Raw genomic sequence first — 134,636 nt, 5'->3', positions numbered from 1 at the left:
TGTATTTTTATTAATTAAATGTATTCAATATATATATCAAATTAAAGATCATGACAAAAAATTTAATTTGATAATATATATATATATATATATATATAATAAGTTTAAAATATGAATTTTATTCAAATTAAAAGTTTCGAAGCTATTTTCTTTTCTCTCTCCTTTCTCTTAGTATTTTATACTACAAGTTTTTTTGAAAAGGAAGTTAGCTCTTTCAAAAAAAACTTGTCTTTATTATTTGTGTTAAAATATTTTGTGAAATCATGGAAACATAATTTTGTGTAAATGATACAAATTTTATTATGAAATACGGGAAGTATATAAATTATCTCTTTATTTATTTGTTAAAATTCTATGAGGCATTTATAATTTTTTTTTTGTGTTGTAATTTATTTTTTTTGTAGATAGATACAAATTATGGAATATTAACTTTATAAGTTCAATACAGTATTTTTAGATTCTCACTGAAAATGTAGTTTCCAACCATATATAGATATGCGTTTACACAATTTTCATAAAATATTTGAATCCACCAACTATATGTCTTACAAGATTTTTCATAAAAAAATTAAAATAATAAATAAGTGCACTTTTATTTCAAATTTGCCAACTTTCATAGTATAATTTTTAGTTTAGATATTTCTCAATCTGCATTTTTTCAATTCAAAGTTCTTTTCTCATCCTTAGATAAAAATGAACATAAACAAATTATATTAATATGTTGAGTTTTTGTTGAAATGGCGAAAATTTAAGAATTGTTTTGTTTTGGCATATTTTTCATCCTTTACAATAATTTAATTAGGGAGCTTAAAATTTGCCTTATAACTTCATTAGTTAATACCAAAAAATTTCAATATTAAATATTGACATATGTTAATATGATTAGGCAATATAAGGTCCGACTCGAATTTCCTTTTCCTTTTACCAATTTTATTGAAATTTGATAATAAAAAAAAGGGACACCTGAAAATTTTCATGACCAAAAAATCAAAAGAGAGACAACATAATTAAATAAAAAATCGACAATGAGTAAGATATCTTTATTTAATTTTTTATATAATTCAAAAGTCATGCAACAAATTTGAAATTGCATTGTAACACTATTGATATTCAATATATTTTGTGGTGAATTATTATCTATGACACGGATTTAAGAAATGGTTGGTAGATAATGTGTTGACTGTAAATGAATGGTTGTGGTTAAAAAGAGAAAAAATGAGGTCATGTCTCAAAATGAAAGTGATACACTCTTATGAGATAGACGAAAATAGAATATGTGATACATTCTTAGGGGACAGAGAGAACATATATATTTTTGTATCACCATTACAAATTCTATATGTAAATTTTGTATTTTATTTGTATGTAAATTTTATATTTCAAAATACGTAATTTTTCATAAAAGACCATATATTAGTACTTTTACATAATTTATTTTTTTAAGTTATAAATTTATTATGTCCGTGCATCGCACGGGAGTGCGTACTAGTAAATTATATATGTGAGTAAGTCTGTTAAAAACAATTCCTTGAGCCCATGTGAAAGTTATAATTATGTAATTTGGTTCTAATTTTATGTTGGGCTAGATCTACTTCAGGCTTTAGCGGAGTTATGACAAGGATGATACTTTGTTAACTACTATAAGCGATGACTCGTTTAAATGTTTCAAATATCGTTTATGGATAAGTGGACATGGATTAATTCTTCTAAGAAAGTGACTTTACCGTTAATGAGGTCTAGCTTAAATGGCAAAATTGAAGCACTCAAATACTCTCTTTTGTGAGAGGTCTTTGGTTCAATTTCATCTGCGTGTGAATAGTTTTTATATTTTTATGTAACAACCCGGCCCTAGAATTGACGGCTGTCCCCACAGATCAACACGAGTCTTTTCTAGCGTGTTTTGTCCTTTCTCACACGCTCCCTGAGAAACTTCTCATATGGACACCAAAAAAGAAGATGCATCTTGTTGATATGAGTAGCACAATCAAATCCTTTAAGCTCTCCTTGAATATGTTGTCCCATTCCAACATATTCTCGGAATCCCTCTCGTTCGGGTGTGTTCTAGTTCATCCCTGCGTCCCTCCGCTTGGAAGTCTTAATCGAAGCCGCTCCTTGTCCGTGCCTCTTTGCACAGGCGATCACTCCGCACTTCGTTCCCGGGCGTCACATTTTATGTGGGTATATTTATAAGTTAAGTACCAAATTCCCCCTATCGATGACGTCCTTATCGAGTACATGACCCTATAGTCAGGGTCAAAACTGTTTACTACCTCAACGTGACAAAATCACACCAAATATCCCCCTGCGTTTTAACTACTGTACCGTTAAAACGCCGTTAGAATTTTATTTTTATTTTTTTAATTATGCTCTTTCCTTGAACCTCCACCACTTTGACCTCCCCTCACCCGCTCCCCCCACCGCCACCGCGTAGTACCGCCCCCCTGAACCTCAACACGTCGTTTCCGACCACGTACACCAGCACCCAGCCGCCTATCTCTCTCTCTAAATCCACCTCTCCCTCTCTCAAGCTCTGCCGCCGCAGCTCCTCCTCCGGCGAAGGGCCGTCAGCCGGCCTCCATCTCCCTCACTCTGACTCAACAAAATCACACCCAATCTGGCGGCGACCACTGCTTCCGCCTCATCTCTCTCAATTCTCACTGGACTCCAGCGACACACTAGCAACCAGTCGTCGTTCGTGGGTCAAGTGGGGGCGCCGTCGGTCACCCTACCTCCGTCTCCCTTGACTCTACCCCTGAAAGGACATGCGCAGATGCCATCCGCTGCAGCCTAACCTCCCTCGGCCCCTGTCCTCTCAGATCTGGACATCGACGTCGCTCCACTCCTGCGAAAGCTCCCTCGCACCGTCAAAAAGTCGGCAGCCGCAACGACAAGCCAACGCCACCGCTCTGCCTCGCCTCCAGATACCCATGGGAAATGAGGGGGGACAATAGGCGCCTGGGTTAAAGGAGAGAGCATAATTAAAAAGAAAAAAAAAATCTAACGGCGTTTTAACGATGTTAAAACGTCGGGGGTATTAGGTGTGATTTTGCCACGTTGAGGTAGTAAACAACTTTGACCCTGACTATATGGTCCTGTACGCGATAAAGACGCCATCGATAGAGGGAAATTTGGTACTTAACTCAGCATTTGCACCACGTGCAATGAACATGAAACGTTTTTATAGTTATATTTATATAAATTGATAACATCTCAATTATCATATTTATAAACATTATAAAAAAATTGATTTTAATTGAATATTTTTTAACTGAATATTAAAAAAATAAAAAAAAAATATAGAAGAATTCACAATAATAAAAATTGCTATTATGTAAAGGCAAAAAAAGATAAAAATAAATAAATAAATGAAAAAGGATTAAAAAATAGATTTATTGAAAAAAAGATGAGAGAGGAGAGATAATTTTAAATTTTAATTTTCACTATGGCATCCAGCGAGCTACGTCATGATTCTGAGGATCAAAAAATAAACGCGGAACATTTTTGATACAAACCTAATTAATAGTTTGAGATTTTTAATATGATATTTACCCCAATATAAATATTACGAATACGGTACTTATAATGCACAAATGATCATATTCAGTTCATGTGATGAAATTTTTGCCCCCCTCCAAAATTCAAACTCAAATTGAATGATTATTCATGTTATTACATAATTATATAAACTGAACATTTTAATCACAAAATCCATAAATTATGATTTTAAAATTCACGTGCCCATAGAATTTTGTCTTAATTAGTTTACTTAGATTAATTGTGTTTTTTTAAATACAAAATTGTTTATTTGTTGTTTTATTATTTTTTTATTTTTTTCATTCTTTTTATTGTATTTTTTTTTTACGAATACGATGCTGACCGTGATTCGTGAATTAGGCATGATGATGGGAAGTTGGTTGGCCGTTGGCGTGAGATGAACGGTGGTTGGAGCTTCATGGTGTGCCACCTTACGTTCCACTTTAGGGCAAAATTATGATTTCACCCTCGATGTTTTGAAATAAGTCTCTATATTCCCATCCTTTTAATATAAATGTTTTATTCGAAGCAACATCAACAATTTTTACAAGTACACTGACATAGCTGTTTCTGAGCTTGCATGCACGGGTGAGACCCGAGTTAACCGATAATAATAACAAGAATTAAGATAAATATATCACCCACTTATGCACAATGCTGGTATGTATTTTGCTCCTCATCATGGTGAAAATAATATACTCCAAGACTAAATTAATGAAGCCAAAATAAAGAAGTATAAAACAAATAGAAATATCTATAATTATAGAAAATAAAAAAAGTACTCCCTTTGTTCATCAATAGTGTATGTGTTAAGTAAAAATGAGTGGTTGCGGTTGAATTGAATGTGTGACAAACATGGATTTCATACCTCAATATTGCATGAATTGTTGTCTTTTTCCCCCTTGAATTGAATGTTAATATGTGTTTGTTTCCCCATTTTGAGTTTTGTTGAGATTTGATTCCTTGGTGTAGTTTTGGAGTGATTTCAGGAAAAATCAAGGACTAATTGGAGGATTTTGAAGACATGAGATCGAAGTACGTCTCGATAGGAATTCGTGAGCGCAAACGGCGACCAAATCCGAGTCCGGACGAGGGAGAACGGAACCGAACAAGCGGACTGCGCATAAAGCCCAGGCGACCGCGGTCCGGGCCGCGGCCACGGGCCCGACCGCGGGACTCTGCTCCAAATTTGCCCAGTAACCCGCGGTCCGGGCCGCGGCCGCGGGCCCGACCGCGGGCCTCTGCTCCAGAGCCGTCCAGAACGTTTTTTAGAGGCACCCGCGGTCCGAGCCGCGGCCGCGGGCCATGACCGCGGCCTCCCCTGCTTCCAGCCGCGTTTTCAGCCGCGGTTCATGCCGTGACCGCGGGGAAGAGGCGGGGATCCGCCCTTTGGTGGGCCCAGACGTGATTTTTAGCCCAAAACTCCATTTTCCCCCTCTTTTCTCATATCTAACACCACACACACCCACTTCATCTTCCCCAACACTCCAATTCCAAACCCTAGCCTCCATTTCTACCATTTTCTCTCTTCCACACACAAAAACAACACCAAAATCAAATAAAGAAGGGGAAGACTTGGAAAGGAGCTCATCAAGACTACATGATTGAAGATCAAGATTATAGGATTTGTCTATGAATCTCTATCTCTCTATATCTTTATTTATGTTTTCTTATGACTTGGGATTTGTTTTTATTATGAATATGATTGGCTAAAATCACTTATCTTAGGGATTAGATTAGATGAATTTGTAATGGATTGATTTCTTTGTTTAATATTTATATCTTGATTGTGCTTATTGTTGTCTTTTCAAGTCCTAGATTTATCTCTTGTATGATTGGTTGGCCACCTTTTGTGCATTTCTAATTTGTTATTTGAATCGGGAGAGGATAATTACAATAGATTAGGAGTTTGATACATATCATCTCAATAAACCGGGAGGTTGAGAGTTGGGTGAGGGCTTGTTGATCTTTTGTGCTCTTGGGAGTTATAGGTTAGAAATTGACCGGGGACGGCAATTATGACCCGTAATCTACTGTTTTAGTCGTCCGGGAGGGGGCTAAAACTAGTGGGGAGATCGCCCTAGATAAGTAGGCCATATCAAGATTTAAATTGATTTAGATTGAAGTTCATTACGATCCATCGAAATCTAGTCCCTATGATAACTTTCCTTTAAGTCATTCCCCAATTTATTAACTAGTTTTTATTATTGTTATTTAGTTTGCTTGCTTTAATTTAACTTTGATTTAACCTTCAATCTCTTCATCTTTGGTTGTCTAAATAGATTGAAAGCAACTTATTAATAGTATTTAGAAGTTTGAATTCACCAATCCTTGTGGGATACGACCTTGCTTCCACTTATTGCAACTACACCGTATACTTGCGGCGTGGTGAAAATAATAGCGAACAAGTTTTTGGCGCCGTTGCCGGGGATTGGTTGGATTTTTACTTTTGTTATTATGAAAAGTTGTTTTTGTCTAATTTAGATTTTTTTTATATTAGTTTATTTATATGTTTATTTATTTTTGTTAGAGAAAATTGCTCCACAACCATAAAAGCGGCACCAAAAATGGATGATGGAAGGAATGAGTTGGTTGAGCAACTCCAACTACAATTGGCGTTGATGCAACTTAAGTTGCGTGTTTTGGAAGCCAAAAGAAATTGTAGGCAACCAATGATCCAAAAAGCCTTCCAACCAACACCTTCCTATGGTGAGTATTATGACATGGGGTGCAATGCCATGGAGTGGCAATCACCATTGGAGTATGAGGACCATTTCAATAGTTGGAATTATGAAAATTCTTATTCCACTCAAGAAGGCTTCCAAGGGGGAAATCGATACTATCAAGAGGAGAAATCGAATTCGAAAGACGATCTCCTACAATGCTTCTTAACTACACAAGCTTGGATAGAAAAAAGTCTAGCAAAATCGGAGGTTATGCTAGATGAGCAAAGGAGGTCTTTGGCTACCACTATGGAAAATCAAAAGCGAATTGATGATTTATGCATGGCCATTAGCCTACGGAATGGAACCTTGTATGAGGAACCAATGCCGATGCTAAGTGAAGAGCCTCAAGAAGTTGAAGAAGAGTATAAAGAAGATGAGGATCAATTCTCCAAACCTCTTGAAGTCGAGAGCCCAACTTTTCCAACGCAACCTCTACAATTCCAAAAAGATGAAGATTTCACAAGCTTTAAAGAATGCAAAGTCAAAAAATTTGTCGATCCTTACCTCGACACGGGCGATTCTATGAAGGCTTGCTTCTTTCACTTTTATTTATCTTCATCTTTTGATTTTCACTTTGATTTATCTAATAAGGAATTGTTTGAGTGTTGTGGTACTCTAGATGGTGAACGAGATTACCATGACTCCCGGGATGTCTCAAAAATTGCTAAGCCACCATATTTTTGGGTGGCAACGGATGGAGCATGCAAATTTGATGAGAAATGGCCACCGCCTAAGCCTCCACCTCGCTTGTGAGTACGAGACAAGTAACCATTTTCTCCTTCATCCAAACTTATTTCTCCTTTGTGTGAAATAAGTTTGGGGGGAGGGTGAAGATGGGTTACTTATCTCGTTTATCCGTTGTTTATTTATTTAGTTAGTTTAGTTTTCGAATAATGAGATTTTGTCTCTGTTTTTGAGCTTTTCCTTATCTTTTGTTTGTTAGCTTGATTGTTGAAAAACATGAGTTGGATGAAATGTGTGTTGGGCTTATGATATGAATGTTGCTTTTGAAAATAAATTGTTGTGTTTCACTTGTTGATTTTGCATGTAGAGTTTGAACTTGTGACAAATGAGCTAAATATTTTACCTCCAAGAACTTGCAAATAAAATGAGCTTGTGAGAATTGAGCCCTTGATTGTCATCCAATTACAATCTCATTTTGTTCTTGAGTGTAAATCAATTGAGCATGTATGTTGGTCTCTAGAACTTGCCATGAGTCCTCTCTTGAAAATAAAAGTAGATGTGTTGTTAATATTGAAGTGATCTAAGGCCATCCTTGTTAGCCACTTAACCTAAATAATGTCCAAATTCTTATGCAATCCTAGTTTACCCACTTTGTGCCTTTTTAGCTTTTCTTTGAATTAACCAATGAAAAATGGGTAGAACGTTGATTGTTGGTGGTTGCTTTGATGAAAATGGTTGGGAAATGATTGAAATTGCTTGTCATACTTTGATTGAGTGAAAATCACTAGTCTCCTATAAACTCAAAAAGAAAAAGAAAGAAAAATAAAGAGAAATGTTGAATAGAATAGTACAAAGGGGAGTGATTTGCCTTTTGAATCATGGTCTTGATAAGTATCACTAAGAGTGAAAAGAAGAAATGTGGGGATTTTGGTTTTTGGTTGATTAGAAAAGAGAAATGGTGAATTTGACTTGTTCATTGTGATTGTTAGATTGTGGGATATGAGTCATTTGCCTAAAAACACCTCACCTCACCAAAGAGCCCTCATTACAACCTTATGAAAGCCCTTGTTGATCTTTATTTATAACACATTGAAGTATAGAGAGTTAGGATAAATGGCAAGCCTATGGAAGATTGCATACATGATTCAATTTGAGTGCAAACACTTCCAATCTAAACACTTGAGAGCATGAGTGCATCATTGAAACATCCACATTTGTGAGGATTCAAGCTTGGAGGCTATAATGTTGAACTCATTATCACTTGTGACTTCTTGGAATGCATTTCTACTTGTGATACACTTTTGAAATATTTTTGAAAATTTTGAAGCCCTTGAAATGACACCAATTCATTCTCACATGTTTGTTATCTTTTATTTCTCTTCTTTTTGTCGTTTGGGGACAAACAACGCTTTAAGTTTGGGGGGTTGACAAACATGGATTTCATACCTCAATATTGCATGAATTGTTGTCTTTTTCCCCCTTGAATTGAATGTTAATATGTGTTTGTTTCCCCATTTTGAGTTTTGTTGAGATTTGATTCCTTGGTGTAGTTTTGGAGTGATTTCAGGAAAAATCAAGGACTAATTGGAGGAGTTTGAAGACATGAGATCGAAGTACGTCTCGATAGGAATTCGTGAGCGCAAACGGCGACCAAATCCGAGTCCGGACGAGGGAGAACGGAACCGAACAAGCGGACTGCGCATAAAGCCCAGGCGACCGCGGTCCGGGCCGCGGCCACGGGCCCGACCGCGGGACTCTGCTCCAAATTTGCCCAGTAACCCGCGGGCCCGACCGCGGGCCTCTGCTCCAGAGCAGTCCAGAACGTTTTTTAGAGGCACCCGCGGTCCGAGCCGCGGCCGCGGGCCATGACCGCGGCCTCCCCTGCTTCCAGCCGCATTTTCAGCCGCGGTTCATGCCGTGACCGCGGGGAAGAGGCGGGGATCCGCCCTTTGGTGGGCCCAGACGTGATTTTTAGCCCAAAACTCCATTTTCCCCCTCTTTTCTCATATCTAACACCACACACACCCACTTCATCTTCCCCAACACTCCAATTCCAAACCCTAGCCTCCATTTCTACCATTTTCTCTCTTCCACACACAAAAACAACATCAAAATCAAATAAAGAAGGGGACGACTTGGAAAGGAGCTCATCAAGACTACATGATTGAAGATCAAGATTATAGGATTTGTCTATGAATCTCTATCTCTCTATATCTTTATTTATGTTTTCTTATGACTTGGGATTTGTTTTTATTATGAATATGATTGGCTAAAATCACTTATCTTAGGGATTAGATTAGATGAATTTGTAATGGATTGATTTCTTTGTTTAATATTTATATCTTGATTGTGCTTATTGTTGTCTTTTCAAGTCCTAGATTTATCTCTTGTATGATTGGTTGGCCACCTTTTGTGCATTTCTAATTTGTTATTTGAATCGGGAGAGGATAATTACAATAGATTAGGAGTTTGATACATATCATCTCAATAAACCGGGAGGTTGAGAGTTGGGTGAGGGCTTGTTGATCTTTTGTGCTCTTGGGAGTTATAGGTTAGAAATTGACCGGGGACGGCAATTATGACCCGTAATCTACTGTTTTAGTCGTCCGGGAGGGGGCTAAAACTAGTGGGGAGATCGCCCTAGATAAGTAGGCCATATCAAGATTTAAATTGATTTAGATTGAAGTTCATTACGATCCATCGAAATCTAGTCCCTATGATAACTTTCCTTTAAGTCATTCCCCAATTTATTAACTAGTTTTTATTATTGTTATTTAGTTTGCTTGCTTTAATTTAACTTTGATTTAACCTTCAATCTCTTCATCTTTGGTTGTCTAAATAGATTGAAAGCAACTTATTAATAGTATTTAGAAGTTTGAATTCACCAATCCTTGTGGGATACGACCTTGCTTCCACTTATTGCAACTACACCGTATACTTGCCGCGTGGTGAAAATAATAGCGAACAATGTGAGGTCATAAAGAAATATGTGGATGTAATTGAAATGAGAAAATATGGTCATGTCTCAAAAAGGAAAGTGTTACACTTTTTGTGGACTCTCAATCTGATAATTGTGTTAAACTCTTAGTGGACGAAGGGAGAACACCTTACCCAATAGTAATTTTGACAAAAAAAAAATCGTATAACTTTAGCAATGTTTTATTTTTTTCCCCAGTATATTCGCAGTATATAAAGGTATATTAAAATCAAAATATATTTTCTAATTAACTCCAATTTAGAATACATTTTTCGATGAAACAAAATGAATGTGGTTATTAATATAAGGAATCTCAACGATCATCTCATTCATTAATTGGAAACCCATGACCTCATTATTTATATGGAAACTATGCGTTCATCTTGTCCGTTTTGTTTATGATCATCTTGATCTTTGTCCAATGATGAATAACAAAAGCTCTAAAAACACCCTAGCCAGCCAAAGAGCTCCTCACATTGCCCCAAAAGTTCTCAGGCCAAGAAACAAAAAGTTGACACCAATCGTGTCATATTTGTTACGACACCTTAGATAGAACTCATCCTTAAAAGTCAGGCTATCAAGGAGAGGGTGTCTAAAGTGTTATAAATTACACGAATCAGCCCATACTTAACCGATATGAGACGGATCATGACAAACCTAAGAATCGGAGCAAACGCAAGGTTCCTCCATCACCAAAGAATTTGGCGATCATGATCATCATTTACGGGAAGAAAACATTCAATTGAAGATCCAAATACAAGAGTTCTATTATCGTTTAATGTTGGCATGTGGGAATCAATACATTAGAGATTTGATATTTGGGCAGAACCCGCCGCTTAAGTTGATGATTTGTTTGTGGATATGATGCTGGCGTTGGGAACCAAACATAGATATGGCGAAGGCAACTCCAATGATCCTTATGATTGTTCTAGATTCCACCCTCAAGCGAGGTTTAAAATGTTTTTCGTCTAATCATTTATCTTTAATTGATTTTCGAATTCATCTTCCTAAATATTTTATAATATCAGACTTGCACATGCTTTTTCGAATTCATCTCCCAACTAGAGTATATATACTCCAATTCGTAATTCTTCCAACACTACGTAAAACTTGTTTCCCTTGCTTCTCAATTTTAATTTTATGATGATTGTATGATAAAACTATTGAAAGATGAGGAAAAAGAAAGATAGGTGTATTATTATTAGATGAAGAAAGGTACTTATTTCCCTTTCTGACATACTCATATAAAATGTATGTAAACCCTAGCTAATACTTTAATTTAATATATTTATTGAAAGAATTAATAAAATTGGTGATAATTTTTTATGTAATGAAGAAAATGTCCCACCATTTTATGAGATCATTGTCATCGGTGACCTTTTGGTGAAAGTCATCATAAGAAGACAAAAGACAAAATTTACAAAATAAATGAAAATTGAGCCAATTCCCATGACATTGGGCGGATGACTGCCCTTGAGGCAGCAGAGTGTCAAATGTCATGTGGCACCCTTTCATTGGGTGCCACTTAATTTTATATATAATTTTAAATATTAATTTTTAATAGTTATTTGTAATATAAAAAAAATTAAAAATTAGGAAAAAAATTCTATATATAGACTTCAATTTTTTTTTCATCACCACCATTTCAATATCCTTATTTTCCCAGCAATCATTTCAATAGCCTTATGATCTATCTCCATTTCTTCTTCGTTTTGAAACCATGGATCCAAATGACCCCAATTATTAAACTTTTGAATCTTTTTTTCACCCTAAAAAATTTTCAAATCCAGAAGATGTTCAAAATTCTCAGTACTACGAGAATTCTCAATTTTCTCCACACCTCTCAACCAACTTTCTACCTCTCACGAACATCTCATTTCACAAAATATCTCTCGGAATTTATTTAAAGATGTCGAACACCCAAAGAAAAATCAGAAAGCTGCAAAAAATATAGCTTGGTGCGTGAAAGAAGATGTAGCGCTTATGTCTTCTTGGATCTGCGTTAGCGAAGATAAGGAAAAAGAAAAAAATCAAAGAGGGGCGACTATGTGGGAACGTGTGCAGAATATGTATCATGAAGCTAAAAAAGAAAGTCCAGATGAGATCAGCTCAAGGAATATCGAATCAATGAAAGGTCATTTTAAACGACTTAATGAAAATGCAAACAAGTGGATTGCTGCTTGCAAAGAAGCAAATGCTAGGAGAAGGAGTGGAATGAGCCAGAAAGATATAGAGATGAAAGATCACTCAATTTATGAAGCAGGTGGCAGTAAATTCCAAGACTTGGTTGTTTTCAATGATGTTATGAGTAAACATCCGAAGTGGAACTTAGCAATCAATGAAGTGGGTGATGATCAGGAAAGTGGTGGCAGCAATTATGTAATTTTAATTTATGTTTCAATTTTGTAATTTTAATTTATGTTATTTCAATTCTGTATTGCTCTATGTAATTTGTTTGAATTTTCAATCTAACTGTTGAACATGCAAGTGTCTTTGACACTCTTCACGTGGTAGTCCATCATAATTGTCCTGCCATTTCACATCTCGATGTCCATCACACTTTTCCTCCTTTTAACATGCAAATGTCTATCACACATTTTCTGACATTTCACATGCACACTTATTTTACTTTGCCATTTCACATGCAACTTTATGACCCATAAGATTCTCAAAGATTTCACATGCATCCAAATGTCTCAACAACGATAAATGAATGGTTCACATGCACATGTCAGATAACTTAAAATTAAATTTTATCACTGCATTTGTTTTTCTATATAACATACCTCATATCCAGTACCTAACCCATTCTAAAGCCAAAATGTCCTCTTCATCTTCAGATGAATGGGAAGAACGACGTTATCAATAAAATCGTCAAATTGATCGCATTATTGACGATATGCTCATAAACAATCTCAATCTTATTTTAGAAACTTCTTCTTCCACCACTAAAAAAAGGTATTGTGATAGGGAACGTGAAGTTGGCGAGCAACGTTTGATGATGATTAATAATTTATCCCTAATCCAACGTATACTTCGGAGCTCTTCCGGCGTAGATTTCGCATGCAGAAATCATTGTTCCTTCGTATAGTAGATGTTGTTACTGCTAATGACGAATATTTTCAACAAAGACCCGATTGCACGGGTAGGCAAGGCCTTTCACCACTGCAAAAATGCATTGGAGCTATGAGGGTGTTGGCTTATGGAACCGCAACTGATGTCGTTGATTAATACTTACGAATGAGTTCAACAGACACGAGGGATGCTGTCATTCATTTCGTAGAAGGTATCATTTCTTGCTTTGGTGACACATACCTTAGAAGGCCTAATCAACAAAATTTGCAAAGACTACTCTATGTTGGGGAACAACGTGGTTTCCCTGGCATGATTGGAAGTATTGATTGCATGCATTGGAAATGGAAGAACTGTCCTACTGCCTGGGCTGGTCATTATGCAGGAAGAAATGGAAAACCAACAATCATTTTGGAAGCCGTTGCATCATATGATTTATGGATATGACATGCGTTCTTTGGAACTCCAGGTTCGTGCAATGATATTAATGTACTTTATCGATCTCCAGTTTTTAGTGATATTTTAGAAGGTAGAGCACCGAAGATAAGTTATGTGGTCAATGGTCGTCAAAATGATAGAACTTATTATCTCACTGATGGCATATATCTCTCTTGGGCTGCATTTGTCAAGACAATTTCAAGTTCAGTGCTCTGAAAACACAAGTTGTTCGCTCAACACCAAGAGGCTATAAGAAAAGATGTCGAGAGAGCCTTCAGAGTTCTACAAGCTCGATTTGCATTTATTCGATGTTTTTGTCTCATTTGGGATAGGATTTTGATGGGAAAAATTATGATAGCTTGTATCATCATGCACAATATGATAGTGGAAGATGAACGAGACACATACCAAAACTATTATGATCCCACAGAGTTTTCGATGGATTTACCTTCAGATGAAGATGCATCTATTCACTACTCAACTAACAGAATTGCAAGTTTGTCTAATTACATGATCAACAGGAATCGACTTCACAATCGCGAAGCTCACAAAGCTCTTCAGAAGGACTTAATTGAGCATATATGGGCAAAATTCGGCACGACTAATTGAATATGTATTTTGCGTCTATTGTACTTGTAATTTAAATTTCCTATATGTATTTGTAATTTATTTTATGTATTTTTAATTTTGTTTAACTCTTGTAATTTTTGTTGCATGATTTTATTTTATTTATATTTTTTTCTATTATTTTAATTTTTAAAAATATATTTAAAAAATATTGTGACTAATATAAGAATAAAAATAAAACAAAATAATAAAGATATTTTGGTCATGTGAGTGTCACTAATGTGAGTAGATTTAAGATAAAGGTTGAGTTGTATATGTGGAAGAGAGAGAAATGAATATTTTAATTAAAGGTTGGGTTGAGAGAAAGTCACTGATGGGGATAGTCTAAGATGTGTGGTTGAGATTGAATTTGATGTAGTTTTTTTGTTAATAAGAAGTATTTATAAGGATAAAAGTTAAGGAAAAAATGTGGAGTCATGTTTTAAAAAGAAAAGTTTTAAGGAGTATATTTTTGATAGACACCAAAAATGACAAAAGTGTCATACTTTTGGTGAACAGACTTATTTTAATTTTCAAGGCTTCTCTATGTAATTTCGGATAAAAAGCAGAAAAGATATATATGTAATTTAAGATTAGCGCATTAAAGTAGTTGAATTAATTTATTCACTTTATCTCTAAAACATTGCTAACATGTCCTTATATGTCTGGCTATACTATGGCCGGATAGCTTTTCCCAAAGAAAAAAAAATTCATTCAAGTAATTACTTATATGGTTGTACCCGCAATTGAAAGGTAGTTAGATCGCCACGAGCTTCATATAGTACTTAGCTGACTATTTCTTCCACGCATTAGACATTCTTGGTGGTTGTTACAATCCATAAATACCAGTCTTCTTGAAAGAAATCTAGTGAAAGAAAAGCATGGGATTTAAATTGCACATTGGTGTTCTTGCATTTCCTTTCGGAACACACGCTCCCCCCTTACTGGCCCTGGTGCAGAGGCTGGCCGCCTCCGCACCAGACGCATTGTTCTCTTTCTTCAACAGTGCGACCTCTAACGCCGCGCTTTTCAACACGTCGTATGATAACATACGGCCATGCGACGTGTGGGACGGCACTCCCCACGGCGAGGCCTTCACCGGTTCGCATTTCGAGGCGGTGGGCTTGTTCCTGAAAGCCTCGCCGGGTAACTTCGACAAGGTTATTCAAGAGGCGGAACATCAAAGTGGCCTCAAAATCTGCTGCTTAATAACTGATGCGTTTCTGTGGTTTGCCTGTGACATGGCTGAGAAAAGAGGGGTGCCATGGCTGCCCTTCTGGACTGCTGCTTCCTGCTCGCTCTCCTCACACCTCTACACTGATCAGATCGTCAAAGCAATTCAATCAACAGGTAATTAATGATTCTCACTCAAGAAAATCATATAATTTCTTGCATTTCAATTGTTCGACCAAATGCGTGGTGTTGCAGAAACGGCGAAACAAGATAAAGCTCTGTCCTTCATCCCTGGATTGGAAATGGTGACCACGAGCGATCTCCCGCCGGAGGTTTTCCTGGACAACAGTCCGTCGCCGCTGGCAATTACGATCAACAAAATGGTCCAACAGCTCCCAAAATCCACCGCCGTCGTCTTGAATTCGTTCGAAGAAATCGACCCGATCATCACCAAAGACCTAAAATCGAAATTCCGCCATTTCCTCAACGTCGGCCCTTCGATTCTCGCGTCGCCCGCACGCGCCGCCCCCGACGACAAAACAGGATGCTTATCATGGCTGGGAAGCCAAAACCGCCCTAATTCAGTAGTCTACATCAGCTTCGGCACCGTGATCACGCCGCCGGAAAACGAGCTGGCGGCGCTGGCCGAAGCCCTAGAAACATGCGGATTCCCATTTCTGTGGTCGCTGAAGGAGCACGCGAAGAAATCCCTCCCAACTGGATTCCTCGAGCGCACGAATTCCTTGGGGAAGATCGTGGCGTGGGCGCCGCAGCAGCAAGTTCTCGCGCACGAAAATGTGGGCGTGTTCGTCACCCACTGCGGCTGGAACTCCATCCTGGAGAGTATCTCGAGCTGCGTGCCGCTGATTTGCAGGCCGTTTTTCGGAGATCAGATGCTGAACAGCAGGATGGTGCAGGATTCGTGGAAAATCGGGGTGAGGGTTAAAGGAGGCGTCTTCACCAAGAGCGAGACGGTTGAGTCTTTGCGCGAGTTGATGACAACGGAGAAAGGGGAGAAGATGAGGGAGAATGTTGGTGTGCTCAAAGACAAGGCTATGGCTGCCGTTGAACCACAAGGGACTTCGTCTAAGAATTTCATCAAATTGTTGGAGATAATCCGAGCGCCCGAGAGCCGTTGATTGCTCCCTCATTTCTACTGTTATATGTTACAAATAATCAATAATAGAGGCAAGATTTTAGTGGGTGTGTTGGTCTCGCTTAATATTTTAGGATTCAGGTTTTAAATTCGAGCCTATCTTGCCAAGTCTTTAATTTTATGTAATTTATTTATTTTTTAAATGACTTAGAGGCAAGATTATTAAATGCAGCAGATGCACAAATAGTAGCAGCAATTATCAGTTTTAATTGCTTCATATATGAAATGCTCCACCTCTTTTTTGGGTCTCTCCTTATCTCAGTTACCAAATTGTTTATTTATTAATAAATCTTACAAAAAAAATACTCCTTCCATTTCCAAAAATTAGTTATCTATTAATTTCTCGGATGATCCATACTATAAAATATTTTCTTAATTTGAATTGGCTTAAAAAAAATTTAATTGCATGTAAATATATAGAGTATACTATTTTTTTTAACCCATAATATATATTTTTTACTTTATTAATATATGAACTTTCAACATTTTGAAATTTGGCCCCAATTAAAATTCTGAAAACAATTAATTCTATGTAGATGTCAAAGTTTTCTTACGTGACATTTTTAGTTGATAATTAAAACGTTTTGTTTCATATAATATGAAAAAGATGTCGTTTCCTTTCTTCTAATATCGGGTTCTCTGAACCCTACTCTAGGTAATATAACATAAAACATGAAAAATACGGCGTCGTTTTATGTTATATAAAAAAACACATCGTTTTAAAAATTAATTCCTCCGTTTTAATTACATAGGTCACATTTCCTTATTTGGACGTCTCAATCCTAAAACAGAAAGTTAATACATAACAAATATATTCATATAACTCATTATTTATATCAATTGTCATTGTACCTCGCACATATAATTATTTCTTCTTTATTTCGCTCTCCTATTTCTTGGACAAATATATCCTAACAAAGGTTACTTTTACTTTTCAATTTTATTATAAATTATTTATTTTTTAACATTCGTATTCAAGCCTTATAACCTATCAAATTAAGATATGGGGAGTAAATAAAATATTACGTAATAAAATTCCAGCGTCGACTTAGAATTGATTGTTGCTGAAATTTTAAGTGCACCGAGAAAGTATTTAACGTCAATGAATTCAAGCCTTTAAGAAAATGAATGGATTCAAGAGGATCCACACCAACTAATGACTCGCTCACTTTTAAAACCTTCTTTTGGATTAATTCAAAAAAAAAAAAAAAAAGAATCTTTTGGACCACTGAAATCAGAAGCCCCTAAAGAGAAATTCCCAACTCCTAATCAGAACCTTTTTTTTTTTTGATCGGAAAAATGGGAAATTTCATTAAGAACACTGGTACCAGCAGTACCGATGGAAAATTACAACTCAAATCGTAAACAAGTCACCTGTTATCCATTGAGCGAGAGTACATTCCCGGTCCCAAAGTTTGAAGATCTTGATCCAGCTCCATAATCTAGCTTTGATATCTCGAATCAGGTTTTCAATTTTCCACGGTTTACCTTCAAATCTGCTTTCATTGCGACTCTTCCAAAGAATCCAAGTGGTACACATCCAGAGAGCCCTTAAGAGAATTCTGTTCTGTTTCCTTCCCAAGTTAGTAAAGGCGTCGAAGTGCGCTGCAATATCCCGCGGTTGTGGACCGCTAATTCTTAAGAGAATTCTGTTATGTTTCCTAATCAGAACCTAGTAGTACTATCTTATTGGGCCAAGGCCCACATCGATCTAGTTACTAATTAAAGAAAAATCCATTAAAATCTAAATGATGCATATAGTCGTCGAATACATAAAAGCCGATTAAAATTATTCAGTCAAAAGTTAAATCTATATAACCTACGCAAATCTCAATCATCATTTTATTTTTCACTCATACAAATGATATTTTTACAAACATTTACTAACATTGTTGCTGGAAATTGGTTTAAACTATGGGGGGAGAAAATATTTCATTGCCTAGCTAGAAAACATGAATAACGTGAAGTAATTAATGTGTCATTGTGCGTCCTGGCATAAAACAGTGATTGGTTGCAACTGCAAAGATTTTTTCAAGTTCAAAAAAGATAAAAAATTAGAAGAAAAAGAAACTCGCAAAAAGGGGTTTATGGTTGCGGTAGTAATTAATACTACTAAACCTAAGTCCAATATGATACGTTATGTCACATCAAATATTATAAACGGCAACTCACAAAACACCCGGGCGTACGGTACACTAGGGTCGTATTTGACCCGAATTTTGACTCGAATCTTATCTAATTGGACTATCATATCCGAATATCAAGTGTTAGTGTCATTTCGATAGTGTTAGTGTCATTTACATGTAATGTTAGTGTCATTTCAATAGAGTGCTAGTGTCATTTTCGAAATAGTCATTTGTAAAATAAAATAGTGTTAGTGTTATTTTCGAAATAGTGTCATTTGTAAAATAAAATAGTGTTAGTGTCATTCCAAGATCGTGTTAATGTTAGTATCATTTCGTGTTAGTGTTACTGTCATTTTAAGAAAAAATTGATCAGGATAGTCTAATTGGATCAGGATCCGAATCGGATACAAATCGGGTGTACGGTACACCGGGTGTACAAGAGACCACCTTAAAAGAGATTTCAGTTGTCTATTTTCAATAATAATCGATTCTTACAAAATATCGAATCAAAGATTTTAATATCATGAATTAGATTCTTTCGACCTCAAGGTGGTAATTGGTAAGAAATAGAGTTTCAAACATAAGATTCAAATCAATATCGGAAACATTAAGAGTGCAGGTGGAGGAGTGGTTCGTGATCATACTGGAGCCCTCATTATTGCCTTCTGCACCCCTTGTGATGCTACTTCTAGTTTTGATGCTGAGTTATAAGCTGCCCTGCTCGAGGGTATTAGGTTGGCTATCACCTTTTCTTCTCATATCTGGGTTGAGATGGATGCGGCGGCGATTGTGTTGTTCATGTCTGCTGGGCGTTACGGTCATGCTAGTATTCGTCATACTGTTGCTTGAATTCGTCTGCTTACTCAGCTTCGACGAGTTCGTTTCTCTCACATCCCCAGAGAGGGAAACCGACCTGCTGATTTTATGGCAATGAGAGGGCATCGGGTTCAAACGTTGACTACTTTTGATTATTCTTCTGCTCCTCGGCAGTTTCTTTCTCTGGTTAGGATGGATCAGCTTAGTTATCCTAACTTTAGATTCAGTTTTCATGTGGATAGCTAGTTTGCTTTGGCATGTTCCCCTTCTGATTTCGTTTTCTTTTTTGTCTTCCGGATGGAGTCATCTTTGAGCTTCATCCCTTCATGGTTTTGTTCAGTCTGTTTTATATTTTTTCGTGTTGCTTTTGTTGGGCGTTGTCACTTTTGGGCAACGTCATGTATGAGACGCTAGTTGATGATTTTTTTTTTATGTTTAAAAAAAAACATTAAGATTCAAATAAAAAAGCAAAAAGCAAAAGACTCAAGATAACATAAACCTCACGATGCATCTTAAATAGGGCAGCCACTCACTCTTACCCCGTTGAATTTCTATGTCAAAAAAATGCTCTATCTTTTATTCAAATAAATATCAATAACTCTATGCCACCACATTGTGTCCATCCACAAAATAGTTTAATAGATAAATTTTTTATTTATAAAATTTATTTTTTTAAATGAAAATAAGATTTGGTTATTTTATTGTATTCTCTATATTGTACTTTTTTTGTATTTTTTTATTTTTTAATAAAAATAAAAAAAATTACAAAAAAATAACTACAATGTAAAGAATACATTAAAATAACTAAATCTTATTTTTATTTTTTTTAAAATAAGTTAAATTAATAAAATTTTTTCTATTTAAATAATTTTTGGATGACCACAATATGGCCGTTAATTTAGCATCACTCAATAAATATACACTTTTATATTTACAAATAATATAATTAAAAAAATAAAGCTCACCACGGGAATATAGTTTTTGTCGTGGTCCAATTAAGTTTGGATGTTTCTAGTTGTATAAAGACCAAATATATTTAGGTGTACCCAATTTTCAACGTTTTTTATACAAAATATCCTAACTTTCATTGTTTTTTTTTTTCCTTAAAAAATCCTCAATATTAAGCTTTTTGGATAAGATATTTCAACCTTTCATTTTTTATTCAAAAACCTCATACTTAATTGATTTTATTTCCAGATTTTGATTGTAATTACTTAAGTTATAATAGATAATTTGAGTAGAAAGAACTTGTGTTGCATGTATAACCAATATTATTATAATTTACAATTGGAAGAGTTCGCCTGAAATCGTCGCAGGAGCTTCAACATCCGAGATCCTGTTCGGATTTTTATTATTCCTCGGCTTTTGTTTTTGATCTTCGTAACATTTATTTTCTTTTCCTTGAAAATTTGTAAATTCAATTATACAAATACTTTAACTAATTATATTTTATAATTTTTAAAAATACTTTATAAGCTATTGAAAAGAATAATCTATTTTAAATAAATTAATCAAATACCCTCTTTTTTTCTTTTGATATAAGTAAAGAAAAAAAATTTAAAGATTACTGACAGATGATTCAAACCTAAGACCTCGTCTCTTGAACGTTACCCTCAACACACGCACGCAAATCAAACACCCTATTGATAAAGTAACAAGTTGAGCATATTCCGGATTCCGTCCATAACCATGAATCTAGACCGCACCTACTGACGTTGTTGGAAGCACGTGGAATTGCAAATAATGAATTACAAACACAATCTTTTTCTGCAATTTCGTGGTTGATGAATGAAATTAACACTCAAAGCTAGCTTGTGAAAAAGTATGCCAGCAGAGCTATTTAATTTCAAAAATCAGACGACCACATACAAATATAATTATGGATCGATGTTGAGACGATTAAGGGGGTAATTATGGATCGATGTGAAAAAGTATGCCAGCAGAACTATTGTTTTGTATGTATAGTAGCTGGTTAATTAATATTTTAATTAATGATTGGGCGTCAATCTGTTATATTGCAGATGGCTGCTCTGTAAACATGGCCAAGTCGACATGCACTAATTTTTGGGAAAGCATGTGCTAATTAATTTAATTAGTGCTCACTTATTTTTCTTGAGACCATCGGCCAACTTGTTGTTCTTTGTGCTGTCATTTGGTGAAATCTGATGCCTATTTTAACAATTTTTTAGGGAAAATAAAATATGATTTATATGTATATACGAACTTTAAGTATTTTTGTTTTTTACCAATTCTTTATTTTATTTTATTTTATTTTAATACACCAATTAACTTTTGATTTGTCTAATTTTTACTATAAAAAGTTTAGGGTAGAAATCGAAACTAACATAACGAATTTAAACTGATGTGACAATCAATGCGACATCGTTTTTAGAGTGTATTTTTTTTTAAAAAAAAGTCAAAATCAAAGGCACAGGCGACATATGGAATTTTAATTTAATTTTAATTTTTGGAAAATATTAATTAAATCAAAGCGATGACATATGGAGTGTATGATTATTACATCATCAACTTCAGTTTGATATTTCTCCCAAAATTTTCTAATAATAAAAATCAGACAAATAAAAAATTGGTGTATTCGATTTTACAAAAAATATATAGTTCAAGAGAAAATTCGAAAATATTGGATTTTTCATGTATTTACACACAAATAACCCAATATAATATCTACCGTTTGTTTTTATACTGATTTATTGTTTGATTTATTGTTTGGAGTTCGATGGCTTCTAATCCCTTTAATTTCAAGATTTCTATAGTTTCTATGGATTATGGCAAAAAAAATACACAATTTTTTTACGAAAATTAAAAATTTTCACATAAATTTTCAATTAAAATAAAAAATACATGAATTTATATTTTAGTTGCAATTTTCACATGAGTCGGATTAGTCGAAATTAAATCAAATATTTTAGTTTTTGACTTCTTAGACCTCTGAACTTCTAAATACTTCTCATCATCGGAAGCTAGACCAACATCATGTGAACTTTCGACTGTCAACTAAGCTCTAATTTTGCTAGAAATCAAACTCATCAGGTGAAAATTGTAACTAAAATATAAATTTGTGTATTTTTGGCTTAATTTAAAGTTTAAGTAAAAATTACAATTTTCATTAAACTTCGTGTATTTTTTGGCCATAATCCATATTTTCTATTACGAAATATCGAGAGTTATTACACTGTTATTATAATTGTGATTTCTCAGCTTCCTTGCGATCGAGCAACTGAAATCATCATTACGTATCTTTAAGTAGCTTTCGTTACTGGTTATCGTATTCATAGTGATCATAAACAAAATGTTAAATAATTAACACTTGAAATTGTAAGCCAAAAAGTTATCTCAATTTTAAGAGCATGTTTGACCGGGATCATATAAACCTGAATAATAACTAAATAATTTGGGTATCTATGCGTTTTATACCCCTTATTATTAATTAAAAGGGCCCGCGCGAGATAAAGCGCTCTATTTTATTTCATTATTTTTTTTTTGAAATAAACTAATCTTAATGATACAATAACTATTCATTATACTCCATCCGTTCCGTGAAACTTGAGCAGTATTTTTTTTTTTGATTGTCTACGAAACTTGAGCACTTTCTTTATATAGTAATTAAAAGTTTTTCCCTTTATTCACACTTTTCATTTTTTCACCTATAACACTTAACACACAAAATACTAGTAGCTTTTTAAAATTCGTGCCAAAAAGAAATTGCTCAAATTTTATGGAATAGAGAAAGTATTATTTATCTTAATTATATTAATCAATTCATTTCCAAATATGGACACCAAGCACTGTTTAGCGGGTTGTATAACTATATGAACAATGTTCTCTTTGAAGCGTCCATTTGGTTTACACAAAATGCAACAGCTTTTGGTGGTGGTAGTATATAATTTCTGATTAGGACAATTAAACAAAATTTTAAATATTTTTGTATTCACTATATATGAAAGTACTTGTGCGGCTGTTTTCTTTCCTGGAAATTAATAATAACGCTCAAAGAATCAATAGTTAATTATATAAAATTTGAATATGCACCAACATATGAAAAAGACACCAACAAGTGCAAATTCATATAAGAGTTATTATATTGCTCATCATGTACACATATGGCTTAATCATGTTATTGCGGTCTATTATTTATTGTATTTTATATATCTATATACATACGTTTATTGATGATGTATTAACCTCTTAAAATATTAATTACAAAAACATGAGGAAAAAGAAAATCTGATTGAATTAATTCAGATTCCGAAATGGAGTTCAACATTTTCACAAGCCTAGCTATTAGTGGTGCATGTGATGATTAAAAATGGAAAAATCAGATTAATAAGAAAGTTTTCTATAAGAGACAAAAAAAAAATGTTTCACATACGCTTGCATATGATGCTTCCTAGTTAAACCTGGACCAGGCAAAAATAATTACCGTTCTATTTAATTGGGTTTTGGTGAAGATATGATACAACTAACGGTAAAAAGATAAATAAGGCCATCGGAATGTCGATATCATTTCAGTAAGAAATTAATTAATTACAATCATCTTCAGCCATATGATGTTCACCGAGCTAGCTATATAGTCATCATGTTTGAATAAGAAAATGAGATGTATGACAATGCAACAACGTCGGTAGAGTACTGTAGTTGGCTGCAGGCAACCAATGAAATCAAATCACACAAAATTAAATTAAAATAATCAATTAAGATTTGATTTATATATATTTAAATCTCACCGCAAACTGGAACCTAGTGAGCAACTTTAGTATAAAGAGTGATATGTTGATTTTATTGCTTGCCCACTACACTAAAGAGTGTCAAACCGAGGTAGTGGAGAGGAAGAAACTGAGAGAGAGAGAGAAAAAAAAATAAAAACAATGGCGTCTCTAGTCGAAAAATCCGATCTTGTAACGCCGTTGGTTGTAAAGGAATACAATGCGGAATCGAAAGCAAAATTCACAAATGATGAAATCGTAGCAGAAGCCAAGTTACAATTGTTCCTGGCAGGTCCGATGATGTTCGTGAACGTATTGTTGTCACTGATACAAACGATTTCAGTGATGTTCGTTGGGCACGTGAGCGAGCTGGCCCTCTCCGGCGCATCCATGGCCACCTCCTTCGCGTCCGTGACGGGCTTCAGTCTGCTGGTAAGCCCCATATATATACCCTAAACATGAAATAGCAAGGGATGATTGATGTTTACTTTCAAGGTTGGAATGGCGTGCGCCTTGGACACCTACTGCGGCCAATCATACGGCGCGAAGCAGTACCACATGCTGGGAATCCACATGCAGCGCGCCATGTTCGTGCTGCTGCTGGTGAGCGTGCCGCTGGCATGCATCTGGGCGACGGCCGGCGACATTCTCCGGCTGCTGGGGCAGGATCCGGCGATCGCGGCGGAAGCCGGCGTCTACGCCCGTTACATGATCCCTTCCATCTTCCCCTTCGCGCTGCTGCAGTGCCAGTTCAGATTCCTTCAGACGCAGAACAATGTGGTGCCGATGATGCTGACCTCCGGCATCACCACGCTCTGCCACGTCCCCATATGCTGGCTCTTGATCAACAAAATGGGCCTCGGTAGCAAAGGCGCCGCCCTCGCTAACGGCGTCTCCTATTGGACCAATGACGTCTTCTTGATCCTCTACATCACCATGGCCCCAGCTTGCAGGGACACCTGGAAGGGTTTTTCCAAAGAGGCGCTGCACAATCTCTCCAAGTTCATCTGGCTCGCCATTCCTTCAGCTATTATGGTGTGGTCAGTATTCGCTACCTCAAACATGCAATTCATGCACCACTTCATTAATTATATGTATTTCTGTACATAGCTTGGAGATATGGTCCTATGAGATCATGGTTATTGTTTCTGGTCTTCTGCCGAATCCCACCTTGGAAACATCGGTTCTCTCCATCAGCCTCAACACAAACGGCATGATTTACATGATACCCCTTGGACTTGGCAGTGCAATAAGGTAGTATATTAATTCATTAATCACCTTTTCTCAAATCATGCTTACTAATTAATAGTATTTGCCAGCGTCCGTGTGGCCAACGAGTTAGGCGCAGGGCGGCCTAAAGCAGCTCGCCTAGCGGTGCGCATGGCCACGTTGATGGTGGCGGTGGAGAGCGTGGTGGCGGTGGTGGTCATAATCTTGGGGCGCAATGTTTGGGGCTACTGCTTCAGTAGTGAGCCAGATGTGATCTCTTATGTTTCCGATATGATGATACTCATCGCCATCGCCAACTTGGCAGAGGGAGTTCTCTCTGTTCTCAGTGGTACGCTATGCTTTGAAGAATATATATATATGGACGGACGAAATTACGTTTATATTTTCTTAAACAAATTTGGACGGACAAGATTGGCAAGATTAGATTTAGTTTATATATAAACTGTGGGGAGATACAATTAAAAAATCTAAATATAAAAAATGAGCGTATTATTCAAGATTCCAGCAACTTAATAAATTTGTAATTAACGTGGCGCAGGAATTGCAAGAGGATGTGGTTGGCAGAAGATCGGGGCCGTGGTGAACCTGGCGTCCTTCTATTTGATCGGCATCCCCCTCGGAGTCGTGCTGGCATTTGTGCTGCACCTCGGTGGAAAGGTACGTACATTGCATACGCCTAGTTTTACCTTTAAATTATTTGTAATTAATTTTTGAATTTGATACTCAGGGACTATGGACTGGAATCATAGCTGCAGTTTTCGCACAGACGTTTTTCCTGTCCATCATAGCTCTCCGGACCAATTGGGAGGCAGAGGTAATTAAGGATACAATACATACACTAATTAATTAATGTTTTCGATAATTGGAGTTGGATTCATTAATATATACTACTCCATATGGTTTGTTGTTGCAGGCAAGGAAGGCTTGTGCTAGAGTTTTCGACTCGTCCATTCCAGTTGTGGCGTAGGGAGAAAACACGATGAGATGTCATGAATCTGTGTGTGAAAAGTTAAGGGATGCATGAGTGAATCCAGCTTATAGCTATGTGCTCGTGCTGGACCGAATTAGACATATCTCTATCAAGAGATGATCATCTCTTAGTTCTTGCATTACCATATGCCATTGTGTTTGTGTATACATGGTTTTCAATGATTTTCTTCATTTTATACCACTCCAAAGTTGCACTCAATTATGTTATACTAATCGACTTGGCAATTTATGGCAAACATTCCAAGTTTAAAGACTATATATGCGAGTGGGATTCATGTTATAAAAGGGAAGATTGAAAGAAAAAAATTCTCAAATTATTTATTACTATGACAAACTGTTTGGTGTTATTGGTAGAATAAATAATACGGATTTGGTACATGATCTTCAAAATAGAATATTGCTTTTCAAAAGTAGAATATTAAATCAATTAATATATAAATAGTAACAATATTTGGAGTATAATAAAAATTAAGTGCCTAATGGGAACTTAAGCCTTAAAGCAACACGACCCAGGTTGGTGGCGTGAACAACTTTACTAAGGTAATAGAGCATTGTTTTCCACTATATGTTTCATTGCATACTTTATTTTAATAGTCCAATAAAAAAAACTATGTGCATAATGACAGTTATATATGTTACTGATATGTTGGATGGAAACGTACACTTATAAAATAGAATACGATGATTACAAGGATATATATATATAGGGAGAGGTTCAAGAAAGAATCATAAATAAAAAGGGAACGGAGAACCATTTTCAGTCATTCAATTATCATGATCTACGGTGGATGTATCATCTTGTTGGATGAATGCAGATCCTGGGTTCGAATCCTGAAGGGAGCAAATTTTTTTATTTTTTTTAGTGCATTAATTTTAACAGCGAATGCATTAATTTTTACAGTGAATGCATTAGATTTGATGGTTCTCACGTTCTCACAAATAAAATAGTTCTCTCTAGAACCACACCATATATATATATATATTTGTGAGAACGTGAGAACCATCAAATCTAATGCATTCACTGTAAAAATTAATGCATTCGCTGTTAATATTAATGCACTCAAAAAAATAAAAAAATTTGCTCCCTTCAGGATTCGAACTCAGGATCTGCATTCATCCAACAAGATGATGCATCCACCGTAGATCTTGATGATCGAATGACTGAAAATGGTTCTCCGGTCTTCTTTTATTTATGGTTCTTTCTTGAACCTCTCCCTATATATATATATAGGAATGGGATCATGTAGTATCCAATGCTTATAATAGATCCGTAAATCCAAATCTAGACCACGCATTTATGACATGTGGCGCATCAAGATGCATAAAGGCATTTCAAGGCAAAATCTGGAGAGGGGTAAAACTGAAATGTAATTTTCGAAATTAAAAAAAAAAATTAGATTTTCTCAAAATAGGTATATTTTAGATGCATAAAGTTTCATACGAGAATGCATTAACTTTCATATAAAAATGCATAAAGTTTCATATAAAAATGCATAAGATTTCACCCCACCCCAACCCCACCACCCCACACCCCCAAAAAAAAAATTATTTTTTTAAAAACTGATTTTCTGACCACTGACCCACCCCTACCTCACCCCCCACCCACCCACCCACCCACCCCCCACCAATTTTTTTTTTATTTTTTTATTTTCTCAAAAACTGATTTTCTGACCACTGACCCCCCCCCAACCCCCAATTTTTTTTTTGTTTTTGAAAAACTGATTTTTACATGCATAAAAAAATTACATGTTTTACATGCATATACTTTGACTGTTTTGCAAATGTATGACAAATTTTTTCGGGCTTGCAATTATAGGACAAATTTTCAAAAATTGAGCATAAGTAGGACAAATTGAGCCCGAAAAATTAATTTGTCCTGTAATTGCAAGCCCAAATTTTTTTGTCCTACATTTGCCAAATGACCAAAGTTACCGTCCTAAAAGAGAGAGAGAGAAGAAAGATTTTTTTTTTTTAAATTTAATCTTTAAATAAATATAACTTTTACATTTCAAATCAAATATTTACATAAAATATATCAAATTAAAGCTCTTATTGTGATCTTTAATTTGATATGCATATTAAATATTTTGAGCGACAATTTTGGAGTGGCAAGATATTAATTGTTTTGCCACACAAGAAAAGAAAATATAGGGGAAGAAAAAAGGAAATAAAATAACCCTTAAAAAGACAAGATTTCAATTTGAGTGGGAAATTTGGAGTTATAATAAAATTCAAGGTTTATTTATAAACTATATTTTTTTTATTTTTTTATCTTTTAATTATTTTATTTTATTTCTTTCTAAAATTGTAAAATTCGACTAATTATAAAATATGTAATATGCATATCAAATTAAAGATCACAATAAGAGCTTTAATTTGACATATTGTATGTAAATATTTGATTTGAATTGTAAAAGTTATATTTATTTAGAGATTAAATTTTTTTTAAAAAATTCTATCTTCTCTCTTGTTTTTTTAGGACCGTAACTTTGGTCATTTTGCAAATGCAGGATAAATTTTTGGGCTTGCAATTGCAGGACAAATTGATTTTTTGAGCTCAATTTATCCTACTTATGCTCAATTTTTAAAAAGTTATCCTACAATTGTAAGTCCGAAAAAATTTATCCTACATTTACAAAACAGTCAAAATTATGGCCTAAAAAAACTTTGGAATCTATATATATGCGTAACATTATGAACTACGACAGAGAGTAGCAAACCGGCCGTTAACATTATTGATATGATTTCTATTTAAAGAGTTGTATAAAAGTTGATACAAACAGATATATACTCTGCTTGTCATGCAAAAGTACTGAAATTGGCTAGTGAATGACAGGAACATGCCATCCCATTTTCAAATCTCTATTATCTCTTCAGTTGTAGTGCCGACAATATTTTTTATATATAGCAATATATTTTTTCACGGCATGTAAGAAACTACCAGTAATATCTCCGTCCGTCAAGATTATGACAATTTACTTGGGCACGGGATTTAATAAAATTAATGATGATTTTGATGTAGTGGAGAAATGATCCCACCACTTTATGAGATGAGTGGTTGAGATTGAATTTTGAGTGGTTTTTTTGTAAATAAAGAGTGTTAGTAATGATAAAATATTAAAGAAGGTGGTGAGACCATTGCCATAAAAGAAAAGCGACATAATCTTGGCGGACGCCCAATATAGTAATTGTGACATAATCTTGGCGGACGGAGAGAGTACTTATTAGTATATATGTATATCAAAGACTCTTTATAATTAGTTTTTTATAACTAATTTTTCCCATTTACAATTTCTTTTTGTTATATAGAAGGGGAGAAAAGGAAGAAGCCCAAACTGAAAGGTGGGAAATACGGCTCTATTATGTGCAAAGCAAGACGTATATAATCCTACGTATATTATAGTAAAATAAATCTTATCCTGTGTGGCATCGTATAATCACTTCATTCTAATTTTCCTTAATTCTCATTCATTCTTATTTATTTATATATTTCTAATCAATTTTTTTTTTACATTATAGCAAAATAAATCTTATCATACGTGGCATCGTATAATCACTTCATTCTATTTTTCCTCAATTCTCATTCATTCTTATTTATTTATACATTTCTAATCAATTTTTACATTTAAAAACTATTAAATAATCATATAAATTTATAGATAAATTCTATACTATTAAATAATCATATAAAACTATTAGATAAAGTTTGTACTATTAAATAATTATATAAAACTATTAGATAAATCCAACATATCCATTTAATTATAAATCCTACATATCCATTTGATTATCGGAACCCAGCCAAATTAAAACACATTAGCACTTCGAGGGTCCATTCGTTTATTTTCAAACGCCTGAAATCCCTCTCAACCTCATACCAACTTTTCTTATATATATAAACTCAATGACCAACAAGAACTCATCATGCCTCACAATCCACCTTTTTTCACTTGAAAATTTTAACTTAATAAAATGATGGCATCCAGAATAGGAATCCTTATACCCATTTAATTGAGATTGTTCCAAGTGCGACTAAAATTTAAATAAAGTACACCAATAAATTAATCCACGAAAAGCAATCAATTCAAATGTCAATTCATTTTTCAGAAAAGATATTCATTAACTAAATGTTATAAATAAATAAAATACATGTCTATGCCCAATCTATCTATATATATATAATAGCAAAATAAATCCTATCCTACGCGGCGCCGTATAATCACTTTATTTTATTTTTCTTCAATTTTCATTCATTCTTATTTTTTTCTAAATTTTTAACCAATTTCCATATCTAAAAAAGATTTATATTTGTATTTTATTTTATTATATAATATTAGTTTAAGTTCATCACATCATACTCACAAATTAATATGTATAATACGTTTATATATAGATGTATTTACTTAAATAATTAACTATATATATATATATATATATATATGATTGAATATGATTTCAAATTTGACGATGTTGTTTAAAGTTTGAGGCGAGATTATTCTCATAACTTAATTATAGTTTCACAAATTCTAGACAAAATGATACTCACAAGTAAGTTATAATCTTCAAGCTCCATACAAGATGATGCTCAAAATTCAGATGTGGTATTTCAAACTCCAAAGAATATGATTTTCAAAATTTTGACGTACAAATGTCATATGTGGTCTTTAGAGCTTCATATGATTATTTGGTCTTATTAGGTCCATATGAGATGATACTGAGATGACATATGTTTAGTTAAATTATTTCTTATCCGTCAAATTTAAAAAATTTGTTCAAATTTGAACAAACTTAATACTCTCTCCGTCCCCCAAACATCTTCCTAAGAGAGGATGACACGAGTTAATTTTAATAAAAGTTAGTTATTTATTTGATAAGTGAAGAATAGGTCCCACAAAAAGTGAAATTATAAAAGTGATAGTGAAAGTGGAGAACGAGTACCACAAAAAGTGAAATTGTAAGAATAATAATTAGTGAAATTGTTTTCAAAAATAGGTTAGGAAGATGTTTTGGGGACGAACCAAGATAGAAAAAAAATGTTTGAGGGATGGAGAGAGTAAATATTATCGATATACGATTAACAGCAGATGCGACACATCAATCGTACATCATATCATACTTTAAATTTACATATTTTTTTCTTCTAAAAATATATCTTCAATCCCACATCAACTTTTTATAAAGTTCATCAAATGAATATTTATATAAAAATGTATTTCTATTATCACAACAACCTACATTTAATTGGCGAAAGTGATTAAGATTAATATTATTTCAAATATTGTATTACTAATTTAATTTGATCATATCAAATTAATTAAAGAAATAATTTATATATAAACTATTTCATATGCTATAGTAATAAAAATAACATAAAATAATTATAAATGATGATATAAAATAATTCTCGTCGAATTTCGACGGGTTAGATGTTAGTTAAAGTTTATGTCAAAATTACTTGATACGTGTATTGCATTAGCTAATTTTACGATTTTCTATTATATTTGATTATAAGTTTATTATGAAAAAAGTAATTAAAAAAAATTCTCTCTATAAGTATTTTCTTTATTTTTCCTCATTTTCTACAAAGAAGAAATAATACTACCTCCGTCCTACGAAGCATGACCCAGTTTCCTTTTTGATTTGTCCCACGAAACTTGACATATTTTTAAAAATGGCAAAAAAAATTATCATTTATTCACCTTTTCACCTACCACACTTAACACGCAAAATACCAATTTATTAATTTCCGTACCGAAAGGAATTGGGTCATGCTTTATGGGACGGATGGAGTATTATCTCTCAATTTTTTGTGTAATGATTTTTTTTTGTATAATAATATTATTCCAAAGGGTGAACCGTGAAAAATGAAGGAAAAAAAAAGGAGATTAAAAGAGAAATTTTTGAATCTCTCATTTTTTTTATATAAATTTAAAATCAAATAAAACACACCCTAATCATTTTACGCATACAACACCTGAACCAAAAGCTAATGGCAAAATACTGCTTACATCAATCATGTATATGATGATCCCAAAAAAATAAAAAATCTTTTTTTATGATGACATTTTTGGACATATCGATATTATTACTCCCTCCGTCCCACCATTTTAGTCCCCTCCCATTTTTCACACATATTAAGAAAATGCATTTAATTTTTATATTTTTATCTTTTATACCCTTATTTATTATTTTCACACATCCTTTTCACATTTAAGTGAAGCATTAAATAAGGTTAATTAAGTAAAAATAATACTCCCTCCGTCCGCCAAAAGTATTCCACAATTACTATATTTGGCGTCCGCAAAAGGTATTCCACTTTCTTTTTTAAGCCATGGTCTCACCATCCACCTTTATATTTTATCCTTACAAACACTCTTTATTTACAAAAAACTCACCCCAAATTCAATCTCAACCACACATCTCATAAAGTGGTGGGACCATTTCTCCACTACATCAACATCATCACACATTTTATTAAACTCCGTGCCCGGCCAAAGTGGAATACTTTTGGCGGACGGAGGGAGTATTTTTATATAGTACTCCCTCCGTCCCAACTTTTAGTATCCAACTTTCCTTTTTTGGTCGTCCCACATTTTAGTATCCATTTCTATTTTTGGTAAAAGTAGGTGGTGCCCTTACTCCACTTTAATTATTTTAACTCTCACATAAAATGTGGGACCCTTATTCCACTCACAGCACATCAATCACTTCTATTAAAACCCGTGCCGTTCTCAACTGGATACCAAAAGTCGGGATGGAGGGAGTATTAATTAAAAAAGTGAAATATCTTTTTGGGACATCTCAAAATGAAATAAGAGACTAAAATGATGGGACGGATGGAGTATTATTATTTGGTGTATCTAATTATCGAACATGGTAGTTGACAGCTGACAAGATGGTATATTCGACGGTTCATATTGGTTTAGGTATTTATTTAATCGCCTAATCATTACAATGAGTTAAAAATATCTAAAGCACATGATAGATAGAAAATGGTATTTTTGATATCGATGAAGCTGATTTCAAGATTAACAAATGCTGAATATTCCAAGATGTCGCTATCTGATTTCACTAGCGGTGTACGATAAATCTTGTGACTAGAAAACTATTAAAATTTGAACGGTCTAAATGAGTCGTTGCACTATAAAATGCTTTAATAAATGCATTTCAATTGACCGAGCCCTTTCTTCTTCTTCTTTTTAATTTTTTTTTTCATTTTCTTGTTTAAGAGAACAGTTAATTCGAAAATTTATCAGTTTTCTGTGTTCATAAACTATAGACTAATTTTAACATTTTAAAATTATAATTATATGGAACTATATAAATGACGAGAGAAAATACAATATTTACATAGTTTTTGTCTCAACTTTCACAAAACTCATAATAATTCCCATTTTTAAATGAAGAGTTGCTTGCACTCCCGTAAAGAGGTCCGTATTGTGCGGATATTTTTTTAATTAATACTAATTCATTAGATATATGGAAATCAATTATTAAGTTTTTTTTTTGAATCTATCAATTAATCAATTATTAAGTTTTAATTCCTCTAAAAATCACTGAGTTTTAATTATGGATATAGGTATAGGTCAATATATAATTATGAGTAATTAAACCCTTATTAAAATCTATTAAACTCTAATTAAGAAATAATTATATTTTAATTATGACTTGTTAAACTTTGATTATGAAATTATAAATTTGTGACGGTAAGTGGCATGTCACAAAAATAGTTACGTTTTTAGGTGTAATAGAATTGGGGTATTGATTTGTAAATATTCGAATTTTTTTCATTTTTTATTTTGCATTCGAACTTTAAAATATGCATTATAAATACATTAATGTTGTATTCTTTCTGATTTTGCATCCGACAAATCAAAATCCGACATAAATCCTCTTACTAAAGTACTCTTTATTATATATTATATTATTTTAATATTTACTAATAATTTAAATCTAAATTTTATTTTAAATTAATGAATTGAATTCTTAAAAAATAAAATAGAAAAACAAGTGTGTGTTCCCTTTCCTTCACCTTCGCCATATGTTCGCTAATTTATTTTACACCGCAAATGTACGGGTGCAATTGTATATCGGCAAACAAGATCGTATTCTACAGATATTGATAACTAAGTAATTACTATAAACTATATTCTCCTATCTGAATTAATGGTAAATTTGGGTGGTTTTAATAATTGAAATAAACAGGAACAATAAAAATCACACAAGATAACAGATGGGAGAAATTATGGAGATAAAGATATCCTAGATTTTCGATTTCAACAAATTCAGGAAGTCAGATAATTCAAATCGATTAATCATGCGAAGGCCGATTCTTGCTAAGATAAGCGTGAATTAAATCTATACCTACTCCCATAATATACAAACCGTAGATTACATGCAACTATGCAAGACTATCATCCTCGGATCGTACTTTGTAGAGACGGAGCTAGGGGGATGGAAGGTGGTGGCGGCCGCCCCCCTTAAATTTCCAACCTTTTTTTATATATATGTATACATATTATAAATATTTATAAATTTTTGCAGTTAATATATATATATATATATATATATATATATATATATATATAAAAGTCTAATTATTAGACCATAACATCATCTTAACCAATTTCTAATTTCATTATTCAAATTGAATCTCAAATTATTAAAATTTAATTTAAATAGCTTGGACTTTACTTAAGTAAATAATTCACTATATCCTTGGATATATAAAATCAATAATGAAATTTTATTTGGAGGAGAAAAAGTGATTATGTATGGAACTTTGTGTGATTGAATACGATGAATGTCATCGATAGTGTTGAATTGATTAAGTACTAAAATTCACTATAGATATGCATGTTAATTATTACTAAAATTATATAGTCAAAATTGAAATTAGTTGCATAAGTCTAAATTAGAATATTAAATTTATGTATTTATTTCGTTGTTTCTATATAATTGATCAAATTTAAAATTAATTGTTCTTAGTAATTATTACCATATAATTTATCTTTATAATTTTCAAAAAATATTAATGTACAAAATATTTGTAAATTATGCGAAAAATATTACTCCCTCCGTCCACGATAAGTGTGGCCTTTTAGTCATTTTTGTCTGTCTACAATAAGTATGGTATTTCTATTTTAGGAAATACTATACCTTTATATTTTTACTCTTATTATACAATATTTGACAATAAAATCATCTCATAAATAATTTATCAATCATCTAATAAATTAATTTGATGAGTCCATTTGTTCACTTTATACACATCTCTCATCCACACCATGCACATTTATCGTGGACGACGGAGGGAGTATTCCAGATAATATTAAATATATATTAAGTTTTTATACTTTGGATTTTGAAAAACTTCGCCCCCCTTATATAAAATTCCTGGCTCTGTCCCTGGTACTTTGAATATATAACTCCCAATAGTTCATGGCATTGAAGCCATCACACAAGTCTTAAGTCCTCTCGACTAATATTTAAAAGCATGTTCCATATTCTTAGTTCAAGCATTAATAATCATCTTTCGATATCAAATTAATGCAATTAGTCATGCAAAATTGGTGATCATTCAATTAAGCAAACAATATGCACAAGAACATGAAAATGAAAGAGTATGTCTAGATTAATCAAACTAAATAAAATAAAAAATTCATAATTTGTTTACTTCCTAACTCTAAACAAAAGATTACTAGCAAGACATTGACATGTAAACTAGAAAACCATAAATAATGGAGAATAAAACCATAAAGAATAAAATTCGGAGGAAAAATTGTAGAATCTCGCTATCTGTTGCTTTCACTCCACAGATCTTCTCTTCTCTTCTTGTCTCTCAAGCTCCACAATATAGAAAATCATAAAATAAAAGCTCGGTTTTCTTTCTTCAAGCTTTCAAGGGGTATTTATTTATAGGTCAAGATGTCGAGTATTGAAGAAATCAAGTGTAAATCATTTTTAAGCAAAAAAAATTGTCAAAACGCGGTCAAACCCAACAAACATGTGGCCCGAGGCGCGCCCAAAACAGCAAGATTCGGTGAACCATGCGGCCCCAGCATGCGGTCATGATAACACTCACTTTTCTATGAAACTTAATGTTATTGTGATGTCAATTTTGTAGTGATGAGGAGTAATTTATGTAGAGCAGAGGAATGACTTTACTAGGGGAATCACGGGATGCAGCGAGATGGTTTTCGCCAGAGGGATCACATTCGCCAGAGGGATCACACTCGCCAGAGGAGCCGCCTTTACCAGAAGAACCACCCTCGCCAAAGAAGCCGCTCTCGCCAGAGGAATGGTCTTCACCAGAGGAATCACCAAAAACGCGGGGAAATCTCCCGCGTGAAGTCAGTTTTACTATTTTGCCCCCGACCATGCAAGGCGCATGCTCCAATGTTGATTTTACTATTTTACCCCTTTACTTGTAATCTATAAATAACAGCATACGTGCTCTTTGTAACCTTACGTGATCTTTTACTATCAAGCAGCCATTTTACTCTCGTGCTCTAGAAATTCCGATTACTCTTTCTTGTCTTCTCCGATCAAAACTAGGTATAATTCACGATTTACTCACAATTCACCGATTAGATAGATACTCACCCTTTTATGTTTCACCATGTAGGAAATTGAGTATTTGATAGTTGTTTCGTGTTTAATTTGATTTATCTTGTAAAATGTGATACTTGCTCGTAATTTGATGAAATCTACAAATATATTGAAACTGAAATTGGTAAAATGGTCTAAATTAAAGTTGTTGATCATTTCGATACGAGTTTGTGAGCGCAAACGAATTGCAAATCGAAGCTCAGACGAGGGTGATAGAGCCGAAACAAGAAAGTCGAGCACAATTGTCGATTTCGACGGCCGCTTTTGTAATCGTTGTTCCGGTAGCCGAAATCATTGTTTTCTCCACGTTTTTGCATATTTTGGGGCTTTTATCTGTATTTTCGAGTGTTGCACTATAATTATCCCATGTGTCTATAGGTCCTTCAAAATTCTTTTTGGGTTTTATTTATTTCAGTCTTTTCAATTGCTTTATTTTTAATTATGTTTTTGATTTATATAATTATGTATGACTAGTTTTATTTTTTTATGCTAGGGTTTGTATGTAGTTAACTGAATTTGTGTGTTTGATTTATTGATATCAATTTGCCCTCCAATTCCCGATTTATGATTTTCAGTGCTTGATTTATTGTAAATTACTTGATTAATAATTTGTATCTCTAGCTGTTCAATTTGAAACTGGAATGTGATAATTGTTCAGCCGATTTAGAAATGCATGATATAGTTTTACCTAGAGACTTGAATGTGATAGGTGGGCTAGAGGAAGCTATTCTTCATGAGCTATTTGAAGTTAATTTATTCTCTTGATCCTTGAATGTGATAGGAAATTTATTAATCTACTTTCAAAGTTGTTCGTTAGAGAAGATTATGAATAAGGTTGTGATCTTCCATCAGAGCTGGATTAAATTGGTAATTGAATCAATAGATTAAGTACATAGGTTTAATTAACGTTATACATTCCCTAGGATCAGTCTTTTATTTTCTTGGTTCTTTTAATCTGATTTTATTCATTTGCATTGCTTGAGTTTAGTCTTAATGTTTCATCATATTTTTGTTTGATTGCGTGGATATTGACTTAGTCTTTATTATAATTATTCATTGTGTTTTCGTTTATCAGTCCCTATCGGATATGATACTCGACTTACTACTTGCTATCCATTGCATCATTTAGTTGGAGTATTTTATTGCTAGTATTTCAGTGATCAGATTGTACGTCTCGGCCGCATGGGATTTCAGCTTTGCACAATGATTTTGTTTCGATTTTTGATCTATTTGCGCTCAGGAACTCATATTAGGATGAACTTCAATTTCCATTTAGACCATTTTTTCAAATTAAGCTTCAATATTCCTGAAAATTCTCACAAATATAAAGGAAGTAATAAGTCTCGACAATAAATCAATATACATTCAAATTAACCATCAAACACACAATTTCCTATAAAATTGATAGCATATTGACATTAGAAACATTGAAATATGTGTGTACATCACTGTCTAACTCAGCCACACGATAGCACAGGTCTTGCCCCCCTTTCGACTTCATCTTGCTCTCTCGGTGTGAACAACCACAATCGCGACCACATTTTTCCGCATCATCGTCGTTTCGTCCCATCCTTTCTGTTGTGAAAAAAAAAAAAAAAAACCTAATTCATGCTAGTGTTCCTCAAAATACAAAAATTATAAAATGTTGGAACATAAAACAACGACGTTTTAGAAAATGTGCAACTACGTCTTTTCATTGCACTGCCGATCATGCCACGCCAATTAATCTGGTTGCCATGTCAGCTACGATTTAAAGGTATTTTGATATATTATGAAAATAATTCCACCGTTAAATGAAAATAATTTTTAATGGGACAGATAGAGTATTATATTACATTAAATATTAACGAAAATAATTTTTTCAAAAACTAACTATAAATATATATCATAAAAATAACTTAACTGTTAAATTATTTTATTGTAGTATTAGACCGTAAATGAGTACAAAAACATGGAACAAATTCAAGGAATAAAACCTCGATCACGGACGTCGGCACCCAAATTAATTTTAATACTTATACTTGAATAATCTAAGTACTTTCAAAAATTACATTGTTTTCACCATTATGACAAAAAAGTCCAATCGAAACGGACGGTAATGCCATTGCGGCATTTCCCTATCAGAAAAAGGCACACTTTATAGATATTTATGAATCTTAATGAAGTGAAGGACAGAAATCAAATTTTGAAATTTGGCATGCAATAAGTAGATCACCAACCAACGCTTCTTCCAATTACCACTTTTTTAAAGGCAAAAAGTGTATATCATTTGTAATTTTGTGAGAGTTGTCATTTTTCGTCTTAATAGCCGAGGACGGCTTAAGTTATTAGTAATAAATTATTTAAGGACTTTGGCAGACATGCTCGCAATTATTTGCAAATATGATGTACGTGGATAAATGTGATAAGCAAAATGAAATAAATTAAAGATCCAACTTGTGTGATTAAATATAATGTTGATGTAAGTGATAAGCCATTGTTTGCATTTGATAATGATGCTTCAGAGAGCGTGAAAGTTCTCAATTTTGCCCTCAATCTGGCAGTACTGTCACACCGCTATTATGAATTTGGGAATATTATTCATTATTAAACGAAAAGGAAAACAACAACCATAATAATAATAATAATAATAATCATTGAGGTCTAGCTCAAGTGGCAAAGTTGAGGCACCTAAAGACTCTCATTTACGAGAGGTCTTCAATTCAATCTCGTCTGAATGTGGTGTAGTTTTCTCATCTTTATGTGTGGATAGTTTTCTCACCTTTATGTGGGTAGTTCAATCTAGTGATTATTCTAATTCATTATGCTATAGCTATTTAGACTAAACAATGAGGTGAATGGTTTGGTTATCTAAACAATTATCAAGCAAATTCAAAGACAAATAAGATCAAATAGGCAAAGTGTATTAAGATGTGATGAATGTGGTTTAGGGATTATGCATCGATGGATTAGGAATGGACTTCAATTTAGCTCAATATTAGTCTTGATATTCCTATTTATCTAGAGTGATCTCCCAACTAGTTCTAGCCCCCTCCCGGACGACTAAAACGGTAGATTACGGGTCATAGTTGCCGTCCCCGGTCAACTTCTAACCTATAACTCCCAAAAGCACAATAAGATCGATAAACTCTCACCCAACTCTCAACCTCCCGGTTTATTAAGTCAATATGTTTCAAGCACCTAATCTATTATGATTATCCTCTCTCGATTCAAATCACAAATGAGAAATGCATAGAAAGTGGCCAACAATCCATACAAGAAAGAAAACTAGGGCTTGAAAAGATAATGACAAGGAAGTAATCAAGACATATATTAAGCATAATAATCAATCCATTACATAATCTACTAGCCTAACCCCCAAACCAATGGGGGTTTTAGCCTACCATGTTCACAAACAACATACTTAAATCAAAGAAGAACATATATGAAAGGAAGAGTAATGAGTAACAAATTCTATTAATGGGCTTTCTTGAATCTTCTCTCATCTTCAATGCTTCTTCAAAAGGTAGGTGTGAGCATTAATGGAGGTTAGGGTATTTGTTTGGAGGATTGGGAAAGATGGAATGGGTGTGTGTAATGAATCATGTGAGAAAAGAGGGGGAAAAGGGGGTTTTGGGGCAAAAATCGCGTCTATCCCGCCTTTTTCCCGCGACCACGGCATGAACCGCGGCCAAGAACGTAGCCGGAAGGAGAGGAGACCGCGGTCGAAGCCCGCGGCCGTGGTTCGGACCGCGGGTGATTGCCAAAAATGTTCTGGACTGCTTTGGAGCAGAGGCCCGCGGTCGGCCCGCAGCCGCGGCCCGGACCGCGGCTTACTGGGCAATTTTGGAGCAGAGGCCTGCGGTCAGGCCCGTGGCCGCGGCCCGGACCGCGGGGTCCTGAGCTTTATGCGCAGTCCGTTTGTTCGGTACGAAAACCATGTTTGTCAGTAGTGGTTCTCACCTCTTGGGTTCAATCCCATGTAGTTTTCTCACTCTTGTCTGTGGATAGTTTTTCCATCTTTGTGTGAGTAGTGATTCCGCCTATGTGTGGGTAGTTTTCTCATCTCTTGGGTTCAATTTCGCATGCGTGCGGTTCCCATGTAAATTTATCACCCTTGTGTGGATAGTTTTCCCACCTTTGTGTGGGTAGTGGTTCCGCCTACGTGGGGTTCAATCCGCCTGTGTGCAATATAATTCAAAAAAAAAAAAGTTGTGCAAATGTATATCATCAGACCTTTAATTAGGATCAAACTAAACAGCAAAAGAAATAACGAAATCAATATAAATACGTAATGATATTTTCCTCGAGTCGTATTAGGAAGTTGCATATTAAGGGATGAAACAATTATAGCATACAACTATAGCATGGATCTGTAAATAAACCAAATTACATTGAATGACTTCTTATTTAAACTTTAATTTGAACATAGATATTCAGGCATACTCAATGTACTGATTAATTTGATAGGCATATTTTTTTTTTCAAGTATCACATAGGTGTGAACTGTAGTTTCATTTTATTTAGATTTAGTTTTGTTTGAATATTAATCTAATTAATTTGCATCTGAAAAATGGATTATTTCTAGGTTTTAGCATTCTTAAAGAAAAAAAAAAATACTCATACAAACTAAAATATATACTCCCTCCGTCCCATTACTTTTGGACACAGAGATTAAAAAATGTGTAGAAAGTATATAAAGTGGATTGGTAAAAATTATTTGAATATTAGGTATAGAGAGAGAGAATGTGTTGCCAAATAAAGGAGATATTTGTAATAGGACATCCCATTATGGAAAGTAGGACATTAGTAATTGCACGGATGGAGTAAATAATAATCACTTGTTGTTAAATTTGACATTTATACTCTTAGGGCGTGTTTGGTATCTTGGGCTAGATATAACAGTATTGATTAAATTCGGTTAGATAAGCTAGTTAAACAAAGATTAATTACTATTGATTGTGTGTTTGACTCATAAGATTAATTATTGGGTTTAAGCAGTTTTCCGATTGGTATCCAATGTTAAAAATTAGATAACAATGTCCTTACCCATTTTGTCCCCAAAATAATTTTGTAATGGCAGAAATCATCGTCATTTTCATTTGTGTCTTTGTGTGTGTGTGTGTGAGAGAGAGAGAGAGGAGAGAGAGGAAATGCCATTTGTTCGTAGGGTCATCTTATTTTGCTGAAAACCAGAAAAAGATAAAAGCAAAGGAGAGTTATTTTGGGGTGAATGGCTGCTGGACAGCCGGAAAAGCGGAGAGGGAGACGGCTGGACGACGACGCCGAGCGCTGCCTGCGACACGGTGACCGACGGAGAAAGAGTAGGGGCGGCCGGCGCCAGATCTGGAAAAGGGGAGGCGGCGGCTGCGTTATGCTGCTGTCGACGAGGGGGCGGCGATGGAGGCCGTTGCTGTTGACCGGAAGAGGAATATATGTTGAAGGAGAGAGAGAACTCAAAGAAACGATGGTGCGGCGTCGACTGTGCTGGCGTGACAGAGAACGCGACTGAGGGATGAGAGAGGGCGAGAGATGAGGGAGGATCAGGAGAAAGAAATGTTGAGAGAGAGAAGGAAATGCGGCGTCTCCGGCGACGGCGACACCGTCGAGGCGGCGGCAGAAGCCGAGAAAGAGGGGATGATGATTAATTATACCGATTGAAAAATGGGTAAACAGAATTTGGTTTGAATTCTGTTCTAAAAAATTGAGGGCAATTAAGGCAAAGCAAAATTTAATATGGGTCACTGTTCAAAATGGGTAAAGGTAACGGAGGGGGGGTGCCGGATTCACAAACCAGATGCTACAGTATTTTTACCCCGGGCCGTGCCTCATTTCCGGGCCATCTGTGTAGTGTTTAGGGGATACCAAACAGACGGAATAACCCGTATAAAAGCACTAATACTCCCTAATCCATGCAACCAAACACGTCCTTAAGGAGCATTATCTTTAAAGGATTAGCATTGATAGATAAAAATAGTAAGATTAATTATTTGTTTACGTTGATGGATTGAAACTTTGAGATATTCCAAGGTCTTTTATTATTTCTATCATTTAAGTTAATTTTGTTTGATTCTTATTCCATTGAAAGGATGGGATGAGAGAAATCCTACACTTAAGGATAAAAATACTCAATCATACATCTTATCAATCATGCAAAGTGAATGCCCCTTAATTTTCACAATATAAAATAATTAAAAACTTAAAAAGAAAGAAAGAAAAAAGAACAAGCCTCCATCAATCCCCATCAGATGTTTCTCTATCCCCCTCCCCTTTCTCTTTCTCTCTCTCTCTCCATATCCGCCACCTCTCCCCTCCGTCTTGAGTCCTGACGCACTGCACCGTCCTTTGGCTTGTTACGCTTTCACATATTCACCCCACCTCTCTCTATCTCTCTCTCTCTCTCTTCAGATTCGCTGCCTTCCACCTCTGCTTCATTGTGCCTCCATCCTCACCTCATCTTGTTGCGCCTCCGCGTTGCCTCAAATTTGAGTTAAGTTCAGTGCTCAACACTCGAATGTCAAGCAATATTTCAAATTGAACTATTGATCGATGCTCGACACGCAATGTTCGACACTCATTGCTAGAGTGTCGAGGAATAGTTCAATGATGTTGATGTTCAGTGTCGAGTAACCGAGCGTCGAGCACTGAACATAACTCAAATATGAGGTGACGTGGAGGCGCAACGCAATTGTGGTCATCGGCTGACAGTGGTATGGTGGGGAAACTTGTATTTTTTTTTAACAAAAAAAATTATAATTAAATTTAATGTTAAGGGGATATAAGGGTAAAATTATCCTAATGGATAGAATTTGTATATTTATGCTTTGTGTTTGAAAAAGTATATATATGATTTTGGGCCCGTAAAAGAACTTATAGAGGCGATGATGATTGTATATATGAATGGGCTGCAACAGTCAAAATTGGGCTTAGCTTTTGTCCATGGTCGACTTGGTTGGTCCAATTAGGGTGGATGAATTTATGAATACAGGTAACAAGTTAATGGGTAGAATAGGAATAGCAATAAGAAGAATAAATGAATGAATTAAAGATGCAGAAAAGCAAGAGGTGATCTCGTCATACACATTTCAAACTGGTAACGAGGAAAGGAAAAGGAAGTATATTGGAATATTCAAAAGTAATGAGTTGGCCGGGACTAATAATCCGGCCATCGTTGAGGAGACAGTTGGCCATATCCAGGCGTCGAAAAACTCTGGGATTAATGAGAGTCGTTGATGCGAAGGCGGGACAAGATATTTGGACATCATATACTCCCTTAACGCTCCATGCCTCGTTCACAATCTGCACTGTGTATTTCGGAACATGAAGGCTTGCGAATCCTGACGCCCATTGATATATCTCCATACACCCAGGGTTACATCGCTCCGGATAGATTACCCAACCTGCAATACTACTATTTAATTTATAAATCGCACGATAATTGAATCTTAATTGTACAAGAGGGTGATACATACATGATATAGTGAATGGAGAGATGAGGAACATCATCATGATGATGCTGATGTAGGATTTTGCCATGAATTGGAGGGAGAGAAGAAAATGGGGGAGTCGCGTTTGTGTGTTGTGCTGAGCATTGAGCATAGCTCGCTTAAGGTTTTTTAACTGACACCTTAGCAATCAATGGATTGTGTTGGTGTTTGAGAGGGATTTTTGGTGTTGTAGAATTGGGATTCCAGCTGTTTGATGTCTCTTATATGGAGTATTCTTTTGGTTTTGTTCAATATATATAAGGTCTGATACACAAATATATATGCACCCATTATATCTACTAAGTACCAACTGTATACGAATGAGCCGAATCCAATTCAACTTTCCATAAAAGAAATACGCAAATGAAGCAAGCTTTTAATTAATCCAGCGCTCGCTACAAAATGGTACTCCCTCCATCCCACGAATCTCGACACGTTTGGTTTGGGCACGAGAATTAAGAAATTGTAGATCAGTGTTTAAGTGTATAGATAATAAAGTATAAAAGTGATAAAGTAAAAGAGAGAAGACAATAAAAGTGATAAAGTAGGAGAGGGAAGGTAATAATTATTATCTTATTTGAAAATATGTCAAGATTCGTGGGACGGCCCAAAAAGAAATACGTGTCAAGATTCGTGGGATGGAATGAATATTATTGTTATTGTTATTATTATTATTATTATTGGATTTTCTTTAGAATGTATTGAAATACTTTTATGAACTCTTCTACCATTGTAGCTCCCAACACACTTAAAAAGTAAAAACCTCAACTTTAAACAGAAATCCGGAACATTTTCTTACGTAACATTCTTATTTATAGATGGAGAGATAATGATTGGGCCTCTAGGAAGGACAGAGAAATAAGTTTGGGCTATATATAGTTGAGTTAAGTGGGCTTAAAAGTCTTTCAGAGTTAGGCGCTGGGAGTTATTCAATTGTTGATGCATTTGCATTATTTACTTCTTATTATTATTATTATTTGGAATCAAAGTTGAACGTAAGTAAGTTGTTGGTAGGCGGCGTCAATGGACTAAACTAATTTGTACATCAATGTTCAAGTGAAGACTAATAGAATAGACATGTTGTGTTGTCGTTATTGTACGTGTACACAATCTCCTATGGGCTGCTAAACACAATCCTATGGCTGATTTATTATTTACGAACATAACAGTCTGCATCACCTCTCAAAGAAAAAGGTCCGACGACGACTTTCATTGTTCCTTACTTTTTATACCTTGTAATTGGATAAGCGAATGGAGATGAGTAGGGGCACATCATGAATTTAACATTAGGGAAGCTCAATGCATGGCATCTCAAACTATCATGGGGTTTAGGGGTGGGAGCCCCAAAATCATTTTTTTTTTCTTTAGCATTTTCGTAGTTTGTACAATTCATTTTTATGTTAATTAAAGTAGAATTTTAATGGGTTTAATATTAGAATTCAGCCAATTACTATAATAAATATTTCTTCACATTCCATTAATTCAACAACAAGTATATTGAAAACATATACAGACCTACCTTTATGTGTTTTTTTTAATTATTTTATCTTCTAAAAAATTAAACTAATTTTCATTATTAATACTTCAAATTTGACTTCAACTTGAGGATTGACTCAATTCAACATTGAAAATTAACTAAGAAAGGAAAATGAGACAAAAATAATACAAACTTAACAAATCGATACCTATTATAAAATAGCCTTGTTTTACAAAATTTGATTTCCCTGTTATATCCCTTATATATACTTAATTAATTTAAGGTCAATTGTGTAATTTAATATATATTGTACATATAATGAATTTGGCAATATATTATTGTTTATGTTAATTTATATTTTAATAATTATTTAGGTAGTAGCATTTTTAATTCATTAGTATTCACTAGAACTCTTCGAAGTTAGTATTTTTAATTCTATAAATTGAATAATTTAGAATTACAATACAAAGGATATTCGATTTAATAGTTTTATTAGAAGTTTACTTTTGCTAGAATCCTCATAATTAAAATAATTATATAAAGATGAAACCTAGAAATAAACATGAATTTCATATCAATCTTATCTTCTTTTTGGTCGTGTTTTTTATATTAAATTTAGATGAGTTTTTTTTTTTCAATTTTATGAGTTTTAGAATATTATAATCTAAAAAAATTATATTGATTCAGAAAAAATGATAAATATACTAGAATAAAATAAAATATAAACTTACACTCATAAAAAATTATTTATTAAAATATAATTTCTTTTTACGTGCGGATGCACGTCATCTCTGCTAGTTAATATAAAAAATCATTATAAAATGTTGAGCAATTAAAGTGGATACTACGATTATTAAAATAATTTATTGTATTTCTTATATATATAGAGAGGAGGGCTAGGCTAAAAACAGTTCTTAGAGTATAAAATATAAATAGATCTACATCATTGATCTACCCATAATCTAGTTGTTGAGATTTTATTCTTAGAGAAATCGTATGTAAATGTATGAATTCTATATAGGACGTATATGAATTTTCTATATATGTACATGTCTGAATTGCGAAAATTAAAATTTTGCTACCCTATCACTACAAAACCATGTATGGGATTAAAACTCAAAACCATGAATTCATCAAACAAAGTTATTTGATGTTTTTGTTTGTCGTCTTTTGTTTATCGATCTCTTTTAGAGTTTCGTGCCCTTAGTTTGGTTTTTTGTGCTTTCAAGGGTTGCTATTTTTTCCTTTTTCTTTTATATTAAACCTCAATTTCATCACCAAACAAAGTGATGAATCAACCGTAAATCCTGATGTTCTAATTAAGGGTTGAAAATGATTCATATTTTATATTTTAAAATGTGTTTTTATTTTAGCCCCTCCTATATATATATATATATATATATATATATTAGTATGAAAAAAATAATAAAATGAATGACTTTATTCTAAATATTTACTAATCTCGCCATCTCCAAAAAATATGTGCAATTTGTTGTTTTGGAACGTCTTTAAAAGCATTCATTTTTCATTTTTGACACCACTTCACTCACAACAAATTAAAAATCAAGTGAGATCATTTTTCTACTCACACACATTAATCTAATATTTTCTAAATTTTTTGCCATGCACTAAAAGTACCGCATGTTTTTGGCAACGGAGGGAGTATTATTTTCGTTATAGCAAACTCTGTTTATAATTATTAGTAGTCAAAAGGTAAGGTGGCGTTCCATGTTAATTAGTTTATGAAACATACAAAGGTAAGTCGATCGATTTCTGTCGATTGTGCATGGAATCCAAATTGATCCACCAATGTGACATGATATTCAACAGTACAGCTAGCGATATCCGAATCCTAAAAGTAGGAGTAATATCATAATTCGATCATCAGTAGCCTGCTTCCAAATCAAAACAGTTAAAATGAAATAATTAGGAAATGTCCATTCGACTACATAAATTTCCGATGACAAAATGAACACAATATTATTAACCCAATTTACAACATCAGCGATCAACTCCTTCCCACTTGTCTCTGGATCATATCGTTTATGAAGTAATGACAATATAACAATAACAAATGATACATACCCTAATTAATGCATATTATACCCTATCACATAATCTTGAAAATTGGCATCATGAACCAAACTCGTGGAACCCCAAGAGTTGAAGAGCGCGGAACCGGCAGCGAACTCATTAGGCCACCACGCTTGATTATTCCCCTTGGACGCATCCATCTCTTCCGCAAGAAAACTCGAAGATCTGTCGTTGAGCAGATCGTCCAGTTCAGCATGAGTAAACCCTGATGTATTCATCTCAATTCCGCCATTTTGCTCAACAAGACTGCTTCCTTCACCACCGTTCAAGGCGAACGAGCTCTCTGATGACGAGAAACCATTGACACAGCCAATCTCAACTTGGTCGTCTTTCAAATTGCTATAATTTTGATCAGCAGGAGGAGGAGGTTGAGAGTCGATTAGGGCGTTTTGATTTTGAATCTGACTATGATCATGGGATTGGATCATCTTAGGCCAGAGCGCAGGATTGTTGTAGAAGGAGAAAGGGTTTTGAAGCTGCATGTGAAGTTGAAGCCTTTCCATGGCTGAACTGCTCAGATTCTGCAAGCTGGCCTCTTCGTTACCATCTTTAGTTTCCTGCCCTGCGATTCTCATCCTGTTTGTGCTCGATTGCTTGCGCCGCCCTAGCAGTTTTTTCTTCAGCCTCGTGTTCCAGTAGTTCTTGATATCGTTGTCTGTTCTTCCGGGCAGCTGAGCAGCAATTATAGACCATCTAATTTCAAGAAAAAATTAATTAAGTGATTAATCGTCATCAAAACCCTAATTAATTATGTTTGTATATATTGATGCGTATTAGATCGGAACAAATTAAAAGCAGTAAATTAATGTGCATCAAATGAAACCCTTCCAAATTTTGTGATACAGAATAAATGATGTAAAGAAGAATACAAAGACAAGTCGAATAAATTTGTGAAACGTAAAAATAAATAGCAAATTAAAAGCATCATATACAGTCGAAAAACGACAAGCATTTTAGGCTGAACTCAACTCATCCCAAAATTTTGGTGCGGAGAATCTGAGTTGAAGCATGTGCTTAAAAACAGACAAAGTACCTGCTTCCGATACTGATATAGAGGCTGCAGATGATGTTGTCTTCTTCCTCGGTGAATCCACCATGCTTGATGTTAGGCCTCAAGTAATTCAGCCATCTCAGTCTGCAGCTCTTCCCACATCTCTTCAGCCCTGCACCAACCAAAATACACCTTTAATAAATCCAATCATCGATATGATCATCTAGAACACAAATAAATCATTTTAAGGTGATTTTATGTACCGATTTTCTGGGGAAGAGCGATCCAGTTCCCACCGGTTCCATATGTCTCGATGTAGGCTTTGAGCTTGGCGTCTTCCTCCGGTGACCACGGCCCCTTCTTCACGTTGGCTTTGTCGCAGCATGGAGCTCTTCCCATGGCTTTTCCTTCTCTCTCTCTTTTCCTTTTTCTGGGATGCTTCAAAGAAACATAGAGAGATTGAAAACTTTTTGTGTTGTTGATTGTTGTCGGAAGGGAAGACTTGGTTTTATAGGTAGGAAGATGATGATGTGATACTTGAAGAACCTAAAAAGTCTTGCAATCCTTTCTAGGGTTTCTGCATTTTTTTTCTATACCCTCAATTCCCTCATACATTTGGATTAGTTCAGTCGTATTATTTTATTTTGTTGTGATTATTTTATGTATAACGTGACAAGGAACTGCATGAATTTCTCTGGAATAATTGTATTAAATTCATTTGCTTTATGGGGTTTGCAATAATTAATTGTACAGGGGAAAATATTGACACACCAAAAATCAAGATAGAAGCATCTCTGGATTTGTGTATTTTGTAGACTATCTTTATTTATTTGTTGGAGCCTCTATTCATGATTATAAATTTATGAATTCAAATTATTAGTCATTCTGTGGGATATATTCATCCCGTAATTCGAAATTATGTGCTTGTAGTAGCAGTAAGTATTGCTAGTATAGTTTATATTGTTGCTTCTACAAAAAGCAGAACATGACAACGTTAATATATTAAATTAATGTTTGAAATGCATGTTGATAGAGATAAGGACTTTACTATAGAGTAGTTTTGATCATTTAAAATACTCTTTTTTCACATATATTTATTGCATATGTGCCAATCTTAAATGTTTAAGATTTCTCAAATAATATTTTTCTTATAAAAACTCTCATTAAATTAATCATAAACTCTTAGCATTGCTACATATATCAATCATAGACGGATACAATAGAAGATGACACACTGTGTGTGTGTTGGCCAAGCGGTAAGGGGTTAATGCCTAAGGCCAAAGGTCTTGGGTTCGAGTCCCCTGTGGCGCGACTATTTAATTTCTTTATCTAATATTGTAAATTTATCAAAAAAAAAAAGATGACACACTAGTAGATAATAAACTTTTTGAATTAAATTTTGATGTATGCATGTCTGCGCGCAATTCCGAAAATAGAGTTAATTTTGTATTTCGATTAATGTGCAAGATGAATTATAAAGAGTTAAAGACTTCAATTATTCAATACATATATCATGCAATTAACCATGTTTTTCGTTGAATTGTTCTACTGTCCGATATGTATTTAAAGTCCAAAGAGGTTTAAATTGTTTAAGTATATATATAGATTATTTATTCTTTGAATTTATTTCCCAACAAACGAAATAAAAAATAAAATCATCGTATTCATTCATGCGACACGTTTATACTTTCGGCAGCTAATCTGAAATAAATACTCATGAAACTGATAATTTCATATAAATGTGTTGGCTGTAAGAAAATGAAGCTTCTCTAGAGGAATTTATCTTCAACAACACGTTTTGTGATGTCAGGTTAATTTGATTGAGAAGCTTCATTTGCATTTCGCATGGCATAAAACAAGGGAAATTTACAGTAAATTACTCAAACTGATCTGTTTGTCTTCCAGTAATTAATTTAGAGTTCGGACAGCCAAAAAGTTATTTTTGATCTTTCAATTCCCACCAGCTTGCTGCTCTAAGATTTGTCGTCACTAATTGAATCTTTCAACACCACAAAATCTGTGTGTGATAAGAATGAGTAATTCGTTAACTAAAATAATAAAGTACCATAAGATGAAATCTGGATTAAAATCTTTTTAAATTATATAATAAAAAAAAGATAGTACTAGTTTTTTAGCCTTTGAGATATATTAATATGTAGAATATCATGCGCCTTTGAAATAATTAGTTGACACGAAGTTACCTTGTGATACGAAGTAGGAGACCAAATTAAACCTCCAAACTATATACATATAATCTAACATCATGTCATTAATTATATTCTCCCTAACATCATGTCGATCCTATCTTGTGATGGTTTTATAAAGTAAAGAACCTGGTAAAAAGTAATGATGAGTTGAATAATAATTTTAAAATATATGTTCAAGCTAATAACTTTACATAAAGAAAAGAAGAGAAATTTTGAGACTCAGGAAAGCTCATTCTAGTTGTCTAATTCAAGGAGTAATTTATTTTGGATTTTATGGAATGAGATTCAGTGTACCACACTTTATGTCTCATTTGTGTCCCACTTTCAATTTTATTTATTTTCTTATATATTTTTTCTTCAATTTCAACTTTATATGCTTTAGTTTAATTTTGTAATTATTAACTAGAGTTTATTCCATCAATCTAGGGTATATAATTATTTTTTATCATTTAATTTTACTTTTATTAGTTAATAATAGGTTGATAAATTCAAAGTCATGGTATATACTTTTTAAAAATTTTAATTTTTTAAAATAAAAATTAAATATAATTCATAGTATCATAATAAATTTTATTTTTATAAAAAATATTTTAAAAATAATATATATAAGAATGGGACACAATGGCACACATAAAATTGTGGGACACTGGATCTCATCCCGGATTTTATGTCTACCTAGGGTGCATTTTATCTAATTTAGTTTTATTCTTTTGTTTTATTTGATGTAACATTAATTAATTGGTCTACAAATTAATAAAAACCATATATTCCATTCATTCCGAATAATAAATGCAGTCACATTAATGATTTGGTGACCCTGATAATCATGTCTAACTCAATATCCAATCCGAGTAATAATATACTCTCTCCATCTTATAAAAATATATTATTTTTTTCATTTTCGTACGTCCTATAAAAATGTATCACGCCTGTTTTAGGACATGATCCCACACATTATCATTTTTTCTAAAAAAATAGTGAGTCCATTTCTCCACTTAATACATTATCTATCAAATATTTCTAAAAACTCGTAACATTCTCCAAATGATATATTTTTATGGGACGAAAGGGAATATATAACATTAGCTATATCCTGTATATATATTATGTTCATTTAAATTGAAATTGAAATTTAAGCATTGATATATGAATCGGTGATTACGGCATAACCACCAGTCTTGCTGGCATAATCCCCGTTCTTGCTTGCAGACACCCTAAAAGCTACAAGTGGGCTAAGGATATTTAAGAGGAGAAACAATTAAATAGGAAAAAGGTAATGAAAAAACAATGCATAATGCCGTTAAAAATTCAAAAACTTTAAGAGGGAGCAACTCAATTGATTGACCTTGGGTTCCCTACTTTAATATTTAACTACCATTTTTTCCAAATAATTAATATAATAAGATGGACAAGGTGGTCCGGAACCGCACTTGATAGAAATTACAAGGGAAAACTGTCAAATTTTCAAAAAGATATATAGTTATATATGTGTATAAATAATGAATAAAAATCGACTCAGATCTTTAGGAAGAAGACATATTCTTCTGTTTGTCTTTCTCTTTAGGTTATATTCTCTCTCTCTGTGTGGTCAATGAAATTACTTTCTTCCTAACAAGATAAGCATACAGATATATGTGTCTACTTTTCTCTGCGTGTTAATGTAAATAAAATTAGTGATAATTGATATATGATGAGTATATTAAGTATATCACTCGGCCCACCTACAAACTTTTCAAGTTCGCTGATATATATATACGTACAATTTTTCAACAAGCTTTTGACAATTCAAATTTAATTAGAGGAGTTTCCTAGCCAATTCAAGAATTTTATTGCAGTTCAGCAACTTTATTTTCATCGAGTTCTTATGAATCATATTCATTAACATATATTTTCTCGGTTTACAAAATATCCCTTTTGGTGAAATGGACATGAGTTTAAGAAAAAATATATAATTGTATATTTAATGAGTGGAGATGAGTTCCACGAATTAGAAAAAGTGATAATATATAGTTTGTGAGTTTACGTGGATTCATTAATAACAATATATGTAAATAATGTGATGGTCAATGAGATTATGATCAAAGAAAGAATAGAAATATATTTTGTGAATAAATGAAAATAAAAAATTAAAAAAATATTTAAGGGAAGGAGGAAGTAGTGTAATAGAATGAGCTAGTATATATAGAGCACGGAAGACCCCAAGCTCTCACACCTCCACATCTAATTGTTTCATTCCAAAATTACCAACAATTAGGACATACTAATGTTTTGACCTTCAGCTTTTAGTAGTAGTATGATATAATAATAATTTTTAATTTTTTTATCTTTATAATAAATATTATGCATTTATTTTCTTTTTGGTATGTCATCCAAATATATGTACTTTTTATTTTTGGACACATCCCCACACATAATTAATTGTGTAGTTTATAATTAATTAATATACTCAACAATACCCTCATATATATGGTACCTTTCACTACAAAAAAAATGTGGATTTAACAACCGGCTTTTTTTATCATTAATTTTCGCCGTTAGTGACCGAATAACAACATATGATTGATCGATCGATTTTTTTTAACGACTGAATTTTTTGTTGTCAATATTATTTTTTTATTTTTATTTATATTTTTTTAACGACCGAAATATCAATCGTTAATATTTTTATTTTTTATTTAAAAATAAAATAAAATTAAATTAACAATTAAAATTTCGAACGTTAATATTATTATTCTTTTGTTAACCACAAAAAATTTGGTCATCAATATTATTTATTTTTTATTGTTCTATAGTCTCCAAAATACCGTTACATTACATTTCACTGCGTACTTGATTAAAAAGTTAAAATCGGTCATTAATCTAGTCATTAAATTATTATTATTATATGTATATTTTTACTTATTTTAAAAACAGTGAGAATTTCTTAAACTTTTTAATTTTTTTTAATTATTTTAAAATCGATCGTTATGTCTGTCGTCACTCTTAGGCCAACACTACAAGTATATACTATATCCTTTCAGGCATATTCTAAGAGTATGTGTGGTTGAGACTGCATATTAAAGAAGATTTAAATAAATCGATAAGTGCTAACTATATCTATAATACGCATCTTCTGTATTGGTGATTACTTGAAATAAATTTATAGGTTAATCTTGTTTGATTTACAGTAGTTCTATGAGTGGTGATCCACTGAAAAGTTTATCAAAACGTACTCTACTGAGTATAAAATACATTAGAACTCGTGGGGCAAAGCTGGGTTGGTACAATCGAAAATGAGTTTTTTTTTTCTTTTCTTTAAATTTTGATTGTTAAAAAATTTAAATAATAAAAATTTACAACCAAAATCAATATCTATAAGAATTGAAATTTCAATCGTTAAAAAAGAACGACCATCCAAATAATGATCACTCAAAGTGATCGTTAATTCTATCGTTAATCATTTTAACGGTTGAATTTTTATCTTTAATGATCGAACTACCGATCGTGAGAGCCGCAATTTTTAGTAGTGCTTTATCTACTATCAATACAATCAATAATTTTTTGCTAAAATTGGTGTCGAAAGATTTATTTCATATTTTAGAGGACAAAGTGAGTATAAATTAATAAAAGTAATACACGGCGGAACCAAAAAAATTATGGAACGGCATATTATTCACTCTTTCAGCGGTACGATAAATAATCGCGGTTAATGCACAATCAACTGAGTTCGAGCACTGAATATTTCTCATTTCTTAGATTAGGACAATTTATGTGCGGACATATACCCTTTTATTTCTTATTTTGCTATACACATTATCTACCGATGAGCAGTTGAATATTTATCTACTACAGATTCCAAAAACATTAGTTCTAATCTCTGTTTCATTTTTTCTATGATTCCTTTTCTGTTTTTGGAAGTGGAGCTAGTACTGATTATCTATTCTTAATTATATATATATTCTTAAATGTTTCATGGTCAGAGCACTTATATATATAATTAGAATATCGCAGCCCTATTAATTAATTAGCTCAAAATTAAACGTTACACTTTTAGTAATTAAACAAATATACAAGAAATATTAATTTTTATCATGGAAGAACTATACCCACAAAACAATCTCAAGAAACACAGACAAGAGTCTTCCTCCTAACAGGATGATGAGTTGACAAAGATACACACTTATAGCTCAATCATGTACCTACTGTAGCAAAACATCTTGAATTATTTGTTTATTATCCCTCTGAAGCAGATGGTTATGACTTTTTTGCATTTATTTAATCAGAAAATCATATAATATGATCGAGGTGTTATTATCTTAACTCACTTTTTGTATAATAATCGATAAAGAAGACATAGCTGCTGAGCTCAAATTGAGGCCTAATCCCTCAATCTATCAATTGTCAACCCCTTCTGTTAACGAAACCGGCATCCAATAAATTGACTTGGCCCTTATCTCCTGATGTAGCACCTCGGTAATTTTTATTTTCACTTTAATTATTACTACAATATTCCTGATGTGTTGCGAGTCAAGCAGTATTCTTTTGAGTGTATTTCAGAATATTAATCCTAGCTATTTTTAAGATACATGTGATGTGGAAAATAGAATATGGGACAATATTCCAATCATGTATCATCTATTAGAAACAAAGAATGGTGAATATGGAGGTGGTGCGTGTGAATAAATTTCAGTGGCCCATACGTGCGAGGTTGACTTCCAAACTAAAGTGTATTAGGTGCAAGAACTAATTAAAGAGGCTATTAGATGAAATAGGGTTTGACGATGGTGTCACTCAATTTGACCTCAAATAGTCGTTAGTCAAGTTGGTGAGGAGTTGCATCACTTTAATTATTGACATCGTCAAAGCTTGCAAAAATAAAATCGACAAATTGAGGAAACGATCAATTTGATTTGAATTCCAAATGTGAAGACATCTTAACTTAATTGCGACGGGGTAATGACTAATGACTATAATTAATTAGTGAACTCGATACACAATCCAGATCTCGTGTGTGTGTGTGTATTATGGTGTTCTTACTCAATGAAAGCACCAATTGATATGATCACTATCAATGGTGGAGCTTTTCGAGCAGCTCAAACTCCAGAAATCAAGAGAGATATTTGATAAACATCAACCAAAATATTCATTACATGCAGAATAAGCTTAGAGATTACATTATTTATATATGATAATGAAAACCTAATGGGCTGGAGTATAATAGGACCAAGCTAGAGAATTGGGCTGAGCGTATCAGTAATCATATAATCAATCACATAATTCAGCAGTGGCATTCACTCCTATCTAGAAAAAATATAGATTTCAAAACAAATCGAATGCGGATGCATGTGGTCTTCGTGAAACTGCACAACTATGTTGTCTCTTTATTAATTGTGTTCAATATTGAAATAAACATGGCAGGTTCCAAAGGCAGTGGGTGTAATATTCTCATACGAATTTAACAAAAACCAACCTACAAAACTAAGAATCAAATTCAACGTATGATTGATTTGTGTAAACACCTTATATTCAAGTATCTAAACTTATTCTATGATATCTTCACCTTCTCAAAAGTCTAGACATCTGAAAGAGCTTCCTTTATCATAGCACGCTGTGATAGTTGCTGCTCATAAAGATCACGGAAGATACGATACTTAGTATCATGGTACTTCCTTACTTTCGGGTCATGAGAGGGATATACCACCTGCCAAGGATCCAAAAAGCAGCAGCATCACAAGATCATAAATCTCATGAAATATCTTATACTTAGGGTGCATTTATTTTGCATGATTGATAAAATGCATAAAGTATTTTTATCCACAAGAGTAGTATACCTCTAATCCCATCCTTTCAATGGGATATGAATCAAACAGAATTAGCTCAAATAATTGAAATAATCAAGGGCCTTGGGATATCCCAAAGTTTCATTCCATCTAAGTAAACAAGGAATTAGTCTTACTATTTTTTATCTATCAAGGCTAATCCTCCAAAGTAAGTGCCCCCTTAGATGATTAAATCTTATTAGTCTGATATTTGCTATTATTAGGTGTATCATTTGTGCGATTCTGGAACCTGCTCAATCATGTTAATGGCCTTAGTTGTACAGTAATCAGTAGCTTCTTACCCGCCCAGGTGCATTTAGTGCTTGCATGGCCTGTCTAACGGTGGAATACTTCTTCGAAGCAACAGCACCAACAATAGCAGCACCTAACAGCACGGCTTCATTTTCCCGAGGAAGAGTTATGGGATAACCTGTTCAAAATAACATATTACTAATGGCTAACAAGACTGATTAGGTTGACATATGGAATGATACAGAGATGTCAAATAAACATATAATATGCATGTGTGGGGAGAGAAAGAGATAGAACCTGTGATGTCTGCATGCTCTTGAATGAACAAAGGATTTTTGGTAAGCCCACCACATGCAAGTAAGGTGTCAATCTGATGGCAAACCATCTATTAGAATTATCCAGGCCAAAGATGATAACATAGTGAAGGTGCTACACAAGATTAAAACTAGCATGCTGGTAGGCTTAATAATAATAATAATAATAATAATCTTTCATATGACTGAAAACTTATATAAATAACCAGTAGATGGACATTAAATAGACTAAAATAGCCATTTTTGTAGAAAATTGAGTTGACGCATTCAATTAAATATGAAACGCTTAAAAACATATACTATATAATTTAAGGAGCCAAATAAAGTAAGGCTGATACTGTAACATGAGAAACTTGTTTCAGTTGCTAGTATCAAAATTTCTCTACCCTACCAAAGTCATAAATCTCCTTAATCATGCTTTAAGGAACCGAAGCTCCAAAGAATGTCATTTTAAATTCATTGGGCTCATTTGTTAACAAGTAGACATTATTAAAGGATAACATATTAGAAATAAGCTACAATTATTAGCAACGAGATATTCAAAATTTTAAAACCTGTGCACATTTTATGCCATTTTGTCTATTTTTCCAGCAGTTGCTAATCAGCTCTAAAGATATGGCAAAGGTGATCCAAGCACACTATAACAATTTCCTTACCTTGTGCCCCTTCTCATTGCAATGCTCTACTATATGTCGTGTCCCATAAGCTAGACCTTGTATTGTGGCAAGGTATAAAAGAGCCAGCTGTTTCTCACTTGTATCAATAGTTAGGCCATATATCACCCCTTTGGATAATGGGTCTGCAATAGGAGATCTAAACTAAAAGCTTAGGAAACCACATGAACAATTTTACAAATAATAATGATAATAATAATTCCTTATTAAGTATTAAGCTCTCACCTGTTTCCATGGAAATCAGGAAGCACGTGAATGTCTTTTGTCAAAGCAGCAAGAAACGGAGAACCTATTTCTTGCTTCATTGATTCCAGTATCTCATTCATTAGCATTTTTTCCAGTATCTCATTCAGAAGCTCAAATATTGAAACACCTCATAAAGAAAAAGATTGCGGTATACTTTAGGTAAAAGACAACGTAGATGTGAGTATATAGATCGAAAAACAATTTAACAAATTCAAGCCATCTCACTTCGAGCAGCAGCTCTGTTAGCCAGGCCTTGAGAGGCAACATGGCCCTCCAAGATGTAATCGAATAATGCCCCACTAGCGCTCTGGCCTCCTTCCGTAAGCCAATACTCAGGCACCATAGCTTAACAAATTCGTGAAAGTGAAAAGAAAATGTCACTCCTTGCATCAGAGAAAAGAAAGAAACCAATATGAAAACATGCTCTCTGTAGATAGGAGGATATAACTTTTTCATTATGATTTATTCAAAGGCCAAGGCATTCGATCATTACAGAAGCAGGGAACCTACTTTGAGACTACAAAACTAGAAGAGTCTCCATCGTGCCACTTTCTCACTTACTGAAAAGGCCGAAGGCACACTCTCTACATTGCACTCAGAGTGTCAAAGTAGCTATCTGGATGTTCTCAAACAGACAGGAAGTAGAAGGAAAGTGGGAGATGCTATGTTTGGACATGCACAAGGATTCATAATATGCCCACTTATCAAATTAGGAGGTATTAGAATCTTGTAAATAAAAAAAATTCAAGTTGAACCTGCGGATTAATTCCAACAAAAAGACCCAAATTGTTCTGTTAGAACAGAATTCAGGGAAGTAAGTGTTAAAGATAAAACATGCAGTTCAGAAATTCTTCCTGCATTATTGTAAATATCCATGTATAAGTTGACATGAAGACTCTGTAGATTACTGCCACAAGATATATTCCCAGTTCATGCCTAGATGTAAAGTTCGAAGGTTATAGGTATCATAGAGGAGGAGCATATTTAATCCACTAAAGTAACTTCTCTAGCAGTTCCAGAGCTAAGAAAAATTCCAGTAGCTTAAGTAGCAAGTGTGGCTTTGGATTCATTTTTGGTCATTAGCTCCATATTTAATGGAAATGGGAATCTGTGACCACCTGGGTGTTAAGGAATATAAATGTTAATAATACCTCATGACTAAGCCTTAAGAAGATGAACTGAAAAGAAGAAAGTGATTGTTTATCCAGTTTTACTAATGGCATCATTAATCTCAAGTGGCACAATAAATCTGTCATTAATCACAAGTGGTACAATAAATCTGTCATTAATCACAAGTGGCACAAATAAATCTGTCATTAATCACAAGTGGCACAAATAAATCTGTGAGTGATCTATGCTTTATATTAGAACATACCTGACCAGAATGGTCCCCAAACCCCTGGAATGAACAACTTGGTTTTAGATATAGCCATGTGGCAATTGGAAGTTCCACATACTAACACCATGCGATGACATATTGCCTCCTCCTCATCCTCTGCACATTCAATATCAATCAATTGTAACATATGTACAACAAATTGATTTGCTATATATATAATGCCATACTGTTATGGAGGGATGGAAGAAAACTAACCTGATGATTCATGTTCTGTTATTTCTGCAGGCACACTTTCCATCACCCCCACACCACCAGCATGAGCATCTATCAACGATGTACCAACTGGTGTCCCGGGCAGTAGACCCAATTCCTGGACAAAGAAAATGGTTTCTTAGCATAAAGGATAAATTAAAAACACTAGCGAGCTTGTGTCTAGGTCCAACTGAACTGGATATTGTATATCATTCAAGGATAATTTGATAGAAAGCTTAGAGTATGTGCTTCAATCTCCGACTGAACTGGATATGTTATATCAATTATAGACTCAATCAAGCACCGTTATCAAGTGAACTTTTCATGAGTTTTCTTGCCTTTGCGGCATCAGGTGTCAGACCAGAGCCCAAAGCATGACCGGGAAAGGCTACACTGCGTCCTGTAAACAGTTATTTCCTATAAGCTTCAAGAAAGAAATATACAAGAAAACAGAAAGAAGAAAAAATTATTAGAGGTTATGTTAATGGAAGAAATTCAAGTGTATATCTAGCATATCAATTCACAGTGCTTCCTGCTCCACAAGCAAACACAAAATATTATCGTAATTTCCCAAGGCAAAAAAATTTACAGCTATTTTCATAATTTAGACTGCTAGAATATTTCACGCATAATTTATAGAAAAACTTCTTATTCAGACACCATTTTCAAAGAAGCCAATTATTATAGCTCATTATTCAAGGGAAACTAGAATACCTTAAAGATTTCTCACTTGATCTGTACAACTTCGTTGTTTGCTAGAAAGCGGCGCAACATGACTATGCTACTACATACAATACCAACTTTCAATTTTTAAGGACGGAGAGATCCAAAAGGTACACCTAATGCATCCTACTGTTAGAAAAGCATTTTAAGTAGCACTTAAGGTATAAATGACCATACAAATGTATGTAATTGAAAAGACATCACTGGTTCAAAAGGATTACCAAAAACATACCGATCTTGGAATGATGGCTGTCAACCAGATCACCTAAACCAATTTCCTCCCAAAACTCATCATCCCATCCAAGGGCTTCCATGTCACGGGAATCTATCTCATTGATCTGTTGCATATGCGCATGGCCCAAATAAGTCCATTTGCAGACTGTTGTGCATAAACTCCGAGTATCATCTCCTGTTGCTCTATTAAAATAACCAATATTAAGTAATATGGTTTTATTTTCAGTCACACTACTATACCAGACAATCTTGGAGAAGAACTAGACAGCCTACCTATATGATAACCAATCACTCAGATCCATCCACCTAAATGTCATTGACCAGGACTCCCTCAAATTTTCTTTCACCCACAGAAGCTGCAATCGTAGTTTGCAACATTAAATAATCCATGAAGCAAACCAGCCAATTCTTTGAGCTAAGCTATTTAAGATAACGGGGCATAATTCCAAGTAAAGCACCTTATCAGTGGCGAACAAATTATAATAAGGGTGCTAGGATTTCTAAAAAATGTAAGTTTCGCATAGTAAACATGTTTAACATTGCAATATAATGAAAATAGACAAAAATATAAATTATTAGGTTGGAAACATCAATCCCAGTGAGATAGTAAATAAATAAATAAACGATCTTTTTCTTTTTCATGGCTTTCTCTGAAGAAGCCATGCAAACTGCATCTTCAGAGCTTCTACTATGACACTTTCCTGAATTTCAGTCTACTGTTAAGTGCCCAGCACCAAAGAATATCAAGGAAAGTTGTTCCTTTATGCATAACTCCTCGTAACTTTCTCTTTCTATATGCACTATCACTATATGACAGCCAAACAGTAAGGCCAATGAAGGCATTTACTACAACACCCTGATGCCAATTCAGAAACTGCTGACAATTTGTACAACATAGCATCCATCATTAGAAATGCTTCAATGTGCCTCAAATTTCTAAGATTACATTTACATAAAACTAACTATGCAGTTAAAATGAGTATATAGCTTATAAGACATAGAAAGGTTATGCATCATATGACCACTAAGCTCATTCTAGAGAGTTAGAGAAATTAAGTCTACAGAAATTATCTTATGCCGAGAGAAACATGAAATGAGATGATCCAGTATGAGGAAAAGAAATACTGTCGCATATTAGTACTAATACCTTTGGTGTCTGCATCTCAGGTGATACAGTCCCACCGCAATACTCCAGAACTGGTGACTTGGATAAATTAATTCTCTCACTCTGCTTTACAGCTCTGTGGTCCATCCACACTATGACATTCCTCCTTGAGTCGTGAGACAAAGAAACTGTCACAGGTTCTCCATCACAATCAATAGCAACTGCACACAAGACCAATTTCCCCTGGTAAATAGTAGGCCATAAGCTACATATTTCAAATAAACAGGAAGATGGATCTAGCAATGTACTAGTTAGAGTTCACATACCAAGTGAACAAGTAGCAGCAAAACCCAAACTGGTCACTTGTTCCCCTTTAATTTGTGCAAGAGAGCATGCCGATCTGACAGCTGTGCAAATCGCATGCCAGATATCGGTTGAAGATTGCTGTGTAGAAAGAAAATATGGCTTCAAATTTTCAATTTCTCTAAGAAATTACCTCCACTAAAAGTTGGAATATAAACAGTGTTCCAAATTTCACATTATTAGACAGTCACCTCAACGCAGTCACCATCTTTCCAGATCTGAATGGGGCTAGTAGCAGAACCCAAAAGCCGCCCACTGTTATTAAAAAGGGCTGCGATTAAGCAAAAGAACCTTCAGGTTAAAAGCTTATCAAATCAGCATAATTTCCAATACATAATTACCTGCAGCCTCTCTGTTCCAAACATATAATCAAACCGCAGATATACTATCACTTACATAAATGTAACTCAGCATCCCATATCACAATCTATAAAGTCCCTGAACTCTAAATAAGCTCATTTCTTCGATAATAACATAATGGAACTCGAAAATTCTCCTATCAGCCCGACGTATCATCAGAAAAAAGATGATAACAACACAGCATGTGTCATAGCCATTAACATGGCGTACTTTTAAATTAGCATCGATGCAAGAACAAAATCGAACAAGTCAAAAGACACAGAGAACCACCAATCAATCACTGAGCAGTCCAATCCCAATAACAGAACATAATAAATCAGCGGATACATCTTTTGGAAAATTACTGAAATGCAGTCGACTGAAATAATAAGATGAGTGTTATATTTATAATTCAGTAAGGCGAGAGAAGCGACCTGCACGTGCGCTAGCGGTGCCGACGTCGACACCGAGGAAAATAGGGCCGCTGCGGCTGCGCGGCGTGATAGGGTTGTTGGGAGTGGTCATCTCGACGGCGGAGGAGCGGTGAAGCTGGCTGGGTGAGTCGATAAACGCCGTTCTGTCTGTCAGTCGATATGCGCCAGACATTAATTTTAGTATTATTGGACGCTATTTCTCAGGTTTTCCGTTAGGATTTTGACATTTTCTTCCTTTTCGTTTTTATTTTGATCGTTACAGATTCTTTTGTTAATGAGTGATAATGATTTATGACCGCTAAGATTAGCAATCTCAAGCTGCTTACTCGGATTCTTCACTGAATTAACTTGCTCACATTTCTATTTTTTGGCTTCAAAAAATAAGTTAATTATCTGTCATGGTTGTGGATCTGTTTCTTTTGTCCTTTCATTTCATGATACACTCATACAGAAATAATTATTTAAGTTTTGGTAAGTTTGCCTCGATAAAATTATTTGCTTAGTTTCCTTCTCTAAAAAAAGACGCAGTATTTGCTTAGATCTCTAGCATGGACAAAGTCAAGTGATACACTGATTAAAAACCTAAGCCTTATAACCATTCAAAAAAAAAAAACTAAGCCTTGTGATAAGGATTAATTGCCGGTAAAATACTCTTTCCATCCCATATTCTATTGATAATTACTTAATCCACGTTTGATTGAGTGTTTTTAGAGATTAGAAAGAGATTATTTGAATTCATTACTTATTGTTTGGTTTGATCACTCCTTTATTTGATTCTATTCCCCTTTCATCATCTATTTGAACCAAACGAGGACTTATTACTATTCAACATAATTAGTAAGAATAAAAGTGATTAAAGAATAAAAGTCATAGAAAATGATGGAGCCCATAATTTTTTGTGAGAGAATGTGATTTCTTTTTTTGGAACATGTCATTATCAACGGGACAGATAAAAAAGAAATGTGAACCATTATTAATGAGATGAATGGAATACTAAATTTCATCAAATTTTAGTTTTGCATACAAACTTTAAAAGGTAAAGTAATAATTACTGAACTTTTATTAAATTTTGATTTTGCATACAAACTTTAAAAGTTAGCGTACAAACTTTAAAAGCTAGCATTGTAATTAGAACTATTGATTTGATTTGATTTTGCTACCAATCGAAATTCCGACCAAATTTATCTGTGACATTCCTAGTCGAATAATCTGAATTTGCATAATTTTGAATAGTGATTGTGAGGTGACATCGCAGACGTCGTTTTATTTCCCCATCGATTATGTCACGTCAATTATTCAGCTAGCCATGTTAACATTAAATTTGCCTTAAATCTCAATTGATAACAAAATCAGATTAAATTAATACTAATTCAATAATTATCATGTTACATCTCAAAGTTCGTATAAAAAAATAAATTTGATTAAAGTTTAATGACTACCATGCTACCTTTAAAATTTTGTGTGTAAAATTAGAATTTGATGAAAATTCAGTGACTGTCATGCTACCTTTTAAAATTTGGGTAACAAAGACAAATCGGGACTACGGGGGAATTTAGAGCATCCCCAATGCAAGATCGGGGCCCTCTATAGTGATTGAAATTTACTTTATTTTAAATCGAAATTTCATCTCAAACGAAGTAACTAACAGTCCATCTTTTGAAAAGATACACAATATTTCATTTTTTTTTCTGGGGGATGTAGTAGAAGGACAGAAGCCATAATCAATTTGGTTTCCAAACTATAGTGACAAGTATCATTTTAAATCAAATTTTATTTAATATACATTGATGAATAAATCAGGCATGTAAATGATACACAATGATAAGAAAACTATCATGAAGGGCTTGAAGCGTAAAAGGAAGCTTGGTGCGCACATGTTGGGTGCAGTATGGCCGAGCCCCGTGTGCACCGGCGTGCTACAGATTCGCTAACAATCTAAAAATAATTTGTAAACGTAACACCGCAACGCAACCCAAATAATATCGCTATAACGTAAATTTTAGATTCATGATACTCGTAACGCCGCCATTCAAAATTCAAAATTGAATGACAGGCAAGTCAACACGCTATATATCTCAATGTTTTGATGATTTTTTCACCATTATACTTTCATCAAATCAACCGATTATGCTAAAACTAAATAATAATTCTGGTAATCGCCCAGAAAAAGGCAATAATAATGCACACCAATACATAATCGCTATTAGATAAATAGAAATAGAAATGCTTCTTCAACACAACTACCAAAAGATACTGAAAATTGTAGAACAGATCCTCCACATAATCATATACTACTACAATTTCTGCAACATTTCTGATTCGAGGAAACTCGCAAAAATATGAAATTCCAGATGAAAACAAAAATACGAAATCCCACATAATCGTCTACCCAATTCCAAACCCTAAGTAGTTTCAATCATCGTCTTCCCAATTCCAAACCTTAAGTTCATTGGCCATCAAGCAAGCAAGAAAAACATCATGGCACGCATAATTTACCTGATCCATGGTGAGCTCCTCATCATCCCAGTCGCTCCGCCCCACCCCATAGTCCTTTTCCATCCCATGCATCCCCAAAATCTCCTCCGCCAGCTCCCCCATCGACGCCCCCGCGCGGCAACACCTCAAATCGTGCGCCACCCTCCGCACATCCACCAGCCGCCCCACCTCCAGGCCGTGCGGCGATCTCATCAGCATTGCGGCGTCGCTGTGGTTCGAAAACCCGACGAAGATGACGTCGGGGTCGACTAGGAAGCGGCGGAGAATTTCGGGGCAGTTGTCCGCGTGGTGGAGCTGGAAAATGAGACAGTCGTTCCCCACGCAGAGCTGGAGGGTGGCGGCGGCGGATTCGCCGGGGACCCACTGGACTCCCAGTCCCACCACAAGACGGCCGCCGCGGAGGCGGAAGCGGTGGCGGTAGCGAATGGTATAGATCCATTTGCGCACGACGGATAGCGTGGCGGTGATGGTGGTGCGGATGAGGTAGTCGCCGCAGTGAACGGTGTAGTTCTCCTCCATTTTACCAAATCCTCCACTCCAGAAACTCACTGGGTTTTGGAACTGCTGGTGGTGTGATTGCGTGCTTGTAGCTATCCTTTTTGACAGTGGTAACCGGTGATTTAATTGCGTGTTGCAGAAGAGGCCATCTCAGCCGTTGGTGGATTTGGCCTTTACACGTGGCAGCATCATGATGGGTGAGTTATTTCATTTTGATCCCTAAATCTTTTTTTTTGTTATTGAGGATCCCTAAATCCTTTTGTTTTGGGGTTTGAGTTGATCGCTGTATCGTATGCCAGAAGCCGAGAATTTACGATATTTTGATTGAAATGTTTATTAGCTAGGTGCGTTTATTTTTTATGGATATATCTATATCTATACTATATTAAAAATTTTAATGAAGTTCTCAATTTGAAATTCAAATTGATTTGGATGATAATTTTATAAATTATGAAGAAATTATAGTCATAATTTATGAAAAATATATTTATTGATCGTTCATTGTTTTTTTTTTTTGAGGAATTAACCATTCATTGTAAGGGGTGCTACTACGTACTAATATTCCATTTGACATATTTCCAAGTAAATATATTATAATAAGACAAAAATTATAAAATTAAGAATTGGTAAATTTTTAATAAATTTAATAGCTTGATTGGTATGTGTATATATATATATATATATATTCCATCAAAATTCAAATTTTTTATAATTTTAGGTTTCTTGCAGTATTACACATTTACACTATTCATATAATTTTAAGTTCGTTACATACACCCTTCATATAATTTTATATAAGTATAACTTTTAAAATTTTAAAAATATATTTTTTTTTTCGTGCATCGCACGAATGACAAAATGTAGTTTATCATTAAAAAAGAATGAATAATAAAAATTTATGTCTTTAAATTTTTTTTTTTCAATATTTGACATAAAAGAGAAATTCATCATTTTTCCTTCTTTATTTTCACTTTAAGTAATAGTAGAAGGATATCCATCTTTGAAGCGAAAATAAGGTTTGAAAAATGGTGAACTTTTGTTTTGTATTAAATGTTGGAAAAGAAAGAGACATTTAAAGGTATAAATTTTTGTTATCCATCCTTTTCCAATAATAAATTTATCAATCAAACTAAACGCACCCTTATTAGACTTTTGTTTCAATTAATTTGATCAATATTTTTTTTTTGAATCGTCTCAATTAAATTGATTAATTTTTTTATATAAAATAAATATAAGTAAAGAAACATTCAATCACTTATTTAATTTATTTTTAAACACATTTAAATATACTATTAATTTTTTAAATCTGTGTCGAAAAAAAAGTTAATCAATTAATTGTGACAGAGTGAATAGTTATTAATATGACGTATTAGGATATTATATTTTGGACTTACGAGTTACGAGTAGCGCGCGAAATCCGCCCAATCTTACAATATTGCCTTATATAGTTTTATTTATTTGCTCTCTAAAAGCCGATATTAATTATATCCTTCAGAACTAGAAGATCATATATCTTACATATTTAACAAAAATAAATAATCCAAATTGTTTACTAATTAAACTTAATCGAGTTTTTTTTAACGTTAAGCGTTAGTACACAGTAAAACAAATAGTAATATAAAAGTTACTAATAAAATTTATCTATTTTTAAATAACATATAACATTATTAAATTTACCATTTATATGGGAAGACAGTACCCAGAGTACTACTCAATTAGTAGCATGAAAAATAGATACATGTAAAAATTAATCAAGAAACAGAAAACATGACCCATTCACAGTAACTGGCAAGAGTAAAGTGCAATATAATTAAATATAGAGAAATTATGTGTGTACTGTATTATTGGTTTAGTGATATAGTACGTGATTAATATTTAAATAAATTTTGAGATCGTGACTTCAAAAATTTATGTTTATCATCACAACTTAAAAAAAAAATTATTTATCCGATAAAAAAACATATAATAGTAATGATCAAATTAAACTCACGTAACAGAGAGAAAGTGCGACATCCATTTCAACATAATATCATCCATTTCATCAAATCAAATCCGTTAAAACACTGCAAATTGAAAAATATTTCACTCCTCCACATTTAAAATTTCTTCAATATTTCTGGTTGGAAGAATTTCACCAAAATGTGGAAATCCCATTACCCACAAAATGAAGATATGAAAAGAAACAGACGAGGTCTCAAAAAAAAAAAAAAAAAAAGAAACAGACGAGATCAATCATAGTCTTCCCAATTCCAAACCCTAAGTTTCTTGGCCATCAAGAAAGCAAGAAAAACATCATGGCATGCATACTTTACCTGCTCCCCGTTGAGTGTCTCAGCATTCCAGTCGCTCCGCCCCACCAGCTCATCCTTGTACATCCCATGCATCCCCAAAATATCCTCGGCCAGCTGCCCCGTCGACGCCCCCAGGTGGCAACCCATGAAATCGTTCGCCACATTCCGCACATCCACCAGCCGCCCCACTTTCACGGCGTGCCGCGACCGTATCAGCATGCCCGCGTCCATGCGGTTCCACAGGCCGACCAAGATGACGTCAGGGTGTACGAGGAAGCGGCGGAGAATGGCGGGGCAGTGGCGGGCGCGGTCGATCTGGAAGATGAGGCAGTTCGTCCCCACGCAGAGCTGGAGGGTGGCGGAGAAGTCGTGGCCGGGGACCCACTGGACTCCCAGTCCCACCACGAGACGGCGGAGGCGGAGGCGGAAGCGGTGGCGGTAGCGGATGTTGTAGACCCATCTGCGCACGACGGACGCCTTGGCGGTGACGGTGGTGCGGACGCCGTAGGAGCCGCAGAGGACGGAGTAGTTGGCCTCCATTTCAAGTGGGATTGGTGTGTGCGTTTTGGGCCTTTTTATTTTGACAGTGGTAACCGCCAACTCTTTTGCGTGCTGCTGCAGCAGAAGAAGAGCTCATCTCAGCCGTTGGCCTCGCTTTTTGCCTTTACACGTGACACCATCTGAATGGCTTTGATCCCTGTTTCATTGGATTATATCAGGCACTCCCTATTCCGTACGCATGTTTTTGTAAATCCAAACCTAACGTCAATGTGCTACCTATCAATAAACTATAATTTCCAAATTATAATTTAACATTGAATTTCTTATGCATTCACTACTCGTTCATATAGTTTTATCTGCATATATGATTATTATCTGAATCATACTTGCAAACCCATGCAATATCTAATTTCCGTTTATTAAGTGATCATTATTAGGAAACTGTATTTTGGACTTACTCTTACACCTATTGAAATCGGTGCAATTTTACAATTTTAACGTTTTATTGGTTCGTTTTTCAAAAGCTGATATGTACTTTATTTTCTTTTTCCTTTTCTGTCTCTCTCTTTTCGGTAATCAATATATATACTTCAAATCTTATATGTTTGTGCTTATCAATCTTATATAATGTTAATCAAATACTAGGGGTGTGCAGCGGGTCGGACTCATACCGATTCGCCGAGTCTGTTGGACCGAAAATTTTGAGAGGACGGATCAATCCGGACTGAAAAATGTGTGCGGGTCGACCCAGACCCGGACCGAACCCAAACAACGGGTCCGATTCAGTCGGGGTCTAACCCACCGAGGCCGGATTTTTTTTTCCTATTTCGCACTTAATTTTTATATATAAAACATAATAAATAAGATACCTTCACATATCAATATCATAGTTCCACCATTCGCAATCCATAACTCAATCTTCAAGATTAGAAATTCAAATTTAAAATTTTATTAATACTATTTTAAATATTAAATATATAAAAAAATAATTAATTTATAAATACATGGATCGACCCGGACCGACCCGACAAAAGTTTGGTCCAAGAAAATTGACCCGAACCGGACCGAACATAGATCTTGGGTCGGTCCGGTCCGGACTGAACCCATCGATCCGGACGGGTTCGGCGGGGTTGGGTCTGCACACCCCTATCAAATACTTTGATTTATTCCGCAGTATATATATTGCTAACACGAAACGAAACAAAGTTATATGAGTTGAAAGGATGAAGTGAGAGAGTCATTTATATCATTATATGTGAAAGCAGGGTAAGTGTATTTCTCTTTATAAAATTATTAAGTCAATTTGTTGTATGTTTTTAATTGACAGATTTTAAGCCAAGTTGTAATAAAGAGGATTGGTGGAGATGGAAGGTAGAAATCTGTGGGATTTATTCATCAAAATTAGCACTCAGTGAGATTGAAAAACATGCCAAGCAGGAAAACATCATTTAGAGTGTTAAAATTCATTTGGTGCAAATTTGCTCCAAGAAAGTATCGGCCTTTTGTTGGAAGCTCTCCTGAACAATAGACCGACTCGCCACAACCTTTCCAAAGGGGTGTTCTTAAATCTTAACAACACCAATTATGATAGGTGTATGGCCTCTTTGTTTGCTTGACTGAGAAACTGTTTTCTTTCTATCACTAATCTTTATTTAAATCTTAACAACACCAATTATGATAGGTGTATGGCCTCTTTGTTTGCTTGACTGAGAAACTGTTTTCTTTCTATCACTAATCTTTATTTTTTTGTTGACATATGAGTTGCATCCCTCGTGTGTGGTTTAATGAATTTTACTTATGAAAAAAAAGTCAATTCGTTGTATTTTATTTTTATTTCATAATAGACCATATTCACCGTTCTTTCATACTGTGTGCACAATACTGTCACTATTGCCTATTATCAATTTATAATAGTTTATTGTATATCGTAAATTTGAATTCTGGATTGTTTTAATATATGTAAGTCGTTTTTCTATTTCATAATTGTACAACATTGCACATTACATAAGGCATAAGCACGATTGGCTGATTGCCACATATTCAAGAGAATTAAAAAATCTACAAATTTTACATACGAATTTTCTTACATATTCGGTTATTCCTATGATCTGTTCGGATCCTCTGTCCCCAAAATCGTGTACCACCCGTGTCCTAACACAAAACTACACCGTTTTGTAGTTTATATTTTCGTCCTCTCTGCAAATAATCAGCTCGGCTCAAGCCGCGAATCATCTCCACCACCGAATAATCCTTCAATTCCTGAGATTAATTTATATATTTTAATATTTTTACTAAAATTAACACTCCACAAATAGTTTAATAATTACATCACAACACAATTAAAATTAACAATTGATTGATTTATAAAATACTAATATTAATTGTGATATGTTATGATTGTCATATACTCCCTCCGTCTCCCAACTAACTTCCTAGTAGGGAGGGACACGAGTTTTAAGATAAAAATATGAAATGTAAGGGTGAATGACAATGGTGAAATTGTCAAAGTAAAAATAAACGAAATATTATTAGGTGGTGGGGTATAATCTAAAATAGAAAGAGAAGTTTTTTTTTGGATGAATCAAAAAGTAAAGTTAAGAAATTATTTGAGGGATAAAGGGAGTATAATTATAATTTAGAATTAAGAAGATATAAAACAGAGAATTATTGTAAATGAAGAAGGTTTAAAGAAAAATAAACTCATGAGATTCTAAACTGCCACTTAGGAGAAATATTATGGAATCCCATTTCATATCAAAAGTAATTACTTTTAGGAGAGAGTTGAATAAATTTTAATAAAGTGGTTGAATGTATTATAGGTGAAGAAAGGGTTTTATTTTAAAATAGTGTTAATAATAATTAATTAATTATATTGTGAGCTAGAAAATGATATACCTTAATGGACCATTTGTGATAGAATAGTTAAATAAATTAATTTATTAAAAGTAATATGATTCTTTTTAAAAAATTGTGTTTGTAAATGAAAATGAATGACTTTTTATATTGTTTTTTTTTATTAAAATAACAATAGAACACTAATTGAGCAAAAGATAGCCAGAAGCTTTAAAAGTCATTTTACTTCCACTTAGGCGAACCGGAACACGGGCCGATATTGGGCCCAAATTCGTAGCTACTAAAGGGGCTTGATTGCAACCATAAAATCACTAAAAAATTAGGGTTAGGGTTTCTGCATTTGTCTTGAATCGGGGAGCCGAGCAGACTCATCGCCATGGGGAGAAGTAAGCCTCTTGGCCCTCTTCAGTTCTTTAATCTATCTATAACTTTTGCAATTGTCTATTATATGAAATTATTGTCTATTATATGAAATTATATGGATGTTGCTGCACGAATAATTAATTATATATCTTATTCGTTTACTTTTGATCTTTATTCATTGAGCTCATATTATTTCAGCTCAATGTCAAAATATTGGATATAATTGATTGATTCACACGTTCCCATTCATTTGACATTTTTGTTTGGTTTTCTGGCTGCTGCTTTTAATGTGATACATGGTGAAATCTAAAATGTTGTGAACGGAGAAAATCATTTTTATCCCGCAGAAAATTCATTTTTGCTATCATTAAGTGATCTTGTACTTCTCCGCCACTGGCCTGCTGAGATGAACTGATCTTGGCCGAAAAGTGCAATGAATGAAATTTCCTGTCATCTTATTTTCAACTAGAATAATTTGAGAGATCGGACGCTTTTAGAAAGTACAGACTAAATAATGTCTCAAAGAAAACTATCTTTGTTATTGGTTTCATGTCATTAATATGTGTTCTTGTAATTTAGCTATCTCTAAGTAGCAGCTGTGCCTGCAATTTTTTTTCAAGAATTTGCTTCTACTTTGATATAATTTTGAGATATTTATTGATGTATGATGCATTGCTTTATGCTATGCTTTAAAATTATGTTTTCCCTTTATTTTCAGGACCTGCAAGGTGCTATCGTCAAATCAAGAACAAACCCTACCCAAAGTCACGATTCTGTCGTGGTGTGCCTGATCCCAAGATCAGGATTTATGATGTGGGAATGAAAAGAAAGGGTGTTGATGAATTTCCTTTCTGTGTGCATTTGGTCAGTTGGGAGAAGGAAAATGTTTCAAGTGAGGCACTTGAAGCAGCACGTATTGCATGCAACAAGTACATGACAAAGTTTGCTGGAAAGGATGCTTTCCATTTGAGAGTGAGGGTTCACCCATTCCATGTTCTTCGTATCAACAAAATGTTGTCATGTGCCGGGGCTGATAGGCTCCAAACTGGAATGAGGGGTGCTTTTGGAAAGCCCCAGGGTGTCTGTGCTCGTGTAGCCATTGGTCAGGTCCTTCTGTCTGTTCGCTGCAAGGATAGCAACAGCCCTCATGCTCAGGAGGCTCTACGCCGTGCAAAATTTAAGTTTCCTGGTCGTCAAAAGATTATCGTCAGCAGGAAATGGTAGCATTCTTATGTTTCTGGTCTTTGTTTTCAATTAATATATTTGTTTCTAGTAATTATTTTCAATGCTGCTGCTTTAAAATACCCATCTTTTGGTTTGTTTTGCGAGGAACTCTCTTTATGCTCTTTCACTGTAGTTATCCAAGCATCTTTCATTGTAGTCATTTCCTATGAAGTTGTTGATGTCATATATGATATAATATCTCTATCCGCAGTTTGTTGATAAGATGTCTTTCCATTTGAAAAACTATGGATTTCAACACTTAGTGCAGTGATTTTCATGGCTGATTACTTCCCTTTTCATTTTCTGCAACTCCCAGGGGATTTACCAAGTACAATCGAACTGACTATCTGCGATGGAAGTCTGAGAACAGGATTATGCCTGATGGTGTGAATGCCAAGGTTTGTGCTGTTTTAACTTTTCCTATTGTTTTTGTCCTTCAATGCTGGAACTTGTATAGTTCAGTCTAATTTTGATTTTTAGATGTGTTTTTTAAATTCTGTATTGCTGATAAATTTTGGATGTTATCATTTAACTGTCTTAGCTTCTTGGATGTCATGGACCTTTGGCGCTAAGGCAACCTGGAAGAGCATTTGTGGATGCAGCTACTCTGTGATGAGTTTTATTGGAATTTGAATGTTGTTGCTTTCTGAGTACACAGAGATTTTGTTTTTGTTTATCTGGATCTTCTTTGTTTCAGACTTGTCAGTTAACATGTTGAATTGTTTTTGTGATATTTTGGTTTTACTTATTAATTTTAATGGCCGTGGCTGCCCTTATACAATGCTCAAATCTCGTTTTCTGTGATTGTGCCCCATTATTCTCTATGTATGAATCGTTCGTTAAATAGCAGTCTAGAGCTACTATGCCCTTTGAATTTGCCAATTCAAACCTCGTGCTCCCTTTATTAGGAACAAACAGATTGTTTCGATCCTCGTGTAGGATTTATCTGCGGAGCAATGTTGCATCCTATTTATTAGAAACTTATGCAAAATAGTGTTCTGTCTTCTATCACCATCTTTTATCCCAAATTTATGAAAATAAGCGGATTTTAACTTGTAAGGTGTAAATGACTGGGTACAAATTCAGTCTTTCCTAACCACCAACTCAAGGTAAAAAAAGGATAAGAAATTTATTTGCTCCGTTTTAGTGAAGTTAAACAGTGTTTTTTCGGCACAAGATTAATAAATTAGTGTTTTAAGTGTGTTTGGTACTAAAGTTAATAATTTGATTAGATGTTATTTTTCTGTATTACTACTTTATATTCACTTATTTGGCCTATAGAACAATGTCTACTAACACATGATATATTCTTCTTCCTTGTTATCCAAAACAATAAATAAGAAAAATGGAGAAAGCAAATTTATCGATAGTATTCACATTCAACTATTCAATGTACATTCTTGGAATTTATAGCACGCATTTCAACCGTAATTTCCTATTTTGATGTCAACTGAAATTATCTATCGGATTCGGAGAGACTTCCTGATGAAACGAAGAAAGATAAAATAAAATGCTCATATAGTTTTTTTTTTTTGAGGGAATATAGGTAAATTAAGTAAAGTCGAGGTCAGCTAATGAAGTAACTAATCCTCGCAATCTATAAGTCGTAACCGTTAAAACCCTTTCCCCCCCACCTTCACAGCTTGACTCACTCAACTGCCACGCGCACGCACTCAGCTATGGCACCCTACACAGTCCTCGTCGCCGTTTCACTCAGCCGCCGTTTATTCAGACAATCCCATTTTGGCCACCGCCACCGCCGCTGCCTTCATTCGGCGGTAGAGTATCCTCTCTCTCACCCGATTTACACAATTTGGGCTTCCAACACTTCCCTCGGGAAAACCCTTGTCTCGGCCGGTCTCTCCATGTCATTCCTTTCCTCCTCTTCAGCACCATTTTCTAAGAGGAGATTTGTTTATCTCAAGCCTATTCAGACTGGGTTTCCTGATGACTCTGATTCAAGCTTTGTTTATAGAAAATTCTGCCAGTTTTACGTTTCCAAATCACTGCCGTTTTCGGTTTTTGCTTCAAATTCCGTTTTGAAAGCTTCCATGCCGGCTGCGAATGAAGTTCTAGGGAACGGTTTGCTAGCTGAAGGTGGTGAGTTTGGTTGTGGATTGAAGAATTTACATTGGTATGAGGAGAGGAAATTGCAGGGGAGTGAGAGCAATGGAGTAGAGCAGTTTCCAGTGTCGGAGGCTGTTTGTAAGACGCTGTATGCGTGGAAAGAGGCCGTTTCACCTCATTTAGCCGCGGAGAGGGAAGAAGCAATGATCAGTGATTCTGAGGTTTTGGATTTGTTGAGAAGATGCTTAGATAATGATACAGTAGGAAATTCCGGTAGTACAGAAGAAGTGCAAGTCATGAGTGTGATTGAGACTGCTGGTGGCGTGGCCAGTCCTGGGCCGTCTGGATCTCTTCAGTGTGATCTATATCGGTGCGTGTTTATTTTATCAGCTTACTGTTAGCATGCTATAGAACCACGTTGTTCAAGTGGATGTAGAGGCTATGTTGGAAGACATTGTTATGGTTTTTGAAGTTAAACTTGAATTATTAAATATGCCTAAGGAAGGTATTGCATGTGTTATATCTCTAAATATGGAAATTCTTCGTCCAAGTTACACTTTTCGGTGGAGATGCATGTTACGTCTATTGTATATATCAAAGAATCTTAGAAACTAACCTCTCTTCTTCAATGATATTAGTTGAAGGTGTGATGGAAAACTTGTATAATTGATGTGGAAGAAGGATAGTTTATTTAAGCAGACAACTCCTGTGTTAGGAGCTTACTTTTGGGATAAATGTAAGAGAATAGTATATGCTGTTATCTTACTCTGTTTTGTACTTTGATGTTTCTTATTTGTTGAAGCAGCCCTTTCCGCCTCCCGGGTATCCTAGTTGGGGATGGACGATTAGGTGGTATTTCAGGAACTATATCTGCTTATGAAAGTCTAAAGCTTCGAGGATATGATATTGCTGCTGTTGTTTTTGAAGACCATGGCCTCATGAATGAGGTTCCGTTATTATCATATTTTCGAAACCGGTAATGAGCTTCTTCTCATTTTCAGCTCTTTTAAATTTTTCTCGTTAGTCAATGAGAAGTTGTATGTATACAGTAGTTTGAGCTTGTAGAAGCTGAATTATCTGGGTATCTGAACTGTATATCAATTTGTTAATTTTTCATCGGTCATCCAATTTATTTGCAAGTGATAAGTTCTTGTTGTCCATGTTAAATTTATGTTTGCATTCTAAAATCTATAAAAAGCATTCTTGGCCTTTCTTAGGGTGCCTGTACTAGTGCTTCCATCTATTCCAAAAGACATGTCAGATGATCTGATCTCCTGGTTCGACAAATCTCAGACAGTTTTCACTTCTCTCAAGGAGATAATGCTCTCAAATTTTCTGGAGAGGACCGAGAGATTGCATGAAATGCCCCAGAAATCATGTGATGCCTTCTGGTGGCCATTCACCCAACACAAGCTTGTACCTGAGGAAAAGGTTACTGTCATAGATTCACGCTGTGGAGAGAACTTCTCTGTTCTCAAGGTTCGTATTTTCACCTTTTTAGTGTAGTTTTTCGCTTAGAAATAGCATATTTAGTATTTTTACAAGGGGTGTATGTTAAGTTTTTATGTGTATCACAACAAAGACATTCTTATTCTCATCTGCCAGTTCTAAGTGGTGTCCTTAATTTAGTTTATTCACATGTTAAATAATACAATTGCTGACTAGGCTTACTGTGTTCACATGGCTTTGTTTCAGAGTTCTGATATGATTTCTCAACAATTTGATGCTTGTGCAAGTTGGTGGACACAGGGTCCTGATGCTAACTTGCAGGTAAGTTTTCTATTCCTTGTATCTCACCCATAATGGTTGTGATGTAATATAAGCATAAAAGTTGCCTTTGGACATGAACCTTGGAACATGTTTTGGCTGTGACATGCTTTTGACTTCTGAGCTCCAGAGTTCATGCTGTGCATTGTAGTGCTCATTCCGACTTGCTAATTCCATGAAATATAAATCATTTTCTGAAGATCTGAGAATAAATTTATTTAATTTATTTTGGAACAGTCTGCATGCATAATTTTGTTAGCTCTTCAGTTACATTACCCCTTATTTTTAGGCGCTTACAGATTGAACTTGCTAGAGATATGGGCTACACTGCTGCAAGGTATGGGCATGTAATGTTTCCAGAGAATGTATATGAGCCAGCCCTCAAATTAGCTGAACTTTTGCTTGAAGGTGTAGGAAAAGGCAAGTTTACATTTTGTTATTTTTCTTGTATGCTTTGGACTTGCACACAGAAAGGCTATTGTTTTAGTAATATATTTGCAAGGGTTTGCATGTAACCAGTACTTAGTGATGCATATTTGAACAACATTCTTCTGCTATGGAGCTCTTTTTAGGGGGAGCATTTTAAAATCAAGTCAACTTGCGATGTAAAATCATTGTGCTTAGTTTTGTTAAAATATTTTGAACATTCAAAACATCTTGTGTTGTGTATTTCAGTTCAATTCTTAAATCCACTGGTCGTTGGGAATTTGGTGTCGATTGCTCATCTTGAAGTAAAGAGGACAATGATGTGCCTTTCTTCCAACACTTCATAGGTCTAGGGAAAATTATGTCGATTACTCATGATATTTGGGAGTTGACTGCTTCATTTTGGAAGTTAATATATGGATTTTGATGACTTGGTGTACTGTAATACCATTTCCATACATGATTGGATACTTTCAAGGACTCTGTGATGCTTCAGTCTTGTTCATAACGTCTAAGTGGTGGCATGTGTGATGACTCTGTGCTCTGAAATTGCATGTTCATCTCTGCTAACTTACAGTCATGTTCACAGGATGGGCATCTCGAGTGTACTTCTCTGACAATGGGTCTACAGCAGTAGAAATTGCTCTCAAAATGGCATTCCGCAAGTTCTTGTCCGATCATGAAATGCTCTCGGATCATTTGAACTCTGATGGAAATGGAAAATGCATTGATCTCAAGGTGAGTCCAACCATTGTGGATGCATGATATATATATTGCTCAATTTTATGACCAAGTGTATATATATTTCTGTTTATTTCTGTTTTTCCCATTTGGTGATGAGCAAGTTCCATGCTCAGCTGCCCATTGGTGTGAGAGTCAGTGTTCGTCATTTCCTTGAGATGCTTTGTGTTGGGTTCTGTGCTTAATGAAATGAAACATACATACGTACATTGATGTTAAATTTTCAATTCAGTCATTTCTAATGACCTGTACTTGGAAGTAGTATAATCTGGAGTTTATGTTTTCTATGAATTAGGTTTTAGCTCTTAGAGGATCTTATCATGGTGATACTCTAGGTGCTATGGAAGCCCAGGCACCATCCTCTTATACTGGTTTTCTCCAGCAACCCTGGTATGATGTTTTTAATATAAGCATGCAAATGTTATCTTGGTTTTGTGCATATTGATTCTTTCTTGTTTGCTATGACATACTTTTCAATCCAATTTCATCGTTCTCCTTCCCAAAGTCACCCTCTGTCGAGCCTTATTCTGCTTTACCTAATCTTTTTTCCTATCCACATTGGTCTTCTGTTGGTTAGTCCATTCGATACATATAATGTTAAATTTTTTTTCTAATAGTGGATCACAAAAATTGACAGGTATAGTGGAAGGGGTCTCTTTCTAGATCCACCAACAGTTGCTTTGTATGAGGGCTCATGGGAAGTTTCCCTCCCTCAGAAAATGCAGTCTGTGATTTCAGGTCATGGAAGCTTGTGTAAGTGAAGCATTATAATGCTGTATCCCCAAGATGAGTTTTATCCTCCCCCCTCTCTATGTAATGCTTGGACTCTTTTGCAGCTTTCAGTTCACGTGATGAAATTTTCAAGAAAAGCCGAGATGCTTCAGGTCTCGCAAGCCTTTACACTTCCTCTATATTACAAGAGTTGGAATTGCTCTCAGATTGTAATGCGCTTTCCCACATTGGAGCATTGATAGTTGAACCAGGCAAGAAACTAGTTTTGTGCTCCTTCATCTTCTTTGAGCTTGAGGTCTTGAAAATTGTTTAGGGTTTAAGGAGGTTTTTTGAAACACCAACACATTGCTGGTCACTAGAGAATGAGGTTGCAGTTGCTGTCCTAAAGTTTGTATTAGATATCTCACACTGAATAATTTGAAACTACACCGTGTGTGCATAAGATTTAGATATACACCGTTCCTAAATTATGAGCTCTTTCTTCAAAATAGCAGGAATTTTCCTGTCAGAAAGTATCTAGCTTGCCCCCTGATGTCACCACCGTTTCTATTTATGAGCCATCTGAGAAATGTCAAAAAATGGGAATGTGGAAACTAATATGCCTTTTCACATGAAGTCTGTTAATCTAGCCTCTGAGATTTTTCAGTCCTACTTTAAGAAGCTAGCAAGCTTCATACGCTTTTAAACACAATAAATTACAGTGGTACAGGGTGCTGGTGGGATGCAAATGATTGATCCATTGTATCAGCGTACACTTGTTACGGAATGCAAACGTCGAAAAATTCCAGTGATATTTGATGAGGTCTTCACAGGATTCTGGCGCCTCGGAAGAGAGGTAGTTGGCAAACTTATACTGTACATTCTTACTTTTAGTTTGCATTTATGCAAGTGAAGGTCTTTTTCTGCTGGGGAGATGGGAAATGAGTTCTTGCTGCTAGATGGGATTTCAAACATTTGTTCTGGGATGGCCAAACTGTAGTTAGAAGAGTTAATATCCTGGAACCCAGCCGTGGCAAAAGTACCATTGATGGACTAGACTGGTGGATCAAACAATGACACCCGAATCCAAGAATTCGCAGTGTCTTATTTTATTCTTCTCATCTGCTTCGGACCCTCATTCACTATGAGGAATTTGACCCCATCTTCTCAATCGTGTTCCTTTATCATCAATCCAACCCCTATTCATGTTGGTCAAAACAATTTATTGCAGACTGCAGCTGAAATGCTCTATTGCGAGCCGGACATTGCCTGTTTTGCAAAGCTGATGACCGGTGGCATCATACCCTTGGCTGCTACATTAGCTTCAGAGGCTACCTTTGAAGCATTTACTGGAGATTCTAAGGTAATTATGCATCATCTGGTCAATGAACATACATCGGCAATGCTGATTTTTCTGGGATATTTATCACAATGTTGGTGCAAGAAAACTTTACTTCCATGTACTTTATCCTGACTGACAAAGACGTTACTGAATGGACACTCCTCTAATTTCAGCTCAAGGCTCTCCTGCACGGGCATTCATATTCCGCTCATGCCATGGGGTGTGCGGCTGCTGTTAAATCTATCCAATGGTTTAAGGACTGTAACACGAACATGAATCTGATACCCGAATCAAGATTGCTTCAGGATGTAAATAGCAGTTTACATAAATAATAGTACTTCAATTCTCCTAATTGTTTGCTTCACAGCAGGATATGCTTTCTCTTCCATTTTACACTAAGACCATGCTCAGCTGCATTCTAGGCTAATGAATCCCTGATAGTGCTTTTCCCGATCTGACATCTGCAGTTGTGGGAAGCGGAGCTAGTGGCGCGTATATCATTTCTTCCGGCAGTCCATAGAGTGGTATCGCTGGGGACTCTCTGCGCCATTGAAATTCAAGCCGAAGGCTCCGATGCTGGGTATTTAGTCTCTTCGCCTGCACTATTTGAGCCACTTGTCAAGTTATTGCGTGTTACATTCTTCAATTCAGGCAGCGAATACTCTGTTTTAAACAAGAAATTTGTGGGGGTGCGTGATTTTCAGGTATGCTTCGACGTATGCAAGTTCTCTCCTGCAGACGCTCCGCGGAGACGGCATCTACATGCGGCCATTGGGTAATGTCATCTACCTTATGTGCGGGCCTTGCACGTCTCGGGACACGTGCCGTCGTCTCCTCGACAAAGTGTACGCCAGAATTCACGAGTTCGGCCTACAGAAAGAAAATCACGCAGCCTGTGCAGCGCGAGTTTATTGAGGATTTTTCAACAATGCATGGCTCTACTTTACTTACTACTGTTTTGACTTCAACACTCAATGTTTTGGACCTATTTCTTTGAGTTCAAATGCGTAAGATGGGTGTCGGTGATTCGGAGAAACTGTTTTGATTAAGTTAATATAATTGGAAAATATATATACTGTGTGGAAGCTTTAATTTAACACCCAATCTTAGTACACATTACAAAGCAACAAAATAAAAAGATAAAATGAAGGACTAAAATATCTAGCTGGCAATTAACAAATATGGCGAATAAAACGAAGCTAAGTCAAAAGCTGCGGCGGGCGAACAACGTAGGTCCTGATACTCGACACCACAAAATGACGCAATCCATCAGCCCACAACTCCACATCATACCTTTGACGTCTCCGCTCTACTTATTCAACATTTTGCTTTTTTTTCATTCAAAAACAAAACAAATTGGGTCATCCAACAATCATAATTCTTTATCAATGTTTTTTTTTTTTTTTGAATTGCTAGTTTATTGTTTTTTTCTATATCTTAATACTCATTTTGGTTAGCCTGATAATTTTAAAATATACTCTCTTCGTCCCATAATTTAATACTCCATCCGTCCACTAATTCAAGACCTACTTTCTTTTTTGATCCGTCCACCAACTCAAGGCCTATCTATTTTTAGTAATTTTTATTTATATTTTAATTGGTGGATCTCAATAAACAATGCATTTTTCTCCACTCAACCAATAAATAATACATTTTGTGGATCCTTTTCTCCAACTAATAAAAATATATTTTTTCTTAAAACTCGTGTTTCCTCTCCTAGGCCTTGAATTAGTGAATGGAAGGAATACTATTTATATTTTCATTTTAGTATGTCCCTCAATTTAATATCTTTTTTTATTTTTAATAAAAAATACTCCATATAATCCTATAATATGTGGTTTTCTTACTTCACTTTAATCACTTTAACACTCTCATAAAGGTGAGACTCTTATTCAACTTACAACACATTCAATCACTTTATTAAAATTCGTGTTATTTTCAAATGGATATTAAATTATGGGACGAGAGCATATGTATAATTTTATGCTTCAAGTTCACTTAGAAAATTTGACTAATATCTTTTTTCTGCTAAACTAACTTTTAAGACATGATTTAACACTAATAGTTTATATTAATATGGTACATAATAGGGGTGAGCAAAATGATCGAAATCGAATCAATCCAAACCGAAATATTAAAAGATGGTTCAATTTTTTTTTTTTTTTAGGTTTTCGGTTTGGTTTTATTTTTCAAATGAATTTGGCTTTTCGCTTTGATTTTGTAAAAACGAACAAAACGAAAACTAAATTATATTTATATAATAATATATTAATTCTTTCAAAAAATTATTAATATATATATGTATATATGTACACATATTGATATTAAATTATTCTTTTTTCTTATTTCTGATTTTTTTATTATTTTGATTTTTCAGTCTTAATTCTAAAAAATTCAATTAATTCGATTTGATTTGATTTTTTTTAAATATAAATTTAATTTCATTTCATTTCGTTTTAACAAAAAAATCGAATAAAAAATCAAATGCATACCCTAACAACTTTTTCTCAAACAATTTGGCATTCATAGTAAATATTCTTCCTAGAAACAAACGCTAACTTTTACTGTTTTTTTTGGATAGGATGCCACCTCTACTCTTTCTTTCTTTTCTTTTTTCTTTTTGAAAATTACAATAGTAATTTAATTTAATATATAAATAAATCATCAATCCAAATGTAAGCGGAATCTGTGCACCACATAAAAGTGGAGAAACAATTGCATGCAAGCATAACACTATTCACACAAAAATAGGAACCTAAATAAAAGTGAGAAAATTATTCGCACATAGACGAAATTGAACTCAAGAGCTCTTATAAAAGAGAGTCTTTGAGTATATTAGTTTTGTCACCTGAGTTATGCCAATGATATCGGCGGATGTCACCTCTATTTTTACTACTGTATAATTGCTTCAAAAACCAATTTTTATACCCCAAAACTCTCAATGTAATAATCAAAGTTCAAACAAGCTCAATGCTTTCTTCCTTGGTTTTAATAATACTATAGTTATAAATGAAGTTCTCATTTCAAAGGATGTTGATAAGAAACAAAACATATTAATTATAAAATATAGTACACGATATAATCTCAATCACAATAATTTGAGTTTTATTCAAGATCACGAAAGTCTAACTAATTAAAAACGAGAAAATACTAAGAACAATCTTTTATTAGTTGAAAAAAAAAAAGAAAATATGCCTTAAAAGAAAAGAAAATCGACATCGTTGCCGAGTATCTAGAGAAAAAATGGATCGATCTAAAATGAGCACAAGGAACAACTGCTGCTGTTAATTAATCGCCATAAAAAACAAGAATAATCAAATATCAAAATCCAAAAAGATTTCTTCTTCCTTTAACACCACATCGTATTTCTGGTGTCTTTATTCACCAATCATCCAAACTCTGACAGAGCAATACACCATTTCACGAGCTGACACGCGCGTGCGCACACACACAACTCATCGCTCACTATTCCGAACCCGCAGCTGCTTTTCGCTTCCTATCAGGTGAATTTCTTTTTGATCAGTATATGTGTTACTTGAACAAGTGTCTTGTATCCGTTGACTGATTCGGTTGGGGGATCTGGGGTTTCGAGGTGAAATTTAGGACGGGTTTTTGATATTTGGGCTAATTAAGATCTGTTTTGACCTGTTTTTTCAACTTAGGGTTGTTTCTACTTTTGGGAATTTATGAATTATTTTGTTTAAATTCCTTTTTTGGGCGTGTTGAAGTGTAAATGCAGACTAGGTATATGGAAAGAACAAACTCGATGAAAGGAAGAGGAAAAAGGAGTTTGGATGGTGGTGGAGATGAAGAGCAGGAGCCCGAGAGAAAAAGGCCTGCTTTAGCTAGGTATCAAGATTGTTATTCCTCTCATTTATTTGTTTGATTTCTACCATGCAATTGTGTGTCATTTCTGGAGAAATTATACGGAAATATGAGGGAGTAAGGGATTGCTTTACTTCCCTGTTTTGCCGTTTTAAGTGTTCTTTTAGATTTCTGGTGATTTTCTTGAAAGCTTTCTTTTGTTGGCTGGCGGCTGGAAATGTGTAAACTAATATGGAGCAATTTATGTCCCTTTACAATCAATATGTTACACGAACTCACTTACTTACCATGGCGTGCGTACACACACACACGTACTCTGTAATTAGTTCATCCTTAATTGAGGATGTCTGGAAACCAATTGATGTTTGCGATTATACACGGTTTACATATTAAGATATAAACTCTATAAATGTTGCATACTCCCCTAAGTTTAGTATTTATGGATACTTTTCAGAACAAATATGTTAAGGGTATATGATGTGATAGCTTGACGTGTCAATCAGCCGGGGATGCAGGTGCAGGATTCTCCGTCTGGAAAAAGTTTTTTCATGTTTCTGTGCTGGCTAAAGCATGCTGCGTTCTTTCTTTCTTTTTGTTTTTTAAAATTTATTCACTGATTAGTAGTTTGAGATATATTTCTACATTTTTTTATATTCGAATAGCTGCTAAGTAAGGTATGACAGTGAATGTTTAATATATTACTCTGTTTTATGCAGTGTTATTGTCGAAGCTCTAAAGGTGGATAGTCTCCAGAAGCTTTGTTCATCCTTAGAACCAATCCTCCGGAGAGTGGTAAAATGAACACCTTTTCTATTCCAATGCAACACTTTTCCTATAGAAATTTTCTACAGACAATCAAGGCTTATTGTCCAAGTTCAGAATTGTTTACTGAGAACATACATCTGAGCCTATGTCTGTGTACACCCTTTTCTCCCTTGTATTTATTGAAAACTTTTGCGGAAACATGAAATGAAAAGTTTTCGTTAAATATTACACACGGCCTTTTTAGCTAACGGCTAACGTAAAGTACTGTATGTTGTCCTAGTGAAAAAAAGAATTCCATGTTTCACTTTATATGATGCCTGTACAATAACTTATCTTGAACAGGTTAGTGAAGAAGTGGAACGAGCTTTGGCCAAGCTGGGTCCTGCTATGCTGAATGGGAGGTTGGTTGCTTCATTTGAACTTATGAAATAATTTATCAATATGTGTTGATAGTAGAAAATTTTGATGAAATTATGAGGGCTGCTTTAGTATGGTGTTGACACAATTCTCTCTCATATTTTTACTAATGTCATATCATATTGATAGTTTTTCTTGTTTATGTTTTTGCTGTGCATAGTGAAATCTTTCTTTATTTGCTTGCCAGTATATTTCCTCACATGCCATTCATCCAGAAATTGTTGTTCATCCAAAAGATAAATGTTTAAAAAGATAAAAAAAAATGAAAAATTCATAAATGGATCTTTTCTAGTCTGGTTCATTGGTCAAACGTCTTGGTTTCTATTTTCATCAGTAGTTTCCTCAACTATATTATTGAAACTGCCTTTATTCCTGGAAATTCTTCCTAAGACTTTGAGAGTTCAGGTCATCTCCTAAACGGATTGAAGGGCCAGATGGGAGAAATCTGCAGCTTCACTTTAAGTCCAGGCTTTCTCTTCCGCTGTTTACTGGGGCGAAAGTAGAGGGTGAGCAGGGTGCTGCTATTCATGTTGTTCTAATTGATGCCAACACAGGCCATGTTGTAACATCCGGACCTGAATCCGCTGTTAAGCTGGACATTCTTGTGCTAGAAGGTGACTTCAATAATGAAAATGATGAAGGCTGGACTCAGGAAGAGTTTGATAGCCATGTCGTGAAAGAACGTGAGGGAAAGAGGCCTCTTTTGACTGGGGATTTGCAAGTCACACTCAAGGAAGGTGTTGGAACTCTAGGAGATCTTACATTTACAGATAATTCAAGTTGGATAAGGAGCAGGAAATTCAGACTTGGCCTGAAACTTGCATCAGGATATTGTGAGGGAATTCGCATTCGTGAAGCAAAGACGGAAGCTTTTACTGTCAAAGATCATCGAGGGGAATGTATGCACATTTTTTTTTTAAATCTCTAACTTTGTTCTATGACACATGGATATAACTGCTCTAGTTCCTATATGACACACGGATATAACAGCTCTAGGGCCATAGGATACTGATGTCAGATCATGGATTGTTAAGAAAAAAAGGGGTGTTACTGGGGAGGCTGAGAGGGGCTGGGATGAGGTGGGGGAGAATAATTCTAGCCTAGGTCTGAACGTACCTTTTATCCATTTTCTTTAAGTTAATTAAGGCTTTTTTTGTTTTTATGATAAGGGGGTCAAGATAGAAGAGTAAGTGACAATTATCAAACACGCATTTTAGGCTTTAGGTCCAAAAAACAATATGGAAACCATGTTACTTGTGTTGGTTGTTTATGTTATATACAATATGTTGAATCTCCATCTATTGTGCACAACTCCATACTGCATCTGGATACCATGTCTACACTATGTTCAAGTTCTTTATTTTCTTTATTTTGGGTCATCCTTTTTATACTTAAGTAATGTCTTTATGATGTAGTTTTCTCACTCTTTCGTGCATTATAAGCTTCTCATTAGTGTCAAGTAATTGTTGCTCGCTTTTCATGTTGATTTATGGATTGACATATGTTCTTTCTCCTGACAGTGTACAAGAAACATTATCCACCTGCTTTGAGTGATGAGGTGTGGAGATTGGAGAAGATCGGGAAGGATGGGTCATTCCACAGAAGGCTTAATAATGCTGGGATATTTACCGTGGAGGATTTCCTTCGGCTTGTGGTCAGGGACTCTCAAAAGTTGAGGAATGTAAGTACCTGTACTTTTCCTTTTTCCCTTTTAATTGAGTTTATTTAATTTGGTACAAGTGCTTATTTGACATTTTATTTTTATTTTTTTGAAATCGTGGTTGAGCAGATACTTGGCAGTGGTATGTCAAATAAGATGTGGGATGCTCTCATTGAACATGCCAAGACTTGTGTTTTGAGTGGGAAGCTTTATATATATTATCCTGACGAGACAAGAAATGTAGGTGTTGTTTTTAACAATATCTACGAATTGAGCGGTCTTATATCTGATGATCAATACTATCCTGCGGATTCACTTTCTGATAGCCAGAAGGTTTGCTAATTTTCTTCTGAAATGAGTTTTCTTGGTAGTTAAATTTGACTTCTAGTTCGATGTTTTCATCTGATTAGCCTCTAAATTACTATTGGATGCTGTGAAATATTCTCTAAATGGAGTATTATTTACTCGCAGGTATATGTGGACACTTGGGTGAAAAAAGCATATGATAACTGGAGTCAAGTTGTTGAGTATGATGGAAAATCGCTGCTGAATTTCAAGCAAATAAAGAAGTCAAGCACATTGACCGATCTTCCTTTGAGTCCGGTCAATTTCCCTAATACCACAGTCAATCAGATTACGCAGCAGAGATTGCCTATTTCAGTTCCCCCCGAGCCATCGGTGGATCAGAGTGTGCTAGCTGGAGGTGAGCATCGTCTTACTGAAAGCAATATTTCCATTGTTTGATAGTCGATAACTAATAACAACGGATGGTGGGATAATATGCTAATGTACCCAGGTTCAGGTTATAATGATGATATGGCTGCAAGATATCGAAATCCGTCTCAGCTTATAAGTCCTGGTCCGCGCCCCCAGTTTGATGCAACATCATTTGCACCGAACAACCATCAGGTCAGCCATCCCAACCAGTTCCAAAGCGATGCATATGACCTCGCCCTTGGTCCTCCTCAATCGACTTCGTCATTCCAAGAAGGGAACTCTTCTCTTCACCAAGCATTACCCTTCGAGGATTGGCCCAGCTCCCGGGAGAAGGGTGTCGATTTCTTGTCTGAGGAGGAAATTCGTATGAGAAGTCACGAAATGCTGGAGAACGAAGACATGCAGCACCTGCTCCGGCTTTTCAGCATGGGCGGCCATGCCCCCATTAATGGTCCGGAAGACGGTTACGGGTTCCCATCTTACATATCGTCGCCTTCTCCGGGATTTAGCTACAACGAGGAGCGAAGCCGTTCAGGGAAGGCGGTTGTGGGTTGGCTGAAGATCAAAGCAGCGATGAGATGGGGCATATTCATCAGGAAGAAAGCAGCTGAAAGGCGAGCTCAGCTTGTGGAGTTAGAAGATTAGAATTTGTTGTTCAAGTACATATCAGCAGTGTCTGACAAACATAGGAGGAACATATCGGAACTCAAGTTTAATGCATCTCTGTATTAGTGTCCTGTACAGTGGTGAAGTGATTGGGTTGTAGGACTTAGTAGTAAACTTGCTTGTTTTCTCACTCTTCATACCTTATTGCTGACTCATTCAAATTCAATGGCTTTTCAAGTGCAATATTACTGTTTCCCCCCCATAAAATGATTGCAAGTAAAAGGTTGCAATCACACAAAACAAATGAAATACTCCTACTTTGTAGTTTGTAGAATGCTAAGAAAATGAATGAAATTGTGATATTTGAAGTTATATATGGAGTTAGGATGAGCGCAATAGTTGTGTTGTAGATGATGATGTAATTGTTGTGGACCCAGCAGCAGCAGCAGCAACAGCACTTGGTTTAGTTGAAGACAGGCGTCGGTATGCCCAACAGATACTCATTCTTGTTACGTCCAAATCTTCATGGAAATTGTCGGCCATAGCTACTTGAAGGTTTTGAGCTGGACACACAATTTACTGCTACCACTACCAAGTAATAAAGCAGCAGCTACCTCATATCAATATCTCTCCATTTATGTACCAAACGCTTTCAATTTCTCATTTTTTCATCCTAATTTTATTTTTCCCCCTTCTATCTTGTCACTTCAACTCTTCAACTAATTTTTCAGCTACATTAACTGTATTTTCTACTCATAATTTCTCTCAAATTTAAGTGCACAAAAAATTCATAATAAATATTCAAATTCTAATTGTTGAAGTAAATACAAATTGGCCATATATGGACTGCGTGTGTACAGTACTTTTTCCCTTATCTTTCAAAGTATTATTATAAAAAACTATTCATTTATGTATTCTATATGTATATATGTTGCAAGTTGTGATCTAAATTCACTGCGGAAAGATAATTAATCATGAATAGTTGAATACTTCGTTGTAATTACGTACGACATGAATTTGGGAGGAAATCAATGTGATTGCATTGCATTGACGCAACACCAGTCCTTATCATAATAGTAGGGGGACCTGCTCTACGGTTCGCAGAATTTATAATTTTATTTCCTTTTAAATTTATCTATGACCATGTTTTCTTGTGAATATGAAATGCATATAATATAGGACGAAATTAATCAATTAATTTGAGTTCTATACTAAATATTCAAAATGCACTTGCATAGTTATATTTAGAGCTCACATTTAAATTTCATGTAAGCTATAATAATAAAATTGTCAGAGATATATATTTCGATCGGTCGCAAAAAGTAAAAATGAGCTATGTTCGGATGGAAAAGTGTTGTTTCCCCCCTTTTGAAATAGGTCAAACTTCAAGAGTAGTTTTTATTAATAATTAGCTCTAAAATAATATTAGTAAAATTTGTTAACAGAAAAGGAAAGAGAGAGTGTGTCGGCAGGAGGAAGCAGAATGAATAAGCTGAGTTTTTTTGATAGGGACAACAATAGTCGTACTCACCCAAATATTAATTTTTGTACAATGACAAATGCATGCATGTAGTTTTACAAACTACAAATTAAATACAAGAGACACACTCGACCCAATGCATTCAAATTTCAAATGTAAGATGTATCCGTCCTAATTAAATTTTATTTCAAGATAATAAACCCTAATTAATTGGAGATTATACATTCCGACACAAACTTATATAAATAATAATTATATATAATAAACATAAAATGATATAGTCAAAGTAATCAAGAGTTATATGTAGTACTTTATAATTGGAACACTATTAATGACAAGAGCATCCACAGTGGGACCCCCACCTAGTCGAGACAGACCCGATCTATCAGGTCAAGCCTAATTTCTTTAAAATCAGGCGCGTGCTTACACGCCCCTTAATAAAAATAAAAAAAAATTGAATATTCGGCCAACATAGCCGTTAACCCCCATTTTCCTTTTTTTTAACCAATGGCTATGAACCCATTTGATCCACATTTAAAAAACAAATAAAAAATTATGTAATTTTTGTATGTAATTTTTAGGATTTTAAAATTAATGCAATTTAAATTTGAAGTAAATTGTGTTATTTAAATGTGTGCAATTAAAATTAAATGAAAAATACAGAAATCAAAACTAAAAAAATCAGGTCAGCTATCATGTCATCCCACTGCAGCCTCTTTGACCCAATGTGATCTCCCCTCTATCAGGTCAGTTATCAGGTCATCTCCATTGTGGATGCTCTAATATTTGAAAGCCTACTTTTTAGCCAAAAAGCTTTCCCCCGATTTTTAATGAAAATATAGGGGGAAAAAAACTCCCCGATAATACTTAATTAGCTAAAACAACTCAAATAATTCAAACAAATCTGATTCCATGCACGTATAGTTGAACTTGATTGCACAAATTAATAGCTAGAGCTAGTGAGTAAACACATCCAAAAACTCATATATATACCTTTAATTTCTCGTAAATTCGGAACCTTATCCTATCTAAAAAACTCATATAAAAAATAATTAATTTTGTTCATAAAAAAACAAAGGAATTGAAAAGAATCCAAGGCATGGATAAACCATGTAGAAAAGGAATGGTTGTAAATTTTCTTCCAACAAGTGAAGCAAAAGCAAGACATGATACATTGAAAGAGACCACTAATAATGAGGATCATTTTGAAGGTGAGTGTACAAAAGAAGCCATGTTCATTCACTAAATAACACAATGCATTTCATTTTCATTTCTCTCACTACTTCTTCTTCTTCTTCATCATGTCTTCCAAGAGAGTCACTACTCTCATGCTTCCCAGAAATTTTCATTTCCACCCCTCTCGTTCCCACAAACTCCTCCCCTATTTCGGACTTATACTCTTCTGCATCTTCATTTTCAAGGTCGCAGATTGTACTTATATATATATGTTTTTATGTATATACTCCTATTTATCTCGTGGACTGATACGTACGTGAATGCTGCGTGTATATGTGTGTTCTGTTGCAGGTGGACATCATCATATCTCAATCAGCCTCTGCGTCTCGACGTAATCTAGATGCAACAAGAAGGTATTTACAAAATTCTTCTTTCATGTTGAAATTATATAATGCACACACTGGGAGGAGTGGTTATTATAAAATATGTGTATTAATTATGAATTAATCATGAAGCTTGATGAATTTGTTATGAATAATGATGAATTCAAATATATGTGTATATATATATATATATATATATATATATATATATATATTCATGAGATTCGAACCCTGGATCACGAATTCATTCAACAAAGTACTGAATTAATTGTAGATCTTCATATTTGGTTCTTATTTGATCGAATGCACTTAATGTAGTGTTGTATACTTGTACGCACTTAATTTTTTTCAATTAGGGGTCGTTGTATGCACTTAATTAGCAAGGCTTAAACTGAGAAAGAGAATTATGGATTATGAGACTGAAATTTTAACCCTATCCAGTTGCATATATGACTTTATTTTCTGGATTTGACCCATGCATTATTACGAGATTAATCAGTTCTTATGTCAAATTAATCTCTTTCTCGTGCACTTAACTATTTAATCTGCCCCTTACTAGATCCAGAAAAGACTTGCATTATAGTGTGTGTGAAATTAATAAGACAAGTTTGTCCAAAAATGGAAGAATGAAGCTACAGAGTCGCACCGCCACGTGGCAAGTAATAATTGGTGTGGTGTTGAAATAGGAAAGGAATGGAACCAGCATGGCAAGGAAGGAGCAGTAGAAGAAGAAAATGAGAGTTGCAGACAAGGGATAGAATAAATTATTAAAAGGGACGAAATTAATAATAACAGATGTGATAAGTGATAGAGATTCTTATCTAGTGTCCATCAATAAAAGCCACAACTGTAGTCCATCTTCTGAAATGGGAGAAATTCATGGTCCACCTTAATAAATCAACAAGCCCACAACTAACCCCAACGATCACCTAAATAATCAATTAATTTTGATTTTGTGTGAGAGCAGGCACGTGCACACTTTGATGATCGGAAATGGCACGTTCCACCGGAACTTCATCGTGTCGTGGGGCGAAGGGCACGTCCGGGTGGTCGACGAAGGCGAGGAGCTTGTGCTGATGCTCGACAAAAAATACGGCGCCGCCGTCGAGTCAAAGAAGGAATACTTGTTTGCCAGAATTGATATGCAGATCAAGCTGCTGCCGAGGAACTCTGCCGGAACGGTCGCAACTTATTATGTAACAATTTTCTTCTCTTGCATTGCATATCATATAGGAGTATTTAATTGCCTCCGACTTAATCATTCAACTTATATACAAGACCTACTCAAAATCTATTTGCTACACAAGTTGGTCGTGAAATATAATACTCCTATAAATGAAAGTCACATCTAGTGCAAGTTGTATATTGCAATTAAATGTGTGATTTATATCAACATAAATGCAATGTCAGGCCTGGGCTTGGTATTATTAAAACTCACGTGTTCCGTTATACGTATATCACTATATATCTTTTAATTACTTTCATTCTTTTGTTGTAAAAAAAAACTTCATTTTTACGTAATCAGTTATTTTAAATTAATTTATAGTGTATGAAGTGAAATTGTAAGTTAAAGGAGAAAGTTTGAATTTGAATTTGAGGGATTGGTTGATGATGATAGTTATTATCGGATGGCGAGCAGCACGACAAGATCGATTTGGAGTTCCTGGGAAATTCGAGCGGCGATCCGTACACACTCCACACCAACATCTACATCAAGGGCAAAGGCGAGCGAGAGCAGCAATTCTTTCTTTGGTTCGACCCCGCTCAAGATTTCCACACCTACTCCATTCTTTGGAATCCCAAATGCATCATGTAACCAACTAATTAATTAATTAATCTTTCACTAATTAATTCATTAATCTTTCTCATAGCTATCATCTTAATTTCAGCTTCTACGTGGACGGCCTTCCCATTAGAGAATTCAAGAACGCAGAGCATCTAGGCGTTCCATTCCCTAAGGATCAGGGAATGCGATTATACTCGAGCTTCTGGAACGCCGACGACTGGGCCACGCAGGGCGGCCGGGTCAAGACCGACTGGACCGCCGCGCCCTTCACGGTTTCCTACCGGAATTTTTCTGCCGACGGCTGCATCTGGTTCTACACGAGGCGGACTTCTTCCTGCACTCACACCGACTTCTCGACCAGAGCGGTGCTGAAAACAGAGCTGGATGAGAGGAGCAGGGAGGAGATGAAGAGGCTGCAGAGGGACTACATGGTCTATGATTATTGCACGGATCAACCAAGGTTCCCTCAGGGCCCTCCACCTGAATGCTCCATTAATTGATTACACTTTTTTTTTATTCTGCTCCATTATTTTCATATTTTTTAATCTATTATACGAGATGCTTCATTGTTACATTTTGTGTAAAACTATTGAATGCTTAAGCCAGGGAGAATGAGAATGGAGTGAAAGAATGTTTTTATATAAGTTGTTTGGCAACATTATTGGTCCACGAAAATTGTGAGACCTCAGCTGGCCAATACAAGTTGCTAGCTAGATTGTCCCACTCCCACGCTGCCACCGTCCCACAAATGAACAAACTCGAGCCCACTAGAAAGAAAACACATGCACTTTCACCCACTAAAGCCGTGTCACATGTGGCATTTTCATCATCACTCATTTGCATTTCCACATATCTATTAATTATGTAAAATAAAATATATTAAAATCCTCTTATTCATCTTCAATTCTATTACATTTTCACATATATATCTAGTAATTATATATAAAACAAAATATATTGAGTCACCATTGATATATTGGTGTAAATTAAGATGATATAGTTCACTAATTAAGTATAGCATTTACGATGAACGATTAATAAAGTTCTCTTGGTGGATAATGAAGGAATCCAACTAGAGCGTTCATAATCTATAATATCATAAAAATAAATCTCAAAATAATAATCCAATTTGAGGTTCATATGATAAATCAAAATTAATTAATATGGTGGAGGGATATATTGTATATAAAAATGTTTGATCCAGCTGTCCCAAGTTCAAGTTTCAAAAAATACCTGGTCCCGCCCTTCAAATGGATTAATCAGGAATTCTTCCTTTGTGGAAAATGGCGTGTTAATTCAAAATTCAAATGCCACACCCGCATTATTTCAATTCTTCTTCAACCAGCATTTCGACATCACATTGCGCCACCAACTCAAATGAAATGGGCCTCCCCGAGGAATGCATGCACTCTCAACAAATCTTCATTTAATATGCTACAAACTATTCAAATCGATTCGTTTTTTAAATTCAGACTAATATAAAGCTTATGTACGAAATTTAGTTCAAGTGTACAAGACCTTGCCAACAGATTATGTCTTAAAAAATTTATAATTTCCAAACTTTAAACGCCTTACAAATTATTCTACAAACTACTCTTATCTATCAATGTCCAAACAAGTTGGACAGGGAAATTACACATGTAGCGGCGGGTCTTATGTAGGCATATTCCCAGCCCATTCAGTTAAAGCCCAGCCCATAATCTCAAATAATAATAATAATAATAATAATAATAATAAATATATTATTATTATTATTATCTGCAGCTTTCACAGAACAAAGAACAAAAACTAATGTCATCTTTCTTATCAAACTTGACACGTCGTCGTTGCCGACCTTTTTGTATAGTCAGCCTTATTGCTGCTTATCAAGACTTGTTTATATTTTTATGTAAGTTTGTTATATTTTATTAATAAATACATCTCTTTCATATTCAAATAAATGGAAAGGACGAAGCATTGGTATAATTCATTGACAAAATAAAACACAAAAACTTTTCCTTCTTATTAGCCCCGGCCGACTCTAGATAAAATTACTAAAAACATTTCCTAGTATTGTAATACGCTGATGTGGGTATGTGCATATATATATACCAAACGTCCAAATTTTGATTAACCAATAGTCTTTATATGATGATTGCGCAGCTCACATGAATCTTACATGTACAGACCTCAGTCGTGCCTAACGTCGATAGTAACTAGAAAATTAACCCCAATTTGGTATTATGCGGGTACAAATTTACGACATTTCCTATGTTCCTGTCACCCTTCTGATTCATGCTATCATGAATGGTGATCTATTGAAGAAGCATGCAGCGCTGTTACCAACTCTGCTCCTCCTAATGAACCCCGGCTTCCACATGTCATCTTACAACCATATCCAAATCCCACGTAGCACTTCTATCTACATGCATTTCTTAATTTACTAACCCATCACTCTCAATCACAAAAACAGTGACAAAAATAAATAAAATCAAGAAAAACGATGGCTACAAAGGCTGTTGCTTTCCTCTTGGCCTCATTTCTCACCGCTTCATCCTTAGTTTCGGGCAGTAATCATTTCCAAGATTTGGACATCACATGGGGCGACGGCCGCGCTAAAGTCCTCGACAACGGCGATCTTCTCACTCTCTCTTTAGACGCCTATTCCGGCTCCGGCTTTCAGTCCAAGCACAACTACTTGTTCGGAAAATTCGACATGCAGCTCAAGCTCGTGCCCGGAAACTCCGCCGGAACCGTCACCGCTCTTTATGTTGGTCGTCATTCCCACACATATATATTAAATTAATATGAATGCGGTTGTTTAGAGATGTGTTTAATTTTGCAGTTGTCTTCTGATGGACCGAATCACGACGAGATAGATTTCGAGTTCTTGGGCAACCTCAGCGGCGACCCTTACACCCTTCATACAAATGTATACACTCAAGGCAAAGGAGAGAGAGAGCAGCAGTTTCGCCTTTGGTTCGATCCCACCACCGATTTCCATACATACTCAATCCTCTGGAATCCTCAAACTATTGTGTAAGTATTCAATTCAAGAATTCAAGAACCTGGAGAAGGCAGGCGTTCCGTTCCCGAAGCAGCAGCGGATGAGAGTGTACTCGAGCATATGGAACGCGGATGAATGGGCGACGAGAGGCGGGCAGATGAAGACGGATTGGAGTGAGGCTCCGTTCACGGCGGCGTACAGAGGTTTCAGTGTGGATGAGGGCGGCGGGTCTAACAGGTTGGATGAGCTGAAATGGGTGCACCAGAATTACATGATATATAACTATTGCAATGACGCCAACCGCTTTCCGCAGGGTTTGCCTCCGGAGTGCTGTGTTTAGGACTCGCCAAACAACTCTCTATCTTTCGCTTTCTATTCCACTATAAATAAAACTCAACCTATTATTATACAACTATATTTTACTTGTTTCGTTAACTAACTTAACCACATATTCATCCATGCTCAACATATGCCACAAACTTTTATTTTGAATTGGGAAAAAGACAAGAACGATGTAGAACTTTGGTGTGGTAATACACATCGATTTTTTAAATTAAATTTGGAGAAAGTTATTTTGATCACATTCTAAAGGGAAAAATAGAGACATTCTGCAGTAATACATTCGGTTCATACTTCGTGACACTTTTTTCCCCAAATCAATCTCTGCTGACAAAACTACTCAATTATAATTGCGACAATATTGATATGCGTGATCTGGTAATCATCTTTCTTAATTTATGTGCAGCATGGGGAAGGAAATTAGAGACCGTATTCTAGTCTCTCTCTAGTCTCTACGTGAATAAAGGATAAAAATTAGCGTGATGCTAAAATAGTCATATTGTGGTATCCATAAATTACTTAAAAATAAATAAAATTATTTAACTCATTTTTTAAAATAAAAATAAGATTTAGTTATCTAATTGTATTCTCTAATAAAAATAAAAAATAAATTAAAAATAAAAAATATAAAAAAATAAGTACAATATAGAGAATACAATAAATTTACTAATATTGTAAATAATATTATTTATTATTATTGTACATTACTTATTCATATATATATATATATATATATATATATATATATATATATGATGGAACGGTATTGATACGGTTATGAGAATACAGAATCAGTTTTCTCTCCTGCTCTTCTCTCTGAAATCTCTGTTCTCTGTATTTGGTATTGCTTGATAAAGAAGATATTACAATACGTTATCAGCACGAGTCTCTAGCCAATTGAGTGAACACGGAGATAGACCATAAGAAAAAATCGTGTTTTTCTTACAAGGTAATTTTACATTATGTTTCTAGAAAATTTAGAAACGGATTTGATTTTTTTTTGAAAACTTAAATCCTAATTGATTTTATAAGTTTAAAGTCGATGGTTTTTGGTTCTGTAAATCCTAATTGATTCGAGTCGGTGATTTTTGAAAAGTATTGTTTTGATTGAAGTGTCTGGTGTTGGAGAGAGAAGTTTATAATTGAAGAAACATGATTAGATAAATTAGGTCAACTGTCATCATACGAATTCTCCTTTTCTTTTCATACAAACTGGAAATTACTAGTACTAGATTAAAAACTTGAAGAAATATGAGAATTGATTGGGAGCGTTCCAATTTGGAAAACCAACGCTGCGATTCGAGAAACCCAAATGGAAATAAATAAAGTCGAAATTAGATGTTGAACAATATTGGATTTTGTGGACAGGACGCTGAAAAAAAAAAAAAAGTCGCAAAATATGAATGAATATTTAATTATAATATTTATTGTTTGTTATTTATTAAATGAATTGGTTGAAAAATAATTGTGTATAATTGTCTATTTTCCTATTGGTAATTGAATTTTTTTTTCTCTTCATTATTTGTTATAGTTTGAATATGTCTGATATCAATAAAAGAGAATTCACCGAGCTTGCTCTTGATGGTGGTAACTATTTGACTTGGGCTTTGGATGTTGAAATATACCTCGCCTCATGTGATTTGAGTGACGCTATAGTTCCAGATTCTTCATGTAGCTCCGCCCAGAAGGCGAAAGCTTTGATTTTCTTGCGTCATCATTTGAATAAGGACTTAAAAAATGAGTACCTTACTGAAAAGGACCCTGTTGTCCTATGGCAATCCCTGAAGGATCGCTTTGATCAACAAAAGGCTATTATTCTCCCTCAGGCACAATATGATTGGCTGAATTTACGCTTTCAGGATTTCAAGTCCGTGATTGAGTACAATTCTACCTTACACCGTATTGTGTCACAGCTGAAACTCTGTAAACAAGAAGTTACAGAGATTGATTTGATAGAGAAGACTCTATCCACTTTTCATGCCAGTAATCTTGTACTCCAGCAGCAGTACAGAGCCAAGAATTATACTAGGCATTCTGAACTCATTTCTGCTTTACTTGTAGCAGAGAAGCATAATCAGCTTTTGATGAGAAACCACAATGCAAGACCAGTTGGTTCACAAGCAGTGCCTGAAGCACATGCTACCACTTATAGAGGTGGTCGAGGGAGAGGCCGAGGAAAAGCGAATTGGTCCCAACGTGGTAGAAGAGGTTGGTCCTATAGAGGAGGTCGAGGTCGTGGATACAATCATGTTGCTAGATTCCAAAGTCATGGAAAAGGATTTCATAAGACATCGCATCCACAAGAAGCAAGTACATCTAAGCAAACTCCAGAAACACAACAAACTTGTTACAGGTGTGGGTGCGATGGTCATTGGAGTCGTACATGTCGTACCGCCAAGCACCTCGTTGAAGCATATCAAATGTTGCAAAAGAACAAGAAAGGCAAGAAAATTCGAAGTGAAATACATCATGCCAGTTTGCCTGAAGCAAATTTGGAGTTTAATGCCGATGATGATGATTTAATGCAACTTGATCTTGAAGATTATGGAGATCAAAAGTAATTTGATTTGTTGGACTATTCAGACATTTTAGGATTTTATTTTTGGTTCATGTTTTATTTGCAAACGGTTAGTAATTTAGTTTGTTTTTGTTTGTTTGCAATACTTAAAATTCTATTATTATTGTGACATTTTTTGCTATCTTTATTTGCTATTTTCTTGATTTATATTTTACTTCTTTGCTTTTAGAATGTCAAACTCAAACTTGCAACTCATGGAGAATGAAAGTACATTGTGTCTAGTGGATAGTGCCACAACACATACTATACTTACTGATAGAAAATATTTTCAAACTCTTACTGAAAAAAGGGGGAGCGTTACTACAATTGCAAATGACAATATACTTATTGTCGGCTCTGGAAGAGCTTCTATAATACTCCCTATGGGTACAGAATTAATTATCAATGATGCACTTTTGTATCCACAATCAAAACGTACCCTTCTTAGTTTTAAAGACATCCGACTAAACGGTTTTCACATTGAAACTGAAACCGATAACAATAGTGAATTTCTTCTCATCACTCAAAATGTTGGATGTAGGAAACAAATTCTTGAGAAGTTCCCTTCTTTCTCCTCTGGGTTGTATTATACTCATATTAAATCTAACAATCATGTTGCGTTAAGCATAAAATTTAAAGACCCAAAATCTTTTATATTATGGCATGAACGATTGGGTCATCCTGGGCAAAATATGATACGTCGGATTATTAATAATGCTATTGGGCACAATATACAAACAAAAGATCTATCATCTTCAAATGATTTTGTTTGTGAAGCATGTGCAAAAGGTAAACTTATAGTACGACCTTCTCGTACCAAAGTTAAATTAGAATCTCCTTCTTTTCTTGAACGAATTCAAGGAGATATATGTGGACCAATTCACCCGGCTTCCGGACCATTTCAATATTTTATGGTCCTGATTGATGCTTCTACTCGATGGACTTATGTATGCTTATTATCTACTCGCAATAAAGCATTTGCAAAGCTTATTGCCAAAATAATCGAATTAAGAGCTCAATTTCCTGATTACCCAATAAAGTCCATTCGAATGGATAACGCCGGTGAATTCACATCAAAATCTTTTGATGAATATTGTATGTCATTGGGTATTAAAGTGGAGCATCCTGTTCCATATGTCCACACACAAAATGGTCTAACTGAATCCTTAATCAAACGTTTAAAACTAATAGCTAGACCATTGCTACAAAAATCAAACTTACCTATTACTTGTTGGGGTCATGCGATTTTGCATGCTGCAAATTTGCTCCAAATCCGACCAACTGCATATCATGAATATTCCCCAATACAATTAGTACGTGGTAAAGAACCAAACATTTCCCATCTGCGAATATTTGGTTGTGGAGTTTATACTCCAATAGCGCCACCAAAACGTACCACAATGGGCCCTCAGCGTAAGCTAGGTATATACGTGGGTTATGAATCTCCATCTATAATTAAATTTCTTGAACCCATGACTGGGGATCAATTTACTGCCAGGTACGCTGACTGTATTTTTGATGAAGATCATTTCCCGACATTAGGGGGAGACAAAAGCCCAACTTCAACACAATGTCGAGAAATTTCATGGAATGAAAAGAATCTTCACTATTTAGATCCACGTACTAATGAATCTGAACTGGAAGTTCAAAGGATAATTAACTTGCAATATTTAGCAAGTAATTTGCCAGATGTATTTACTGATCATAAAGGAGTGACGAAATCTCACATTCCTGCTATGAATGCACCACAAAGGATTGAAGTTCCATATGGACAAAATAAATCAGCTGATAATCCCGAACGCCAGAAGCGTGGGAGACCTATTGGTGCTAAAGATAAAAATCCCCGCAAAGCAAAATCAAATAAGAATATGATATCACTCCAACAACCTCTTGAAGAGGATCATCCTGTAGATGATATTCCCAGTACTTCTAAAAGTGCACTAACTAATACTGGGATTGCGGAACAACCAGATCATAATATAATGAGAATTGATAAAAATCTGGTTGATGTCAACATTGAAGTTGCTATGAACTTTATAAATACGGGAGAAACTTATAACAGAAATGTTATTGTAATAGACGATGTATTTGTCTCTACAATTGCATGTACTATTTCAAATGATAATCTGGATCCAGAACCAAAAACAGTAGCACAGTGCCGGAAGCGCTCTGATTGGTTGAAATGGAAGGATGCAATTGAGGCAGAGTATAACTCGCTAAAGAAAAGAAAAGTTCTTGGTACTATAATACTTATACCCGACAATGTTGAACCATTGGGATATAGATGGGTATTTGTACGAAAGAGAGATGAGAACAATGAGGTGGCAAGATATAAAGCGAGATTAGTAGCTCAAGGGTTTTCGCAGAGACCTGGAATTGATTTTGATCAAACATATTCTCCTGTTTTAGATGGCATAACATTCCGCTATTTGATATCTCTGGCATCATCAATGAATTTAGAAATGCAGTTAATGGACGTCGTGACTGCATATTTATATGGGTCACTAGACGCTGATATCTATATGAAAATCCCTGAAGGATTCAAAATTCCTCATATGAAGGAAAATGAAACTCGTGACATGTATTGTGTGAAATTAGAAAAATCGTTGTATGGTTTAAAACAGTCGGGAAAGATGTGGTATAACCGACTTAGTGAATTCCTGTTGAAGAAGGAATATGTGAATAATGATATATGCCCTTGTGTGTTCATTAAAAGATCACAAAATGGTTTTTGTATCATTTCTGTTTATGTTGATGATATAAATATAATTGGAACACGCAAAGAGGTTGAAGAAGCTCGTTCATGCTTAAAGATGGAGTTTGAAATGAAAGACTTGGGTAAAACCAAGTTTTGTCTCGGCCTGCAGATCGAACATCTCCCTGAAGGAATTCTTGTACACCAGTCAACTTATGTGAGTAAGATTTTAGAGAAATTCTATATGGATAAATCACATCCACTTAGCACACCTATGGTTGTCCGATCACTAGAAGTAGATAAGGACCCATTTAGACCTAAAGAAGACGATGAGGATATTTTAGGACCAGAAGTTCCTTATTTGAGTGCAATTGGAGCACTACTTTATCTCGCAAATTGCACAAGGCCTGACATAGCATTTGCGGTTAACTTGCTAGCAAGATTCAGTGCTTCTCCTACACGAAGACATTGGAATGGTGTTAAACACATTCTTCGTTATCTTCAAGGTACAAAAGATCTTGGTTTGTTCTATCCAAGAAACCAAGACATGACATTGGTTGGCTATGCGGATGCTGGTTATTTATCTGATCCCCATAATGCTAAATCTCAGACTGGTTATGTTTTCCTCTGTGGTGGTACAGCTATATCTTGGAGATCTGTTAAACAGACTCTAGTTACTACATCCTCAAACCACTCAGAGATTATCGCTTTACATGAGACCGCTAAAGAATGTGCATGGTTAAGATCATTGATACAACATATTCGCGGATCTTGTGGTATTGCAGATGATAAATCTCCCACTGTCCTATATGAGGACAATGCTGCTTGTGTTGCACAAATGGATAGCGGGTACATTAAAGGAAATTTAACAAAACATATATTACCTAAATTCTTTTACCCGCATGAGCTCCAGAAGAGCGGCGAAATTAAAATAAATAAAATTCGCTCTTGTGATAATCTGGCAGATTTATTCACAAAATCCCTTCCTACGTCAACTTTTGAAAAACATGTTCATAATATTGGAATGCGTAGGCTTAATAGATTATTAGTTTGAGGGGGAGCGAATTCATTATGCCTTGAAGGTGTATTTTTGTTGTACTCTTTTTCCCTTACTAAGTTTTTTCCCATTGGGTTTTCTTAGTTAAGGTTTTTAATGAGGCAACAAATGCAACACAAAGTTATACATATCACATGTACTCTTTTCTTTGACTGTTTTTTCCCACAGGGTTTTTCAGCGAGAGAGACATGAACATAATTAAGTAATGTCCAAGGGGGAGTATTGTAAATAATATTATTTATTATTATTGTACATTACTTATTCATATATATATATATATATATATATATATATATGATGGAACGGTATTGATACGGTTATGAGAATACAGAATCAGTTTTCTCTCCTGCTCTTCTCTCTGAAATCTCTGTTCTCTGTATTTGGTATTGCTTGATAAAGAAGATATTACAATAACTAAATCCTATTTTTATTTTTAAAAATAAATTAAATAAATCAAGATTTTAAACTAGTTTGTTGGTGGCCACAACCTGGCTGCATAGATTTATTGTAAAAATTATTAGTGTAAGCATCAAGTATATCAAGTGTATTTTTAATATTGCTTTTAGTTCCATAGCATGCCCAATAACTCATGTATATTTCTCGAAGGTGAAGTTTAATGTTCAAATTACCATTCTTAGAGGCTAGTATTGAACCTTATTGTGAATGTGATTATTAATAATCACTGTGTCCCAAAATAAGTGGACAATATCGTCTTTGTGAACACAGATGTTCCCCATCAAATTACTTATAATTAATATTATTGGGCCTTTTAGGCGAATTTATTTGAATTGTTGGATCTTGTGGCAATTTAACAAACCTTGCACACTTCTGTTAATTAGTGGGCCGACATAAGTTAGTTAGCGGGAGGAGTCACCTAAGCCCAATAAGCAACGGTGAGTAATTTTCGTTGCCAAATCTATATATTTATAAAATGAATAATTTCTTATATATATTTTTTCTTCCAAAACTTCATTCATATAATTATCATTTATAATAATTGACTCGATTAAATCAATAATTTATTAATTATTAGCCATTTTTCTCCCACTTATGCAATATAAATCTCGAATTAAAGATTCCAATATCATACTATTTAAATTTGATATATGATATGTGAAATATAGGTCTAAAATAAATAAATTATGAATATTTAAAGTGCCGAAATATAGAAAGATAACATGAAAACAATAAGATGTACTATTACACAATTTGCTTAATTATTAGGAGAGTTTTAGATAAAGAGGAGAAGAGAAATGAAGCAATCAAACGCAATATATCTCTGTTAAGTGTTAGCTGTAGAACATGACAATAAAAAAAAATAAACCGTTCGTTATTTGTTTTCGACTATTCAAATATTATGTGAGTTTACATTTTAGTAGTCTTCTCTCAATTTTCTATATCATACTATGTACTCCTATAATTTAATTAATTAAAACTAGGTAATGGTAGATTTTGGATAGTAAAATAAGTTTTATAACCACTTTTGTAATACAATATATTTTGTTTCTATTTTATAATGCAATCATGTTTTATTTCTATTTTAGTGCTCGTTTGGTTCAAGTAGAGGAATGGAAAGAGAATGAAATCAAATAAAGGAGTGGAATGGTAACAATAACCATTACTTTTATTGAGTGTTTGGTTTAACAATGGAAATGAAACATTAGTAAGAGATTCCCTTTCTTTTGTTTCCCCTCTATTTTGAGGGGTAACAAATTTGGTGATTGGATTACCCTCAAGTAAGGGTAATGATTATCTAATCATTACCCAAACCAAACAACAAGAAATGGATTCAATTACTTGATTTCCTTTTTCAACCTCTAAAAACTTCCAACCAAACGTGGGCTTATAATGCAATCGTGTCAATAGGATGGTCCATAGTATGGTCAATCGTGCCATATCAACAAAGTAATCGTGTCTACAATACAATTGTGTTTGTGCCTACAAGCTATTCTGCTCGCGGTATATTTTTATCAACTGTGCTCGCAGTGTAAACATGTCAATTGTGGAACATCACTTTATTCTTACGCTTGCCAATATTTATGGGTCTACCATTATGTTTTATTTGAAAATTTGTAAAATTATTACAAAGCATACTTTTTATGAATGTGGTTGCAAAACATACAAACTTATCAAGAATGATTATATATGAATTTGCACCATGTTGAGTTGGGTTTGACTTTAAAAAAAATGCATAAAACGAGAAAATCGAGTAAAAATATTTGAAATTTGAACTTGAAAATGCATTGAATATGTATAAATTAAACCTGTATCACTAAGGCTCATTACCTAGGTAACTTGGCCCAAACCTCGTTATAATATTTTTGCTCGGAGACCTTAAGATTAGCATTTGGCCAGCGAAGTTGGCGCTAAGGCTAGCGATTGCGAGGTTGAACGCCAAGAATGACGTTAGGTGTAACTGATTGCTAAGATTGATGATTGATGGGGCTGAACGTCAAGGTTGGTATTTGGTGGGCTTGATCGCCAAGATTGATGATTGGCGAAATTGAACGGTAAAATTTTTGCGAAGCGGAGCTTTGAAGTCGGTGGGGCTGAGTTCGAAGGTTGGGTGATTGGGCGTATTTATACGCATTTATTCGGGGGATTTTGGTATGATTTATTTGCTTAATTCGCGTTAAATATCATCTTTTAGATATGAATTATGATCTTATATGAATTTTGATGATATTTAATAGGTTTTGAAGAAAAGATTTGATTTTGAGAAGAATTTTGAAGCTTGAGGCTGTGGAGAGTAGAACCTGAATTGCTGTTTGAATTGCAGCTATTGAAGACAAAATTTGTCGAGAAGAGTGGCGGATGAGTTTTAAATTATGGGCTGATCTTATTATTTTTGTGGGATATGCTTTATTAATTTATTTTGGATTTTGAATTTAGTTAGTTGTTTTGTGGGCCTGTGCGCCACTTGCTACTTTACTAGATTAGTTTTGTTATTAGTTTTGGCCTTATGCGCCATTTTAGATAGATTAGAAGTAGGTTAGTTTATTAACTTATATATATTAGCTTAAGTCATACTTTTTATCAGCACAAATCAGACGCCAACTTTGGGGAGCAGAATTCTGGACGTGATTTTGGAGCTTTTTAATTCAGTTTATTTCTTTCATCTTTTTTTCGTTAACTTATTTATTTATTTGTTTTGTTTAATTATTATGTTTTCTAGTTAATTTCTTTTATTCCAGCAACGATTAGGGAAGCACTAGCAAGATTATTCTGTGAGATCTAATTTGTTCTTATACTTTATTTTATGCTTGTATCTATGATTCTCTGTGTTTATTGTTATTAATTGTTTTAATCCATTAGGTAGTGCGCAATATTTAGTAAGTTAGAATTAATTATACAGCCAATTGAACCAGTCATCCGTAATTGTGGTTTAGGTTTGATTAGTGGTAAATTGACACATCAAGGTCAAGGGAAAAGCAGTCTTAATTCAATAATCCTGCGTCAGAGTTTATTGGTTTTGAATCGGGTTTCTCTAGATATTAATACTGTCGGCTCATTAAACCTATAGAGCGTCTCTTACGGTTGTCAGTCGATTAGGGTAGTAATTACTGAAGCGTCTTCCTAATTACCAAATAATTAAGGAGAAATAAGATCACGTCAGAAGCGTCTTCGGTGGTTATAACTGGTTTGCTTGCATGAATTAAAGTTATATTTGCATCAATGATCAGAATAATTAAGCTAGGGTGGACTTAATTGATTGCTGGAATTTCTTTATTAATTGTTGAATTTTTTTATTTATTTATTCTTTAGGATTAGAACCATTGCAATTCTTTTGAGTTTTATTTATTTCTATTTTAGTATTTTCATATTTTTCCCATAAATCTGGTTTGTTGAGTTTCTTTGAAGATTGAATTTTAGGAGAATTCTCGCCGATCCTTTGGGAGACGATTTTGCTTGCTACTCTCTGCACAGTATGGGCATACCGGCTGACTGCCGGATATTTTTGGTGTAAAACGACGCACCATTGGGTAAGTAGTAATTCAATGTTCTATTTTTTTGGGTCCAAAAATAAAGATAGTGTATATTTAATACTTAATTTAAGTTATTTTTTTAGAGGACTTAGAGCATCCGCAACGCACCTACTCGAGTGCCTACTCAAGTAGAGCGTTGCACTCGAGTAGGGCGTTGCAGGGGGGGGCTACTCGAGTGATACTCGAGTCTTCGAGTATGCACGATGGGGGAGAGGGAAGGCGCGTGCAATGCACGCGCCTTAATTTAATAAAAAAATAGAGAAATTCGAATTTTAAATTCAAAATTTGACTGTAATTTTAATTTTAATTTTTAGGTGTTTTTAATTTTTATGTAATTTTTTATGATGTTTTAGGTGTTTTTAAATTTTATGTAATTTTTAATGATGTTTTAGTTTAATGGCGTATTTAACTATTAGAAAAATATGTTATTTAAATTTGATCAATTAAATTTAAATGAAAAACATAAAAATCAAAACTAATGTTATCAAGTAAGCTATCAAGTAACCCCAATGCAGCACTACTTACTCAATGTGGTCCCCCACTATCAAGTAGGCTATATATCAAGTAGGCTATCAAGTAAGCCCATTGCGGATGCTCTTAATTTAAGTTATTTTAATACTATTACTTAACTCCAAATGGAAGTGTAACAGCTAGCTGAGGGGGGTGTTATTTGTGGCGGAGGCTGACCTATCACCCACCACCTAACAACTTCTCAAATTTAATTCCTCAACAACTAGAGAAGGATGCCACTAAGTTACACACGGGCATGAAATGTTGTGCTATTAAATTTATTTGATTGGGTTTCGAAAACTTTTGAATTTCTTTAATCGGATTTTTGTAAGTTCATTGTAATACTATAGGATGATAAACCCTATTCACAAATTAACGAAAAGACTAGTTTCTATAAAACGAAATTACATGGACTCAATATTAATAAAACAGGGATGTGAAACTTAATCTCAATATTATTATTAATGCAAAATACTAAAAATGTTTAATTTCTTACCATTAACTTCATTGTTTAACGTAGACATCTCAGTGTTGATGCGATGTAACTTTTTCAAATGATTCTGTTAAATTAATAATCTCATATGGCTGACAATATTAATGAATTTCAAAAAATAATAATCATACGTGTTCAATCCATGAAATCGATCATTCTCTAACAATTTTTTCTTTTTGGGTATATATATAAGATGCATGCTATTCCTTTGTGTATTTACAGAAACGGAATTTAGATCTCAAAAGTATTGCATGAATGCATTCGCATTTAATGAAGTAATTTCAATTAGCACATGAGTGCCAGAATTTGATGAATTGCATATATATAATATACTATGTATTCGTTCCTATTTTTCTTTAAGAACAAATAAAAAAAGAGATCTCAGTTTGCTCCATTTAATGCTTGGGGACACAGGATGCTCATCTCCCCCATCTTCATCTTGACGTGAGCCCTTCATAACCAGTCTTTTCTCTCTCTATATATCTCTCTCCACACACACACACACACACATGTATATATATGCGAATACGATGCCAGTGTGATACAGATTAGAGATTACTAAAAATGAATAGCTTTAAAAGAGAAACTTGGTTGAGAATTATGAGTATGTTTCTCTTGGCACTAACTGCCTGTCTCGTCGGTTTCGACTCCCAAACCAAAGTTATCTTCTACACATACAAAAAGACTGCCACATTCCACGTTTTGGATGTTTTGTAGTAAGATCATTTTCTCTTTTCTCTTTTTATTATTTTATACTACTATATATATATTTCTTGATTCACGCGCGCGATCATTGAACTTGTGTAAGTATGGAGTATATTATATATATATATATAATTATATATTTTTTTTTTTGATAAGGAAAGTAAATATTATAGAACGAAAAGGCACCAGTAGTACCAAGAAGATTACAAAATCATCGGTGATTCCTCATTCGACATCCACCTATGAATCCCAACTCCATCATTAACAAAACCAAAAATTCTACCCCAACTCCACACTCTAGCTTTGATTTCTCCAAACAAGTTTGCACTCTCCCATATTTTGTTCTCAAATCTACTCTCATTACGCATTTTCCAAATAAGCCAAGTAGTACAACACCAAAGAGCCATCAAGAGCTTCTTATTTCTTTTCCGGCCACTCAAACTAGTAAAGAACTGAAAGTGCGAGGACACGTCATATGGCTGCACCATGCTAACTCCGAGCCATTGAAAGATTGCTTCCCATACCTTTGAGGTCTTTGGACAGTGGATCAACAAGTGATTCGTGGATTCCTGCCGATGAAAACAGGCATTACATCCCACCTCGACTTCACACAACATCACATTTCTTCTCGAGAGATTGTCACACGTCGGAATTCTGTTCTTCAAAATTCTCCATGCGGTAAGCTTGACTTTGTTTGGAATAGGGATCTTCCACACCTTCGTACTCATATCAGTTTCCTCCACCGCCTCCGTAGTCTCTTTTGCTTGATCTTTAATAGCTTCATAAGCGGACTTGGTTGTAAAGCCTCTCCCGATGTCGCCACTCCATGTCCATCCGTCCTTGTTACCTGCACACAGGTTAGTACCAGAAACAAGGCTAAGCAACTCCGAAACTCCTTCCCTCTCTCTCTCAAATAACTCTCTTCTCCACCTTAAATCCCAACACCATCCAGTATCAGTCCATTCCCCAACTTCACAGATTGCAGCTTCTTTATTAGCACTCAACTGAAAAAGTCTAGGAAAAGTAAACTTCAACGGCTTTTGTCCAACCCACCACTGACTCCAGAATTTAAATGTCTTCCCATCCCCCACCTTTGGCTTCAAATTTTGAACAAACCAAAAATTGCTCGGCCCTCCCGCCGCAGAAACGATCTTCGGCCACCACCCATCTCTAAATCTACCTTTCCCCGCGTTTTCCAGACCTGTCTCTCCCCACTCAACCTCACCATAAATGGACCTAACAATTTTAGCCCAAAGCATGTCCCTTCCAGTAAGGTACCGCCACAACCATTTAACGACAAGTGCCTGATTAAACCACTCAATATTTTTAAGCCCCAAGCCTCCTTCATCTTTTGAAGCACAAAGCACCTTCCATTTCACCCAAGCAATCGCACTTTTACTAGAACCCCCTCCCCACAGAAAATTACCAAGTAAAGCATTTAGGGAACTCACAATTGATTTTGGTAAACAGGTAAAAGAGAGCTGGTAAATCGGTATAGATTGAAGCACAGCCTTCACCAAGGTAACTCGGCCCGCGAGAGAGAACTTCCCATTTTTCCACGAATCGATTTTCTTTCTCACCTTCTCAACCAAGTATTTCCAATCAGCAACCTTTTTGCCCTTGCTACCCACTTTAATACCGAGGTAATTGAAAGGTAAGGAGCCTACATCACAACCCAAAACAGCCGCCATCCTCTCTATCTTATCCTCCTCGACCCCAACTCCAAAGAGACAACATTTTTTGAAATTCACAGCAAGCCCTGACAGTAGCTGGAACACTCTGAGAATCCTTTTAACTGCCACTGCATTTCTTTCATCATCCTCCATCAAGAAGACCGTGTCATCAGCGTATTGGAGGTGCGGAATTGAAATGCAATCATTTCCTACCTTTACCGACTTAATCAGCTCCTTCTCAACAGCTCTCGTGATCAAAGAGTGGAGCCCCTCCGCTGCAATAAGAAAGAGAAATGGGGAAAGCGGATCTCCCTGCCGTAATCCTCTTTCTAAACACACCTCACCAGATGGAGATCCATTCACCAAAATATTCGTCGTCGCCGAAGAGATACAACCTCGGATCCATTTCCTCCATAATGGTTCAAAATCCATTCTTTCAAGCATTAAATCCAAGAAATCCCACTCGACGGAGTCATATGCTTTCGCGAAATCCACCTTGAAGATAATCCTCCCTTTTCTCTTCTTAGTAGCCTCCGCGATTGCTTCATTTAGAACCACGACCCCATCAAGGATGTAACGGCCGCCAATGAAGGCACTCTGATTATCCGAAATAACTGAATCCATGACCTGTTTCATCCTATTCGCCAAAACCTTCGCAATGACTTTATAGAGGCTACAAATAAGTGAAATAGGCCTAAACTCCTCAAGTGAGCAAGCTCCTTCTTTTTTAGGAATGAGAACGATGTATGAAGAGTTACATCCCCGAGGGATTTTGCCATTGGAGTGAAATTCAGTCATTACCTTTAAAAAATCTTTCTTGATAATCTCCCATGACGCTTTCCAGAACTTGAGGTTAAAGCCATCCGGTCCCGGGCTCTTGTCACCGTCACAGCTCCAAATGGCCTCTTTAATTTCTGATTCTGAAAAAGTTTTGATCAGCTCCGCATTATTCGCTGCAGAAACTCTCCGAGCAGTGAAATCTCCCGGTATCATAGGAAGGACGCGCGGCGTCTTCTTGAAGTGATTCTCGAAGAACGTTTTGACTTTCTCCTTAATGGTCTTTGGATCCTCGATCCAGCAGCCCCCAACATCAAGCCCTGCAATTTCATTCTTCTTTCTTCTCCCAACAATTGCTTTGTGATAAAAACTAGTATTCAGATCGCCCTCCTTGACCCATTTGACTTTCGCCTTTTGTTGGAGAAGACTACATTTTTCTTTGGATTTAAGGAAAATCTTTGCTCGTAATTCATTTCTCCTGATTGTCTCACTCTCCTCAAGACCAAAGGTGTCATCAAAAATGTCCAGCTCCTGAAGTTCATCCTTAAGATCTGTCAATCCGTGGTCAATGTTGCCATAAATCCTCAGATTCCACTCTTTCAACGCACTCTTCACCAATTTCAATTTCTCTTTGAACACAAAGCAGCTCCATCCTTCAATCTTAGCTTCATCCCAAGATTTCCTTACCAACGCGCAAAAATCTGGGTGGGAGAGCCAAGAATTGAGGAACCTAAAAGGTTTGGGTCCCCAGTTCTTGGTTTTTGTAGTCAGGAAGATCGGACAATGATCCGACACTGATCTCTGAAGCCCCCTTCCGACTGTGTCCGGCCATTCCTGCATCCATTTCTCATTGACCATAAATCTGTCTAGTTTGCTCTTACATCCTCCACCAGGTTGATACCACGTAAACTTTCTCCCCTGTGTTCTGATTTCCAGCAGATTACTTTGCCGAATAAAAGCGTCAAAAGACCTTGCATCTGCTTGATTAAAGACAGCACCTTTCCCCACCCTTTCTCCCGGATCACGCACTGCGTTGAAGTCGCCAAGAAAACACAGGCAAGAGTCTTTGTTTTGAAGAGCAATGAGCTGTAATGTATCCCACAAAGATTCCTTTTCGGTGGTTCCCATGGGCGCATACACATTAACAAAACAACAATGCAAGCCTCCTTGTAGCCAAATCCCATTAACAATAACAGCCCCCGTCACGTTCCATTTACTAGTTGCCACAAACTTATCCTTGCTCCAGACCGATAGTATTCCACCCGATCTGCCTTCTGACTCCCTCACAGCCCAATCAAAATTACTCCTCCCCCACCACTTATCACACATTGAGGAACAGAAAATTTCCATTTTGGTTTCCTGAATAAAACAAAAATCTAAAGCATTTTTCCTAACCAATTCTCCGATATCACTCTGTTTAATGAAACTCCCCAAGCCTCTAATGTTGTAAGATAAAATATTCATTAAAAACCTGTTTCAATATCACCCACGACCTTCGGATGTCCTGCCTTTGCTCTTTGCTCCTTCAATTGCTCGATCATGACCGCGTCTTGGTGATTGCTCGACAAACCCAACTTCTTGGCAAAGAGCCATGTTCTTGTATCTTCATCTCTCTCCGAATTCTCCCAATCCGCCTCAGTAGATCGCGAGCCACTTCCATTCTTGCCCATCTCACCCTCTGATTCAATATCAGCAATGAAATTGCCCCAAACTTGATGCTGATTTTCGGTTACTTTTGATTTCTGAGTTTTCTTCCTCGAAACTCCTCCTCGTCTATTCGCCGTTCCTTTCTTAGAAACAACCCCCGCAGTGAGAGAATCTGGTACCCTCGAGGGATCGCACTCCTCCCCCTCAAGTTCATTTTGAAATTCCTTCTCTTTCTCGTTTCTACTCCCTTCATTGATCTCTCTACCTCTAGTCTCTGGCTCATTTGAAGGCGATTTATCAGTCCCTTCGGAGGAAACCCGCTGGACTTGGCTTCCTTTATCTGTGTCAGAGTAATGTGAGAACGGGCCATTAGTTTCCACAACCTTCCTCTCGAGTTCCGAGACGACGTTTTTTTGAGTAACCGAATCGTTTCCTTCACCGTCCTCTGTTTCCGACTCGACGATGAAAGCCTTCGCCGGAGACTGTGAGATATCTTGTAAAGAACATTCTGAGTCAGCATCTTCGTCCAAAGACCACACCTCCTCCTCCGGGGAAACGAAATTATAGGGCATTTCTTCCACCCGGATTTGGAACGAAGCACCGTCGATTTTACATTTCAGTATGTTTCCGATGGAGTTAAACCCAGTAGACATCTGTATAAAAGCCACGTCCAGCCTCTCTTTCGTTCTTGTTTTTTCTTCAATTTTCAGAAGCAACCCGAACCTCGCGCTTGCCGTACTGAAGAAACGGGAATTCCAAACATGTAGCGGGACTCCGGTCCATTTAGTCCAGACAACTCTTTGATAGTTGATATCAACAGATTTCCAAGGCCTCCACCACTGTAACCAGAAGTCTCTCCATTCGTTGAGCTTATTGAGATTTTCCTCGGTCGTCTGCTCGTTGCTGCTTTGGATTAGGACCATGTTGCCACCGAGGGAGTTCAGCTTAAAACAACCTGCGCATTCACTATTTATTTCCTCTCGAACTTCCTCCCAGAGAAACTCAGATTTAATGTAACCTGTAAAAGCCCCATTAAGCCAAACCAAGTCTTCTTCCGTCGTCTGGAACTGTAATGTTTCATCATCAAGTTCTTTATCATCTTTAGCACCTGTAAGAGCTTCCTTAAAGGAGACACCTGCGTGCCTATTATACACCTTCATGTTGCATGGCTGTATCTGTTCCAACTTCTTTTCTTTGACGCTATTCTGCTCATTCCGTCTCTTCTCATCAACCCTTTCGAATTTAGGTTTATAATCCCTTTGGAATTTAGGCTTATAAACTCTAACCTTATAACTGCCAATCCAAAGTTTGTTCAGGTCCACCAGTAAAGTCTCAGACCTCTCCACCCTTTCAAATCGAACAAAGCCGAACGGTCTTCCCCAAAGATCTCTCTTCCTTGGGCAGTATACATCCACCGTCTTCGCAACCGTCTCAAACTTACGTCTGAGAAAATCAACGCTGCAATCCTCTGGGATGTTGTTAAAGAAAAAGGTTGTAGTGTCATCGCGTTCATTCGAACTCCAATCTCTCCTCCCATTCAAACTGCTCCGATTCCAGCTTCTTGCCTGTTTTCTCTCGACATGTTTTGGACCAATCCCTCTTCTTCTCACCACTCTCCACTCTCTCTCGGTCTCTCTAGGCTCCATTGTAGAAAATCACCTGTTTTATGAAGTAATCATCTACAACGAACAGTACAACAATCTAACCAAACAACTGTAAGATAAGCTCTGTCCTTAAACTTTGCTAATTTCAGTTCAAGTCTTGTCCATTCGTTTCACCATGGCACATTCAATTCATTACAGTTATCCTACAATACATTCAACCCCAACAACAACCCATCTGCTTGAAAACCTTCAAGGTAATTTGCTGTCTCAAGTACTAAATTCACTGTCTCAAGTACTAAATTCAGTTCGCATCCATATCAAACTGCACATCACCCGAGATAAAGTAGAACTTAGCTTTTGAATAGAAAGGGATGACTTGCGAATCTGGACGCTGATCTTTCAAAAAGAGTCGGAAGGCCAAGCTGGATGCGTTCTCGCCGGACTTGAGGGCTGCGTTGTGGCCTGGAGGCGTGGTCTCGCCGGAGTGAATAGTCTCGCTGGTCTGGAGTCGAAGATAGCTACCGCAGATTTCGCCGGAGCAAGGTGTCGCCGATCTGGAGTCGAAGGCAGACTACTTCTGGGTGGCGGATCTGTGGGCGGATCTGGCGAGGTGGCTTGCGCAGCTAATGACTCCACCGGACAGCGCCGCGAATCGCGCCTGGGCTTGGATAGCAGCGCGGTTCCGAGGGCAGATCGGCGCCTGGGCGACGGTTTTGACTCCTTGCTGATGTACTTTGTTGGCACTATATATAATTATATATGATGTGCTAATTTGATGATTGTTAATTTGTTTGTGCGTAGTGTTTTGGTGTGGATAGATGTTGCTGCTGCTGCTTATAATCTGCTTCAGCTTATTACAAGCTATAAGTTTCAAAGTTACTTCACAAAGGATCTAACAGCTTCTTACCGATATGTGGCGTGGGGGATTTTCTTGTTAGACCAGGTAAGCGTAGTTAATTAGTCTCAATTAATTTTGCCACCATCACTAATTTGAATTAATTAATTTCTATGATCTCATTAGATAAATCTTTAAATCAAACTAATTCATGGGTTCTAAATTCTAGTGACTACTCTACGAACTCAATCGAGCTAATTGATGAACTTATTTATTTTGTTTTATATACGTGTTTTTTTCCCACTCCCGATAATCGGGTTAAGGATCCTTTCAAAAAAATGTATAGTACTCTTGCAAATTCGAGTTATATAGGATATTTGGGGATCTTATTAGAGATACGGCTAGTATATTTTAAAATTTTGTAAATTTGATTTTCTAAGGATGTATTTTAGATCCGCTTTGATAATTGAAGTTCTTAATTAGCCACGTCAAATAATTTATAATTAGAATGAATAATGTAGATAAGTATGGAAATATAAATGTATTTTTTTTAAGTCATATTTATTTTTAAAAAAGTCTCATTTACATAATATAAGTAGGAGTAATATTTTAAGGCGGCAACGAGTCAAATGGATTGTGGCGGGCCGGATTGATCTTGGTGTGGATCTCCATTTGCACCCGGATGATGCATGGGAGCCCTTCTCTTATTTTCTCCCTTTTTCTAATTAACTGTAATTGAAATATTAAAATTCCCATCCATCCAAAAATTAATTGCAAAACCATAAAAAAATTAAGTGTAGTACTATATTATTTTAAAGGTGGAACCAAAATGACTATGCATCTGTATCAATCAACCGCAGCTATACGTTTCTAGGTACAGTTGGAACAGTTACGGAAATAAATGCTACTAGTATTACTTATTAATAATTTTCTTTTGGTTAAATAAACGTAACTTGCTGTATTCAATTGTTGTTTAAGTTGGGAAATATTAATGGCAAGTGCGCAACTAACTAGCACTACAAACATTGTTTTTGCACGTTAGCTTAATTCGCCATTAATATTAATGTAGCCCAATGCCAAACCTGAAACAGACAATTCATCTTCTCAAGTTATTATGGCACGTTATCTTTCATTAAGAAACAAATATATACAGAGAGGAAGGTTCAATGGAGAAAGAAAGGAGAAACAATCTCAATCATTAAAATAGTTCAATCAAGTGGTCCATAATTAAGAATAAATTTTATGTCCAGATTTTGATGAACGGACCGTATTTATTGAAAATCTCGCACTCTAGGATTCAAACTTCAAACGTTCAATAAAATTATTGATATGTTCATAAAAAATTATTGACATGTTCAACGTTTCTAAATTTCGCAAAAAAATTAATTTGTATGTGTGTGTGAAGGTTCAATGAGAAAATATAAATTCCGAAATAAGGGAGAGAAACAATCACATCCCTTGAAATTGCAATATCCAACTGTTATTATTCTCCAATCTGATCTGCGTGATTTATAGACCAAAGGATATGTTCATAAATTACTAATTAACATATCTAATAATTGCCTTATATAATACTAACCAAATTATATTAATTTTAAAAGATTTCACGTGAAGATATCGGTTACCATTCATTATTATTTATTCATTAACAAAGCATATATGTTCATTCGTTTTATGTATTTGCATATTTCTTGATAATGTCATGTTCAGTAATTTATTACTTGCATATAATTTAGAACAGTTGAACAAATTAATACATTAACATGAACATCCGAATTATTTAAACGAACTTATGGTGTTCGAATCATGGAGGGCCAAATTTCAACGAATACACTTTTAAAATATAAGTTCAACAAAAAATATATAAATGTTCATCACTACGGTACACATAGTTCAGCAAACTGACCGAATAAATAAGTTATTTTTTGTTTCACAGTACGATACACACGGTAGAAAATATCAAAAACCTATAATCAAAATTCATGCTATTGAAACCATATCAATACCAAAAATGGAAGGCGAGAGATTTCGGGGATATGATCTTCTCTATCAAATCCGCTGAAATTTAAGTTTACCAATACGACTTTTTGAACGAAAATACAATTTTCACAGAATTAATAATATTGATTAAAATAATAAATTCTGTTACTCTCGTCCGTTGATTGAATATAAACCAGATTTTTTTCTCCCTCTATCTATAAGAGGCTTTTCTTGTAGAAACAGACCCTATATATTGATTATTTTATTTAGTGATTCTTATTTGTATCTAATGCATCAACTGTAAAAATTAATGCATTCGCGGTTAAAATTAATGCACTAAAAAAAATAAAAAAAATTGCTCCCTTCAGGATTCGAACCCAAGATCTGTATTCATCCAACAAGATGATGCATCCACCGTAGATCTTGATGATCGAATAATTGAAAATGATTATGTGTTCTTCTTTTATTTACTGGTTCTTTCTTGAACCTCCCTATATATATATATATATATATATATATATATATATATAGGGTGTGGTTCTAAAGAGAACTACATTATTTGTGAGAATGTGAGAACCATCAAATCTAATGCATTCACTGTAAAAATAAATGCATTCGCTGTTAAAATTAATGCACTCAAAAAAATAAAAAAAATTGCTCCCTTCAGGATTCGAACCCAGGATCTGCATTCATCCAACAAGATGATACATCCACCGTAGATCTTGATAATCGAATGGCTGAAAATGGTTCTCCGTTCTTTTTTTATTTATGGTTCTTTCTTGAACCTCTCCATATATATATATATATATATAGGGGCGCGCTCCAGTGAGACCCCCTATTTTTCGTGTAACATGAGTACAATGAATAAGACATATAATACTAATGAACAAAACGTATATCTAATGAACAAGATGTATATACTGATGAAAAATAAAATTTAATAAATTCGTAATGAAGAAGACATATATACTGATGAACAGGGCCATATATACTGATGAACAATGCAGTATATACTGATGAATAACAAAATTTAAAATATTCTGCTCCTTTCAGGATTCGAACCCTGCGAAAAAAAATCATCCTCCAAATACAATATCAGCCATTGGATTGATAAAATAAACGCACCAGATCGTGCCCTAGATCTCATTAAAATTAGGGGGTCTCATTGGAGCGGCCCCCTATATATATATATATATATATATATATATATATGCATAGTGTTATTGTTATTGTTATCAGAACAAAAAATATATATATTACAAAATATTTTTCTATATACTCCAAAATTTTAAGATTTTAGTTTCTAATACTTATTTAATTAAGTTGTATTTTAGTAGTCTACTTTATGTGCCAATTATTTATCTAGACCTTGGATTTCATTAAATTCAAAAGTAAAGTATATATGTATGCAGGCGGCAGCGTACGCGGTGTTCGGTGTGACGGCGGCGGCGGTCCAGGGGTCGACGCTGGCAATCACGGGTGAGAAGAGCTTCCAATGGATGAAGCTGTGCAACAGGTTCACCAGATTCTGCATTCAAATAGGCGGAGCTTTGATATGTGGATACATAGCAGCAGTTTTGATGGTGATAACTGCTTCCATCTCTGCATACTCTCTTTTCCGAATTTATTCACCCAAACGCTTCCTTATGCTCAAGCCCAAATGAATCACGCATGCGTCGCTCTTCACATAACTTTAATTATTTTTTACATTATTAATATTATCGGACGACGACGTTTGGTTGAGGTTCATAATTTAATCTTCTGTTGCTTAGGTTGAAATATTAATTTAGGCCAATTATTGAAGCTATGTGTTGTACGTAATGAGGCGTACGTAGCTAGGAAATATAAATATTATTTCCTGCCACGACTATAACTTACTACAATACTTCCCAATATAAACTTAAATTTGCGTCTTTCATTTTACTTTTCGACTTCATGTTTTGTTTTTTTGCTTACGATCTATTACTCCTTTCGTTCACGAAATATTTTCTTGAGAGAAATAGATATAAATTTTTAAGAAAAGGAAATTATGTATATGGTAAGTTGAGAAATAGTTTTACAAATCATTAAAAATGATGATAGTTAACGATCTTATTTTCAAAAATGGCGGGTCCATTAATTGCTATGCAAATGCGTATAATCCAGGATTTGTCGCTAGAGGGACTGAATTTGTTAAGTATGTAGCCAATTTTTTTTTGACAAGCCATATAATTTGTTTTTATGTTTAAGTAGAATTTTAATAAGATTGCGATTAAAACTCGGGCACTTACTATAATTAATAATTATTTCTCATCCCATTGATTCAACAATTACACTGAAAGCGCATAAAAAGTGACATCTATGCATTTCTTTTAAGAAATTATTTCATTTTCTACAAAAATAAAATAATTTTTTTTATATATTATTAATAGTTCATAATCTTATTTTAACTAGGGGATTTACTCAAATTCTTCATTGAAATTAAAATTGACTAAGAAATGAAAAGGAAACAAAATAACATAAATTTTAACAAATCACTGTAAAATGTTAAGCAATTAGTTTGAGTGTTACTGACAGTTCAACACTAGTATATATACACATTATCAATATATGTTACTATGTTAGTAGCCACTAAGAAAACGTAAAATAAAAGCTGTCATTCTCTTTACTTACAATTGAGAATTTTGAAGAAAAATTGGCCTATTAGCCTTAAACAAAGAAAGAATGAAAGAAAGAAAGAAAGAAATGTGATATTTACCAGTTTTGAGTTCATCATCTTTCCGTGAAAATCTTCAATACTGAGTTCAAGCTGGAAGAACATGTGATTTAATTTATTTTCAGCCATCTCACGTACTATATAGAAGGATGTCACGTTGTTTTCACATTAATAAATGTAAATCGAAGGTCCGTCAGTTGATTATTAATTTGGGTAAAGAGTCAACTGACATTTTATACAATTTAGGTTAACATATTTCTATTATTATAATCTGAATTGATTATACGCGAGCGACATCTGCATTCCAGTAATTTAGACTTAGGAAATGGGGATTATATTACCTTTTGGGTTGGGCCGAGAGCTGCACATGATAACTTAAGAAAGAGCCCAATTTGAAAATGATTTTTCAGATTTAATTAGAGATGGTAAACTGGATGGGCCTGCCGGCAAAATTGGTCCGTAAGAAAACGTGGAAATTAAGCATGCTCGACTTATATAAGCAGGTTTTCACGAGTAAAAGTAAAGTATGCTGAATAGATCCGTATTGGAGTGAGTATCAATCTAGAAAAATGCGGAGTTGATAGATTAATTTTGTTGGATTAATAAAATTGTTAGAAGCAAGTCCGACAAAAGTGAATCAGCTGACAAGTTGAATGACTAAGCATTCTTGAATTCTTTTTTTTTTTTTTTTCAAAAACAACACCCAAAGAGATGAGAGATTAGATAGATCTCCAACCTATAAATAAATCATCAATCAATGTCCTATACAAAACGTTTTTTAAAAGTGACAACGCCCAACAGACGCAATAAGGAAAAACAGAAAAACAGACCGAACAAAACCATAAAGGATGAAACCCAAAAATGGCTCCATCCGAAAGACAAAAGAAGTGAAATCCGAAAGAAAACAAGCCAAAGCAAACCAGCTATCCACATAAAAACTGAATCTAAAGTTAGGGTAACCAAGCTGATCCATCCTAACCAGATAAAGAAACTACCGAGGAGTAGAAGAATAATCAAAAGTAGTCAACGCCTGAACCTTATGCTCTCTCCTTGCCATAAAATCAGCAAGTCGGTTTCCCTCCCGTGGGATGTGAGAGAAAAGAACTCGCCGAAGCTGAGTAAACAGACGATTCCAAGCAACAGTATGACGAATACTAGCATGACCGTGACGCCCAGCAGACATGAGCAACACAATCGTCGCCGCATCCATCTCAACCTAGATATGAGAAGAAAAGGTGATAGCCAATCTAATACTCTCGAGCAGGGCAACTAACTCAGCATCAAAACTAAAAGTAGCATCATAAGGGCTCCAGTATAATCACGAACCACTCCTCCACCTGCACCACGCTGTGTGTGTAAATCAAAGGAACCATCAGTGTTCAGCTTTACCCAAGAAGACTCCGGATGGAGCCAGCGAACCAGAGTGGAACGAAGAGTCCGCCTCACGGGGGGAGATGGGGGCATGAAATCAACCTGTGGGGTACAACCACGCCAATGAGAGACGGTGAGTTTTCCCGCCACAACGAGCAGTCGAAGATGTCGAACAACCTGCCAAATCACATGAGAAGCACAGAAAGAAGTAGTCTCGTGCTTACGGCTGTTTTTTCCGTCCAAAGAAACCATATAACCAAACAAGGAACCAAAAAAGAAATGTGTCTCTTGTCCTTTCTAGGAAAAGCTCGCCGCCAGTGACCTAGTGTATGCGCAATATGAGTGCTCGTGTGATAAGGTGTGATAAGCACTTTCGAATTCTCAACACGCGTTAATAGTATGATGGTGATGATGGGTCCACGAGAGCCGTTACGTGCCAAATCACTGAAACCCAAAGAGTACTAACTTATCTCAATTATGAATTCTCAATTTTTCACACATCAATTGAAATTAGTCCTTCTCGATCACTCCATTTTTTGTTCTCATACATATAAAACCTTTCTATAAAGGACTCTCTCTCTCTCTCTCGAAAACTCACAAACGCTTTTAATGTACGCACTAAATAAACATCGTTTATTTATAATAATCTATGCTACACATAAAAAATTAACTCATGCTTAAAAAATTACATGTTCGACCTAGGAGTCATTATCTAACTAGCTAGCTCGACCTACAAAGGATGTTATGTTTAAAATGATGGATTAAAGTTACTTTATAAAATTCATTATTGCCTAGCTCCACCTATGCCTCTTTAGGCAATGGACATTGTTATCTCCAGTTTAACATTTAGCGCATGTTTGATAGGTGCCATATACACTTCGTTAAATAATTTAAGATTATTTCTTATTGTATTATTTTTCTTTGAGAAACAACTTCGTGCATCTCACTCTTGAGATAACTAATCTTAACGATACAGTAACTATTTATTAGTATGCATTGTATATTTATCTTACTTTTATTAAATTCTGAGTCGCACCTAATGTCTTTTACAATGTTTTTATTTTTTTGTAGTTTATCAAAGCTCGGTACTCAAGTAGTAATCAAATTGCTTGTTATAACTTAATAGGAGTCAGAGGATTTTTTAGGACAATAGCTTAGGTTGATTTGAAAATTAAGACAATAACTTTAAGACTTGTAAAAATAGAACACTAATTAATAACTGTTGCACCCGTAGGACATTTATGGGTCAATTATCAAAATTTTGGACTTTTCCGCACAGACCAAGCACATGACAACCTGCATATATAGAGGGGTTGATTATGTGGCAAACACGTCATTTTTACGGCTTGACATGTGCTTAGTCTGTGCGTAAAAGTCCGAAATTTTGATAATTGGCCCATAAATGTCCTGCGGGTGCAACAGTTATTAATTAGTGTCCTATTTTTACAAATCCGAAAGTTATTGTCCTAATTTCCAAAGCAACCTAAGTTACTGTCCTAAAAAACCCTATAACTCTAACTTAATAGTATTATCCAATCTAGTAAGAACACCAAATAATTTTCATTGTCCATATACACCTTTTGTGATTATGAGTAATTCAAAAGTAATATTATACAAAATCTTTTTTTAGATACATTAAAAAGATTCTCCAAAACAATGTTAATCCATATATGACTACTCTATAATGAGTGTGGATAAGTGAGACATTATCTCAAGAGCGAAGGGGCCATGACTTGCCTAAAATGAATGTTTATAGTGATTTGGCAGCATCCAAATTTAGCTTACATAATTGAAAATTTGAAACTAGGAGCCAGTGAAAATATAAGTATTTAAATAATCTTTTGGGATATTAAAAATTTTAAAAATTCAATATTTTCTTAATGATTAATCTTCACTTCTTCATTGGATTCTTATCAAAGTTGTTATAACTGAAGGATTATTCATTTTCGAAGTAGCATCATCATCCGAGTACTAGGAGAATAATTAATCAATAATTAATTGTATTGTCATGAAAAAAACATAGGACCTCGTGGTTTGGATTAGAATTCATGAGGCCCCATGCATATAATCAGTTTTCTAAAGCATGCAGATAGAAACTTAGATTTCTGTAAATTAAGATTCATTTATTAAACGGAAGAATGGGGGAGGCAGAATTTTATTTATTTATCACTTTCCCTTTCTATAACTCATGAATTCTTTGTTAAGAAATACTGCTGTTGTTTTTTCCATTTAGAAGGTTGGGCGTGCATTTTCAAATTGTCAATTTCTGGACCCATTTTAGATCCAACATAGATATCGCCTAATTTAAGACTTACTATGGATAAGGAAATAATTACTTGGTTTAGGCTTAATATGTGCCGATAGAAAGATTTTAAAATTACATTTTATATATAGACTATGGCCCAGCCCTACAGTGATCCGGATCCAGAATAAATCTCCATATTTGGATCCGTTTATGCACCGGGTCCAAGACCAGGATCGATCGATTGCATAATAAATAAACCTAGCTAATTAAATTATCATTTACAATGTTTGGGAAAAGAAAATTGCTGAAGTTATGTCATCTTCAAAAATTCTAAGTACTCTCGTAAAGTTGAGTATTTTTTACATTTAGGCTTATATTATTTTCTCATTAACTATTTTATTCAATAATAAAATAATAATAACAACAATAATAATTGTATCTCCAATAAGATAATCAAAAGGGTTTGGTTGAGCTTATAAGGTCACTAAAATAGTTTATAAGTTGTTTAAGAGCTTATTGAGAAGTGTTTGATCTTTTAAACAACTTATAAACCGTAAACATAAGCTCTTTAAAGTACTCGACCTCAACTTATTTTTTTCAAAATCTTAAAAATTAGTCGTTGAATTCTATCAAGTGTTCTTTTGAGTTGTTAGTATATAAAGAAAAGTAATAAATCATCAATCCTTACAAGTAAACACTTGGCGTTTTAAAATCATCGTAGGACAATTAAATAAAACGGCAATCATCCAAGGAACTTCTTTTTATCTATTTCATCTATATATGAATTACTATTATCATACTTCTGTTGATTTTCGTACCAAAAGAATATGAAGTACGGAAGAAAGTCATATACACATGCACTTTATCTATATGCATATCACTTCCATCATTTGAGGAAGCGAAATAATAATAATTTATCCGAATATTTCAAAATATTGCAATTATAACATGGTTTATTTTTATTTTTTTTGAACCTAAACCGTTTATTTATTGTTTTCGATTACTAGTACGATAACTGATGTTATATGTATTCATAATATGAAGAGCAAGTATGGGTTATGGATGGTAGAAGTCACTTATAATTAAGAGTAACATTAGTGATTAGGCTGAAATAAATTAAAATTAATTAAGGAAGAAACGTGATGTTGAACAGTTTTGCTTTTCAGAATCTTGAAGAAGTGTGCATTAAGGAGGCTGGCAGTGTAACTGGACTCAATCTTGTGCTTCAATTCGGTTTCTTACATATGTATGGCCAGGCCGGGTATCATTCACTTAATTAACGTGCTTGTACGTATCAACACTTTTGCTTTTCAGACTTTCCTCCTTGGATCACGAATCTTGTAGACTTCCTTTCACCGTGTTTTTTCCACAGGATTTTCGCTGCAAAGATTTTTAACAAGGCTCGACTCATTGGCCGGCGTCAATAAAATCTCTATTTCAGCAGCACGAATCTTCTAATTAATATATTTATTCTCATATTTCCTTTTACATTAATTAACTTCAATTTATGCACGCACGCGCGAATGCTATACCCTACAAAATATGATAAATTTAATGTTATATTGTCGCCATAAGCAGATCAACTAAGCTTTCCAATCCATTTCCATAATCCTAAAAATATCTAACACAACCATTACGGTGGCCTCTTTTGGCATGGAATTAAAATATTTAAAAGTGAGCATAATTTTTCACGGCATGGATAAAATCTAAACCATAGAAATAATTAATAATCTGAAAAGATTAGTTAACCGCGCGCTCAGGAATCATCTAAACAAACATGAATAGCAGAACTTCAAAGCCTCAGAGATAAATCAAGGTGGCTGAGCTCTTCTTGATGATGATGGTGATGATGATGATCAGCTCCCTCACCTCTATCATTATATTCACCATTAATCCAACCAATATTGCCATAACTCAACTCTCTCGCCTGCACCGGCACCGGCACGTAGCCCGACCCGACCCGTTGGCTGGAGACCGACTCCGCCCTCACCGTCGAGCTCAGCTCCCTGCTCTTCTTGGCCAGCGTCCTCTCCAGTTTGTGAGCATTTTGGTGGCCGCCCAGGGCCTGAGAGCTGTAGAATTTCCTCCGGCAGTAGTTGCACGAGAACACGCGCTGATCGCCGGGGCTCAGCGGCGGCGATAGTGACGGAGACAGCGGCGACGTGGGGTCCAGTACTAGGTCAAGATTGATCAGCCCGCTCTTCCTCGATGATAAGCTTAGATTAAGTGAGGTGTTAGCGTCGTAATTCATCGCTAACTAATGGATGTTTGTATACTGGTAGTTGGTATATATAGAGTGAAAAAAACTGCATATATTTGTTAGTTGCTGTGAGCGAGTGAGGTAGATGTTGGACATATATATATACTCAGAAAGTCACACATAAATACACGCAGTGAAGGGGAAGGAGTAGAAGTCCAATTAGTTAAGTATATAGCGCAGAGAGAGAGAAGGGAATCAAAGGGCGCTGCCGCCTCCAATAAAGGCAGCAAAAGAGCACCTTGTCGGTTAATAAATCAGTAATAATAATTTGAGTACATTTCACCCTGAAATATAATACAGAGAAATGATTTGATATTTGTAATATTCATTGTATATTATAATGGTTAGTAAGCATAGGTGGAGATGAGGCATCTAATCATGAGTCCGATGAGAGTATGTGTTTGGTTTAGGGTAAATGAGGATGGGGACACAAATGGAGAGGGAGATCTTGCACTCATTTTTCTAATTAAAGTATAAGATGGGGATTGAAGATAAGCCTTCTTGACTATATCAATTACGTAAAGTAATAATAGAGTCTTTCTTCAAAAGGAACAAACAACGTCGATTGCACTAATTGATTAACTCATATCACTTTTCATTAACAAGTTTCCCATTTTTCCAAACTACTTTCATTTTGCTTTCCTTCACTTATACATGCCATCAAACACATATAGAGAGAGAGGGAATATATATAGTGAGGTAAAGGATCAGGTGAGAATCACTATTTTTCATGAGAGAGAACCATGCATAAATTTATAAACAAGAAATGATCATAGTGAACGATTAGATATAATACATGAATAATCGCATTAGTTGATTTTTCAATCCTATATATGTGTTACATATTATGTTCTTTTATCTGTTTTGTTCATAGTTCTCAGTTCTCATCAAAAGATGAGATTCTTAATTACTAGATTTAATCCCTATATATGTATTTCTCTTTGTGTGAAGCTAATTGTTAAAATAGGACCGTAATTTTCAGTGTGTTAAGAAAGAGGACAATATGTTACAGAATTTGAAAATGATAACTATATATTACGGAATTTGAAAATGAGGACTATAGCTTTCATTTTTTACGTTGTGATGCAAGTTATAGTCCTCATTTTGATATGTTAAATAGGAGTGTAAATGTAAAAATAGAAGCTATAGTGCTTATTTTCAAATTTCGTAATATACAGTCCTACTCATTTTCAAATTCCGTAATAATATAGTTATCTTTTTGAAAAAACACTAAAAGTTACTGTCCTGGTTTAACAATTAGCTCCTAAGTGTGTGTTTTTCAGACATGAAGCAATTGGTGTACTATAGTACGTAATCCATGATGGTTAAGAGGATTGTGCGATGCTTCTGGTCATGGATCCAATTAAGTATTCACCTTAGCAGCAAAGGGACATAATCTGACATACTGATTTTGCATTATATATCTGGAGTGCTAATATCTCTCTCTTTTTTAAAAAATAATTAAATACGGTGTATCTAATCTTAATCGCCCGTTCCGTACATCAAACCTGTATTTTGAGAAATAATGAAATTGTGGATTTAGTACACATATTTTACATGCATCAATTGTGTGAATTAAACGTATGACGCACAATATAATGCAATGAAAAGCAGAAACAGTCATAATTCACATAAAAAGTTTGGGTCAATTATTATCAACGCATGAACAATATTCGATGCATGCATTTGGCATACATTTCCCGATTTTCGAGATGTGCTAAAAAATTCTGGCATTTCAACATTTTTTCAAAAATGTCACTTGGATAAAAGTTTCAATATCAGAATTTCACACGGTAATTAATTCCTTTCTAAATGTATATACAGTCTTAGAAATAAATTTACACACGAGACTTTGGAGTGCCAAGTCAAAACTCTGATGCTGGAATTTTTATTAAGAAACATAAGGAAAAAATTGAAAGGTTGAGAAAAAAAATTAAATTGAAAGGCTTGAGTTATTCTTTGCATACTTCAGAGATGATGGTTAAAGTTGATAGAATAGATTGATAATAAGCCTAAAATTTGTGTAGAGGTGTTGATGAATGAGCAGTGGCAGTAATTAAGTATGCATGGCAGTCAAAACAAGAGCACATGGGACATGAGTTTTAAAACTGAGAGGAACAGTCTACTAATTAAAAGCCCATTACATGTCACAGAAGTGGCACTTAAAATATTCAGAGAGAGAAATGGGCTTCACTGAATTGGCATAACATGGGATGAAATTAATTTTGTTTCTTACAATTAGCGGCGTAATTTATTTTCAAGGATCCTAAAAATCTTGAATGTCGGCAATAATTAGGTAGGGTGATTAGTGTCTGTCTACAGACACAACTATAGTTATGTAGGAATGTAGCTAGTCCTAAGATTCCCAATCCACATTAATTCCCGTTATAAAATTGCATAATGGTTCAATAATTCTGTAGCATGTCTTCTTCTTGCACTGTTGCACATAGACAAGGGCTACAGTACATTATGAAACATACCTGCAGCAAAGTTTGGGATGATGAAACATCATAATAATGTAGATCCCACTTGGCAACACCAGGATTATGGGTGCATATATCGTTTATACAGAACATGTATTGCAGTTGTGAAATTCAAAACAATAGTTCGGACATTAAAAATATATATATATATATATATATACTGTTTTTGCTAATGATAATGTCACTATATTTTTTATCACTACAAACATATATATATATAGTGACAATATTTTTTCCTTCATCACAAAGAATAGTAAGTCAGATCATGTAATTAATTGTAATCAGAAAAAAAAAAAATTAGCATTACATGAAAATTTGCTTCTAGTGACAACAAGTCAGTGATAATCATGTTTTTGCCACTACTAATATATATAATAATAATAATAGTTTCCTTCGTCACAAAAAATATAATAATGACAGATTATATTATTGTTGATATTTATCATCAGTGTATGTCGCAGTCAAAATGTCAAATTGTATTTTTATCACTTACGAGCATATATATTTGTAATGATTAATGAAAATCATTTTGCTCGTCACAGAGAAATATAGTAATGACATTTTTCCGTGACCTCGATCTGTATGAATTCATTGAAATTTTACTTTTATACTTCTTTTACTTTTATAAAGGAGAAGATAGGTTACTCTAACTTATTTCATATACTAAAAGAAATTTTTTATTTATAAAAATAAAAATTTTAAAACATTAGTCGTACTAATATACTTTTAATATTTTTTAAATAATTCAAAAAACTTATAAAAATTCGTGATTGTTACACGTTTTTGCAAAAATGATTCGTTACATGATTTTCACAAATTGTGTAATAGTCGCAAAAATCGTGTCTTGTTACACACTATTTTCTCAATGGTGTATAATAGTATAAGACGTGTGTAATTGCGAGAAAAAAAGTGTGTAACAATGTAAGCTACTTGTTACACACTTTTTGCAAAATCGTATAAATCGGAAAAAAAGTATGTAATTATTGATGAGGAGTAAATCCTACATCTAGCTAGGGGTGAGCATCGGTTGGGTCGGTGCAAAACTGAACCGATGGTTAAACCGAACCGATAAAACCATCGATTTACCGAATTTTTCCCAAAAAAATGAATTAAAACCTGTAAAATAATGTAAAAATAGAAACATATAATCTTTGGAAAAATCAATTAATATATTCTAAAATATATAAAATATAAATATATAATAAAATATTATAAAATATAAATATATAAACCAATTAAAAATTAAAAAATTAATTATATATTATAAAATATAAATATATAATAAAATATTAATATTATCGGTTCGGTTCGGTTTTTAAAACCGAACCAAAAACTAAAAATTGAAACCGAACCGAAACTTATCGGTTTTTAATTTTCGGAACCAAACCAAAAACCGAACCAGTGGAATCGAAATTGAACCGCACCGAAAAGGTTCGGTTCGGTTCGGTTTTGCATGTCGGTTCGGTTTCTGCTCACCACTACCTACATCAGCCTACCAAATCCCATCTCTCAATATAAATATTTAAAGTTTAAAGTTAAAAAGGATTTCAGGATGCCAAAAAGGAAGTAAGAGGAGCTAAGAAGTATTTCCCTGCCACGGTGGAAGGGTCAAGACCGAGTCACTCAAACTTGCCATGGTGGAATCCCTGTCACGATGGAGCATGAGCTTCACAAAATGTGGTTTTCTCTCTCTGTCATAATGGAGCCTCCCTTGCCACGATTGAAGCTACATTATTAGACCCTACTTGCCACGGTGGAATGATGAAGAAGGTAAGTCTCAACCAGGATCTTGGTCCTGGCCAAGGTAGTTCTTGACTAGGATCTTGGTCCTGGCCAAGGTAATTCTCAATCAGGATCGTGGTCCTGGCCAAGTTCTCAATCATGATCTTGGTCCTGGCCAAGGTAGTTCTCGACCAGGATCTTGGTCCTGGCCAAGGTAATTCTCAACCAGGATCGTCGTCCTGGCCAAGTTCTCAACCAGGATCTTGGTCCTAGCCAAGGTAGTTCTCGACCAGGATGTTGGTCCTGGCCAAGGTAGTTCTCAACTAGGATCTTGGTCCTGGCCAAGGTAGTTCTCGACCAGGATGTTGGTCCTGGCCAAGATAGTTCTCAACTAGGATCTTGGTCCTGGCCAAGGTAGTTCTCGACCAGGATGTTGGTCCTGGCCACGAGTGGAAGGCCAATGACAAGTTCTCTCCTCAGAACAGATGCTAGGAAAAGATTGGATGTTAAGAACACACGCGGAGTACGTGAAGTGAGAAGAAGATTTTACATTTTTACCCATTTTTGTAAATTGTCCTTATAAATAGAGGAATCGTCACTTTGTAATGTAAGCTATCTTATCTTCATCCGCAAAATCAATACAAGTAAAATTCTCTCTAGTCTGTTGTGTGATATTCAGGTCTCAGTTCAAATTCCTTCTCATTCCTATCAATTATTTTTTTATTATTTTGATGTGTTGAGTACTCGCTCATCAATTATATTTTATATTATTGTACAATATAAGGGTATTTTGGTAACAATTACTACTATTTTCATAATTTCATCCATATAGATAAAATTTATTTTTACTATTCTCTCCGTCCACAATATCGTTTCCACTTTTGTTATTTTGGTTCGTCCACAATATCATTTTCATTTTCATTTATAACAGTAGGGTCCACAAACTCCACTCACAATAATAGTGACCCAAACTCCACTCACAACAATACTCATCACTATCAATTATTATCCATCACTTTCTTAAAACATGTGTCGTCCACAAAGTGGAAACGATGTCGTGGACGAAGGGAGTATATGATTTCGACTAGAATAGGGTGTTGCCTCTTTATAAAAGCTAAAAGATATTACTCTCTTCGTCCCGCAAATCTTTATCTCTTTTGTCATTTTAGTCAGTCTTTCAAATTCTGTACTTTTTTATTTTTAGTCAAATTATTTCACCCAAAATAAAAAGGGAACCTTATTACATTCACTACATATAAACTATTTTATTAAAAATAATGCCATTTTAAAAGTGGTAAAAATTTGGGGACAAAGGAAGTAGCATTTTATGTAAACGTAGTATACAAAAGTTTCCACCATCAAATTCAAAATGTTCAAATTTTTGAATATAGTAAATTTGCCCTTCATGTTATATATACATGGTAATAATTATAATTAATATATATATATATATATGTGTGTGTGTGTGTGTGTGTGTAAACTTGCCCTTCATGTTATATATACATGGTAATAATTATAATTAATATATACATATATATATGTGTGTATATGTAAATCATCTAGTAAGAATAATCAAATGTGACGAAAAATGAGAATGAATCCGAAACATGAGATATTCAAATTTTAAAATATTATTCCCTCCGTCTCAATTAAATATAGGCTACAAGACCTAGGCACGAATGTTAGGAAAAGAATAATTTATAATAAAATATGAGAGAAAAAATGACTTTTTTAGAGGGTATATTGTCCAAAAAATAAGAGAAAAATGATGATATGTTTTTTTTTTTTTAAGTAACATGATTTGGTATAAATAATGAGATATGTTTGAATATTTCTTATAAATTGATTTTTCATTTTAGGGAGTAGTCTATTCAAATGGAATATCCAAATAATGAGACATGATATATATTGATTGGGACCATGGAAGTACAATATTCATTGTTCTACTGCACGAAAATAGAGTAATACATTAATAAAATAAAAGCTTTAATTAATATCTTACAAAATTAATTTCAAAAAACCAAATTTGTAAAATAATTTGAAAGTAATTTAAAATTTAATTTAACTTTTTTAAATGTAATTATAAATATGAAATTTATTATAAAAAAAAAAAAAAAGAGTATTCGTTAGAAAAAAAAATCTGCATCCGCCCATATAAGTTTGAGAACATCGAGAAGGCAATAACTGAGCTTCGGAAAACGCGAGGTTTAGTTGGGAGCAGTGGTAAAATGTTAGGAAATTTCGTAAAGAATTGAAAAGGAAGAGAAGAAGGGGGTCGGAATTCTCGCAGAGAACATGTTTTATTTGCTGTCGGAGATCATACTTCATTATTAATATTAATGTTAATTTAATTTATGGCTTGTGGAAAGAGCACAGTCTGACTACGCCATTTATTCTTCATTTCACTGTTTTGCTAACACGTGGATATTTAAAGACTTTTAAGCATATCATTAACGAAGAATTGAATCATCTGCGGCTGTCATCCTTGAATGAATCGAGTTATCTATAAAAACTTTTTTTTTTTTGAGGCGATAAAAATAATATTTTATTTGGTCTACTTAATATGTACAGTACTACTCCTTCAATTTATAAATAAGTGTTCTTCGCTGTCAAAAAATGCATATCAATGAAGTAGTTAAATTTACATTTGAAATCTTATTCATTAATGTTTTCTTCAAATATTAGAATCGACATGACTTAGTGCTTTCAATTTTTAATTTATAGTTATTTCTAAAAATATATATATATATATATATATATATATATATATATATATATATATATATTATAGTTAAAACTTTTGACTTCGAAATGAAAATGCGTTCCTCTATCCTGAATGCTATAAATGTTCAAACTTTAAACGTTTCCGGTTGCTAGTTTGCGCCAAAATTTAAGATTTTTTTTATTAAACGAAGGCATTAGGAAAGTATTGAATATGGGTATAATATGGAGAGAAAACGGACAATTTTGTTCTAAAATTTTGAAATGAGATTTTTATTGAGGAACAAAAAAAAAAGTTAAATAAGATACAAATTGATATATGGAGAGAGTATTTAAAAAGAGTGATGATAAACAGTCACATTGTGGTTATCCAGACGCTAGTTAAATTGAGAAAATTTTGATTTATTTAATTTATTTTTTGTAGTTTTTTTAAAAAAAATTGTTTTTCAAAAAATAAAATAAAAATAAAAAGTACAAAAAAATTAAAAATATTATATGTTATGCCCAAAAATATCGCCTATAATAGAAAGTAAAAAGACATGAGAATAGTGTGAAAATAAGAGAATTTTTGTATTAAATATAGCGTAAGGCTTTGAGTAATTGAAAGCTTGTGAATGATGAATTTACAATCAAATTTTACATATATTTATAGTTATAGGCAAACTACTAATTCAGAATTCTAGTAGGGAAATGACTTCTTTTAGACTTAGACTCAATCTCGTGATAATTATCTTGTTTTCCGTTGTAATCTCGATCTTGATCTTGAATAGGCCGAACATTGAGGATTCTTAGGGATAAGGCTAGGTCCGCAAAATTAGGATTGTATTGTTGCCAACAGTTTTGTTTTGAATTTTACAATGTTGTTTATCAGTGATTTGACTTGGATTTGTTATATTGAGTTGATCTTCATGGAATGCATATTTTTATCATCATCAATATATATAGTATAAACAATATAACAAAATAATTAAAATTTATTTTTATTAATAAATTATTTTTTTATATTTAATTAATTTGTGGATGGCCACATCCCAAGACGTGACTGAATATATTTATTGATTTAGAAGAGGGTAGAGTCAAGTGTAATAATAATTCCGTATATAGAGTCAAGGTCACCACTCATGGTCCTAGGTTGTTTGAAAGAAATAGAGCTCGAGGAAAAGGTTGCATATAACTTATATACTGAAAATCGAATTACCTATTTAATGCTGAAAATCGAATTACCTATTTGATTGGTTTTTAACTTGCAATTGATTATTGAGCAAGAAATAAAAAGCATTCAATTCTATTTGACGAATTTATGACATAAACTATCTTAATTAGGCCAGTAAGACTATTACAGATGAATAGAGATTTAGATTCAAGCAAACTTGCACCGTTGCACGAATATTACTATAACCTTTCTTTTTTCATACATTAATTAACAGTATTAAAAAAAAAAAGTTGCGCTATGATAAATTCAAACTTAAAGATTTTTTATTTTAGGCATCATTAATCATTTTATCCTTTAACCAATACACGCACACTAACTTTTAGTCAATTTATAATCAAATCAAAAAATTGATGTTTCCATCATTAAAAAAAAAAAAATCAATTTGCAATAAGACTATGAAAATCATAATTACCACGTGCATGCGTGCCAATTACTTACCTATGGCTAGTAAATATTACTCCCTCTCATTGACTCATTCGTGGAATAAGTTTTTTGTTTTTTTTTGGAACTTTTAGTTATTTGTAATTTAAATGATGGTTTGAAATTTAATTCTAAAATTGTCTTTTAATATATTTTTAATCAAATAATAATTGTTTCACGAAGAATAAATTATTATTAATTAAGGTTATATTTATATAATATATAAAAATAAAAGAGCTAGTAAATAAAATCAATTTGAAGAGTTGGTATTTCGTGAAACCAACACCTAAACTACGAGGTGAAAAGCATAAACTATACCTAGTAAAGTTGATCGGAAAGAGCAAAGTAACAATCGGAGAATTGAGCACGAGAGCAAAATATAACTGTTGTATTCAA

General features: G+C 34.7%; 13 protein-coding genes, 1 long non-coding RNA gene and 1 pseudogene across 17 annotated transcripts; 9 read left to right on the top strand and 6 right to left on the bottom strand.

Moving 5' to 3' along the window:
• The first annotated feature begins 14,649 nt into the window (after positions 1-14,649).
• LOC131004965 (flavonol 3-O-glucosyltransferase F3GT2-like) lies at positions 14,650-16,537 on the top strand. The gene is made up of 2 exons (XM_057931738.1): positions 14,650-15,387; positions 15,466-16,537. The coding sequence occupies exons 1-2, from the start codon at positions 14,919-14,921 to the stop codon at positions 16,347-16,349; spliced, it is 1,353 nt and encodes a 450-aa protein (XP_057787721.1). The 5' UTR covers positions 14,650-14,918; the 3' UTR covers positions 16,350-16,537.
• A 7,529-nt stretch (positions 16,538-24,066) lies between these two features.
• Positions 24,067-26,451, top strand: LOC131004956 (protein DETOXIFICATION 16-like). The gene is made up of 7 exons (XM_057931732.1): positions 24,067-24,464; positions 24,528-25,072; positions 25,143-25,286; positions 25,352-25,590; positions 25,801-25,919; positions 25,990-26,076; positions 26,176-26,451. The coding sequence occupies exons 1-7, from the start codon at positions 24,195-24,197 to the stop codon at positions 26,227-26,229; spliced, it is 1,458 nt and encodes a 485-aa protein (XP_057787715.1). The 5' UTR covers positions 24,067-24,194; the 3' UTR covers positions 26,230-26,451.
• Positions 26,452-43,863: 17,412 nt separating this feature from the next.
• LOC131004949 (uncharacterized) lies at positions 43,864-44,652 on the bottom strand. The gene is made up of 2 exons (XR_009095171.1): positions 44,315-44,652; positions 43,864-44,242 (listed from the first exon to the last, which is right to left on the bottom strand). It is a non-coding gene; the product is annotated as an uncharacterized LOC131004949 (long non-coding RNA).
• Positions 44,653-47,724: 3,072 nt separating this feature from the next.
• On the bottom strand, positions 47,725-49,522 carry LOC131004944 (transcription factor MYB36-like). Its single transcript, XM_057931719.1, has 3 exons — positions 49,155-49,522; positions 48,934-49,063; positions 47,725-48,593 (listed from the first exon to the last, which is right to left on the bottom strand). The coding sequence occupies exons 1-3, from the start codon at positions 49,288-49,290 to the stop codon at positions 47,897-47,899; spliced, it is 963 nt and encodes a 320-aa protein (XP_057787702.1). The 5' UTR covers positions 49,291-49,522; the 3' UTR covers positions 47,725-47,896.
• Positions 49,523-56,428: 6,906 nt separating this feature from the next.
• On the bottom strand, positions 56,429-63,602 carry LOC131004937 (uncharacterized). 2 transcript variants are annotated; one of them, XM_057931698.1, is made up of 15 exons: positions 63,172-63,602; positions 62,590-62,669; positions 62,362-62,479; positions 62,078-62,256; positions 61,204-61,286; positions 60,929-61,113; positions 60,312-60,373; positions 59,977-60,091; positions 59,758-59,877; positions 58,608-58,727; positions 58,362-58,509; positions 58,119-58,275; positions 57,446-57,518; positions 57,199-57,326; positions 56,429-56,778 (listed from the first exon to the last, which is right to left on the bottom strand). In XM_057931698.1, exons 1-15 carry the CDS (start codon positions 63,341-63,343, stop codon positions 56,650-56,652), a joined length of 1,869 nt encoding a protein of 622 aa, XP_057787681.1. In that variant the 5' UTR covers positions 63,344-63,602; the 3' UTR covers positions 56,429-56,649. The 2 variants fall into 2 exon arrangements, with proteins under 2 accessions (XP_057787681.1, XP_057787691.1); XM_057931708.1 differs by lacking the exons at positions 62,590-62,669; positions 63,172-63,602 and having other exon boundaries at positions 62,078-62,278.
• Positions 63,603-65,348: 1,746 nt separating this feature from the next.
• LOC131004931 (uncharacterized) lies at positions 65,349-66,386 on the bottom strand. The gene has a single exon (XM_057931691.1). The coding sequence runs from the start codon at positions 66,184-66,186 to the stop codon at positions 65,584-65,586; it is 603 nt and encodes a 200-aa protein (XP_057787674.1). The 5' UTR covers positions 66,187-66,386; the 3' UTR covers positions 65,349-65,583.
• Positions 66,387-68,181: 1,795 nt separating this feature from the next.
• LOC131004918 (uncharacterized) lies at positions 68,182-69,497 on the bottom strand. Its single transcript, XM_057931687.1, has one exon. It carries the CDS (start codon positions 68,994-68,996, stop codon positions 68,394-68,396), a length of 603 nt encoding a protein of 200 aa, XP_057787670.1. The 5' UTR covers positions 68,997-69,497; the 3' UTR covers positions 68,182-68,393.
• Positions 69,498-72,014: 2,517 nt separating this feature from the next.
• Positions 72,015-74,196, top strand: LOC131004916 (60S ribosomal protein L10). Its single transcript, XM_057931683.1, has 4 exons — positions 72,015-72,196; positions 72,892-73,393; positions 73,714-73,795; positions 73,939-74,196. The coding sequence occupies exons 1-4, from the start codon at positions 72,187-72,189 to the stop codon at positions 74,008-74,010; spliced, it is 666 nt and encodes a 221-aa protein (XP_057787666.1). The 5' UTR covers positions 72,015-72,186; the 3' UTR covers positions 74,011-74,196.
• A 775-nt stretch (positions 74,197-74,971) lies between these two features.
• Positions 74,972-81,487, top strand: LOC131004901 (bifunctional dethiobiotin synthetase/7,8-diamino-pelargonic acid aminotransferase, mitochondrial). Of its 2 annotated transcripts, XM_057931670.1 has the most exons (14): positions 74,972-75,834; positions 76,270-76,440; positions 76,682-76,943; positions 77,160-77,234; positions 77,531-77,651; positions 78,247-78,395; positions 78,694-78,788; positions 79,036-79,151; positions 79,235-79,381; positions 79,832-79,965; positions 80,341-80,472; positions 80,625-80,759; positions 80,919-81,031; positions 81,156-81,487. In XM_057931670.1, the coding sequence occupies exons 1-14, from the start codon at positions 75,077-75,079 to the stop codon at positions 81,364-81,366; spliced, it is 2,619 nt and encodes an 872-aa protein (XP_057787653.1). In that variant the 5' UTR covers positions 74,972-75,076; the 3' UTR covers positions 81,367-81,487. The 2 variants fall into 2 exon arrangements, with proteins under 2 accessions (XP_057787653.1, XP_057787659.1); XM_057931676.1 differs by lacking the exon at positions 81,156-81,487 and having other exon boundaries at positions 74,984-75,834; positions 80,625-80,785; positions 80,919-81,035.
• Positions 81,488-83,563: 2,076 nt separating this feature from the next.
• LOC131004890 (calmodulin-binding protein 60 B-like) lies at positions 83,564-88,684 on the top strand. 2 transcript variants are annotated; one of them, XM_057931649.1, is made up of 9 exons: positions 83,564-83,954; positions 84,180-84,300; positions 84,993-85,068; positions 85,384-85,442; positions 85,864-86,357; positions 86,979-87,139; positions 87,248-87,451; positions 87,590-87,821; positions 87,915-88,684. In XM_057931649.1, exons 2-9 carry the CDS (start codon positions 84,185-84,187, stop codon positions 88,478-88,480), a joined length of 1,908 nt encoding a protein of 635 aa, XP_057787632.1. In that variant the 5' UTR covers positions 83,564-83,954; positions 84,180-84,184; the 3' UTR covers positions 88,481-88,684. The 2 variants fall into 2 exon arrangements, with proteins under 2 accessions (XP_057787632.1, XP_057787641.1); XM_057931658.1 differs by having other exon boundaries at positions 83,568-83,954; positions 87,921-88,684.
• Positions 88,685-91,092: 2,408 nt separating this feature from the next.
• On the top strand, positions 91,093-93,910 carry LOC131004882 (xyloglucan endotransglucosylase protein 7-like). Its single transcript, XM_057931638.1, has 5 exons — positions 91,093-91,342; positions 91,449-91,510; positions 92,448-92,676; positions 93,099-93,292; positions 93,370-93,910. The coding sequence occupies exons 1-5, from the start codon at positions 91,223-91,225 to the stop codon at positions 93,764-93,766; spliced, it is 1,002 nt and encodes a 333-aa protein (XP_057787621.1). The 5' UTR covers positions 91,093-91,222; the 3' UTR covers positions 93,767-93,910.
• Positions 93,911-95,493: 1,583 nt separating this feature from the next.
• LOC131004873 (probable xyloglucan endotransglucosylase/hydrolase protein 23) lies at positions 95,494-96,805 on the top strand (annotated as a pseudogene).
• Positions 96,806-97,384: 579 nt separating this feature from the next.
• LOC131004862 (uncharacterized) lies at positions 97,385-99,210 on the top strand. The gene is made up of 2 exons (XM_057931618.1): positions 97,385-97,540; positions 98,123-99,210. Exon 2 carries the CDS (start codon positions 98,130-98,132, stop codon positions 99,150-99,152), a length of 1,023 nt encoding a protein of 340 aa, XP_057787601.1. The 5' UTR covers positions 97,385-97,540; positions 98,123-98,129; the 3' UTR covers positions 99,153-99,210.
• An 8,452-nt stretch (positions 99,211-107,662) lies between these two features.
• Positions 107,663-119,024, top strand: LOC131004857 (CASP-like protein 2C1). Its single transcript, XM_057931606.1, has 3 exons — positions 107,663-108,605; positions 115,097-115,238; positions 118,523-119,024. The coding sequence occupies exons 1-3, from the start codon at positions 108,454-108,456 to the stop codon at positions 118,772-118,774; spliced, it is 546 nt and encodes a 181-aa protein (XP_057787589.1). The 5' UTR covers positions 107,663-108,453; the 3' UTR covers positions 118,775-119,024.
• Positions 119,025-125,067: 6,043 nt separating this feature from the next.
• Positions 125,068-125,933, bottom strand: LOC131004847 (zinc finger protein 2-like). Its single transcript, XM_057931597.1, has one exon. The coding sequence runs from the start codon at positions 125,670-125,672 to the stop codon at positions 125,214-125,216; it is 459 nt and encodes a 152-aa protein (XP_057787580.1). The 5' UTR covers positions 125,673-125,933; the 3' UTR covers positions 125,068-125,213.
• Between the last annotated feature and the right edge of the window lie 8,703 nt (positions 125,934-134,636).

Source organism: Salvia miltiorrhiza, chromosome 1 (assembly GCF_028751815.1).
Source record: "Salvia miltiorrhiza cultivar Shanhuang (shh) chromosome 1, IMPLAD_Smil_shh, whole genome shotgun sequence".
Lineage (NCBI taxonomy): Eukaryota > Viridiplantae > Streptophyta > Magnoliopsida > Lamiales > Lamiaceae > Salvia > Salvia miltiorrhiza.
Note: the sequence above shows the minus strand (reverse complement) of the source record. Positions and strands in the feature narration are given on the sequence as shown.

Bases quoted from the DNA above. Each gene is read 5' to 3' on its own strand.
- LOC131004965 (XM_057931738.1), top strand. From the start codon at position 14,919: ATGGGATTTAAATTGCACATTGGTGTTCTTGCATTTCCTTTCGGAACA. The intron at 15,388-15,465 runs GTAATTAATGAT...GTGGTGTTGCAG, and splicing joins CAAAGCAATTCAATCAACAG to AAACGGCGAAACAAGATAAA.
- LOC131004956 (XM_057931732.1), top strand. From the start codon at position 24,195: ATGGCGTCTCTAGTCGAAAAATCCGATCTTGTAACGCCGTTGGTTGTA. The intron at 25,287-25,351 runs GTAGTATATTAA...AGTATTTGCCAG, and splicing joins GGACTTGGCAGTGCAATAAG to CGTCCGTGTGGCCAACGAGT. The intron at 26,077-26,175 runs GTAATTAAGGAT...TTGTTGTTGCAG, and splicing joins GGACCAATTGGGAGGCAGAG to GCAAGGAAGGCTTGTGCTAG.
- LOC131004944 (XM_057931719.1), bottom strand. From the start codon at position 49,290: ATGGGAAGAGCTCCATGCTGCGACAAAGCCAACGTGAAGAAGGGGCCG. The intron at 49,064-49,154 runs GTACATAAAATC...TGGTTGGTGCAG, and splicing joins CGCTCTTCCCCAGAAAATCG to GGCTGAAGAGATGTGGGAAG. The intron at 48,594-48,933 runs GTACTTTGTCTG...TCTTGAAATTAG, and splicing joins TATATCAGTATCGGAAGCAG to ATGGTCTATAATTGCTGCTC.
- LOC131004937 (XM_057931698.1), bottom strand. From the start codon at position 63,343: ATGTCTGGCGCATATCGACTGACAGACAGAACGGCGTTTATCGACTCA. The intron at 58,510-58,607 runs GTGAGATGGCTT...TTTCTTTATGAG, and splicing joins TAACAGAGCTGCTGCTCGAA to GTGTTTCAATATTTGAGCTT. The intron at 57,327-57,445 runs GTTCTATCTCTT...TATTTTGAACAG, and splicing joins AGAGCATGCAGACATCACAG to GTTATCCCATAACTCTTCCT.
- LOC131004931 (XM_057931691.1), bottom strand. From the start codon at position 66,186: ATGGAGGAGAACTACACCGTTCACTGCGGCGACTACCTCATCCGCACC.
- LOC131004918 (XM_057931687.1), bottom strand. From the start codon at position 68,996: ATGGAGGCCAACTACTCCGTCCTCTGCGGCTCCTACGGCGTCCGCACC.
- LOC131004916 (XM_057931683.1), top strand. The intron at 73,394-73,713 runs GTAGCATTCTTA...TGCAACTCCCAG, and splicing joins ATTATCGTCAGCAGGAAATG to GGGATTTACCAAGTACAATC. The intron at 73,796-73,938 runs GTTTGTGCTGTT...TAACTGTCTTAG, and splicing joins CTGATGGTGTGAATGCCAAG to CTTCTTGGATGTCATGGACC.
- LOC131004901 (XM_057931670.1), top strand. From the start codon at position 75,077: ATGGCACCCTACACAGTCCTCGTCGCCGTTTCACTCAGCCGCCGTTTA. The intron at 77,652-78,246 runs GCAAGTTTACAT...TCATGTTCACAG, and splicing joins GCTTGAAGGTGTAGGAAAAG to GATGGGCATCTCGAGTGTAC. The intron at 79,966-80,340 runs GTAGTTGGCAAA...AATTTATTGCAG, and splicing joins TCTGGCGCCTCGGAAGAGAG to ACTGCAGCTGAAATGCTCTA.
- LOC131004890 (XM_057931649.1), top strand. From the start codon at position 84,185: ATGCAGACTAGGTATATGGAAAGAACAAACTCGATGAAAGGAAGAGGA. The intron at 85,443-85,863 runs GTTGGTTGCTTC...TTGAGAGTTCAG, and splicing joins CCTGCTATGCTGAATGGGAG to GTCATCTCCTAAACGGATTG. The intron at 87,822-87,914 runs GTGAGCATCGTC...TAATGTACCCAG, and splicing joins TCAGAGTGTGCTAGCTGGAG to GTTCAGGTTATAATGATGAT.
- LOC131004882 (XM_057931638.1), top strand. From the start codon at position 91,223: ATGTCTTCCAAGAGAGTCACTACTCTCATGCTTCCCAGAAATTTTCAT. The intron at 91,511-92,447 runs GTATTTACAAAA...GTGTGAGAGCAG, and splicing joins AATCTAGATGCAACAAGAAG to GCACGTGCACACTTTGATGA. The intron at 92,677-93,098 runs GTAACAATTTTC...TGATGATGATAG, and splicing joins GAACGGTCGCAACTTATTAT to TTATTATCGGATGGCGAGCA.
- LOC131004862 (XM_057931618.1), top strand. From the start codon at position 98,130: ATGTCTGATATCAATAAAAGAGAATTCACCGAGCTTGCTCTTGATGGT.
- LOC131004857 (XM_057931606.1), top strand. From the start codon at position 108,454: ATGAATAGCTTTAAAAGAGAAACTTGGTTGAGAATTATGAGTATGTTT. The intron at 108,606-115,096 runs GTAAGATCATTT...GTTTGTGCGTAG, and splicing joins CACGTTTTGGATGTTTTGTA to TGTTTTGGTGTGGATAGATG. The intron at 115,239-118,522 runs GTAAGCGTAGTT...ATATGTATGCAG, and splicing joins GGATTTTCTTGTTAGACCAG to GCGGCAGCGTACGCGGTGTT.
- LOC131004847 (XM_057931597.1), bottom strand. From the start codon at position 125,672: ATGAATTACGACGCTAACACCTCACTTAATCTAAGCTTATCATCGAGG.